Source organism: Pogoniulus pusillus, chromosome 7, assembly GCF_015220805.1.
Source record: "Pogoniulus pusillus isolate bPogPus1 chromosome 7, bPogPus1.pri, whole genome shotgun sequence".
Classification (NCBI taxonomy): Eukaryota; Metazoa; Chordata; class Aves; order Piciformes; family Lybiidae; genus Pogoniulus; species Pogoniulus pusillus.
The window spans coordinates 17,281,232-17,425,410 of record NC_087270.1 but is presented as its reverse complement, the minus strand read 5'-3'; the positions used below and the strand labels follow the sequence as shown (position 1 = coordinate 17,425,410).

Sequence of the window (144,179 nt, the reverse complement as noted above, 5' to 3'; positions counted from 1 at the left end):
AGCCAGCAACAACCTTTGCAACAGGTACCTCATCACACCAGCCAGGCATCTACAACCAGGTGGTTCTGCAGGGCTCTCTTGGTGTCCTTTTCTCCCTGTTACTGACGGGAGGGAAGGGAAAAACAACAAAACTCCATTGAGTGAGGTGTTTCTTCCAGGGACATGTTAGCATGACCTGAGGTAGATTCTGTTGAGTGCTGAGCCTGAAAACCAGATCAAAGTGAAAGTGCTGGGAAATACAAATGTACAAATGTTTTTTGACAACTTCACACCACACCAGCCAGCAGCCCTCTGATAGCTGACTCTATCAACATGGAGCTGGAGACGCACCCCACACACACCAGCAGGGTCGGAAATAGCAACCTGTTATTGTGAATGAGTTTTAATTGGAGGGGAAAATTCAAGTAGCAAGTTGTTGAGGGATTTCAAGGGATCACAGTTAGCTTTCCAGAAGCAACATTTAACTTTCAGCTCTTTTTTCTTTTTCTTTTTTTTACATAGTGTTTTCTCACTGGCTAATTATGATCTTTCCAAATGGGTGAAAAGGGGGCCCTGTAGTATGCTTGGTCTGAAAGGTTCAAATTAGGAATTATCAAGAATCTCCCTGTAGCCAACCAGCTAATGTCAGTGGCAGAACAAGAACGCTTCTGTTAGCATGCTTTGCTGAATCCCTGCTGCTCTTTCCATGGCAGGTGTGGGCCCAATACCTGTTTATCAAGAGTCTTACTTATATAAAAGTAAAAACTTCAGGAAACTAAAAAAATCTGAGTCACTGTCTGCTACACTCCCAAATAAAATAGTTTTATTTTCCAACCAACCCAGTTTTCCTTATTTAAGCCCAAGGAAAAGAAAGAAAGGAAAAAAAATCTTGCTGTGAACCTTGACCTTTGGAGGTGTATTCCCCCCTGAGTGATTCATCTGTTTACCTTAGAACAATTAAATGAGTCAGATTAAATAAACTCTAAAACCAAAGGAAAAATATGCTAAAAACAGACCTGACCCCACCCCTTCTTCTACTAGACACTGACAAGTATGAAAAAATGCAACATGGATCACATTTTCAGGAAACTATTAAGGAATATGGAGCAAGTCATGGCAGCTTCTATCCCTGACAGGAGCTGGAAGGTGGAGTTGCTGCAGGATGAACCATGGAAAGGCTGTCCCCATGCTGCCACTACCAGCAACTGGCCACCACTAATAAGCTACTACAGGAGCCATCAGTCATTAACCCCAATGCAATATAGTTAAATGGTTCACCTTTAGACCGCCAGAGGCTTCAAGGAATTTTGGTTCAGTAATGTCCTGACAGCTTGAAATATTTGGCACTGATAGCAGCACTACTAGCTGGAGAAACAGAGCAAGCACCCAGAGGTTTGCAGCAGATAAAAATGGAGATAAAAATCACCAGAGAATTATTAAGTGAGGCTGATAGGGAAGAACATGAACAAGCGCCCCTTAAATAAAGCAGTGTTAAATGCTAAATGTCAGAGTTTATGCCTTCAAGAAATGTGGCAGCTGCAGGGTGTAGCTCTTAAGAGACCATTAATGGAAAGAATCAAAACTGCTCTCAAATGCTTCAAGCAGGGCTGCCAATGCCATTATGAGGCAGGTTTAGCTCTGAGACTGCCCTACGAGGTGGGATTAAACAAAAATAACCCTATATTTGGGGTAGTTTTTTACTGACTTTTGGGTTCTGAGTTGTTAAAGTATCTTCAAATCACAACAAGACCACATTAAAATAGGGAGTGCAAGCAAAAGCAGCAAGACTCTGGAGGACCTCATCCTATAGATCTTGAACGAAACAAACTACTCTCTGAAATCCCTAGGGATATTCATGACATTTGTGAGTACATTGCTGAAAAGAAACGTGGCCTTCTCTCAACACAAACGGGCAAAGGCTTGAGCAATTCCGTGCTGCTGCTCTGAGTGAGAGCATCCTTCAGTGCCTCTGCACCAAGAGAGGCATGTTGCTTTTCCTCTCCAAGGCATCCAGAGGTGGCAGCGGGGAGAGGTGCCCTACAGAGTATGCAGCCAAGAAAGAGATCCAGAGAGTGTTCTTACCTTGGTCAAAATACTCATTTTGTTTTGGTTTGGTTTTGTTGTGGAAAGAGAACAAAGTGTTTTCTGCCAGGAGAATTTACAGCAACGAAAGGAGGTTTTCCCATATTGTTGTCTAAGTGGTCTGTAAGCAGTTTGTTCTAGGGATTATATCTGGTGGATGGTTCAGTCCTGACTTTTCTTCTGGCATCATGAGGAGTGTTGTGTTTTCCATTGACCTTGAGGCATGCAGAGCTCTGGATGTATCTAGCAGAAGTTGTTATCAGAAACTGTGGCATGTGCGTGAAGAAGAGAAATTATGAGGACCCACCAGCACTGGCCAAGGCTCTTCCAAAATGCTTATTCCACACTTCCCCACCACCACTTCGTGCTAGTGAGGAGCTGTGGGAAAGTAAAAGGAGCAGGATGTACTGGTAAAGAAATTACATGAAAAACAGGGATGGTTCCTCTTTTTATAGGCAAAGACATGACTGTCAGTGTCTGTCGCTGCTCCTTCCCCTGCCTGGGTGTGAGCAGCCATTCGCCATCTGTTTTGGCATCTGTGTACAAAATGCACAACAGTAGTCAACACATACAAATTGGCACCCAACATTAGGGTCTTTGTCTGCCGCTTCAAGGGTGTCATTTCAAGGAAGGCAACCAGCCATAGCTCTCAGAGAACAGGTATGCTTCCAGGGACCTGGGATCAAGGAAGTTCTGAGAACACAGATTTCACAGGGAGGAGGCTGTGCAATGGCAAGTCTTGCTCCTAGCCAAGGCAGTGTAGATCTGGCTGTGTGACTGAGACTCTGTGAGTGCCCACACTCAGCACAAATCAGCCAGGCTGTATTCTGAGCCTTTCCTGGGAACTGCTGTTGATGTCTTCTTAAGCAGGGAAGAGTGTGCCACAAAACAAAAGCCACGGGACCTTGAAAGATAGAAATACAGCCTTCCTGTGTGGTTCTTCACACAGAATAATTTTGGGGTTATAGAGAAGGCCGGGCTGTCTCATGAGCAGTTCAAATGAATTTGCCATTAAAATATAACTGCCCACTTGCTGTTGAACAGAAAAATCTTTTTTGGACAGAGTCGCCAATGCAAAAGGCTTGTGTGTCACTCCACTGAGCATCCAGAGCCCTGGCAGGGGATTTGGCTGTCTGCTTTGGGGCACGTTTGCAGGCAGCTGTGCTAGCAGGTCCAAAACTAAATGCTCTGTCAAAATGTTGTATCCAAAAAAATGTTCAGTGAACAAAGGCTCTGTCATCGCTACACACAGAAATGCATGGCAGCCTAAATGGCAGGGAAGGGGAAGTCCTTCATTATTTAATTCCCTCTAAGAACAGGGAGCAAAATCATGGGCATATAAATTACTGCTCACCAGCTACAAATGAACCAACTGCAGCCTGCACAGAGTTTGGGAGGCACACCTGGTTTTTTTGTGTTTGTTTGTTTGTTTGGGTTTGTTGTTGTGGGGTTTTTTTTTTCTCTTTGCTGACTTACGTAGACAAGCAGGACCCTGATCTGTGGCTCGGGTTGGCAAATGTCCCAACAAGCCAACACACGAAGGCTGCAGAGATATCTTCCAATGGCAGTCTGGTGGTGTGTGCAGAAAGGAGTAAGTTTGCCAATAGAAGCCTGATGCTCTCTTGCAGAGATCTGGCCACACTAACGCACTTTGTTCAGGCTCAGGAGTGGGTGTAAGTACACTATAACGTTTATGCTCCCGCCCTCTGATCCCGGAATACGAAGATGTGGGTTGCGATGGCATTTGGCGTGTCCCAGTCACAATAACCTCATTGACTCCGGAGGGGAAGGTGTTGGTACTTGTCAGCAGATGGCACTATTTCTATTGCCTGTCAGGGACTGCGGGCGCCGTGCTTTTGTAGCGCTCTCGGCAAGGCTCCGCACGAAGGGACAGCCTTTGGAGGACCTGCGGCCAGGGCTGCTTGAGTCAGCCAGGTAGAGGAGCCAAGTGCAGAAGGAAGCCTCCCTTCCAGGGGAGCAGCGCGCTCCTTCTGTCGCACTCCTGTAGCCTGTGGGCTGCGTGGATGAAGCGCCTCTTTTGGGAAAGCACCCATACGCTTGGGCTCTGCCCTCCTCTCCTCCTGGAGCGTGTTCTTGCCCGCAGTGCTGTCAAAGGAGTGTTCACTTTCCATGTGGAGCAAAGCAGGACCTTGGGATCTTAAGCTGAGTAACGAAGGCTCCTTGCAGGCAAGCAGAAGGAGCCAACCCCGCTCTGCGGCCAGGCTGTGCTAGGCTCCTATGATCATAAAGAAAAGACTAGTAGATATCACAAAGTTTCATGGTCCCTAAGAGGGCTTCTGCTCAGCATCTGCCTGTGGTAGGATCCCCTTGCGCCTGTGCTTTGGACTCCCTCCTCAACTTGCTGGCCTGAGGATAGGAACCGAGCTAGGCACATGGGCCCATGCACACTCATTCTGCAGATGATCTCACCAGGCTTATGTTTGGATAATGTTGAAGTGCCAGGTGTCATCAATCAGCCTGTCAAAGATACTTTGTCTGCCTCTCAAATGGCCTCAAATTTATCCCTCAGCATTTTCTCCACTGATCTTCTTTATGCTGTTCTAAAACGATATAATTTGCTGTCAGCAGCATCTCAATTTGTTTAGGCTTCACACCAGCATTATGCTGGAAAATTATTTCAGGCTATTTGGTCATCATCACTGATACAACGTGGATCCTAGCTCCTCACCTACAAGACTTTACCCAGGCTGTACAGCTTGCTGCTTCTGAGCACACAGCCCAGTCTGTGCAGAGGTAGGAGGCGAGTGTGCGCAAGTGGATAAAATAGAGCCCTGCGTTCCTGGATCCCTTCCATGCCCTGTGGATTGACTATGCACGCCTAAGCAGAGTGACTCCCAGATGGGTATGTGGACTGCATTGTAACATGTTCCCTTAGCATTCAGTGTTACTGCTCCACATTAAAATAGTCAGCTTCTTAATTAGAGATAGCATCCTGGGATTAAAGCCCAAAACAATTACCAGACTGTTATAAAGCTCCTTTAAATAGTCCTTCCCAGACATTTCTTCATTAGGTAATGACTAGCTAGAATGTTCCTGACTTCATTTTCAAACCTCATTGTTACAAACAGGTGAGACTGCACCTTTGTGAGATACAGGAGTTTTAATGTAATCGCTTTGCACTCAGTAGCCATTAGGTCAGCCAGAGCTTTACTAACACACTGTGTGTTTGCACAGCTTCCAACAGTTCAAAAAGCCAAAGGAGGATCACAAGTCTATCTTCAAGCCAAAGGGGAAAAGATTGACACAGGGCTGTAATCATCAGTGTCTGAAAAAAGCCTTCTCATCTGTTTTTAAGCATGTTCAAACAAGACTTGACTCTTTGTACAACAGGGGTGCAGGGAAGGTGGACAAATGCCATTCTTGTGGTTTAATTAAGGACCTCAATGAGGATCTAACAAATGCAGTGCGAGTTGTGCCTAGTGGGTCTTACATGTGTGTCAAGGGAAAGGGGGGGAGGGAAGGAAGGGGGGGGATACTAGGGAGAGTGGAAAGGGTGTGGGATGTTAAGGACGGTGTGTGGCAGCTGTTCACAGCAAATACTATTCTAGCTCATGGCTATGTGTTCCAGCCCTGTTGGAAAATTACATCTAAATAACAGATCGCAAAAGAGCAACCCTGACGAGGCCTGTAATTTAGTCCCAAGAGGAAATTCTTCATTCATCAACTGTACAAGAGACTAAATTAGTTCCCTGCTGGACAAAGCTTTGCTGGCAGTTTACTCCACTATTTGGCCCTACCTTCAGAGCAGGTCCCACTTGGGGAGCCACTCCTGCCAGGAACAAACTCACTCCCATCCCAGAGGGATGCCACTCTCCAAATCCAGGGCCAGGACTTCATTCTCACATGTTTTAGGGGATGTCAGGAGCAACTGTATCACAGTATCATCAGGGTTGGAAGAGACCTCACAGATCATCAAGTCCAACCCTTTACCACAGAGCTCAAGGCTAGACCATGGCACCAAGTGCCACGTCCAATCTTGCCTTGAACAGCCCCAGGGATGGTGACTCCACCACCTCCCTGGGCAGCCCATTCCAGTGTCCAATGACTCTCAGTGAAGAACTTTCTCCTCACCTCGAGCCTAAATTTCCCCTGGCGTAGCTTGAGGCTGTGTCCTCTCGTTCTGGCGCTGGCCACCTGAGAGAAGAGAGCAACCTCCTCCTGGCCACAACCACCCCTCAGGTAGTTGTAGACAGCAATAAGGTCCCCCCTGAGCCTCCTCTTCTCCAGGCTAAACAATCCCAGCTCCCTCAGCCTCTCCTCGTAGGGCTTGTACTGGTACTGTTGGAGATGGTTGGACAAAAGGGTCGCTGTGAATATGACAGCATTTTGCCCCAAAGTGCAGCATCACCTGAAAGCAACTTGCCCATGCCATTGCAACTCCTCTGTTTCTTGGTTTAGAAGGAAAAGGATGTTCTCTTGATATAGCAGATCTGTCACTGGAAAGCTCTTACACAGTGTCAAGGGTTGGGGCTCTAGGACACAGCAGTACTGGTGTCAAGGTGTCTCTGCTTTCTCATGCTGTCTGGACTGGGCAATGGCATTTCCTGTCTGGAAGAACTGGTGTGATGCGGACCTCTGCAATCTGCAGGGCTCCACTGTTACATGTATGGATGCACACATAGATATGGTGTGTCTCTTTTTATCTTTGCAACGACAAGTTTTATGAAATGTTGACTCAGTAGATTCCCTGTTCACACAGAAGCAATTTGTTTAGCTTCTTCCTTTACAGTATTTGCCATTTTTCAGGTGCAGTTAGCTATTCTTCTGTTTCCAGAGGCCTGGTGTGTGTGGGTGTGGGAGAATAAATACAAAGCATCCAGATCTGTAAGAGGTGTGCTGGGCAGTTAAAAGTACATCGAGTGTTCTTTTTCTTCTCTTTGTGCTTTGAATCTGGTTTTGCCACTTTCACTCATACTAGGAAATATCATTCCCAAAAAGACATCATATTTGTATTGAGAACTCCCAAAACTACTATGGAAAATTAGGAAGTCTTCAGGAGCAGTCCCAAATTGTAATGGTATTACAAACGGACAGTATGCAAGGACTAGCCGTGCCTGCTCAGATACCTCTGAAATGGTATCCCTATACCTTGTATTCTCTGTACTTAGAGATATTCTGCTGTTTTAATGCATGTGAATTTCCGTGTCAAAAAGTCTGTTCTTGATAGTACTTTCTTCACCATCATTTTTGAAGTGCAGTACTTTCATCCAGTATCATCTCTAGCCTATTCATCTGTTAAAGGGGTTTTCACAATAGTATGGAAAAAACCCTTATCATAGGATATTAGGAGTTGGAAGGGACCCAAGGAGATCATTGAGTCCAATCCTCCTGCCAGAGCAGGACAATACTATCTAACACAGATCATGGAGGAACACATCCAGACAGGCCTTGAAAGTCTCCAGAGAAGGAGTGTCCACAAACTCTGGGGAGCCTGTTCCAGTGCTCTGTGACCCTGACAGTAAAGAAGTTCCCTCTTGTGTTGAGGTGGAACCTCTTTTTCTGCAACTTAAACCCATTGCTCCTTGTCCTATCACAGGGAGCAAGTGAGAAGAGCCTGTTCCTCCCATGCTGGCCAGCCCTCAGATATTTATAAACATTTATCAAATCCACTCTAAGTCTTCTTTTCTCCAGACTAAAAAGCCCCAGGTCCCTCAGCCTCTCCTCATAAGACATGCTCTCCAGTCCCCCAATCATTAATTGTTTCTTCTAGCCTGTCTTTCATCTGGAAACGTAGGGACTACTATCTGCTTAGAGACAAGCTGGTCATCTGCATGTCCTTTTTTGTACAGCTATTGAATCCTGGTTTGATGGTCTCCTGAAATGTGGTCACAGTGATTCTCTGTAGCAACACTGATTTAGTTGGGGCAATTAATGAGGCAGGAATTATGAAATACGTAGTTATTTTTATTTCCATGAAGCCCTGCCCACACCTATGTACAAATGAGTTAAATTTGGGTTCTAATTCGTTCTGGAATATCTTCACAAGGATGCTTATGGGCAATTCATCCATTTAAGAGAATCAGAAAATTGGAAAAGTTTAGCCACAAAATGGCTTTGCCCCACTTACAAATTGGCAGCCTGCAGCCCTGGGGAAAGTCTGTGCTACTCACTGCGGTGAAGCAGAAATTTTGAGATAGTCCCTGGCTCTTCTGCAGCAATGTTGGAACTGCTCAGCTCTTAAGAGCCTTCCAGATCTTCCCAGACTCTAGCAGGGTGCTGGGAAAGAGGTAGACAATCTCTGACCTGATCTTGGTTCCTTTTGGCATGGAGGTGTGAAGAAGTGCAGACAGGATCTCTTGCAGATGTGCAGAGAGCACAATGTTGGTGGCACTTCTTGCCACGTTGTGAGGCACTTAATGCCTTCTCCTGGCATTAAGGAGGGGTTTGAATCTGAGTTAGAAGTGAATTGTAATGAGGCTGATATAAAAAATATTAAATAATGTATTAAATATAAAAAGAAAATTTCCTCAAACTTATTTACAATTAGCGCAGAGATACCAGATTATGCAACTGGTAAAACTAATTTTGCAGAATGTAGCTATACAGTCAGATGAAATTGAAATGACTTAGGAAAGGCTTCTAGAAAATATTTATATATTATATTTATTTATTTGAGCCAGCAGTGTGCCCAGGTGGCCAAGAGAGCCAATGGCATCCTGGCCTGCATCAGGAATGGTGTGGTCAGCAGGAGCAGGGAGGTCATTCTGCCCCTGTACTCTGCACTGGTTAGACCACACCTTGAGTACTGCGTTCAGTTCTGGGCCCCCCAGTTTAGGAGGGACACTGAGATGCTTGAGCGTGTCCAGAGAAGGGCGACGAGGCTGGTGAGAGGCCTCGAGCACAAGCCCTATGAGGAGAGGCTGAGGGAGCTGGGATTGTTTAGCCTGGAGAAGAGGAGGCTCAGGGGGGACCTTATTGCTGTCTACAACTACCTGAGGGGTGGTTGTGGCCAGGAGGAGGTTGCTCTCTTCTCTCAGGTGGCCAGCGCCAGAACAAGAGGACACAGCCTCAGGCTACGCCAGGGGAAATTTAGGCTCGAGGTGAGGAGAAAGTTCTTCACTGAGAGAGTCATTGGACACTGGAATGGGCTGCCCAGGGAGGTGGTGGAGTCACCATCCCTGGGGCTGTTCAAGGCAAGATTGGACGTGGCACTTGGTGCCATGGTCTAGCCTTGAGCTCTGTGGTAAAGGGTTGGACTTGATGATCTGTGAGGTCTCTTCCAACCCTGATGATACTGTGATACTGTGATACTGTGATAACTGGAGAGTCTTGCAGCACAAGCTGCTGCTTAAAGGTTAAACATAACCTTTCACAAGCTTCAGAAAAGAGAGTTACTCACTGGTTAGAGTCTCAATATTTGCAATCCAAAAGCATAAACAGGCAAAAATATAGTCCCAGCCAGGTGGTGGCCTTCCACATGGTGATGGTGCGGTGGGACTTTGCTGCTTGTTTAGTTCAACCGTTGTCAGAGGGAATCCATGGACATGAAACAAGTCCTCCGTGGCTCTCAGGAAGTCACTGGAGTGGTCGCCACCTGGGCAAAGCGGGATGCAGGTTTGTGGGCTGGAGCAGTCTGGTTGGGTGTTGTGTATAGCAAGGAGCCGGCCCTCGGGTTGGAGCAGTGGGCTAGAGCAGCAGGCCAGCAGCTCCCAGAGTCACAACTCTTTGCTAGGCTGTTGCTATGTCGTTGCCTAGAATCAGCCAGAGTCAAACAGACTCAGGTTCGACTGAGCTCAGGCGGGCAGCTGTATCCCCATGTGGGGCAAGCCATTTCAGTCCCTCAGCTCAGGGCAGGAGGCAGGCAGGGTCAGGGCTGACGGTTGTAGGGGAAGCAAGTCCCCAGCTACATGTGATGCAAAGTGTTGTGGCACAAAAAGTCACATAAGGCAAACGAGCAGCAAACAAAACAAAAGCAGCAGCAGCAAACAAACAAGTTTGTCAGGTTTTAAGCATTTTGACGAGTGTCTTTGACCAATAGTAACAGATAAAAGCACCCCTAGAACCAATCCTGAGTTATTTCTCCCAAAAAGGGAGATGCATATGCCTAGCAGCTGTGACTTGTGTTTACCAAAACCAAAGCAGGCTGAAAAACAAGGCCAGATATGATGTCGGTGATAGACTGAGAGGGGCCAAGGCTTTTGACAACTCTCCAGTGCTTCTTCCACCCAGGAAGAAGGGGGCGGGGGGAGGTGCCAAAGTGAGTATTCAGGTAAGCGTTTAGGACATGTCATGGATATGTATTCTAGGTATAATTTGGATCTTCCACCACACCTGGGAAACTTGAGGCACTTAAGTTTCCAGGTAGTTAAAGTGCAAACCATTAGGGCTAAGCTGGTCTGAAGCGTAAGGCAGAGCAGAACACGTTGTCCAAGAGCAGTGAGGCAAAGCAGAACAGAACATAGAGAAGAGCAGCACACACTGAGGCAGAGCAGTGAGGCAGAGGCAGCTAGGCAGAAGCAGCACTGTGAAGTGTGCTAGTTTGAGGCTAGCTGGAATATTTTAGTGAGAGAAATTAGATTATGGGCTATGAAAAGAAAAAAATGGTGATGTCTGCTTCACTCACAGACTTGCTGAGATGAATAAAAACAAGAACACAGAACATAGATAACACAGTGGGTTTCTGTCACAGGTGGTGGCCACACTTTTCTCCCTGGTCTGCTTTCTGTGTAACTAATCCTTCTGCTTTCTAACTCCCCTGGCCAATCCTGCAAACTCACCTTGCACATAAGGCAAACTCTGGGATAAGGTAAAGGGGTGGAAAGGAGGTGGAAGGGTGGTTGGGAGCCCCTCCTGGGGACTCTGTTTTCTGAGAGGGATATTGTGTTACTGTATTAATTTTTAATTTATATATTTCTGCATATAGCTGTAAATATTGTAAATATCTGCTTGTGTATTGTGCCAAGCTGTAACTATGAAGCTTCATTCCTTAATTTCCAGATGACTGAGTCTAGTCTGGGTGATTTCATAAGAGTTGGGGGGGCAGGTAACTCTCAAACCATCACAGGCAGAGGTAGCAAAACTGCTTGCTACTTAGCTCAATTTATATTACTTACCCAAGTGTAATGGCTCCTTTGGCCACAGACATTCACCAACCAGAATGGCATGTGCAAACCTGACCATATCAGGTGAAAGCAGGGCTTGCTCACCCTTATATGGGCAAGACACTCACAAGTACCTAGACACCTGTGGGTACCTGTTTATCACTTTGGAAGGGGACATAATGGTCCAAGCCTTTGTTTTCCTCCCACCCTTGCTTCCCTTATAAGCAGAAGGGTGGGGCAAGCCAGAACATATTTTAGGCCTATTAGCCTTCCACAACAAACATGTTTCCCAAGTTAGTTATATATGAAAGTGTTGCCTTTGGTTTTCTCTCTCTTTCTTTCTTTCTTTCCTTCTTTCTTTCTTTCTTTCTTTCTTTCTTTCTTTCTTTCTTTCTTTCTTTCTTTCTTTCTTTCTTTCTTTCTTTCTTTCTTTCTTTCTTTCTTTCTTTCTTTCTTTCTTTCTTTCTTTCTTTCTCTCTCTCTTTCTCTCTTTCTCTCTTTCTCTCTTTCTCTCTTTCTCTCTTTCTCTCTCTCTTTCTCTCTTTCTCTCTTTCTTTCTCTTTCTCTCTTTCTCTCTTTCTTTCTCTCTCTTCCTCTCTTTCTCTCTCTTTCTTTCTTTCTTTCTTTCTTTCTTTCTTTCTTTCTTTCTTTCTTTCTTTCTTTCTTTCTTTCTTTCTTTCTTTCTTTCTTTCTTTCTTTCTTTCCCTTCCTTCCTTCCTTCCTTCCTTCCTTCCTTCCTTCCTTCCTTCCTTCCTTCCTTCCTTCCTTCCTTCCTTCCTTCCTTCCTTCCTTCCTTCCTTCCTTCCCTGTACTTACTCATGAAACACCCCTGCACTTTTCAGACTCTCTACAGAAACTTCACCTCTGCTTGTCATTTCATTTCTCCTTTCCGATCCACACACCCTCTTCTAAATCCATTTCTTCTTGTTCTTCAGAGATAAGGGTATGTTAGCAAATACAGCAAACAGTATCCCCTTTGGTCTGAGAGGTAAATCAATATTTAAGGCCCTGTAGGACTATTTCTTCTGGGAGGAGGCATGAATAGCAGAAGCCAGGTATGCTCCCTGACACAACCTGTTTATTTGCAAAGAGTGCTCCTGACAGCCTGATCCCCAAAACCAACAGGAGCAAACAGTCCTGATGCTCTCAACGTTTAAGTCCATTCTGCCAATTATCTCTGAGCCACAGGGAGTTCTGCTGCCCTCTCCTAGATCTTGCCAAGCAGTGCTCACACCCATTTAGTAGCAGTTAGGGTAACCACCACTGTCCAGAGATTTGTCTCCAGATCAGACCTTGTCAGGGACAGTAGCTCCTATTGTTTCCAGCTACCTCCTTACATAAATGACTTTCTCCTTTGACACACACACACACAAAGAGACATCTGAAACCCTCTGGCTTTGTGCAAAGCTGTTACTTGCTATAGATCAATGACCCAGTCGAAGACAGCCATTGAGTCCTTTCACATTAAAGAAACCCTGTTAGTAGAATATGTACAGTCTGGATTTCTGTCACATCTTCCTAAATCTCGGTACTTTATTTACTTAATTGGCTTACTCTACCAGGTATGGAGATTCTTCTTTCAGCTTCTTTCAGGGAGCTTAGTTCTCCCTGGCTACAGGCAGTGACAGGTGATGTGGACACCAAATGTGAGTATGCATAATTTTCTGTTGTACTTTGTAATAGGCATTACGTACATTTGTCATCAGTGAATCTTGTCTTCCCATTCATCTACTTGTCTCAAGCTGTTCTGGATTTCCCTGTAGCCTTCACTGATGATACTAAATCACTGGTTCCCAGCAGTGTATTTTGCTATGTCAGTGCTGACCCATATTCTGGAGAGGGTATGTCTGTGTCAAAACACAAGAGCTTTGCCTGGAAGTCCATTTCTGGGGAAAAGTAATTTATAGAGCTGTTCTCTCTGGGGTTGAGGCACTTCTGATGTCTAATAAGCTGTGTAATACAACCTTTTGTCTGCTATTTTATTAGTGTAGTCCAAGGGAACAGAAGTGAGGCCTCAGGAGGCAGAAGGTTTCCAGATCAACTCTTCAGCCCAGTCACTGCATGACTTTGCAAATCCCTGCCAGTCTCTCATCCCGTTCCCACTTCTCCCCTGTCTCCTGTCATTATCCTGAGGGTTAACCATCAGAGACACATCATCTCTTTTGTACTAAAAGAAAGACTCTTCATTATGGCTACATGAAAGAGTCTTACAAGTAATAAAAGTGACCTATATGGAACTGTATGGTAGCATTACAGCACCAAGGATAAGTTGAAGGTCTGCTTAATGCTGGAGAGATAAAATGCTTACAGAGTGCAATGCATTAGCACTGCTACCAATGAAGATGGCAACAAACTCTTCTCCATCCTCAGAAGTTAGGTCACTTTTGTGTTGTCTCATAACTGGCCAATCTAACTGTGATACCTTATCTTGCTTTCTTTTTTTCCTGAAAGTATTGGTTGGACTCTGAAAAATGCAGTGGTTTCAGCTAAAGATCAGGGAGCTCACAGAGCACTAAAAGAGTGCTTCTCAAATTCAGTTCTTCACCACGTTCATTGCACTGAACTCACTTCTGCATTGGCTAGTCAGGAAATTAATATTCTGTTTCATAAAAGCAGCAATCCAGATCACAATTTTCACCTCCCTCTTGGAGTTACTTGATAAGAGTAATAAGGTGCAATGGCATATTCATGGGGTATTAAAGTAAAATTGGAAAGATATGCTTTATTTTTTAATCAAGAGTGAGGAACTGAGTTCTGGGATGCCCAGATTCATGTTGATGTTCACATACCTTCTTGTCATGGGGCTGAGACCTGATCTCCTAAGTACTGACCTCTGCTCTTATAGTAAGAGCACTCTTCCTTTCAAGACGGGAGCTGGTGAAAGCTGATCTCACACATCCAGATGGAACTGCTACCTAGCAGCTCCTTGGAAATATGAGTTATTCTTTTTACTGGGAACAACTGAGGGCAAGACCTGGTTTTCATGCTGCTCTTTTGATATTAAAGAAAAAAAAAAGGAAAAAAACAACAACAAACAAACAAACAAAAAAAACCCACCAAACCCTGGGAAACTGTTTAAGCTACTGACTCATGACCATACCCATTATATGGGTAGCAGCTTTCATTTCAAATTGCTTTACAGTGAGGACCAGAGGTTGTCCTCAAACTGAAGCCTGAAAAATAAGCACCACTTGCTAACAGGTAGAGCAACCCCAGTAACACCAGCAACCCCAGCAGTTTCAGAGTGTGTCTCATCAATGTGCTCATTGCCAGTGGCTGTAAGAACAGCAGCCAGGCATCTGCCATCCAAAAACAGGAGCTCTGCAGGGTTGCCTCAGTGACTATCTCTGTGCTGGAACATTATTTTGTGATATGGCTTCATCTCAGGATTTCCTCATTTGTGCAAAGAGTGACAGCCTCCTGGAGTGTAATTTACTTTATAAAGGCTGAAAAGTGCCCAGCTGGTGTCAGCTCTGGGCCCTGGCCAAGAGAGAGTTCATGAACCAGTGAGCTTGTAACTGGCCCCAAAGCCCATAAAAATGCTATACAAAACACAGTCCTTGAGCTCCTTCCTAACAGTGCAACCACATTTCACCATGAGGCATCTAAAATTTCTTTTCCCTTCTTCCTCTTGTTTTCATCCCAGGACACTGCTATGCTTTAATTAGTTGCTTTAAAAGGTGGCAGGGCAAATCCCTGAGGTGACATTTCTGGTTCCAAGCTGGGAGGCCATCTTCTGGGATATCTGCACAACATTTCAGGGACTACAGTAGATCTCTTTGTAATTGGTTATTGGTGTCTGGAGGACTAGACTGTCTTATAAGGAGTTGTCTGAAGTGATGATCTTGAGAACCTTGTAGTCTGTGCACACCAAGCGGACCGCAGCACAATTCAGGCTACTTAAAATATGGTGAGATAGGCAACATTGAATGTCTGTGACAGTGAGAACCTCGAGAATGAATTTCTGTCCTTGCATTTGATTATGTGACCACAGCCTTTTCTTCCAAAATCTCCACATATATAATATTTGCAAAGCATAAAAGGGTGTCTGTTGCCTTCCAGGTTCAACTGAATGATTCCCTAGGCAGCACTGACAGTATCTAAATCTGCAAGAGTTAACTTCAGCTCCTAAACAGTAAAACAGCATATACATTATTTCCTGAAAGGGATCTGAATGGCTTATGGGACTAGAGGAACTCCAATGTTTTGCCCAGTTGGAATTCCCGTGCTCTTCTCTCTCCCCCTTTTGCAACACCACTGCAAATGTATGTGGCAAAAATAACAGTGATGTCCAAGGTCATGTCTATAGCAGAAACACCGTACAACATGTGCTGGAATGGTAAAACAGTCCCTGCCTGAACGCAGCTAGACAATGAAAGCTGGGCTGTGCAGCTGTGTGCAGCAAAATTGCCCTGCCACCCATCCTCAAAGCTCAACGAGCTGTAGAGCAGCTGATGTACCACAGCCACAGGGTCATCTGGTGGGGGATGGGGCAGTGAATTCAGCAGGACTCGGGAGTACAGCTGTGCTAGAGACAGCCAAGCCAGGTTGCTCACGTTCTGATAAACTGAATGATCACTGTGGCAAACAAATCCCATGAGCAGCTTGAGAAGTATCTCAAGTAACTCAGTCATTTTATTCTAGAGTTGCTGTGACACAAATGCCACCTTTAACTGTTGGGAATAGAAGAGGTGACTGTATCTGCTTGTATGTGAAAGACATAGACATTACGGACTTAGAATTGCATGCACTCATGTTTAGCATCATTATCTTCTTTCATTTTATCTTTCTGTCCATGAGAGCTTGTCTCACATAGCCTGGCCACTGCCAAATCCATAACATTTGTGTTAGAGTACTTTAACAAGACACAAGTATGTGCCAGTATCTGCAGTCTGGTTTGTAGTGACAGCTCTGGAGGAATTGTGCTCTCCTATCTCCTTTGGTGATCCCCTAAGGAATATACAGATTATGTGTATAATGCAGGGCATGAATCATCTGTGGCTTCTGCTCGGCCTCTCAGCCAAGTCTTCCTTTCCTTCAGACCAGAGGACTTGGATGAGGGTCTTTGTCTCCGCAGTGGCTCAGTGTCACAGAACATCCTGTGATGTTTAAGCACCCACCCCATTTTGATTTCAGGGAAGGAGGATCCTCATTGTTTTGAAGGGACTTATGCAATGCTTCTCTTGTAACCAGGCTTCTAAAATGTTTATGTTTCACGTGAGCATGTGGAGAAGCTGATACTTGTTGGAATCCAGAGATAAGTCAGTTTTATTGCTATTATCTCAGATTCACTTTTTAGAGTATGGATTATACCCAGAAAATAGGGCAATATTACTGCTGGTTGTTGAAAGAAGGGAGAGGAGAGGACTGTTGCTCTTTTGGGAAGCAAGGCAAGTTTCCTCTAAGGATGACAATAGTTCAAGCAGTCTATGCACACCTGTATAAATTTCCATGACCATAAAGCAAAAAACCCTTTTGCATAGAAAGAGGCACAGCACAGGGCAAGGTAGAAGTTGTTCCAGCCATCATTATTCACTCACTCTGCTAGATAAGCATGTAATAAACATTCCTGTGTTTACATATGTGAATGCATGTATGCACAATTCATATATTGATTCCCAGGAGCTTTGCCATAACATTGAAGATTTACCACCAGATCACTTGCTTTTGAAAGAATGAACAGGTGTCCAAACTGGAATATGCTCTCCAGAACAAAAGCATCACTAGTGTAAATGGTTAAGAGGATAAGAAGATATGGTGCTTGGATATCAGTCTCAAGTGGCCTCATAGTTTTGGAATCAGTAAAGCCACCAGATTCAACTTTTCTTCCTAATCAGGCTAAAAATCAGTGCTGAGATAACAGGAATTTCCAGTGTCTGGCTCATAAGGAGCCTCTAATAGAAAACAAATTCTGTTCCTGTATCTGTCCTTGTAACCTGTTACTCTAGCAGGGTAAATGAGATGAATTTGAGAACAAAATCTGGTCTCACTTCAAAGGAGATACCTGCCTTAGATGTAAAGCCCATGACAATAAAGGTGAATATTTAAGTATTTTTCAGATTTGGGTAGTTTTAATTATTATTCTTCATTATCATTAATGACCTTGCTAGTGCAAGGTGGGTGAGGAAACCAACTGTAGGCTTTGAGATCACATTCACTTCTTTGCCATGCCTACAGAGAATTGGGTTGTGCAGCTCAGCTGGGGATGAGGTTGACCAGCAGATGCCCTAGCAGCAGCCAGGAGAAACCATTTTGGAGGATAAAAGTGTGCAACAGGCACATAAAATATGTATTTTATACCTTGAAGATTCAAGGGGTTTATGCATTCAGAAGCTTTTGTTTGAGTACCATTTGTAGCTATTATGCTTTTATAGTATTACTTTTTGTATTTATTGTGTTTATTCTTTCCCTGTAGTTAGACTTTCTTTATTTTTAATTTTCACTGCATTCATGATAGCAATGTAATCTGGTGGTGAAGAGTTTTATTTTATGACCCTATATTATCTCTTCTTGTTCATATTCTTAATTCACTCTTCTCTGCCCAGGAAGTTACAGGTATTTGACACTGCCAGGATATGAAAAACTACTCAGTCTCTTAAAGAAGATGCAGGATGCCTCCCAGAATCTCTTTATTCCGTCATCTGGAGTAGAGTATGCCAATATAAAGCAATTAAATATTTGTAGGAGTTCAGCTTTAAAGTGTGAATGAGTTTTAAGATAAATGATACCAAATCTGTTTAGGTTTTTTCGATGTTTACTTCATTAGCTTTAGAGTTACAAAAACTCCTTTCAATTAACAAAAGAAGTATCTATTTCTCCTACCAAAACCATAGGAAAATGCTATCCTTTAGGCTGCAGAAGAGAGATATACTTGAATCTCAGACCAAGCTTGTGAAAACATAGAAGATATAAATGGAGTTAATTTTAGGGTTGAGGATCTCATTATTTTTAGTAAAGCTTGTGATTGCTCTTGGGCTTACAGGTAGTGAGTGCTTCATTAGTTTTAACTGCAATAATAAGCAACATATGTACAAGCATGCGTGAGCATGGGTTACTCATATACACGTGCCTCAAGAGCCTGCCTAGTTTTGTAAGTTCTTAAAAGGCTTTGATTTTAAATACTTCACCTACAGAGAAGACAGCAGAGTAAATCTTAAAGACACATGATATGTGCTATCACCAGCGAACATGCTTCTTCATGAGCTCTGCAGTGTCCACAGCTTAGAGAAGCTACTAATGAACCTTATCTTTGCATGAGATAATGGTTAGGACCAAACAGGGGAGGTGGAAGGGAATTTGACCACCCACAGAACAAATACCATTATCAAAGTGTAACTTATGCCCCAAAGCAAACTTACTTGCTGGAGTGACATTTCTTCTTGGCATTTCATCTGCTTTGCTAGGTGAGGATCAGCAAGGAGGAGGGGAAAGAGAGAGGGAGGGGGAGAAAAATAGCCCAGCTGACGTTTCAGGCAAGTAAATAACCTCTGTGGGGAGCCAGCTTGTGTGGTGCTTCCACTCATAACATGTAATTCACATATTGCTGAAGGCAGATCGAACAGAGTGGAGTGTGGAGGAAAGCAAGAAGGACACAGTCCCCAGGGTGGGCTGTGGAGACTGTTGTCAGAGACGGAAGTCGAGGCTCAGCCTTGTCAGGTTGTATCTCATCAATAGTGAACAACTGCAAGAATAAGGCTTTCATTCCCACTGAAGATGCCATTGGGTCCTATGCCACTCAGAACATGGAATCAGCTCAATTGAGTGAAAAAACCAACAAGTCCTTGTGCTGCAAAAGGCCATAACTCAGTCACCCATGACTGCTATTTGCATTACCAGAGAAGTCAGCGTTGAGAAGTGCTAACTGCTTCAGGGAGAAGGGGGAAGGGGAGTATGAGCACTTGAGTCTCTCTTGGAGGTCCTGTAGGATTATGAGAGCATTTGGTCTCCCTGTGCACATTCAGATGGAACGTCTGCTTGTTTGTACCAGCCTAGGAATCTGCTTCTATCTGACAGTATCTCCTGAAAGAGATACCAGAGCAAAGTATTTCAGTCGTGATCAGTCACATTTAGCTGTGCAAATGATATAGTGTAGTTCCTCAAGGCACTGAACAGAGCACCTCACTTCTGTCTCAGAAATGGATCATAGCACTGTCATCTCCACAAGACCCAGTCAGTTCTCAGATCCATCAGGCTTGTTTTTTTTCTTGATGGAGCTGCAAAAAAAACAGAATAGCAGATGTTAAGTCAGCAGAAAACACAGTATCCTTTTTTCTGTGCTAATAGATAAGAAAAAAATTAGGCTTAAGCTCTCAAAACACCATCCAAAAAAGTGAAATTAGGGTTATGCACAAGATCACTTGAGGATACATTTTGTCTTACGCATATGAAAGGAAAACAAGAATATATTGGTCTGAAAAAGACCAGAAGTAGTCATTTTATGCTCCTGACCACACCTAGCTTCTGTCTCTGGTTCCTCTGTGCTGCTTGTGGATGCACAGGTGTTTGCCTACTCCCTTGTTACAGATTTTAATAACATGTGAATATAAAATCAAACTGAAATTTCTAGTGCATCTCATTGCCTTTGGACTGCAAAGTCCTGCCATCATTTAGCTTCTTATAGTGATATGCTAATGCTGAGATTCTGTGCAATTACCTTCATGAGTTTATCTGGACCACAGTGATTGCCACCACAGCAGCCATATCATTACTATTACCTCAAAACAAAATGTAGTCCATATCCTGGAGGTCTTCAACTGTGCCATGCCTTGCCCAGTGCTCTGTGAAGTGCCGTGACACAGAACATAGTGTAGCAGGAAGTCACTCAGCAGTGGAGTTTACTGAAGTACTCATGCAGCTTACTTGCAAACCAAGTCCCCTTCCTGGGTTCATCCAGTCGTTGTGAATCACTCTTTACTTGAGTAAGTGTTCGTGATATTCAAAGGTCAGGAATTATCTGCTCAATCTTGTTTAAAGTCCTGTTCTGTGACAGTGTTAGAAGTGCTGAAAACAACCTTTAATGGAAAATAGTTATGAAACTGGTGGCTTTCAAGGTTTGCTTTCCTTTCTGTGGAGCAAAAATGTGCTTGTTAAATACTCCTGAGCTTTGCTGATCGTTCTCATACATTTTCAGTTGTTTTCTTTTTGTTTTTTTTTTCCACAAGTTATGTTTGATGTCCATAGTAATGGTCAAATTGCTTTCCACTGTGAATATATTGATCCACACAACTTAGGGAAAACTAAAGGAAATTACTCGCCATCTCAGCACAAAAAGATCTTGCTTTAACTGAATAAAAGAACAAACACTATTAGCATTTTGCCATAGCTATGAGTCAGAAATATCCAGTATGTGAGCATAACAATTAATATATAAAATGTTCTTGATGATGAAATAAGAATAATCATCATGGAATTTGCTAGAGTAGGTAGTACCAATGAAGACTGTATCCTGTTGCTAAATTCTTGAGACAATTATTGAATAACTTCCCAGTCAGTAGAAATAAACTTCATTTGTTACATCTGTTAGATATATTACAGCCTTCACTATCCCAGTAGCTGCAAGTATGTTATAGGTTAAGAAAACAAATGACCAAACAAACAAACTTTTGCTGGACATCTTTCAAATTAATCTTGTCTACAAGGAAATTGAGCTTGTTGCGTTTCTTCAACTCTGCACCCTTGGAAGGTAGCAATGAGAATATAATGAAAGTCTTTTCATCTGCCTAATTAAACATCTTGTGACCAAACGACAGAGGGGCAGGAGTGGAAATACCCAACTCAGGTAATTGCTGATAATCACAAAGGTGCTCTCGGTGCCTGAAAAACGGCAGGCTGAGGGCTTAATACCTGCACAGCTGCCTGGGGCTGCCCAGGACCAGTTATCTCATCCGCATTCTGCAGCCTTGCACGAGGGTGAAGGGGAACCACCACCCTGCATGCAGAAACATGGCCCTGCAGGGAGATAATGAGGCATCCTCCAGGCGAAAAAAAAAGGCTTTGTACAAGACCTGTGGGAGTGCAGAAAGGCTGGGACATGCTTGTGTTGCCCACTCTGTCGTTGACCACCCATGGGGCTGCCGAGGGCCTATGAGGGCTGCACAGCATGTTACAGACAGTAAGCTCAGCTCTATCAGTCTCTGCATTTTAGGTACAAAGGTATGTTTCACAGATGGTCTGAACAGTCTCTGACACACTGTAGTAATTTCCCAAGAGGGGTGAATGTGTTTGAGTCTGTGTTTGCAGCCTGTGATGTCGCAATGTGTTACCTGGCTCTTCAGAACAGCAGGACAGCATAGAGGGTTCATTCCTTGCAGCCAGCAGTGCTGCTGTGCCAGGTATCAGATAAAGAGTATAACAGTAGTGTCCACAATTAATCATTAGAACAAAGAAGCAACTAAATAGGACTATCTTAAGGAACTCTCTAGGAGAGTGCCTTACTGAGGAAATGACTGAGGGCATCAATAACATCAATAACAGTATGCTCACCTATGGTGAGAGTAACTCAGTAAGAGTTATTTACAGACATTTTGTAAATAAACTCAGAAAATTGCTCTAGACTTATATCTTCCTTCTCATAAGCATCTTTCCATTTTCCATGACACTGTTGCTGTCACGTTAGGAGGAAACTTGGCTGTCCAGGATAGTTCTGCAGTGCCTCTAAACATCTTTGTCAATCCTGATGCAGAGCTGCTGAACTACGCTGAGCTGAATGCCAAAACATATTCTGGTTTGCATATTTAATTAAGAAACTAGGTGATTATGCCACCAGTGGGTCCTTCAGGCCCTGCTGATGCTGTTCCCTGCATGGGAGTGGCACAGATGCCCAGATGCTGCTGTTTTCACCAGTCATTTGACCTGAGAGAGACAGATATGATCACTCTGGGGAACCGTTCTCTGTAGGGACTTTTTCCCCAGCAGTCTTGTTCAGTCATCACAGGGCAGACATCTACACTTCCCCTTTATTTTCCTTCATCCTTCTCATTCTCATGCAGACCATAGGCAGGTTTGTCACTTGTCACCTGAGTTATTTGAGGTGGGAAAGTGAATCTTGAGAAAGGCAGCAATAACCTCTTCACCGAAACTTCAGACCACTTCTGACTGAATGAAAACCCACTGATCCTAGTGAGGGAAGGAAAAACATTGTTCTCTCTGGAGTGGTATTGTAGCAGTGATAGGGAGGCAGGTCTAATCTTCTGTATAAGTCATTGTGGTGGTAAAGTAGATCACCCTACCTATGTTAGTCTGTTAAATGTCTATTAGTCAAGCACAGAAACAATAGTATAGGCTTTTAGAAAAGTAGTACTTTCAGGAAGTAATGTAAGAGAGTTTTCTGTTTTCTGGTGTCAATCGTTTTCATCACACACTTGGCACTGAAGATTCTGTACAGCTCAGAGACATTTCATTGACTCCTTTAACTGCAAAATTCCTTTAAAGTTTAACAATGCAGAACTAATTTTGATGAGTCAGTAGCATGAAAATTGCTATTTTAAGTGCCAAAAAGGTATTTTCCCTCTGGATTTTCTAGCACTGAGGCAACATTTTGGATGTTTTGACTCCTACTTTGTCTGACAATGTAAACAGACAGGAATAATTCGCTGATTAACTCATTATCTTTGATGCATGCCTTGATGTCTCATCTTGTTATTAACAGTTTGCCCATGTTTTGAAATATACATAAGAACTAATTTTGCTCTGGAATGCTCTTTAACACCATTCCACAACTTTTTCCACCCACCAGCTGAGCTTGGTCAGTGAAGACTCTATTAACATCCCAGCAACTTGCTCTGGCGCTTTCAGATGTATGAAATTAAACCCACTAATAAGAAACTGCTCATCAAAGAACTTGAATATGTGCCTAAGTCCATCCTTCTTCCACCTACTATTTAAGCATGTGCTTAACTTTAGGATGCACTTGTAAATTTTGCTTAAAGCACCCAAACTATTATTTTGGTCTGGCCTTAGAAACGCTTCCTGGCACCATATCCTGTTTCTTTCATCTTCAATAATTACCTGTCTATCATTGTTACTTCCACACACATTCCTCCTCAAAAAGCATTTGCAGAAGTCTGCAGCCTGATATAAGATCTTGGAAAAAACACTTTTGTCTTTGAGCATGGGTGCCTTCTTGTACAAACTGGAATGCTAAAAAATATCAGAAAGCTTTTGCTACCAAAAAGATTTTTTGCTGCATTTTCACCCAAACGTTCAATATTTACTGTTGTTATTGTTATGATGATGATGTACTGGTTGTTGGGTTTTTTTTTTCACATGACATTAATGAGATGATGTGTGTGTTTCCTGACAAGCACTAAGCCTATTTGAATTAATTCATCACATTAGCATCCAAACAGCAAACTGGATGGGCAGTATTAACAGAGCCTACACTGTGAGTGACCCCACAGGTCAGGAAAATCCTGAGAATCTCTTTTGTCGATCTTTGGTAACCAAACATGTTTATAATGCATCCTCTGAATTAATGCACAGGAAAAGAACTGGTATGTGAAAAATGGAATCTGACATTAAAACAGGCTGTAAAATAATAGGCAAAGCCCTAACATAAGTCTCCATTTCCAGCAGATGGAGGCATTAGCAATTGCTCCGTGTGCTGCGTTATCCTCCTCTGGCACAGGATTGCCCTGGTCCTGACATCAGCTCTCCCATTTTATGTGAATTCAAACTGGTGAAACAAATAATAGTAACACAGTTATTAGCAGTAATAACTAAGAAAAAAAAATCTTCCCCTAACGGTTCCATTCTACAGCAAACAACTTCACAACTGTAGCAGTAATTCAGGCAAGTGAAACGGAAAAGAAATCACCCAGCCTTGTTTAACTCCTGTCTGGCAACTGTCAGCCAAAGGCCAAAAGTAGAATTAGAAAGTTTGAAAGACAAATAGCACTGAATAGTTGAGAACATGCAGTGTCTGCTTTCCAAATATGTTGTGATCTCAGTATCAGTTGTCAAAGCAGTGCTTTCGTTTATTTTGTGTTATGTCAGCTATGTCCTTTTCTTCTGCTATTAGGATTCCCCCTTTAGGTTGAATTCCTAATAACTCAGGTTGATAAAAATGTGTCTTTTGTGCATCTGCTCAATACTTTGACAGAGAAGACAGGATGTTGTAGTTCCTTCCCATGTGCAGACAGCAGCACTGCACCTGAGGGATGGGATGTGGGTTTGACAGAGGGAAACCAGTCTGCCAAGGGAGGATACAGAATTCATTAGTTTTATTTTCCCTTGTCTGAATTACAGAAAACTACACCATCAGTGTAGGCACTTTGCTGTGGCAGATACCAACATCTGTCCTAGAAACATGGAATCACTAGCGTTAGCTTGATTTAAGGTGAAATATGAAGTCTCAGCTACCTTTTGACAAGAAGCCCTCAGAGACCTAGTATCTTTTAAAAGACTTTAAAGGCACTTCATCTTGGTGGGAACTTTAAAGCACTCCAACCTGTGCAGGAACTGAGGAAAAACATGTATCTGCATCTTCAAACCATGTATCTGCATCTTCAAACCATGTATCTGCCTCTTCTGCAGACATGCGCTCTCTTCTCCATCATCAGGCTTGCACCCACCAATATGCACAGTATCTCTGATGGCTCTCCTTGTCATTCCTCCCTGGCTTAAAAGTCCCCTCTCTGCTTGGGAGAGGGAGTTGGGGTAGCCAAAGCCTTTTTCTAGGTCCAGAGATCTGGGCAGAGGGGCAGAGGAGCAGAGACATTAGTGTGACCTAGGGCCAGATTAACTCTGACTGAACTGCTCCTCTCTTCACAGGTGAGAAGACTGTGTGTGACAGACAAAGCCTGGTGAAAATGCATCTGGGGTAGCTGAGTGTTTGTACTGCATTAGCTTCTGGTGCAGCCTCCACCGTATTTATTCTTCCACCCACTTACCTTGCACAGAATAGGGATGTATGCAGTCACCGATCTTATCACCACCACACTTTGATCCAGCTGGGATGTTAGGCCCTTTGGGAATTCCCCATGTTTGATAATTCCTGATAGTTACTTTTAAGAAAATACTAGCTGAAGGATGGGGAGAGATTCTTCAAATTCCAGAAACTGAATGAATGGTGGAATTTATCAGGCATCTGAGCCAGATTTCCTTGGAAAGAATATATTTATTTTGAAATGTCACATTTTCATTGTATTCAGCAAGCAATACCATTTAACACCAAAGAAACTCAGTCAAACAGGACATTGCTGGCATTTTTAATAAGGACAGGAGCTGGTCCTGATAAAAACATTGTCAGGCATATCTAAACTATGAACAGCTAAGGACCTGGTTTATCCCAAGCAGTAATTCATTACCTTTTTATGTTTAACTTTTGAAATACCACCTCAAAAGAAACTTGACCCCAAGGAAATCTGTTTCAGGAATGTGTGTGGCCCCCATCCCCACAGACTGTGACTGTCTTACCCCCTTTATTGTATTTCTCTCACAGCTTCCCTACGAGGCAGGGCTCAGCCATCATCCGCGCTTCACAAAGAGCAAACTGGAAACCATTCATGTGTCTTACTCCCATTACTATCTAAACTGTGGTGGTAAAGTGGCTTCCCCAAGGCTGAGGAGGAAGTCTGTGGGAGAGCAGCTCATGAGACCAGGTACCCAGGGTACTCCATGCCTGCCTAAACTGCAGCGTAGTTTTCTACTTACAGAGTGCATCTTCCTACCCCTAGTAGTAGCCACGTTACAGAGCTGTCAGGTGTGTGTGCTTGTTTGATTTTCCATGGGGAGCATCAGGAGAAAATATCCATCCTTTCCTGATACCAGAGGCATTCCTCAGTGGAAGTGTTTTGTCTGACTCTTTTGGGGAGAATGAAAAAAAGTTGTCTCTATGGCTGCTTGTAGCTGCTCTGTTGATTTTGTTGGACGGACACCTAAGCCTCAGATGAACTAATTCACAAGGTTTAAGATCTGATAGAGTCATTAAATTGTTCTTGCCTCCCAAGAAACACAGAGCTCTTCACCCTGCAAATTCTGGGCGAAATCTCTTGTGACAGGGGAGGCTTTAGCTTTGTGTCCCTCTGCCTCTGCTCATGCTCCTGGCTGCTTTGTGGACTTTCCTATATCCTGGAATGTGGGAACTGGGCATGAGGATAGGAAAACTTGATTTGCTCTGATAAAGGAAATGTGCTCTGGGGAAATAAGATAATTGGAAAAGCTGATTAAATACCACACAGATGAAACAACAACAACAAAAACCCAAAAATACTGTGCATTTTGAAGAACTCTTTCCCATGTCTTTCTTATCTCTGTTACTATAGGGCAACATGTTCAAGTGGGCTTCCCTGGGATTTAGTGCTTTCTTTGGAGAGAACTACATTAGAGCAATTGAAAGCATTTATCCCTTCATACATGGCAAACAGAATAGGGGTTAGACACCCACCAGAAGGAAAGAGGAGCAAGTGATGGTAAAGCAGGATGAAAGGATAGGTTTGCATAAGTCATTTGGTGGTCAAAGCCACACCAAATAGCAATCACTGGAATATTTGCCTTTGGTACTTTGCTAATATTCATCATCAGCTCCTGCCTCACCTAGGAAATATGTTTGAGAAACCTCTTCCCACCAGCAAGCAAACACCCATAGTCCTGGTCATTAGTGAAAACAGAACTGCTTCATTTTCTGTAGATATATTCCCACGCAATTTAAGCATTACCTGTTTTTAATTGCTTGAGAAATGTTTTACAAGCATCTGCATCAGGTGGAAATATCTTTATTGTGGGAGACTTTTGTGAGGAGACTTCATATACTGCTGATCACAGGCCCTGCTTTAAAGCCCACTGTTGTCCATGGGAGAGATGTGTCTTTCCCATGACTCCTGAGTCTTTTGATCATGGCCACTACATGAAAATGTTGTACAATATGCTGACATCTGCTCCTTTGAGGTGTGTTTTCTGTGTATGCTGGGCCAGACACTCCCAGGCCCCATCATGTGTGGTGAGTGCTCTGTGAGACACCCAAAAGCAACCACATACATTGAGCAATAGGTGAGGTGGGTACAAGAAGTTCAACCTACATAGTCTACAAATGCTGCGGTCATGAAATAGCCCCTTCCAAGTATGTGAAAGTCCTGAAGTTCTTCAGATGGGCCACAAGATGTGGAGCATGTTGAATTTGTACCTCTAGGGTTGCAGTGGTGCTGTGGGTGTGTTGCCTCCTCTCCCCTTCTCCTTGGAGACACTGTCTGAAGCAGGATAGCCCAGGAGCACACCATCCCATAGAGGTGTGGGCAAGTTGGCAGTATCACCTGCTCTGTCAGGAGCTGGTGGCTCAGGTGACAGAGTTTTCTGGGCTTTGCATCCTTGCCCAAGCTTCTTGCTTGCCTCCAACCACTGACTGATACCAGATTAGTCTCTGGTATAGAAGGCAGGGGATTTTTTCATGGCATATTTCACTGTGGAGCCTGGGTCTTACTGCAGATGGGATCAAGGAGTAGCTCATATCCAGGATTACAGCCTGGGTGCAGGAGTGTGCATGAGCCATTGCATAATTTTCCATGTTCTTGGAGATACACGATGCCTTGAGGATACTCCCTAAAAAGCCAGGGCACAGCCCAAAGCTGGAGTGCTGCTCAACTGGTGCAAATCCCTGATGTTGAGCTGGTAAGGACAGAATCCACACCAAACACACTAGCATTCCTCCTGCAAACACCAAAAAACTCCTTTCCCCAACTGGAATTACTCATGCTCAGAAAATGTGTGATGTTCGAAGGACTGACTAATTTGGCATCCAGAGCTTCTAGCCCAATATCTCTCCTGCCAGGACTTTTATATTATCAGTTCCATTCATTCCTACCGAAGGCTGATGGGGTGCGATAAAGCAGATGGCCAAAGTCCCAGACAAAGACCAGGCAGAACAATTAATGACAAGCTGACAGCCCCACAAAGGCAATGGGCCCAGGGTAAAGCTGGCTCTGGAGGGCTGCTGACAATAACATAAAGCCACTGCCCTCACAATGGGGAGATAAGATACAGCACTGTAATAGGAAAGCAATCATCGCAAAATGCCATCAATTATATAAAAGCTGCAGCCACAGGGGACTGATTAGTTATGGCTCTGCTGATGCCTCAGCATACCTTGGCTGTGCTTTTTGCATGGCTTCTCATGACAGGTCTGGTTGGGCACTGGGGCAATTGAGGCTCCCTTCCCTCTGTTCTTTCAACAGTTTTTGGCTCATGAAATTACACCGAATAATATGCTTATTCAGGTTTTTATATCTGTGCACCTATTTTATTACCTTTTACAATGCATACAGGGTCAGATCAGCTTGCAGCAGAACAAAGCTAATTACACCTTTCATTACCTAAATATAGCATAATGACAGAGTGTCATTCAAGTGTGGCATTGAGCTGAAAAACCTCATGGCAGGCCAAGACAATGACAAAGGTTATTCACCTCAACCTGAATTGCTGCTGATGCAGTGAGAGTGGGGCAGGGTTAATAGACAGGTCACTACATAAATTACAGTATCAAATTGAAATGGTGAACTGCTAACACTGCTCTCATCAGCTACTGTATCTTCCAGAGTCAGTAGCCTGCAGAGCCAGCATTAACCTCTTGCTTTCCTCTTGTTATGTATATGTGTGTGTATACCCTCAGTGTGTGCTGGAAATGGTAATACATGAGTACAAACTGACCTGTTGGTGTGATCAGTAAGAAGTGCAGCAGTGCTGTGTTGCACAGAAAACCACTCACATTTTGGAAGGAATATGATCATCATGTCTTGTTGGTGAGGCAAAATGATGGGTGGGCATGTGAAGCATCAGGTCCCAGTCTATGATGGTATTCTTGAAAGTTGATTAAAGGTTCATACTGTTGGGTTCTACTGTTGCAGGAAATTCTCAGTCATGAGCTAGTTAGTGAACAAAGGTTCAAGGACTCAAGCACACGAGTGAAAGCAGTGGTGTGGTCCTCATGCCCAGACAGGGTTCCGTACTCCCAACAACCATCTAGCAGCCACTGCCTCTGCAATGGGACTCCAGATCAGCTGCTGCTGAAATCTCTGCTGCCAGTTGAAGTTCACCCCCTGTGACATGGCAGTCTTTGTCTGACTTCAGTTGGAAGCCACCCTCTTGACATCTACACTATCCCTTAACTTCTCATGTAAACAGAGAAGGTGATTTGCTTTTAGCTTATTTCCTTACACGTTTTTTAATAAGCGGCTTCTCGCATTTTTAATAAAGTGATGGTGAGCACAAGACTGGTAAAAACAATGTTCATTAAAGCTATTATCAGAAACTATTCCATTTCTGCCAAAGCAAGCAAATCACTGAAAGTTTCTGCTTCCCTTGGAGTGTTTCTGGTTTTCATCAAAACCTGGAAATGAGACATTTTCATTTTCAGATTTGCTTAGGAGTTGAAGAAGATTCATTCCAGTTTTCATAGGTTCTTGCTGAGTACTTGTGCAGTGGTTAATATTTTTTTATTCCTTATCTTTTTGGCTGAAGAAAAAATATTTCTATCACAAGTCATCCTACCCCTCCCCAGCTTCTCCCTGACAGGTGAAAGGCACTGCCGGGCTGTGATTCCACTGCAGCAGTACTGCCTATGTGAAAAATTCATTAGGGCCACAAACCTACAACAGGAGACAAATGAATTTCTAGCTACCATTAAGAGAGACATGATCTTCAGGACTTTGAGAGCTCAGACTGATACCAGTCTCATTTTTGAGCATAGCAAAAATGTACTACATCCTCTTTTGACAGCCTGGTAGTTTTTTGATGCATTCATATTCTTTAGTTTCCTTTACACTGGTTGTAGTGTTAGTGTTGAAGTCATCACTTCCCTGTTCCTGTATTTCTAGTGTACTAACACTTCAATTAACTAGGACTTCTACAGTGTGGGGGATACCTGAGTCAAAGGAGAGTTTGACATGCTGAAATAGGCACACTTCTTTTGCAAAGATTAAACTCTTCTGCAGTGTCATAATTCCTTTGGGGCTCACAGCTCCAGAATTTTCTTCAGAAAGGTGGGAGATTTAAGTTTGCAGTTGCCACAGGGCTAAGCAATCTGTGACAAGTATTAATGTTGATATTATGCCCACCTTTAGTGTCCATTGGACTACTTCTATGACCACTGCTTACACTGAGATTTTGCTTTTATTTGAAGCTGCATGTTCTTAGTTCTCCTTGACAATTATTTGTCTTGATTCCTCCGTGCTTGTCAGGTGGTCCCTTTGCTTAGAGCTGGACATAAAGCTGTGCTGAAGCTAGTCCAGAGATTTTTGACTCTGTAATGGCAGCCCCAGGATCATAGATGAAAGTAAATGAAATATATTTTGCAAGACTCCAAGGTTCAGAAGAGCTGAGTGCTTTGAGCAAGGTGGCAGGGAAAGTGTCTGAGGGGATAAAACCTGAACTCAGTTTTCCAGAGCTGTGGATTAACACTCCGGCAGCTGCTCACATCTGCAAGAATGCCAGGGCTGTATCTTTGACCTGATCCAGCTCGAAGTGTTTCACAAATTTGTTTGCTGCCAGCAAAGTCTGCATCTGGATACAGCTCCTCCCTGTTCATAGCACTGCGGACTCCACCCTCCTTGACTTGTTTGTTAAGCCCTGGGGAGGATCTGGCTTTAGAAATGTAGGGTTTTATCTCCTTTGTCAACTGCTCTATAAAAAGCAGTGTTGCTTCTCATTCATTCAGCTCTCTGCTTCCTGAGTGCAGCAAAGAAAAGCTCTATACACATACTTCCATGTGAACTTTGAAGCAGCTTCAGAGACATACTTGAATTATTAATTAGCAGGCTAAGCACTTCATAGAATCATGACAAGTTTTGCGTTGGCAGGGACCTCTAAACGCTCCTGGGCATTTTTTTCTGGTATAACAAATCAAGAGGATCCTGTTCCACTGCTGCGCATCTGTGAAGCTCAGTGGGGTCAAGTCCCTCCTTCCTATGAGCAGAGGTCTCTGGGCTGGGATGCTGCTCTATTTGGCTCCCCTCCAGTGCCCAGCAAAGGCAGTGCAGGGAATCCCACTGGCTTTTGGCTTTGCGTACTCCAGGGACCATTTATTTGCCCACCTCTCTTTCAAACCATGACCAGCTTTGCAATTGGTCTTGCGAAAGCCTGGCTGGATCAGAGGACACTGGTGGGTTTGGCAGGGTTTCACACTCACTCTCTCTGCTTTAATTTAGCAAGGGAAATCCCAGTGGTTCTGAAAACACTAATGCATTATTTTTTTTTTCCCTTTACTTTCCTCTTTTTTTCTTTCCTCTGTCTGTTAAAGCTTCCTTTTTTTCATTTCCCCTTCTGCTTTTGCCTTTATCTCTCCTCACTGTTGTAGTTACATCCTCTGATGATAGCGGGAATGACCCCATGTGGTGACCCTTGAAGATTATTACATTAGCTGTAAATTTTGAACCTGGGCCAGATGATACAGTAGGGATTGCAACTCTCATCCTTTAAGTGCAGGAAGATTAATGCTCCAGAATATAAGTATGTTAAACCACTCTACAGACAACAGTGACCATTCCTTTCTCTGCATATCTTTGTATTCCTGCCTTTAAGGCCAATTGGGGAATAGGGCTTTGCTATTTCTGTTGAGGTGGTGAAGGGGGAAGAAAAAGACAGCATTCATGACAGTCAGGGCAGAACTGCATTAAATAAAGTCTCCATCTTTCATTCTTAAGCTCAGCTCCAGGTCCTTGATGAAGACAGATTTTTCAATTAGACAGGCAATGTTTGTTCTAATATTTTATGTATGAACCGCTCAGCTGACATCTCACCCAGATTTATGAAGGAAATCAAATACAAATGGGAGCTTTAATATAAATTTATTATTCAAATTTATCACATATTTCTGCAAATAAAAGTTACAGTTGCCTCAAAGAACACATTAAAAAGAAAAAAAAAAAAAAGAAGAAGAAGAAGAAAGAAAAAAGAAAGAAAAGAAAAAAAGAAGCTGATAAAGTTTCTTTCCACTTGGTGAATAACAATATTGTATGTTAAGAAAGATCTGTCATAATATAAATTATAACACACATGGAATACATTTCCCATTGAAGACAATATTTCTTTCTTATACAAATGTTGCACTCCCTCACTGAACTGAAAGGAAGTTCAGGAAGGTTGGCAAAACAAAGTAGCCCATTTTTAACACTATACAGAACAAAGTGTATTCTGCTGCCAATTACCCTTAACTGAAAATGACTGCAGCTTCTGGGAGACACAGCCAAGGGTCATGGGCGCTGCAACTGCTCCCCAAAGGAAAAGAAACATCAGGTGACATTCACACTTCAGCTATTTGAGGAAAAGGATGAAGAGAATTTAAGGGAATGAAAGGCCCTGCAACACTCATTTTTAGCCATGGGGAAATCGCTGTGATTACTGCTAAGCCATTTATAGCACATGTTTCCAGACCTTTGCAGATGGCATACCTAATCTAGGAAGAGATTGATACTGTGGGAGTTTTCATCTCTAGTCAGGCTGACAGAGCCTATAGGAAAATACTCATTTTCTATAACAAAATTAAATGTTAAAATACATACACACACACACATATATATATATATATAGGTTTCTATACTCTAAAACATTAGAGCTGTGGCATTGCCATAGTTTAGCTATGTTTCCACCCTCCCATATTTCATTTAGGATTTTCCAGTTTTCCAGCTCTTTTCAAATGGAAAACAGTAGAGTATGTGAAAAGTAATCAAAATATGTGAAAATGCTTCCAATATCCCTGCATTTTCCAGTGAGGAAAAAAGAGGTGGGAAAAATAAGGGGGGGAGAAGGGATATGAAAGGTCCTAGTAATAAAGTCAAAACATTAATGTTCAGTGTTTTAAAAACTGAAAGTAAAAACAAGTTCTCCAGTAGTGTTTTTTGGCAGTTTACATGTTTCACTGGATTTCTATTTTTGTACTGAATTCTATTCTAATACACACACACACACTGAGGTGTATTTGCAGGTCATTGCACCTGATGTACAGGTATTCCCCAGAGAAGTTTTAGCCATCTCTTCTCATACTGTGATGTGATTTGGTGCCCCAATAAACCCAAAACAAAGCAGACACGTGCAAAGACAAAAAGTCATCTATTAATGGGTGTTACTTGTGTAAAAATCAATGGTAGAGACTGGTGGCCTAACCAAAGTGTCAGGCTGGCTGACCCTGCCCCTGCAGAGGCCAATTCTCTAAGCCACATGAGAAGTAGTCACCCTGGTGCTCCTGCTTACTAGAAATGGGCGTCAGTTCAGCTCACTCTAAAAACTGGTCAAATGATTCAGCCCCCAAAAAGCCTTCTTTTGTTTTCTATGAAGGCAGGTTGGAAGGTGAACCCAGGTGCAGAGGTCTGCATTGGTTGAGGTGCTCCCACCTGATATTCCTGTCTTTAATCACCTCTATCCTTGGACACTTAAATGAATTAACAGGCTCAAAGTTACTTGCCCAGAAAGTACAGGTTTTAGGTTAAGCTGAGGTTTACTCTGCTCTTTTAAGCATGCTCTTGCAGTACTACGGGGGGGAGGAGGGGGGATGTTAGCAGGATATGATGCTCCTAAGGCAGTTATTTGGATATTCCCTACCTTTGACTATTAGGGTACTAACTCCTGCCGAGAGCAAAGAAAGCATTGGTTGAGAAGCATTTTAAAACTATATTTATCTTCAATTTAAAATTGTATTTGGTCAAACAACCTTAAAAACACCACTCGAAGATCCGGGCAGCACAGCGCTGAGCTGCACTTAAATACCTGTAAACCCTGGAGCATCTGGTTAACGTAGAAGTGCAAGATTCCAGATGGGGTTTAGTGGCTTTAAATTAATTTTTACTGGCTATGCTACATTTTATCACAGATTTTTTTCATATGGGAACCACTTCTAACATCAATTGACACCCGGAAATCAGAGTAGGCTCTTGCTAAATCAAGGCACTGAGGTGTGACATGTGATGTGCGGCTGCAAAGCCAGACCTCCTGCCCTGAGATAACAAGGTAGGAACAGTAGCAAGAGGATTAGAGGTCTCTGAGCTGTTTGCTTTCACTCTGAGACATGCTGTAAGGCAAAACAAGGAAACTGGAAAAGAAAAGCAATGCAAGACAGCTGATAAATACATTGCAGAAACTTTTAGATGAGTCTTTTACATATCCAGTTGTTTCTGCTTGTGCCAGATGTGGATGGTTAAAGGCCTGGCTGAGAAAGGCCTAGCTGAGAAAGCTGAGGTCCTCTGCTCAGCTCAGATGTGGGATTCAGAGACCTCCTTATGAACCAAGGAGGAGAATAGCTTGGGAAAGAGAAGGGGAAGGAGAAGCAGGAATTTCTTTCTCCTCTTGCACCCTCTGCTCCCCTGACAGAGACAGAGCAGCAATGTATCATTGAGCACAGCTTCATGATGCCAAGGGATGAAGGAAAAGGGGTTTGTGATGCAGCACTCAGGGCTTCTCAGTCCAGCTCCAAATATTATTATGTTTTGTTTTACCCCAAGACTGTTTATTGTAAAATGTATAAACAGACCTAAAAGAGCTCCACACACAGAGCTGGGAGCTCTGACCACAGGACAGTTGTGCAAAAGGCAGGGTATTCCCACCCACGTCTGTCTGCACTTGAGAAAAAAGCAAGGCATAAACACTAACCCTCCTGAGAGGGCTGTGAGTCTGGAGTGGATGGAGACTCCTCCCTGGCTGTTCTGACTCAGGCACCCTCAGCACAGCAGTGGGATGGCAGTTCACACACATCTCGATGCTCAGCACTTTCTGTTGACCAGTGCCACAAACTTGCCAAGGCTGTAAGGGTCTCTGGAGATCATCATATTTACACTGCTGCTCTGAGCAGGGACAGTGACAGCCATTTTCCCAGAGTCATGTCCAGCTGGGATTTGAATAACTGCAAGGATGGAGACTGCTCAGCCTCCTTGGGCAACCTGCTCCAGTGTCCAGTCATCTCCTGTATTCCTCCCAGGTCAACTCTCCCATTTCACATCTCTTACACACCTTTTTATGTCTCAGTTTTGTCAGGAACTTTGTGTTCATTCATGAAGACTCCTGCTGCTTTTGCTTGCTTTTCTGATTATTGGGATGGACTACTCTTGAGTTTGGAGAAAGCTGTCCCTGGAAATCAAACAGCTTTCCTGGACCTCTTTTTCTTCAGGGGACAGATTTGCTGTCCTGCTCCTCCCACTGCCCAACAGCAGCCTCTTGTATACCATGCAGCAGCAGATTTTGCCTTCAGGGCTTACTTTACCTCCAAGGCTTACCACGGAACTGTCAACATTGAAACAAGAAAGCAGTTACCTTTTTTGGCTAACTTCAATCCCCCATAAAACAGGCTTATTTATAATCTTATGAAGGCTCTAAGGTACTCCTGAAATATGTGAAAATTAGGAACCCATCTGTCTTTGAGTCAAGCAGCCTTGTTTGCTTCACTGGGCTGATACTTTTGCACTTCAGTGTCAAGTATTTGTCATCTAAACAAACAATGTTTTCATGTCTTACATTTGTCAGGCAAGACAAGTGCCTGAGGTTGGGCTGCAGGAGCTTCCCCAAACTTCATTTCACTGCAGGGCAGGAATTGTTTACTGTGTTGTTTTGACTGCCAGCAAAGCCTCAGCTCTCAGAGAGCTATATTTTACAAGTCCTGGATAAGTGGTCTTCAAAGTTACATGACATTATGTGTTTTGCCAGGCTGCTCATCTGCATGATTCCATCAATGCCCATAAAATTCATTATCATTTTAGCTCTGGTTGATTAGCCCATAAATATTCCAGTATAGTCAGTAAATTACCTAGGCCTTAAAGGGCTTATCTGGTTGGTGTAATAAGTAGGTTTATACACTTGATTTTCCTATTATAATAGTCAGAATATTATTTATATGATTGGGACTGAACTATGCCTGAACTATGAGAGAAGCATCACACTTTAAATAAACAGCATTTTACTGTCCAAAGACTTTTAACTTAGTTCAGAGCATGCCAGTATCTGCATTAACCATCTCATTTTAGCTTACTCTCTGCTGCAAACAAAAAGAGGGTGGACAGACAAAGTCTATCCAGAAATATTCATGTACAGTGATCTACTCTAAAGATAGGCCAGCCCAAGAGGATCTGAGAATATTTTATACTTTGACAGGTCAGTGGGTGGAAGATAGCCTGTCACAAGATTTCTGGAGCTAAGTTAGAGCTATAACATCTATGTTTTAACAGACAAAGTTTTCCATGTCATCTGCATTGATCTGTAACTAATTTGGGAAGAGAGTAAGTTTTGTTTCTAAAAATATCAAGGAAAAAAAATCAATTTTTTTTTACAGTAGATTGTTTTGAATTGACAGTTGTAAAGTAGTTAGAATATGAACTCTGGTCAAATACAGCACACAATTTAAAAAGAAGCACTTCTAGCTGATTCTATTATTGTAATATTCCAGTACTTTAACAGGGGGTGGCTTTAAAAGGTATTCATTTTATTTGTGTGGAAATGGTGATTCAAAGGGTTTCTCTGAGGCATCCAAGGAGCGCTCCAAAGCTCAAATCAATCCTTGCCTAGGGGAGCACATGGTGAGGGTGGCAGGTCTGTCATGGTGCTCTAGCTCACTTGCTGCTCTCTTAGAAACATCTGCATTTCACAATGCAAAAAGCCACTCATGCACCCACTCACGCCCCACAGGGGCAGAACACATCTCCACACTAAACAGTGCTTAAAGGAAAGCCATGACAACCAGAAGAAATCATAGAGTCAACCAGGTTGGAAGAGAGCTCCAAGATCATCCAGTCCAACCTAGCACCCAGCCCTATCCAGTCAACTAGACCATGGCACTAAGTGCCTCATCCAGGCTTTTCCTGAACACCTCCAGGGACAGTGCCTCCACCACCTCCCTGGGCAGCTCATTCCAATGGCAAATTACTCTCACTGGCAAGAACTTCTTCCTAACACCCAGCCTATACTTCCCCCAGCACAACTTGAGACTGTGTCCCCTTGTTCTGTTGCTGGTTGCCTGGGAGAAGAGACCAACCCCTACCTGGCTACAGCCTCCCTTCAGGTAGTTGTAGACAGTGATAAGATCACCCCTGAGCCTCCTCTTCTCCAGGCTAAACACCCCCAGCTCCCTCAGCCTCTCCTCGTAGGGTTTCTGTTCCAGGCCCCTCACCAGCTTTGTTGCCCTTCTCTGGACACGTTCCAGCACCTCAACATCTCTCCTGAATTGAGGGGCCCAGTCTGGGGTTTTCCCCAGCAGCAGAAATGCAGCTAACTGGGTGTTTTGGTGCTTCTCCAGCAGGTGATTTCGGAGCAGCTGAGAAGCAATCAGCCCTGGGCTCCTGCAGTGGCACAGCTGCAGTCTATTGCTCTGTGCCCAGGGGGATGCTGGGAGCTTGTGCACAGTGCTGAGATCACCTGCAGCAGTAGACACTTCCAGAAGTTTCTCCAAGTGGATTGCAGACCTGTCCTGCTACCAAAACCAAGGTATGGACGAAACACTGACTTCTAAGGTATTGTGCTGCAGTGGGGATACCAGAAGCTCTTGTGAGAGGTAAAATATTGGTGTTCTTTTTAAGGGTTAATGGAGAATCAAGTGGAGGAAATGAGGCTTTGGCCTATACAGTCTTGCAGTATCTCTACTGCATGTAGTACTTTGCTGACAAATTAATCGTGTGAAAGACTTTTGTCTGCTTGTGTTGATGTCTTCCCCGAGAGCTTGAGCTCTGCAGGTGCGATGAGTACAAGGCAGGTCTAGTCTGTGTGGAGCCTGCACTGGGGCACAGCCGAGGGTGACTGATTGCAGCCATTTAAGCAGTGTTGTGTAGGTCTCCTGTAGGAGCAGTGTTCCTCGTAGTGTTCCTAGGGCGTAACAGAATTGCATACTACAGGTGTATTAAAATACATGGCTAATCTCTGCTTTAAATATAGCAGTTCTGACCTGTGCTGCCTATCTGAGGACTGCACTCCACTGGGCATGCACAAATCATGCAGAGAGGAGGATTGTAAGGACACAGGTCTGAGCTCCTATTTCCCTATGCAGCAAAAGCTTGTCTTCTGGAGCAAAGATAGTGTAATGAGATTTAGTAGGGCTGGAGTTTGCTCTGTTCTCACCAGCAGCTCCTTCTTTGACCTCGAACAAGTTGTTCTCTGCTCTCTTATTTCTCCACTGATAAGATGGCAACAGTGATGTTTCCTTCCCTGCTTGTCTGCTTTAGGTGGTGAGGTCTTAAAGTTATTTGTTACTTCGTGTTTGCTCTGCAGCATCATGCTGAGCGCTCGGTCGCTCAGACAAGGCTGGGGGATTTAGTGTCTGTATGCTAGACACAAATAACAGCAGGTCTACTTGCTACCTGCTGGGAATTACTGCTGTCCTTTTAACGTGCTTTTTAAAGGTTATAAAACAGTGATTTGTAGGAATATTCATGGAGGTAGAGTTTGGTTTGCTCTTAAAAAGAAATTTAGTTTTTAAAACAGCTCATCTGTTTCTCAAATGTTTTCTTGTTTTCTCTCCCTGTCTTCCCTCCTTGACAAATTCACCTCAGGCTAAATGAAAATAGAAAATCTAAGACAGAAGTAGACTATTTTTCACAAGTGAAAAGCAGCCCTACTGTGGAAATCATGGGCTTTAAACTGGGACTGCAAACGGTATATTTTGCTGGTGTGTGCATTTGTTGCTCTGTAGCTGTACACATGGTCTGTGCCCCCAAGATGACTGGCAGCAGCACAGAGCTTGTGCCATGATATGCCAGGGGAAGCTGCATTTCCTGTGCTGTTACCACTGAATGATTTTATCCTTGCTTTAGGACAGTGTTGGTGCATGTAGTTTTGAGACTGCTTTCGGGTATTTCTGGGGAGGTGGTGGTGGTTGTTTTGATGCAAGAAGCTAAGGAAAAAGATCAATCAAAGCGGATTTCTACTTGCACAGCACTGAGAAGAATTCACTTCTGGCTAGCTTAGACTGGGGCAAAGGAAAGTTTTCCTGGGTCTGAGTGTTAAGGTGTTACCAATACAATCCAATTTTAGGGTAAAATTATTTTAGCACACTGGAATGTATTTTCTGGTCATATATATTAGCATTCCAGCATCTCCTGCCTTGCAAGATGAACTCCAATTCTGCATGTTCTTGCCTGTGTTTGTTGGGCCGCAGCGATTATGTTTTAAGCTGGTCTTAGGAGATGCTGATTGTAAACACACAGAACATTTTTGACTACAAGCCTCAACACTACAAAAGTGGTAAGGTTTGGAGAAAATCATTTAAGCTATGTAAATGTACCAAGGCAGATTGTACAGGTGGGGCTCTTAATTATTTGTAAACAAAACCAGGCAGTCTCTGCTCAAGTATGCATCAAGTAGCAAAGACTCATCTGTGGTTGTACAGTTACTGATATTTGAACAGATAATGATTTTTGGTAACTAGAAAGAATTTATTTTTCCGAGGCAAACAAATTCTGGATTCCCCAGTGAGAGACCAGCTCATGGCTCATTGCAGTTTTTCCATTGTCTTGTCTCAGAAGCTGATAGGTGTTAATTTATAGTATTTAGGAATGAGGAAGTCTTACCAGGGTTATGTTTCATATTTTCCACTCCTGTGATGTGAACAATGAGATTTATGGTTTGCAATTTAGATGGTGGATTATGTATGTTCTCTGGCAATACTGTTCATGTTCGAGCTGCATTAGTTGTTAACCTTTTCACTTCAAATACTCCAACGTCCTAATAACAGAAGTATTTATTCTGTACATGACATGATCAGCTTCTAAACTGGCTTGGCTGTGAGAAAATTACAGTTTACAAACCTTAGAGAAAATACACTCTGGTTTTAGTTTTCTCCTGCATCTTGTAAATGCAAACAAGCTCTTGTGTATTTTCCATCTGTTCTGCTCTCCTGTAGAGCCGTTAACTGAACAATCCCTACCTAAAACTAGTCCTGAGTAGATGCTTCCCAGCATGTCCTCAGCAGGGAATATGGTATGACTTATAAAGTCATACTTTGTAGAAAGTATTTTAGTTTTAAATCCATGAAAAACAATACATTAAAATTAAATGCCCTGGTTGCTGAACCAAAATCATTCTAATTCACTTCAGCAGGAGACAGAGCCCATGGTTTTTGTCATAGGATTATGAACTTACTTTAGCACTTTCCCAGTATTTGAAGTCATGCGAAGACAGTGTAATGGGATTGTTCTGTAACATTGTGGATAGATTAATTACCTTGGCTTCATTTCCTTTTGTTATTCTCTTCAATATCTCTTTGTTCTGAGCATTTTCTTCCTATCTATTCTTCTCAGATGCCATTGTGTTGTCAAATGGGGCTTTTCATAGGACAAGTCACCAAGCCTTTGCAGTGATCAAGTATTTTTGTTCTCAAAAGCCTTCAGCAATGTCTCTCCAACCCCCCACCACGCAGAGTAATCCAGTTCTTAATAAGATGGAAGTTGCTCTAAGTTATCAGATTTCTCCTTTCACTCTGTTTCGGGTGATGTGTTTACAGAGAGTCCTCCAGCCTGCTAACCTCCCCTGGGTTTACCGTGCTGTTTCTAGCTTGCCAGACAATGTATCACTTCTCTGGAGGGATGGCTAATCTCTGACCAAGTGGCTTCAAACAGACCTGGGAGGCTGGAACGGGGTCTAGTACTGGATTGCTGCCCTGACATCTGAAAATGTAATGGATGAAATCCCAAACCTACTTAAAGTCAGTGGGAGTTTTGCCACCAACTTGAGCAGAGATGGATTTTCACTCACTGTGTTACGTAGCCTCCTGCCACCCAGGTACATAAGGTCAAACCTGGACCATAGTCATACCACGCTGCAGCCTGGGAGCCATTTACTGAATCTAGTGGAGTCGCAACACGTCGTCAGTAATGAAGTTCAGCAGGAAACCTTGCCTGGGTTTTCATGGGTTGGAAGTAGCTCTTGGCTAATCAGCACAGACTGATTTGTAGGCCATGGGGGTCTTTACTTGCAGAACACACCCTACTGGGAATTCCATGGGAGTCTTATTTCTAACAACTTCTTTTGGAGCTTGCTTGGTGCAGAGAGTAAGAATTTGGTCCTTATGTTAAACTTTACCTCTTGCAGGGTGTATGCATGTGTTATTGACCTTTTCTGCTCCCCTTCTCCTTCTCCCTATAGATAGGCTTCATCCAAAAATTGGAGTCTGGCATTTGGATGCAGCTGTAAGTAAAGGCTCTAGTTTGTAGAGGGCGTTGATCCTGCCTGCTCAGTGAACAGCCATTAGCTGACTGTGATCTTTTCCTTGCCTCTTGAAGGTGTTGGAAATGGCCCATTTGGAGGGTCATTATCTGGGTCTTCCTGTTGATTTCTTTCATAATATTGCAAATTCAGTTTTAAAAACTGTTACTTTGCCTAAGAAACTAGAATTAAACTCAACCAACTAAAACAGAAGAGTTCACTCTGAATTTCTGGGATGACAGCCAGTTCTTAGCCACATGTTGTAACTGTATTATTTATGCTCTTATTTATTGACTACATTGGCACCTAGAGTTCCCCATCTCTGCCTGAGGCCCTGTTGCAGTACATGTGAGGAGCATAAGAAGCATGAGTTCTTTGCTGTGAAGACCATGCAAGACACAACAAACACACTAAAAAATTACACTCCATGGCTGACTACAGAGTGGGAGCTGAAGCTCCCCTTTTGCAAGGTTCCACATGGAGTTGAGAGAGCAGAGGAAACCCAGAGTGTCCTTCTGCATCCCAGGTAGGGTCTTTAAGGACAGTTACAGCTGCAATAATATTCTCCATTCTCTCTTCATGAGCAAATCTCTTTTCATTATTTTTCCCCTGTATCCTGCTCTCCATTGTCAGAATCTGTGCCACCTCTGGCACCGTGACTGAGAGGAGGATGAAGAGAAGGACAACGTCCCATTCAGCATTTCCCTTGCTTCAGTGGTTGAGGGAAAATGTTAGTATTATATAAAAATAGCTTCTGGAGTTGAAGCTAATTTGTTTCAGTCACACTTCAAATAGGTTGGGGGGGGGGGAGGAAAGAAAGAAAAATGATAGACACCAGCTATTGTAGAATGCAGTTTGGGATCATATTTCCTATCACTCCAGTTCCTGTCATTTCTTTTCCCCTTTGAGGCTTTCAGCCTCTTTCAGCTCAAATTAGTAAGGTATAAACTTGGGTTTCCCCTAATAGTGAAACACAATACAAAATTGGGAAGCTTCTTGAAAGGCTTGTAAGGGAAGTGCACAAACATCTGGTTGACATTTAATCTAGAAATGTCAGGCCTTGGCGTTTCCAGTCCAGGCTGACAGCTCCTTGGGTTGAACACCAAAACATACTTTTTGAGAAAATATAGGGAAGAGGTAGATCAGAGACAAAATATTAAATTGGAAAAAAGGTCTTTTTAAGAAAGTCTATTCTTTATCTGTGCATTATTGTTTGTAATCAGGATACTGTTAAAGGAAGGCAGTTTGCTGTGAAGAAAGCTGGGCTTAGGCTTTTTGCTAAGGTGAGGATGACCTCCCGTAATCCTTTTATCTTTTGAATAAGTCAAACCTTTCACCATCTGGCCAAACCAGACCTTAGGGCTGAGCAGATGGCAGAAGACCCCCACATCCTATCACAGTTAGACTCTAGATGTCATGGCATGCTCCCGTCCCATGGGGTACCACATTTGTGCCCTGGAGTACACTTGAGTTTTCAGTTTAGCAAAAGCTCTGCTGAGAGATGTAGAGCCTGCATTCCACTGCTTCCCAGGATTGACTAAACCCAGCCTGACAATACTTTTCATCTTGCCAAATCCCAGGACCTAGTGCCTCTTATCAGCTTCCCATGCGCTTTCTGAGGCATGTGGCCAACACAGGATGCTTTGCTCAGTGCTTTTGGTGGAATTGAAAAGTTTCACTTGCCCAGTTCCTGGAAAACCCCAATCTTAAATGCACATTTAAATCCTAGTTAAATTGATGAACGTTAAATACGTGCCTAGAAAATGCACTGCTTTCCTTTGAGATCTAGCAGGTTTCAGGTCAGATTGAAAAGTTGAGTAAGAATCAGTCTTAAAAATGGACAAAAGTAAAATAAAGTAAGCAGCAACCCTTTTGTAGGGAAATAGTGGTGATAGCAAAAGTGTTTTGTTGAGGCTTGGGTTTTTTGGTTGGGTTGACTGGTTGGTTTGTTGTTTTTTTCCAAAGGATGATCTGTTTACATTATCTGCTCTTTTGAGTGCATGCTTCTAGTTTTCATTTGCTTTATACTGCTCAGTGTCTTTCATTCCTTTCAATCTGCTTCAGGGAAAAAATGAGCAGATGTTCACGTGTTATTCCAGATGAGGTTCCTCCATCTGCCTGTGACATAACTAGAGTTGTATTACTTTACTATCCAACCTTACATTCTCTTCTCACTCCTGCTGCCCCAGACCAGAAATGCTTCTTGCCCCAAGTGCAAAGATGCCTCAGTCCATGTCCTGTTCTGATTCTTCACTACATAAGTCAGGTCAGTTCCCCTGATATGCTGTATCTAGCAAAAGTGACAGTCATCAACAGATCATCTCTTCTGCTACCTATTCTTCTACCTTTAGAAAACCTACTTGCTGGTGTTTCCTGGTCCTGAGTGAACTAAATTATTTGCATGTGTTATTTTCTTCTGCCCATATGGTGCATGTTTCAAACAACATCCCAGGACATAATGTTATGCTACTTACAGCCAGCAATGGTAAAAAAAGAAAACAGAGAGACTGAGTTGGGAAAGTAGAGATTTTTTTTTTTTTTTTAATTTGAATTGGTGACTGAGTTCCCAGTCCTACAAATATGACTTGCAGCATTTTATTTGCACCAGTGAATGAATGGGGTTAAAACAAAGGTCATTAGAAAATGTACCCAAGAGGCCAAGACCTGTTTAAATACACATTAAGGGATGTAATGTTTGAAGGAAGTGTAGTTAAACTGAGCAAATCTGATAGGAGGCTGAATCACCACAACTTTTAAAGGATGCTTCAGACTTTCTAAGCCTTTGTTTATTGTTGGCTGAAGAGTAAGTGGGTGTTTTGTCTTTCTTTTTTTTTTTCTCTGTAGCAGAAATTGTGGGGTGGAGAGAGAGATGGGAGGGAATAGAAATGGTTCATCTCAGGAAGCAGTTTCCTGTAAGCTCAGCTTGTAAGAATCACAAATTGGAAAGTTCACATGGATGGAAGGCAAAATCTTCTGGCTACATGCCAACTAGGGAAATACACAGTGTTTGCTGGAGGAGCTTAACCCCATTTGGGAATGGGAGGAGTGGCTGTTGGGGAGATAAGCATGTGCTCCATGCACCTTTCTGAGCATGTTTCTACCTTTCTGAACCCATGCTGCTGCCCCTTGTCCTTGCAAGGAAGCTGGATCTGTTAATAATGATACCAAAGGGTACTGTTTTCACTGTTACTTGCAGCCATGTAGAGACTCCTTGTAGAAAGGGTAGTTTGACTGCAAACCGTTGGCATCTTGTTTAGTTGCTTGTATGAGACCCTTTTCAGGCAGTAGAGAAAACCATGGGCTGTGCAGTGCTGGGAGCTGTGGGTTGAGCCCCACTGTCAGATGGAGTCATCATGGCTCCTAAAGAGCTCCTACATGCCTGAACCAGAGTTGAGCAAGGCATCAGGGCAATGCGTCAAGATCTACACAAAGATGGAACGTTCCTTCATCGCAGTCATACCCTGATGCTTGAGGCATCCTATTCTTTCTCCAGTGAGAAGAAAAGGTGGGAATGGATGGAGAACAGAGAAGCTGTTCCTCTCCTTGTCCCCTGGAGGGTGTATTATTTAATTAGATACAAAGGGTGTTAAAATCAAAAGATTAAGCTGGAAAGCCACTTGATGTATAATGACCTCCAGCAAAAGAGGAAAAGACATTTGAAAGAAAGTTCAATTTTATTTCATATCTTTCAGTCTCAGTCAGACTGGAAAGAAAATGGAATTATCTATTCGTGTAAGACAGAGTTTATGTTTAGAATTTTCACTCTTGGGTTGCATTTGTTAAACTCCTAAATTATTTGGTTTAGTCAAACCTCCAAAATTAAAAGTATTTAGAAGCAGATTACAGAACACAGAGGAAAATGGCTTCTTGGTCTTGTTTGTTTGTTTTAATTTGTATAGTCATTAGCTCGTTAAAAAAATCTCCAAAACCAAAGATTTAAATTTTGTTACATATATAAAAACAGAGATAAACCTAATTCCTTTTAACTTACAAAAGAGTTGTAATTTTCCAATGACTGGAAGCATTTCTTGCCTTCCCTCCCCACCCCGAATTCCAAGTATATGTTAATATAGGATTCCATCACATAGACCCAGATTTAAGTTTGTTTTCTGAATTTGGATGCATTTTAATGAGGAGCTGTGTTGAGCCCCAGCTCTGTGCAGTATTTATCATATGGAAGTACATGCAGGTGTGTGTTCAGGAACATAGGACCAAATCAAGGAGTACTAATGCTTGCTGAGTGCATTTGGTTTGTTCAGGATACCTATTTCCTCTGCCAAACAAGTTGATGCACACAAGTCGATGGGGTCAGACGAAATCCACCCAAGGGAGCTGGCAGGGGTGATCTCCATGCCCTTTTCCATTGTCTATCAGCAGTCTCAGCTGAGTGGGGAAGTTCTGCATGACTTGAGGTTGGAGAATGTGATGTCTATTCATAAGAAAGGCTGTAGAGAGGGTTTGAGAAACTACATACCTGTCAATCTGACCTCAGTGCCAGGGTGGGTCATGGAGCAGATCATCTTAAGGACCATCGCATGGTACAGCCAGGACAAGGAGGAGATGAGGTTCAGCTAGTATGGCTTTATGAAAGACAGATCTTGCTTGACAGACCTGATCCTGTTCTGTGACAAGGTGGCATGTATGGTGGATGATGGAAAGGCTGTGGATGTCATGCACCTGGACTTTAGTAAGGCCTTTCACATGATTCCCCACAGCCAGGACAAACTGGCTGCCCATGGTCTAGGCAAGCTTGCTCTTTGCTGGATGAAAAATTGTCTGGATGTCTGGACCCAAAGAGTGGCAGTGAACGGAGTTAAATCCAGCTGGTGGCCAGTCACAAGGGGTGTTCCCCAGGCCTTGCTATTGGGGCCAAATCTAACATCTTCATTGGTGACCTTGATAAGGGAAAGAAGTCAGTTTGCAGATGATGCCAAGCTGGACAGAACTGTTGATCTGCTGAATGCAAGGGAGTACTTGCAAAGGTATCTGGATAGGCTGCATTAAATGGGCTGAAATCAAGTGTATGGTATTCAACAAGAGTCCTGCACTTTGGTCACAAAAAAACTTGTCTGGGCTTGGGAAGGAGTGGGTAGAAAGAAGCTTGACAGAGAGGGATCTGGAGATGCTAGTTGACAGCTGGCTGAACATGAGCCAGCAATGTGTTCACATGGGCAAGAAGGCCAACAGCATCCTGGTCTGTATCACAAATAGTGCGGCCAGCAGGAGTAGGGAAGTGATTGTGCCCCTGTCTTGGCACTGATGAGGCTGCACATCAAATACTGTGTTCAGTTTTTGAGCCACTCACTACAAGAAGCAGATTGAGGTGCTGGAGGGTGTCCTGAGAAGGGCAACAAGGCTGGTGAGAGGTCTTGAACACAAGTCTTATGAGGAGTAGCTGAGGGAAATGGGGCAGGGGTGCTGAGGGGAGACCTCATTGCTCTCTACAACTACCTGAAAGGAGGTTGTAATGAGGTGGAGGCCAGCCTCCTATCCCAGATAAGTGACAGAATGAGATTAAATGGCCTCAAGTTACACCAGGGGAGGTTTATATATTGGATATTAGGAAACATTTCCTCACTAAAAGGGTCACTGGGCATTGGAACAGGCTGTATAGAGAAGTGGAATCACCATCCATGAAGGTGTTTAAAAGACAGTTGGATGATGTGCTTAGGAACACAGTCTAAGAGTTGTGTACTGACAGATATTAAATTGTGGCTGAACTCAATCTAAGGTCTTTTCCAACCTGGCAATTCTGTGATGAAAAGGATGCATAATTTGGCACCCAGCTCTGATGGAAAGTCATGGAGAACTGCTTTTTCTACCTGCCCTCTGTGACACTGCAAATATCTTTCTGAATGACTGAATTCAATCACTGAATGTCTGGCATATGGGAGTTTTTCAGTCTTGGCCTATATCACTAGTATAAAGAAAACAAAGGCTGGGTGTCCTGGTTCAGTGCCAAAAAGCTGGACAAGAAAATGGCAAGATGTTGCAAGAAGTTAGTGTGTCTGCACTTGATATAGCCACAGCAGACTGAGCCTCTTGACATGGGCTTGTCCTATGCAAACCTTCTCCTCTCATCCTTTGAGTCTCCATGTGCTGCCAGTTATCACTGAAAAACAGAAATACGACTTCTTTAAAACCAGGAAACCACAATCTTGCACTCCTGAGAATGCCCATTTTTGTCACGTGCTGGGTCTAACACATTGCCAGGTACTTTGTTTTCACACTGTATACTGATGATGTGCAGGAACATTCAGAAAAACATGCTTTTAGGTGGGGGTTGGTAAGGGGTTCCTTCACTTAGGCATCCTTTGAGATGCACCAACTAGGAGTAGAAAAGCTTTTGGAGGTACTACATGCCTGTATTGCTAGATAAATCTAGATAGACTGCTTTCTCAGCCCCTTTGTGTACTCTGTAGCTGCAGTTTGTGAATATGCACCTTGACTAAAAAGCTGCTGCAGCAGAGTAATATCTTATGGTGGGGCATGAGGAAGACATTCTTCAGGACTTAACCTTCTAGAGCATACAGCGCTCATAAAGCTGTTTGCTCAAATGTGTTTAGTGACATGAAGTGAATACTATTAATGCTACTGCAAGGATGTGGGCAAGGTTTTTCAGAGGAGGCTCAGGGGTGACCACACTGCTCTCTACAACTACCTGAGGGGAGGTTGTAGCCAGGTGGGGGTCGTCTCTTCTCCCGGGCAACCAGCAATAAAACAAGGGGACACAGTCTCCAGTTGAGCCGGGGGATGTATAGGCTGGATGTTAGGAGGGAGCTCTTCACAGAGAGAGTGATTTCCCATTGGAATGGGCTGCCCAGGGAGGTGTTCCTGGAGGTGTTCAAGAAAAGCCTGGATGAGGCACTTAGTGCCATGGTCTAGTTAATTGGATAGGGCTGGGTGATAGGTTGGACTGGATGATCTTGGAGGTCTCTTCCAACCTGGTTGATTCTATGATCTGTGTGGAGGTGGAGAAGCACTGCTATTTACATCATGCTTGCTTGTGGCTTTAGTAATCTGAGGTGGTTTGCAGTAGAGTTAGCAAAAAGGTAGAAGAATGACAATTTAGAGCTATATGAGCAAGGCTAGGACTTGATAGGGCACTGAATTCCATTGCTTTAAATGCACAGCTAGCATTACTCTGTGGAAGAGACCCCACATGTTTTCACACTTTCATGTAAAATTTCCACCCCTTTTGCAGCAATTAGGCTCATGCTGTTTGACAAGATGCACGCACGAAAAATCACCATGTACTGTGCAAAACCAATCAGGGGACACTGTTTGTGTCTGGTGGAACGTGTTTAATCATTATCCCAGAGATACCCCCTGATATGAATGGTAACAGGATGTTTATAACAGAGATAAGGCTGGGATGAAATCCTATCCCTCTCTGGGAGCTAATAAAAGCAGAGATTTGGAATCGAGTATCACTTTCTCTGAGCTGCACACGAATGAGGAAATGGGGTCAGAAGGGCAAGCTGCAACATTGTAGGCACTTTATCTTAAACATAAACATTACTAGAGTGCATTCTGACCAAATTAACTCTCTCAGATCTGCAATGTTAGCATTCCTGTAGTACTTAAGCCTGCCAGCTTTACTGCTCTTCTGACTGAGGGTTGAACTGCAAGTTGAGGTTGACACTTGCAAACAGGGCTCTGAGTGAGGAGGGTCTCTTAAACCTTTCTGCAGTAACTTATCTTCCAAAGAAATGCTAATAGCATTGAAAACAAAATTAAAGGGAAAATAGGGAGAGGGTGGGTGGACTCAGAAATATGATTCACTCTGCTCAATGCACAACCCTCTGAAAAGCAGAGTTTTCTTTGCATAAGCAATAAAAACAGGAGTATTTGCATTGCTGCTGCTCACTGCAAAATATTTCAATCAAGGGGGCTGGGCTTGAAATTCTAGCCTTCCTTCAAACCCAAAGTCAGCCTTCTGATGCCAGGATTGGTGGCTTAGACCTGAGAGATGGCAAAAGCTTCCCAAAATCAGGATGTAACTTTGGGCTGTCTATAGGTCTGTTTGACCAATTCAGAAGTAACAGCAAAACTCCTTTTATGCCAGGCAACATCCAACAGTGTCATCACAAAACAAAAAGGAGAGAAAGCATGTGCTATCTCTGTATGTGCCACGAGGCATCTGTGCAGCTGATGCCATCTCCACCATGAAAATAGAGGAGCAAAGGCCAGGAAAGGAGAGAAATGTAGTATGAAAATTAGCACCTCCCAAGGATCAGACAAGTGCTTGAAAGCTAAATTGCTTTATCTCTGTAGGAAATGAGCAGGAGAGAGTAGAATGTGCTCTGTGCCTTTCACTGGAGCAGATGGCTCCCTACAATAGTCATAGAGCTGCTTCCAGACCTGGTTTCAGCAAGTTGAGTTTGCAAGTCTGTTCTTTTTTTTCTTTTTTTTTTTTTTTTCCCCCCAATATGTACTGAATAAGAAATTTTCTGCACCTTTTACAAAAATTAAACCATGCTAACTCTTTGGAGTGAAAGGGCTCCTTAGCTCAGTGAATAGATTCTCAAGCTGTCCTACACACCTCTGTGATAATGACCACTTGCTACCTTCACTTTGCAAGACTAAAAGGCTGTCCCAGATTTCAGGTGTTCCTGGTATCTGTGGGAGTTTTACAGCCAGAAGGTTGATAGGACTGAAATTGCCTCCTTCAGGACAGCTTGTGTGTGGTCAAGATGCCCTGGAGATGCGAGAGTAAGGAAACCTGGTGTCCCAAAAAAACATGGCAATATTCCTCAGTTCAGCACAGTGGTCTGCAATGGCTTTCCCCAGAGCCTGTCCTGGTTATCAGAAGGATATCAGTTTGAAAATCTGCCTGTGAAGTGTCCTTGTTTCCACAGAATGAGGTTTTGCAGTAGGTATTTCTTATGTTGCTATTCTAGTAACTTCCAAACACCTCTGTTTTCTTGCAGAAGTGAGAGCTGCAATCATCCAGGGTTATGGGAGTTGCCCAGAATCCCATAAGATTCATATTAGTCCCTCTTTTTAAGACACCAAAACTTTTCCCCAGCTCCTTCCTGAGAAATCTCTTGAGTTTGTAAACCACCTGGTTGGGTTTGTTTTTAACACAGTTACTTGAGTGCTTATCATAATTCCTTATCTATGGCAAAAAACAGTGTAAATACCTAGAGTAAAATCTCAGTTCTTCCGGGAACAGTTAGTCCTTTTTAGTACTGGTAGTGGTTTATGTTGTAGGTAGCACAGCTATCTGGTGAGTCTTTACACAGCTATGGGTCAAAACAAGCCATCTTATTGTCAGCTGAGCTTCAACAAAGTCCTCTGGAGGACTTGGCTACTGGAGCATCCTCTGGTAGGGCACTGATATGCCATTGCAAGGTGCATTGGCATGAACCAGGACAGTGATCACCTTGAAATCTGTACTTCGTAGCGCTGTGAATTAGAGGGGAGCATTGTCTTCAGGGTGAGCTGCCAAGGGATTGTTCTGACAGCTTACTACTTTTCTCATTTTGTTTCCTGGTGGACCAGCTTCCAGTTGGATTCCAGCCCTTCAGAAAGGGGAGAAGAGCAAAGGCTGTGATTTGCTAGAAGTTGTAAATATGTGGGGTAAAATGGGAGTAGGATGAAGAATGGGAAGAAGTTCCTTGAGCAGCATAAAGCCATATTGCTGCCTGGAGATGGTACGTAGCACCCTGCAGGGTAGGAACAACATAAAACTATCTATTTCCTTGTGGTTTTCCCTCTGGACTAGCATCAGGCACTCTGAAGCCAAGTCAGATAGGTCGTTTCACACTGGCCTTTTATCAAGAGCATAAGGAGTTTTAATGTTTAAAATCATGCAGTGAAACTACAAAGCTTCTCGGGCTTGTCATGAGCCACGCAACAAAGCTGTTAGTATTCAGCAGGAATCACAAACAGTGTGTTAATCCCCAGCACTTGCAGGGATCTTGCCAGGTGGGATGTGCTCCTCTTCCAACACGTTCCTTTCAGTTTTCTTTTCAAGCCACAATCTAAACTCTCCTGTATTTTGTTTGAGCTTTAAAACGGCCAGTGGTTCATTGATTTCACATAAAGGGCTTCTGTGCCGCAGATTGTACTTCCACAGAACTACTTAGGGCTGGTTGCCCCTTCCTGACCCAAAGCCCCTGGGAAGAAGCTATGGGTTTCCACTCCAGTCATTCTACAAGGGGAGTGAAGCAGTGCTGGTGCTCCCAATCACCAGGGTTTTTGGATCTCAATGGGTAACTGAGCAAGGCTACTCAAATAGGAAAAGCCAGATAGACTGGAGTAGAAACATCCATCTATCTATCTATCTATCTATCTATCTATCTATCTATCTATCCCGTTAGCCTTATGGGGTAGAGCAGAGACATGGACTGCCAGCCACACGCTTGTGAAAGTGGCCACTTCCTACCAGGGATTCCTCAGGCCATGACATGTCTGTGATCTGAATATCTGATGTTCAGAGTAAACCTTGGGAACACAGTCTTGGGTTGCATCAGTCTTCTTTGTTAAAGTATTGAGGGTGAATTAAAGCAGTCTAGTATAACTTCCTACCTTTCCTGGAAGCTGCATACAGGGGAAGACCCCCGTGCCCTTGTCTCTTTTCTCCCTTTCTTCACTCTCCCCTGGGTTGCTCATTTTCCCATTTGGATCCACGAGGCTTTGAAGTAGTATAGCATAGTCCTGCTGGGCTGGGGTCAGAAACACCTTCCTCTCTCCATACTTCAGAGGAGCTGTCAGTTGTTTTGGAGCTTGGCAGTGCTTTGGGTAGGAAGCCAAGCTCCATGTCTGAAATAATCGGTACAGCATCCTGATAACCAGTTCTGTCTGGTGCTTCTATATTTAGGTTTCTGTTCCTCATGGTTGCACAGAAAGGGTTTTTTTTAATCTACTTGCTATAGAGCCCAACAAAACATAAATCTGTCTCACTTTAAAATTGCAACTAGTAAGCCAATCTCAATTCTAAGAAGTTCTTCATGGAAAGAAGCAGCATGGAATGGGCTGCCCAGGGAGTTGTTTGAGCCACCATCCCTGGAGGTGTTTAAGAGGAGGCTGGGTAAGGCACTTAGTGCCATGGTTTAGTTAATTAGAAGGCTTAGGTGATAGGTTGGACCCGATGAGGTCTTTTCCAACCTGGTTAATTCTGTGATTCAGTGGCCAAGTAAGGATTTTTTGAATGCTTCCTTCTGGCAAGAATTAATACCTTTTTTTAGCTTAAGAAGTTAAGTTTACACCAGCTTACCCCAAGTGACTGAGATACCACAGGTCTGAAAAACTGCTTTGATGTAAAAAATAATTAGGTAATTGTTAAAAAATGCTGTGTGATAACTGTAGCTTTATTTAAATGGGCTTTTTGCATAACAGGTTTTCTACCCCAGCTACCTTTTTGCAGCAGAGTATTTCAGTTTGAGTATGATTTGGAGGTATTTTTCTCTCCTCTTGAATCAAATCAATGAAAAAGTTGCTTTATCTGGGTGGAAACTGGCCCTAAGGTCACATTCTACCAAAAGAATTAAAGGCTTGAGTAGAAGGATTATGAAATAAAGGTAACCAGGGTTAATGGTAACTGCAATCCACTTTGTTGTCACTTCAACAAGTAGTGCCAAGTAACACATGCTGAGTGTAGTTGTACTTGACCTAGAGTCTGTTCTGTTACAATGCCTTTCAGACATTTCCTCTGCAATAATTAACTGTGTCCTCATTAAGCAAGAAAATTAGGTTTGGCTACGTGCTAATTTCTGCACAGCACGTTAGTCAAACAACTCTCTCCTTAACCCATAGTATTGTACTGCTACTTGACAATACTTGACTACCAGCAGCAGCAAGGGTGTCCACCCAGCAGTCAGATGACTTTCACCCATATTTGTTTAGCTCTGAAGAGCCTCAGTGCTTGTGGAAAACCCTCAGGGTGTTTCCTGCTTTTGGTGATTTGGGCTGAAGATGGGACTGAATTGCAAATGTGACCATGTGCTTGCTGGAGATTGTGGTGCTATTTTAATATGTTCAGCACCATGTATATTCTCCTTCTTTGGAAGCCATGTGGTTGCTGGGGAGTGATGAGGAGTTCTGAGCTTAATTTCTACTTCTGCTGTTGGCTTCCAGTGCAATTTTCCCTAAATTTTCAGAGGTCACATTCCCTAGAAGAGTACAAGCACTGACACCCAAAATGTTCAGCCCTCCCCTGCTGGTGTCCCTGGCCTTTGATTCGTCCAGTGCAAGAGGGTATCACTCATCCGTAGCCTTTCAGCTGTATGTATAGGGCAGTGTTCGAGATCAGGACTCTCTAGTTTTCTGTTTTCATACAGCACTGGCACAGAACAGGTTTAGCTTTAGCAGAGAAAACTCTGTTCTGCTATTAACAGCAGCATTAATGATAACATGGGAACTGACACTTGCCTTCTCAGTGACAGGTTAGCACTCCCTTGAAGTTCTTTTTCTGAAGTATTTTCTATTATTTTGACGAGAGGAAAGTCATTAATGTATGCATATGATGTAAAGTTTTGTACCCATCCATTCTCTTTGCCTAAATACACATTTATTTGAAAGCTCAATAGGAGTACTTTGGAGCCAAAACCCTGATGTGTGTTCCTACCAAATGTACTATAAATGTTTCCCTTATACACTCCAAGGCACCTTTTCTACCTGGACTTCAAAGCAGGTAAACTTCCAAGAAAATATTGTAGTCCATGAGCTTTTACATCACAGGGTCCCTCTTGCTCTCCTTTCCTGTGCTCCTTTTTTCCCTTTTGAAGTGGAAACTGTATTCATTGTTAAAGGAGGTACGTGCAGTCAGGAATGATGAAAATGAAGGTAACTGTCAAAAATCCTGCCAGGAGGGATTTCTCCACTTTAATTTCTGCTTACATTATTAAAACAAGTAAATTGTCTTTTAATAGAATGTTTCCCTTTTTTCCTGGAAACACTACTGATAAATGATGTAATATTTGAGGCTCTTCTCCACAGCTGTTGGAAACCTAGAATTTCTATTCCCTATACCACGTGAGGTATAGACACCAAGTATCTCACAGTATCACCAAGGTTGGAAGAGATCTCATAGATCATCAAGTCCAACCCTTTACCACAGAGCTCAAGGCTAGACCATGGCACCAAGTGCCACGTCCAATCCTGCCTTGAACAGCCCCAGGGATGGCGACTCCACCACCTCCCCAGGCAGCCCATTCCAGTGTCCAATGACTCTCTCAGTGAAGAACTTTCTCCTCACCTCGAGCCTAAATTTCCCCTGGTGTAGCTTGAGGCTGTGTCCTCTCATTCTGGTGCTGGCCACCTGAGAGAAGAGAGCAACCTCCTCCTGGCCACAACCTCCCCTCAGGTAGTTGTAGACAGCAATAAGGTCTCCCCTGAGCCTCCTCTTCTCCAGGCTAAAAGGAAAACCTTAGCCTGACTTTAATGATTAAATGTGACAGTATCACAGAGAGAAATGAGGAATCTACAAATATTATTCTGAAAGTAATGGATTGATTTTCTTTCTTTTTTTTTTTTCCTCCTGGTTATTTTTAGGAGCCTGCCATTGTTGGTGCAGGGATTAGGATAAAAACAAGTGGAGATCTGATATAGTAGCTGAGAGGGGCTTTCTGTAGCTGTGACCCAAAATACTATTTTAAAACCATCTTGACAGGAACAAGCTATAGCTGCTGTATCAAAGCAGAAAGCTGCTATTTTTACCACTGAAACTTTAACCTGTCCTCAGGAAAGTGGTTGTTTTGGATTTTTCCCCATGCTGCTTTCGGTTGATCACTTCCAAGACATGGGGATTTTTTTTTTCCTAGTATAACTGAGGAAGATGGAATAGCCCAGGCAGAAAAATCTCATGGACTGAAGGATAATATACTGCCCTTTAGTGAAAATGGATTCCTTCTCTTCCTTTTTCTCCTCTCCCCTAAGCTGGGACTTGAATACTAGAGGCCACTGTTTCTCAGTATCTTAAATAATTTAGGTCGGTTGTTGACATTTTAGCACAAGTAGCTTATCTTAGGAGTAAGAGCTGTTTAACCCATTGTAAGGGGGAAATGAATACCTTTCACCCCACCCCAACATAAACAGTCCCTGGACTTTCCAAACAGTGTTTGGGAAGCTCTCTTGACATCTGACACTGTGCAATTTACTACTCTTGTCAGGTGAATAGGTTTGTCCCCAGTGACCAACACCAGTCCCTGTTGCACTGGTAATGAGTGTTTTATTGCCTCTAAACAGCATCTACTCCTCCTAGTCTCTGTGGACTGAAACAGAAACAGCCTTGGCTGTAGGAGAGTCATCTCTGCCCTGGTTAACACCATTGTCTTTATGCTTTAAAGATCAGGGGAAAAAAAAATATGCTATTTCATCATTGCAATTGTTTGGAACGTCCTTCTTTGTCTTTCTTGTACCTAGTTGAGAAACCTTGAAGAGGAAAGCTGATTTGTAAACTTGCAGCATTTTAAGCCTACAAGGCTATTGTGGCCACTGAGCAGTTAATATGTGGCCATGATGAGAGGGTCAGCCTGCCTCTGGCTGTTGTTTTTCCCATTGTAGACATGCAGCTGTGCTGGTTTGAGGCTAATTGGAATATTTTAATGAGAAAAAATAGATTATGGGCTCTGAAAACAACATTGATGTCTATTTCACTCATTGGCTTTCTGAGATGTATAAAAACAAGAACACAAACATAGATAAGACAGAATGTGTCTCTCTGTCAGAGCTGGTGTCTGTGCTTTTCTCCCTGGGCTGCTTCTATGTAACTAATTCTTCTGCTTTTAACCCTCCCATTCTGATCCCCCAAACTTGCCTTGCACATAAGGGATACTCTGGGATAAGGTGGAGAGGTGGAGAGAAGGTGGAAGGGTGGTTGGGAGCCTATCCTGGGGACTCTGGTTTCTGGGAGGAGTGTTGTGTTTCTGTATTACCTTTAACTTGTATATTTCTGTAAATATCTGCTTGTATATTGTGCTAGGCTGTAAATATAAAGCTTCATTCCTTGACTTCCAGACAGCTGAGTCTATTCTGGGAGACTTCATAAGAATGGGGGGGTGGGTAACTCTCAAATCATCACAGCCGACTTCAGCATCCCATCACTGGAACTCTGCCTGCTAAATATTAGCTGTGTGTTGTTGAAGGGGATCCGATGGGGCAGGGAATTTTAATCCAGGATTAAAGAGAATCAACATTGTATATTTCAGATGAGGATCCAAGTGACCCATACCTGATCACTGGTTAATCTCTACTGCTGCTCTTCAATTTATTCATCTGAGTAATGCTTGTTTTAAATGTGGACATTAAACTTGAGGTAGTTGCAAAACTATACAGAATGAATCACTGAATTTGGGGGTTTCAGAACTAGGTGAGTTTTCTCAGGTTAGCTGATAACTTACCCCAGTTAGGAAGAAAAATAAGTTTTATTGTTATCTCACAAGAGGCCTTCAGGTTACAAGCCAAATACACATATCAATGAGACACTTTCACTACACAAGTATTTTTAATTAATTTTTTTTAAATCTTCTTACATTTTGGGTTAATATTCACAATCTTCACCCCACTTTTGGCCAGATGTGTTTGCTAAATGCAAACAACGAAGACCACCTTGAAGCTGTTGCAAAAGGAAAAAGGAGTATCTGAGTTCAGACGATGACACCATTTGTTGTAGGCAGAAGAGTGTGTTTGAAAATTGGAGAGCTTTGCAAGGAATCATCCCTGGCATGTGAAAGGTGGACAGCTGCTCTGTCCCACTTGCTTTTTGGTGTTGTACCTGCAAGGAAAGGCAGTTAATTGGTCTATGTGCACGTATATAGTGCATAGCAAAGAGAAGGAGATGCGAAGGTGATTACCTTCTGAAGCTCCTACTAGAAGTGCTTTTCTAAACCACTACAGTGACACAGTACAATAGGTATACAGTGTGTGTGGGTTTCTCTCTGCAGGTTTGTATAAATGGCAGAGGAACTGCTCAGTTATTCAGAGCTTACTGAAGCATCTCCAAAGTGCTCATTTATCCAAGCCCTGGTTTTCTGTAAAAATACATCATTTGTGTTGGTACAAGGAGGAGGAGGGGGCAGGTTTTTGTTGTGATTTGCTTCTTTGAAAATATCCAAATTTCCCTCATAGTACTTAAAATTTCATTTAAAATAAATCTGCACGGGTTCAAAAGCCTGACTTCCTCTTCATTTCTATCCCCTGAAGGACCACCTTCTGACTAATAACCTTCAGATGTTGTGGCCTCCAAAATATATGGTCCTGTGTCAAGTGTGCTGAGGATGAATCAAATGCTAGCTTCCCAAAAGGCAAAGCAAGAGAAGCTAAACAGCTCTGATTTGTTGTGCTAAGGGAGCCCCATTTAAATTTGGGATTGGACATTGTGTGACAGTGCTCCCCAAGAAAATTGTCTGTGTTCTAGGTGGAGGTGCGGATTTCAGTGCACAAAGTCCAGCAGTGCCTAGCAACAGGCTTTGTTGCAAGCGAGTTCATTTTTTTTGGATCCTGAAGACATTACCTAACCATCTGCTTTCTAAATTCCCAGCTAAGGACTAATGGAGCCAACCAGACACATGCACACACCAAAAGAGAGTTTTGCTAAACACCTGGGGCCAACACCTCAGCTGTTGGAAATGGACAGCAATGACACTGGGCTAATTTATAGCAGCTGATGATTTGGCCCAGGAATGCTGCTATTTTTCTATTTAGAGAGGTGCTAGCAATTTGCAGGAGCTTGTTATTAGGAACAGGCCAAATGTTTCAGAGGAAATTATGGAGTAGTACCAACCACAGAACTTAAATCAGTTATTTTTTAAGAGCGTAAAATAATAGCATCTGACACCACTAACCACTATTCTTTTTTGCACTGCTTAAAACTTCAGATGTACTTCGCCAAACCAGTTGTTTCCAAATTCTGTCAAAAATATTGTCCTTGGGCAGAAAGCTTGGATGCTGAATTTCAAACCAGAATGGTTTTCATGGCTGGGTGACAGAAACCTTGAAAAAGGGATTTATAATGAATATAACCTTAACTACCGTGGCATGGACAGTGCTGTAATTCTCATTAGCTGCTCTTTCCTTTCTTTTTTTTTTTTTGTCAGAATTTCAGAGGGTGGAGCTGGTCATAGGAAGTAGTTGACTTGTGTGTATGCTTCTGTCATGGCAGGGAAGGAATGCAGCAGCTTCATTTCCCCTTTCATCTCTGGACATCTGTTTAGGTTCAAAGATTGTTGTGGATCTGAAGCAGTAGGGTTTCAGTATGGTTTTCTTGTCATGGCCATGAGCGTGGGCAGGCAGTGTGACTGGCATATGAGCCAAGAGGTTTCAGCACAAGGAGTCGATTCCTGTCCTCCTCTTTAATGAGGTTTATTCACTGAGGGATGGTGGAAAGGCTTTGAACCTGAAAACAAACCTTAGCAAATGAGGAGGCAGACAGACCAGCAAACAGGAGGATGTGCCAGGTTCATATCCTGCTCAGCTTTACTGCTAAACTCCAGATTTCAGGTTGTGGGAAAAGGAAAGAGTCTCCCTTTGTATATGTTAAACACCAGGTGTGCAAGCTTGGGAAGCAGGAGTGGTGAGCTGGCTAGAGAATTTTTGTTCTGTGTGTTTGGACTTGTGTTTCCCTCAAGCAGTGACTAAAGTCACTAAGCTCTTGCTTAGTGGTGTGGGTGCATCCTTCACTTTAAGGCATTTTCTCAGCATAGGAAAGAAAAAAAAAAGGGGGGGAGAGGGAAGGAAATGGAAAGTCTTTCTGGCTGAGCATAGCTCTAATACAGGACTGTGACCCTTCCTTGAAGTTCCAAGTGTAAACATCACCTTAAGTATCCAACTTAAAAGCTCTCAGGTTGGGACCGCAGCTGTGGTGGTGGAAATCACACAGAAATCAAAAGCCCTGAAATAAGAACTGGGTTATAGTCCAGTGGTCTCCCCTGTACTGTCTCCTGAAGATGGTACATGTAGCAAGTAACATAATCATCATCCCAGAGTAGAAGAGAAACCCAAGTAAAATGGTAAAATGTCATAGAAGTATTTAATCTTTTGCAAGCCACAAATGTTAAAATTTTCACATGGGTTCCTCAGATTGCTCTTGAAAGAACTTCCATCCTCAATGAGACAGTCAGAATGGGACTAACATTGTCCTGTTAATGGAAAAAAAACCATTAGTATTAACTCTGCTGGAAGCTATTGTCATGGTACCCTCTCTTGGTGCCTCTGGTAGGTAGGGTGAAGAACCTACAAGATCTGTCCTGTCTGACTTTAAAACCATTCACATCCATAGAAAATTAGGGTTCCCCTAAAAGATGTACCCCAGTTTGCAGTCTCACTGTGCATGAGCTTTGCAGCAGACCATTTGGAATGTTTTATCTGTCAGTTGTCACACTGCCTTTCAGGAATCATCTGTGTGTATCTGGTGATTAATTTAACAAAATAATATCTGAGGTTCTTAACTAGTTGTTGCCTAGATGGAGAGGAGGCAGCACTGTGTTTGAAGCAGAGTCTTAGAGTTGAGTACAGTGAGGTGTCACCACCTGCCTTTAATAATTAAATCCACTAGAAATAACCAGGTAACAAGAGGTGGTCTAGGACAGGCTTCAGCAGCCCACTGTATGTTGTGCATACTCTGCCATCTGGCTAGTGTTGAGCCCTCCCACCCTGGGTTTACAAGGAGGGTGCTTTCCCTGCCTCAGTTCTTTGAGTGGCTGGCATGCTGCTTCATACAAGCACTGCTTATATGCAGATGCCTGCAAATGTCACCTCTTTGCCACAGTGAAGGAACTCTCATAACCCAGTGCGATGCTGATGTATTAGTTCAGGAACAGGGATTTATTTTTATTAATTTACTTTTTTTTTGGGGGGGGGGTGGAAACAGCCATTTAAGGCACATGCACCCCTTAGTTTTCATCAACTTTGTCTTTGGGCCTGTCCTGCCATTTGGGAGTTTATCCATGTGATTCCTGCTTGATTATTCATAAAGGCAGCTTAAAAGGAAAAAAAAATCTACCAGTGTAAAGGTGTCAGGTACCTGTACTTTGTCTGTCCTCTTTTGGACCTGCTTTTCCATTGCCCTGTGTTTGTGCAATCCAAAGAAAAGGCTGCACCAAGCCAATGTAGGGCAAGGGGAAGAGCATAAACACAGTCATGTTTGTTTTCCATCCTCTTAATGTCAGATACAAAGAACAACTTCAAAGCAATACATAACTAAGTTAGGTGATACACCAACAATAATTAAAACGCCCCTGCAGGAATTCATGTCACTGAAAAAACAACTGCTTCAGAAAGCAAGAACATTTTTCTGCCAAAGGCATGTGAAACTACTGTATCTGGGCTGTGACTCAAAAAAAACCCAAACCAAAACAAACCCTGAAAAACCCAAACCAAAACAACAACAAAAATAGCCCCAACCATTTGATGCTTGCTTTAATCCATCCTTGTTCCATACGATTGAACTTAATTCTGGTTATGGTGGAGTAAATTTAAAGCACAGATCGACTATGACAGAGTGGCTTTGAGCCATCTCTGAGCAGGGAGGGGGTTATGCAAGGGAGAAGAAAAGGCTGTTGGAGGTGATCTCCACGGGAAATCTGTCTGGCTGTGGGCAGAGCAGTCTTGGCAAGTCTATCACACTATGGTTTCATCCAGCTCACCCCCTGCATACATGTTCTGCCCCACGCGAAGGAAGCTGAGATGCTGTGCTGCTGAAATGCAGGATCACGCTTCTGTTTCTTGTTGCTAGAAGAGATGATCCTGTTGTGACTATTGCAAGGTTTGTTACTATTGACAACGTCTGCACTGCCTGCTTTGTGGCCTGTAGAGCTTCTGTACTGGTCAGTGCTGTCCTCAGCACTTTCTTCTTTGCCTTTTTTATAGTCAGTATTGGAAAGGATTAGTGTTGCCAAATGTTTATTAAGCTGGCTTTTTGCAAGACTTGAATTTGAAGTCAAGTTGTGCTTGGAGAATACTAATGTTAAAGTGGAGGCAAATTATTAAAAGAATTCTACCTGTAGGAAAAAGAAAAAAACCAGGTTGTTTGGGGTTTATTTTTTTCTAACTTATAAAAGTAACTTAAAGCACAGATACTAAAAACCAAAATTAACCTCCCCCCAAAACCTCAGTGCAAGTTACTTTGAAGAGAGGAGTATTCAGAGCTTGAGCAGTCAGCCCCAACAATGAAGTTAAATTACAGGCAAACACCATGTTTTATCAATCAACTGGTACTTTAAAGTTTGACAGCTTTTGTAAGCAGGAAAATGTCAATTACAGAAGATATTTGAACCTGTGGAAATAGCCCGTGGAAACACAAAATGTCTGTTCACACATCAAAAATGATCCAGACTCGAATGAAGTTGAAAACCAGAATGCACTAAGGAATTATCTGATGGAAAAATGGAAACTTTGTTATGAATTTTCAAGAAATATTGGCTAATTAATTTCTTTGGTGAGTTTATAAGGTTATTTAGGATTGGAGAAAATGAGGTAACTTCCCTATTTTTCCTGATGTGTAACAGCTATGGAAATGCTTTGAAATGAGCATCTCGTCGTTATGAACTCATTTGGTTATCCTTTTAATAACAAGGATTTTACTTGGGCCTTTTATACGAGTGTTACATCCCTTCTCTTTCAGGTGCTGCCTGGTCACTTTGCTGAGCACTTGTCAGCTGGCTTTTATTAAATTCCCATTAAGAAAGGAAGAGCTGAATGCTCAGTAACAAAACTGAAGGGGGGAAGGGGAAGTATCTAAAAAACACATAGTCTTGGACCTGGAAAATTAATTCTTATGAAGTAAAAAATGCTCTATTTAAGAGGGAAAAAAAAATCCTGCTGCCATCCAATGCTACATGCAGAAAATAACACTTGGAGCTTGATTTTGCAAAACTCAGTCAAATCTGTTGCTTCTGTGCTTGTTTTCAGCACAGAATGTGCTGCCCAGGGAGGTGGTAGTCACCATCCCTGGAGGTGTTCAAGAGAAGACTGGGTGAGGCACTTAGTGCCATGGTCTAGTTGACTGGCTAGGGCTGGGGGATAGGTTGGACTGGATGAGCTTGGAGGTCTCTTCCGACCTGTTTGATTCTATGATTCTAAGATGTCATGTCTGGTAATGGATTTTCTTAGTTGCAACTTATGCAGCTGGAAAAACTAGACACAAACTTCCAGATTTAGGAGCTTTTCTTCACGACTTAAATGCGTGATCTAACATAATGAGTTTTAGAAGGTGTGTTTAAATCAAACTACTGACATTTCCTAGGGCCAGGTAAGAATGTCCACATGGAGATCAAATAACTAGTAGTGAGGTTGCTTGAATTGGACTTTGAATATCTCTTTTGTTGCCTTTAACTTATAACTTAATATTGTTGCTGTCTTACTGGTCTGATGTCAAGCAATCAGTAGGCATGCAAATGCTAAATTAGTGCCCAAAATTATACAGTCAAATGAGGACATTTCCAGCAGTAAGGAGTAGGGCTTGTTGCTTATTAATGTATCTGGGAAACTTGTCTTTTCTCCATGGAAAATTTAACATTATTGTTAATGACTAAACATTTTTAGCCTAACCTGGAGCATTAACGTTTTCAGTGCAGGGTTGAAACAGGGAAGTTTCCAGCCAAAATCTTTGTGTCACAGAAATAGATATATGTTTTTTTAGTATTTCGTGTAGCTAAACCAGACATCTTCTGTCTAAACCCAGGAATATTCAAAAGCTTACTTATGTTTATTTAATTTAGGAGAGTAATAAAATAGATGGGCTGAGACCTTCCCATTGCATGTGGGACAAGTGTCGGTGTTCTCCAGAAGCCTGCCTTGTTGGCCTCACGTTTCTCTCCTATCAAGGGAACAATATTATGTAACCAAAATCATTTGCAAACCTCCAGAAGCCAAATGCTGCATGAGTAACTGAACATAAAGCAATTAAAATACTACGTTCTTAACATCAACTATGATTTCTCAGTGCAGTTAAGACATTTCTGGAGTAAAACTCTAACTGCCCAAAACATTCATTCTTGCTGAGCTGGTTGTTGCTTGGGACATGTGCAGTGTCCCCTCCAGCAGCAGGAGTTGAGGGCCAGTGTGGTTTTGTGTGGGTACTAAAATTGGTGCAATTTAGAGAGCACAAGAACCATGCCCATCTATTTTATGGGCTGCTGGCCACGGTGAGATCCCAAAGCATATGTAAGAGCAGTTCTGTATCTAAGTACAGCAGGGTCTACCCAGAGGGGCTGTTGCAGCCCCCAGGGCTCAGGGGAGATCAGCAGCACCCCAGCCCTGCACTCTGCATCAGTATGTCCAGGAGCAGTGGTGATGAAGCCATGTTCAGCTTCCAAGTCCCTCAAGAAGAGACTCAGAAATTATCTAGGGAGCCTTGGGCTAGTTTATGCCACTGAAGCACCGTTGCAGCAGGAGCTCTTCAGTTATCTTTTAAAGTAAAATATCCCTTTGGGTTCTTTCCCTCTGTAACTGGGTTGAAGGAGATGTGCCCCTTTGCTCTGTGCAAATCGTGCAGCTCCACTACACCATCTCCTTCTGTGTACTCCCAGGTGCATTTCAGCAGGAAGGGAAGCAGCTGTGGCTACAGGCTTGTTGGGGTGCTCTCAGTCTTGGGAGCAAAAGGTCCTGCCATGGAGCAAACCCCAAGAACTCAGCAAATGAGCTGCATTTATAACACTTACAAAGTTAGCCCTGTCACATTATGAAATACCTCAGACTTGTTCACAGTTGCATTAAGCAGATTTTGGTATCGCAAATGCGCTATGAGGCTGTTGCTACCTAGGGATAAACTTTTTATGATCACAGAATCATCCCTTGGACAGTCCTCTTAAAGCAAGTTCCCATCGAGCAGCCTGACATAATTGGGTATGATTACTGGCACCTGTTTAGTAAATAATAAAATTACATCAGATCTTTTCAGCACCAGGCTGTTAAGAGAGCTTGAGTGCAGATATAACCTCCAGTATGAATAGGAGAATTCATTAGGCGTCAAGATCTTTAAACTCATCAGGCTTAAACAGCAATTTACCTCACACCAGAACTGTTAGCAAGTGATTTAGTGACAAGGGATTGACAAGGTACATTTCCCTGGAGGCCATAATAAATAATTTTCTTTTTTTCATCCCAAAGTGTTTTTGCTGAAATCCGTATGTCTTTGACTAATCAAAGTTCATTAATTTCCAGCAGTTTGACAGAGGCTTTTTTGGTTTTAATGACAGACAAAAATCTTGTGTGACTTCATCTCTTTTTACAGTATTATTTAGTAAACTTTTCCTTCATGATCTAATCTCGCAGTGGAAAACCAAATAAAACTTTATTGGTAAGCAGGAATGAGTTCACTATTCTGCTCAGCTGCCATTATAGCCGAAGACAATGTTTTGATGTTTCAGACATAATCCATTTCCCCAGTATTGGAAGCCAGGATGGACATAATGAGCAAATCACAAGCAGTGCTTTTCAAACTGTGCCGTACCTGCCCTTGGGTAGACCATCAGTATGATCCTAGCTTACTTTCAGACCCGCAGCTGCTGTCTTTCATGTGTTCAAGTTGTCAGACGTTATCTTTCCATTACTGTTCAAAGAGTTTTCTTTACAGGTTGTGTGTGTTTGAGGCTTTTGGTGGTTTTTTTTTTCTTCACTCCTGCTTGTTTCTGTAGGGCCTCGTTCAGGAATGGGTGACAACAAGAGGTCACCATGAGGCAAGGCACACATTCCTCCAGGCACCTTCCAAATAGCCTAAAGTAGGAAGATTTTGCTGCTGTCTCCTAGGTAGTCCAAGCAAAGAGCCCAGCTTGCCAAAAAAAGCTAAAGTTTTAATGATCAGAAAAATGTAGATTTACATCAGGCTGTATGTCATCATGAATGAACTTATCTATCTGGAGCTTTTTGCACTCATGCTGAGCTGATTCAAAGTCAGATATTTTGCCTTCAGGAGGTCTTTTTGTTGTTGTGGTGGTTTTTGTTGTTGTTGCTTTGGGGTTTTCTGGGTTGTTTGTTGTTCGTTTTATTGTTTTCCTGTGATTTTTAGAGCTACTACAATGACAGTCTCCGTGGTGAAATTCTTTCAGCTTTCCTTACTCTGAAAGTTCTCCCAGTGGAGCATTCCCAGCAAGCTCTAGCTATTAATACCTGTTAAAGCAAATGGCAGATTGAAGTGTGGTTTAGATCATTATGGTGACTTCTCAGTGCTTAATTAAACAGCACATTACTGTGTGCCCATTAAATTCAAACTATGCTACTCGAGGCATTGATCTAAGGCTTTTAAATGGCAAACTTTGGCCTGCAGCTTGATTTGTGGTTATTGGAGACCTCACTTGCCACTTTCAGAGCTGCTTTGGACTTCAGAATCCAAGGGTTTGCCATTGCAGTTTGCTTTTTTCTAACTACCCATTCTACAGACTAATATGCTAAGACCTCTACTGAAGAGGAAATTAATTTCTCCTGCACTTCTGTAACTTCTGCTGCGCTTTGGATTCATTGTAATTTCTACCAGGCTGTAAGCAATGCTGATTTCTTAGGATGTTGACAGAGCAGCTCTTCCCATTCACAGGAAAGGATTTCAGCAGGTAATTTCTCTGAATTATGATGCCAAGAACTGGAAGATTGTATGGACTCAGGAATGAGTCTTTTGCACACAACTGGGGTTTTAGTTGTGGTGATGACCATTCTGAAAATAGTTGTCTATAAAGAATTTGTGGATTACATCTTAGAGCAACAGACTCCCAGGGCAGGTCTAATGCAGTATATCCCTGCTGAATGGCTTGAACAAAAGGCAGAAAAATCTATTTAACAGGCATTGACTGAAGGCTCTTGTTCCAACTGGGACTGTTTGCTGAATTGAATCAATTTTTCTGTATTATGTGAATGTCTTATTGCCTCAGAGTTTTGTGTGCAGGCTCAGACTTAAGGCTGTTATCTTTTGTGGTTTCTTTATGGGCCAAGAAGATTGTGTGTTAATTGTTTAATACAGATGCTGTAAGTTACCTATGTCCTAAAGGTATAGCTCTGTCTCATTAGCACGGTCTCTGATGTTGCTGCCAGTTTGGGATCTCTGCATTTCTCGGCTTAGAAGTTGTTATCAGACTTAAGCTATCACTGTTTCACTTCACTTTGTCTGGGTGGCTTGAGTGGAGGTGTAGGGGTTATGCTGGAGGAAATGTATTTTGCAGGAGCTTTTAGTCTCCTGCAATAGCTGCTGTAGCAGGAATTTCCCACTTGGAAAATTATAATCAACAATTCACTTCCACTGAAAGTTGAACTTTCAATACCAGCACCTCAAATATTCTGAGATATCTAAATCACTCCATGATGACTAAGCCTTTTTGAAAACAGGGTTTAGGCTTGCAAGTGATTCTGCAAATCACATGTTGGCTTATGAAGTAATGGATGCTGATGCTTTCTTTGGCAGTCGTGCTGATGGTCACATTCAGAAAGCTTCAGCTGGTTGGGTTCCAATCCTCACTACTATTTCATGTCAACAGTCAGTCATGTCTGTCAAGCCTGTCCTATAGCACTTGCAAGCCTGAAATACTTTGTACAATGTTAATGAGGATGGGAGAGGACTTTTCCTGTCCTGGGAACAAACTTAGCATAACAGTGTTCTTGTGTCTGCGTAAGATCTGCTCTGCCGACAGGGTGGAAAGAAAAAGGCCTCTGCAGAAATAGTGGTTTGATTTTTCTGCTTTCTCTATACACATCCCAGTGGTAGATGACTTCTCTCCAAATGAAAGCTCACAGTGAAAGAGGAAAGCAAGAAGAGCACTAAAGTAATTTGGAGACTGTGAGGGAGGCACTCCTTCTGCAAGGCCTGTCTAAATCCCTGCTGAAATACGACATATCATGTTTTAATCCCCAAAGGTTTCCTGTGCTGGTATTTGTGTGAGCCATTCTTTTCCCACCCACAAGAAGGAGGAAAGAAAACACAAATCTCCCACTCTTACACAGTTTGACTTTTTTCATAAGAGTTGAGAGATCTTGACAAAATTCCTGCTCAGTTTACACCCCCTTGTTGGAAGGCCAAGCACCTGGGTGGAGGCAGAGGGTGCTGGCATGTGAATGCACAGCACTGCACTGCCCAGAAGGGTTGCCCATGCTCAGTGCTCTGCTCTGCATTATTTAAGGGCCTCTTTCCCAAGCGCATTAGGCTGAACATGATAAAGGTGCTGTCATTGTCTACCCATGCAGGTATTGATAAGCACCTGTTCTGTGATAAACACCTGTTCTGTGACAGTTGGCCTAATTTGTCTTCCAAGTTAGACAAGCCCTAAAGACTTTTGAAAGCTTCCAAGAGGTTTAGCAACATATAAGCTATTCGATTTTCAGCAGAACTCATAGTCTGCTACACAGCATCTCTAAAGATCACTCAAGATGACAAAGAGAGTGTTTGCAAATACTCATTCCAGTTCCAGACAGCTGTTCCAGTGAAGCATTTTGTGCCACGTTTCTTGCCCAGGAAGATGTTTCTGACTTATGAATGTCTGTGGAATTCATACCAAACCTCATGTCTGTGCTACAGCGCTCATGGTATTGTGAGACTGCCTCCTAGTGCTATGGTTGTTAGCCAGCAATCAGTAATTGATAATAAATAGCCAAAATGACCATTTCATTGACATACCACAAGGTGTAAAACATCAAATATCTGACAAACACTTATTCATAAAGTAGGGTTTATATAGGATTCATTTTCTAAGGCTGACTAAAAAAAAAAAAAAGGAACTGAAATTAAATGTCCTAAATTCTTATCTTTACTCCATTTCCACTTTTCTCAAATACTAAGAATGCATAGACACATTTCAGCTGGCATGTTGAAAACTAATTTTCTTAACTGAGATGGGAAAACAATGTCTCTCTAAAGCAAATAGTTTCCCTGTCTTTAATTGCTTGTTCTTTGAAAGTGCATTTCAGCAAATTCATATTTTGAGAAATAATTGAAAAAGTGCAGAGCTCAACTCTTTGTTTAAAAAAAAGCTCTGTAAAATATAGAATTTATATGATGTGCTTAAGTTTCCCTTGCACTAGAGGTATACCTTTTCATTATTACAAGCCCATTCATAATAATTTATTCTCAACATTTGCAATTTTGTAAAGTTGCCACCAGTCCATATAATTGAAAATTAAAATGCCATGACTGAATGACTTTAATATTTGCCCAACATAGGATTCAGTTTGGAAACGCAGGCAGGTTGTAAGTGCAGCGAAGCCAGGTTGTCATAGAATCATAGATTCAACCAGGTTGGAAGAGACCTCGAAGATCATTCAGGCCAACCTCGCACCCAGCTCTATCCAGTCAACTAGACCATGGCACCAAGTGCCTCATCCAGGCTTCTCCCGAACACCTCCAGGAACGGCAACTCCACCACCTCCCTGGGCAGCCCATTCCAATGCAAATCACTCTCTCTCTGGCAAGAACTTCCTCCTAACATCCAGCCCAGACCTCCCCCAGCACAACTTGAGACTCTGTCCCCTTGTTCTATTGCTGGTTGCCTGGGAGGAGACCAACCCCCACCAGTCCCACCACATCCTCAGTTCAGTCATGGGGCCATGGGCAGGAAAAAAAAGTGGGAAAAGTAAGTTCTGCTCTGACTTAGGTCATGTATGCTTTTTTTTTCCCATACAGCACCTGATGTATTGCAGCCACCTTCTGTGACTGCACCGCTCTGTGGTGCCTGTGGATGATCTTCATATAACTGGGGTTATTGTCTTGATAGTATTTAATGGTAGTTTTCACCTAGCATGTAATTTTCAGCTTAGCTGCAGGTGAACATAGCAGGACTGGACAAGAGTGAAATAGGATTGCAGGTCACACATGCCAATAACAACTGATCTTGAGATATGTGTGGTTATAAATGAGACAAGGAAAAAGTCTGTAAATAAGCATCAAGCACAGACTGACAGCTCTGGAGTAATATGGCAGTGTAACACCATAAATACCTGAAGTTGACCATATTGTCTTCATACTAGTAGGACTGGGCCTGTAGAAAGGCAGGGAATAGCTCTAAGCCTTGCTTCTGGGGCTGCCATTCTCCATCCTCAGTGGGCAGTGTGTGACAAAACCTGGTTTAATGTAAGGGGACTTGATTGTACTTGTTTTCATGAAGCAGAGATTCTGTCATTAACAGGTTTTGATGGTTGCTGGTTACAGCCAGTCAAGTGTTTGCTCAGCAGTTGGCTTTGCTGCCTCTTGACTCTTTCTATATAGTACTGCTGGGGTTCAGTGCTCATGCAGGTTACACCAGGCCAGCATTTAATTCCTTTCTTTCTCTCTCTCTCCTCCTCCCTCTCTCTCTCTCTTTTTTTCCCCTTTAATCAAAAAGATTTTTATTGGTGCTCTGGAAAAACCAACACAACACACTGCTGTGGTTTTGTAACTGAACCAATAAAAAATGAAATTCATGGATGGATTCTTTAGCAGCAGCAAGTGAGTCCAGTTTTTAAATGGCTTTTATATTGTGCCATCGTGTATAAACAACATGCAAAGTGATAGTCTTGTGCTGAGCAGGGCTGCACCAAGGGAATGCCTATTGTTCTGCACCAAGGGAATGCCTATTGCTCCTTGTCCCAGGGCATTCAGACGTGCTTCTTTTGGTTAAATGTAATGGGAAATGGCAGTTGTTAATCCCAGATGTTCTAAGTGTGCTTCAAAGTTTAATGTATGTAATCTGCCCCATTTGGTGTCACCTTTAGTGGCTGCTTCCAACGTGCCTTGCATCTGCTCAAGGTACTGCTCTCAGAGCCTCGGCAAGTTTTATAAAAGCCATTTTGAGCATTTCCACTTAATAAAACAGTCTCAGAGCAAACACTCAGAGCAAGTTTTTCAGTGCCATTCAGGAACATTTCTAGGCAGGTGCCAGCCTGGGCTCTTGAAAGCCTTGTAGCATTTTATATTCCCCATTGTTTCTTTGAGATCAGTCACAGAGCCTTGTGAGGATCAAGGATAGGCTCAGGCTGACTTTAGGGAGAGAATCTGTTGGGAGCAATATAGAGAGATACCATCACTTTGTACCAAGCCCTGTCCTTGGCCAGACAATGCCTGTGGGGAGCCAGTGTGCCAGAGCCTTCCTGCTTTCCCTGCAGCAGACAAAGCAGTTCACCTTTCTACCAGGCACCAGGACACAGAGTACAGCAGTAAGTTCCTGAACATGTGTTCTCTGGCCCCAAAACAGAGAGATTTTTGTAGCCTTTAAAAAGTAATGTAAGGTCTTGCTCCACAAAGTGCAGTGGCACTGGCTGGGTGCTGGCAAGGCTGGTTTATAGGAAAATAACCGAGGATAAAGGCAAATGTAAGTTCATCTGTCACTTCTGTGGTCCGAGGCTTGGCAGTGTTGCCTCAGAGCACAGCTTCAGTACTCGTCCGTTCCCTCTTCAGGTTGTTCACCCCAATGTGTTTGATGTTGAAAAATGCCAACAGAGAGATGGGGAAGGCCTGAAGCAGCACCATTTGTCCTTTTCAGCTTACCCAGAGTTCAGGTGTGGAGTTGTCAGGCAAGCTATGACACACTGAAAATGGCATCTTCCCCCAGACAAGAAGAGCTCCAAGAAGGGAGAGAAGCTCATCTCTCAGAAGCACACTGCCTGCCAGGACAGGGAGATGCTGGAACTATGCTGCTTGCTTGATTATGCAGCACTTATCTGCCCAGAGTTCAGGCTATTATCTGCACTGTGTTTTGCTCAGGCTTGGTCAAAAAAAAAAAAAAAAACCCAAACCAGCACCCAACTTAGAACAGCTGTGGGGCTGTGAAAATTATTTTCATCTGTTTGGCTTTTAAAAATGAATTTACATCAATCTTTCCATGGTTCCCACCCACACCCTCCCCTCTCGGCTATTCTTTCAGAGAGGCGAAGGAGGAGAGCTGGTCCAGGGGAACACCCCTATCCTGCTCTTTTTTGTGTCCAGTGTCACAGCCAGAAAATACTAAATGCTTTGCCACAGTTGCCAAGGTGGGAACTGTACACAGGCTCTCTGGAGGAATGTCATAGCAGTTTTTGGTCCTTTTTAGTTTCCCTCTTTGCAGAGAAGAAAGCAGTAAATACATTGAAGACCTCTCTTGCTGATGCTGCGGGCAAGAAGTGATCAGAGAAAGCAGTGATGTGGCTTCCAGTTCTGTCTCCCTCGTCAGCAAGGAGACCCAGAGTGTAAAGCCCAGGGCAGTTGCTGCAATTTCTCTAATTCCTTTGACCCCGTTGTTCATCAGATCTGCTCCTCCAGAGACTTTCTTCCAGGGCTCTGCTCTGTGCTGACCTGTGAGCTCTGTTGTGTGTTACTGTCTTTCCTCTGTGTCACCGTGCAGCAGCTGCTGCTCACGCTGGGACTGCCGACTCTCTTTTTAAAAGAAGTCCCTGTGGCTTTGGATTATTTCACAGTATTTATTTGTCCTTTTTTAGCAACATATTTTTCTTTATGCCCTCAAAGCAGTGAGAGAGCTCCTGTATCATTCAAAGGCAGCTCTGTGTGTATGTGTGTTTACACGTGTGTTGCACACAAATAATCACCCAAAGCTGGAGAAGCACTGCTTGCTTTGGGTGAAGCCACCTTTTTTTTACTCATGCCATTACTGAAATCCATCTCCTGTAGACTGTAATCCCTAGAATTCTAGGGAGGGAAGAGAAAAATAGCATCAGGTGTTTTGGGGTTTTTCTTTGGTGGTTGGTTTTTTTTCTTTTTCCCCTGTGAGAAGACTATTTAATCTTTCTTGTAGGGCAAGAAGGTGAAGCACCAGACCTCAAAGCAGGCTGCAATAGGATCCTGGCAGGCTTCCCACATTATAAACACTATCCATAGGCAACACTCGTTTTGTGCCAAGTTTGCTTAGCTAAAAATGACTGGGCCCAAGTTTCAAAAGTGGATATTTGGCAACAACTATCACTATATTATTTTTATCTTAGTGAAGGGGGGGAAAAATCGCATTGTGAGTGACAAAGTGTTGAGGTAAACTAATGTGACTTCATTTCTGTGATAGTGACCTCACCTGTAGAGTGGTGGGGGTTTTTTATTCCAAGATGAAACGTTTAAGATACCAGCCTGGTATTACTATCACAGGGCAGTAATACTAGCATGCTCATATTGCTTATTCTGTGTTTGCCAGCCTGCTCTCTAGGATCAGTTGAAGTCCATGGAGTTGTGCCAATTTTCCTTGGCTTATCTGTCTTCCTATCTTGTTTCTCAATTAGAGGAAGTAAATGATCCTTTTGTTTTTGTCTCCCCTTTCTTTGGGAAATGTTAAAGAAGGGTTCAAATTGCAGTGGAACTGCATCGCTGGAGAACCAGATGGCCAATGAGGGACCTGGAGATCATTCAGGGGTTTGGAGCCAACAACTGACTGGATGTGTGCCAGGGTTCCTGAGGGTTCAGAAAATCTGGAGGGTTTTTTTTTTTTGCCTGCCCACTTCACTGCAGGGCTTCAGCTTTGAAGGCTCGCTGTGAGTCAGAGCAATGGAAGTGAAGGAATCAGGTTTGTCTTCCTTGTTCTCCCCACAATAGCAAGCTCCAAGAATTGTATTCTAATAGTGTGTTATCTCTATCCTGCCTTCACAAGTATTTATTATTTATGAAAATAATAAATGGATGAGAAAAATGAGTAGGTGCTGGCCCTTACCACACATCACCCCTCAGGTTATGCCGTCTTCTAAAGCATTCAGTGTAAGCCACTGTCAGAGAACCTTTCAACAAACCTTCCTGTAGTGACAGCCGAGTTAGCCAAGGTAATTGAGAATCAAAATAAATTAGCTCCAAGCTTCCATGTCAAGATCTCTCTCGGTACCAGAACTAGGCTGTCTGAAAGGAACTGGTGTGCCCCGTCCCTGCGTACACTCACGTTGCTGAACAAGGCACTTGCAGTTGTGGTTTTGCTTTAGTCTCAATGATGAATGACATTCCCAGTATGCCAGTGTATTTTGGTAAATGCCAGGAGCTTTCCCACTGCTTTGAGTGAGAGTTTACTCTCAATATCCTGAAAAGGATATGAAGGCCAAGACTTCCCATGACTGAAGATGTGGTGTACTTTAGTTTTAAGGCACCAAAAATCCAGATCTTTAAAGGAGGCACGACCTAGGGGAGGGAAGGGAGTTCTTCAAGTCCTGTTAAAAACCTCATCCTACTGTAGGGTTTCAAGTCTGGCATTCAAAATCATTAGCACTCTTTAAATTTGGCCTAGAAATCCCTATGAAAAGTTACAGCACATGCTGAGTAACTACCTTTCACAATGTAATAACTTGGCCCTTTCAAAGAGTAGGTTTTAGAAGCACATATTACTGACTTAAGGCTTGCCAATTTTCTTTTTTCCCTTCCAACTTCCAAGTAATGATTCATGGAGGCTCGTCGATTTTTGTTTCTAATAAGGTGCTGTTCTCCTGCTCACAAAGCTAAGGGGAAACAGGGCAACATTTTGAAGAAATATGTTTTGCCTAGGAACTAAGGCATCCAAAGCAATACATACAAAGCATTTTGAGATTAAAAAGAAACTTACATGGTGTCATGTTAAAAATGGTTCTTAAACGGGATCCGAGCACTTACAGAAGTTGCAGGCAGATTGCACTGCAGTATAATGTGCTGCTTGCAAGTAACTCTACTTGCTGTTTGCTTACTGGCATGTGCTGCCTCTGCATGTGTATACAAGTGCACATCATGCTCATCTGAATGGTGTTAATGGTGGGCTGGGCCCACTGATGCAAGTCAAGCAGTGAGTTCCTCTTTACTGAGTTATTCGTTACTAAAATCACTGTGACATCTTACGTACCAAGGACATGCCCACCCTGAATGACAGCATTGGTCTTTGATGCCAGCTTCTAGCAGCACCCACCTTATGGGATGTTTCTTGGAGCAGCCAAGTTCTGGATCATTACATCCTTATGGGTCAGATCTACCTGTTCATCGAGGCAGGGTTTTGTCCTCAAAAACAAAGGAGTCCAAAAACATGAAAAGCCCCAAACCCAGAAAGACTAAATATAAAGAAGGTTGACCAATCCCTTTAGTTTGTATGTGAACCAGCCACGGCTGCTGCAAAGAGAGAGACACCTCTCTTCCAGTACCTTTTCTGACTGCTCTAAGAGTGATTACTTGGTATAAGAGTTCAGCTCATCATTTCCTCCTTATTCCTTTGAAGGTTCTGTTAATGAAACCTGACCCAGACCGGTGCAGCTTGCTCCTCCTCTCTGCAGTCTCTGCAGAAAAAGGCCAAGTATACCTCACTAGCAATCTTTTTCTTTTTTTTCTTTCTCTCTCTATGACCAGCCGGGCAATTTACTTCAGGGTATGATCAGATTCCAAGCCACAGTGTGAAAATGTCAAAGGTCCTTGGAAAATATGTAATTACATTTCAGATTTGGAGGAAACAATTAATGAAATGGAATTTCTTGGCCCTTTGCTCTGTTGGATGGTATGTAGTAGCTTGCCTGTGAGCCAGAGTCTGATTATACTTATGGCACAGAAGAGTTTTTATTGTTTTGAAACTTAATTACATAGTCTGTAATTAAGCTATATACAAAATGTCTGGTTCTTTGAAGTATATTAATTTTGGGGAAGTTCTCAAGCACCCAGTAGCTGTAGAACGATCATGAAAGAAGACAAGGCTTGAATAATGATGACAGTTGCAAGCCACAAATAATAGGAACAACCTTTCCAAAACAAAGGGCTTCACATTTTCCAAAAGTATAAGCATTATTATTTGTGTGTATTTGCAATTTGTACATGCCTCGGAGGGACCAACCTCAACTACAGTGCTAGAAATAACTGTGGGATGATATAAATGGACATTTTTCTATTGAGGCAATCACTTTTCTTGCAGCATGCCGGTTTTTGTTTATTACTCAGCAAACAAACAAAACAAATGAACAAAGGAAAAAGGCAAAACCTCTGTCTGTACCTAAAGGAACGACCAGGACAGGGTATACAGCATAAAATAATTTGGAGTTTGGATTTTTCTCCAAAAGAAAGGGGAAGCCTAAGTGAAGGTTCCATGCATGTGTTCCTATATTCCTTGCAGTGATTGGATGGCTCACAAGAGGGTCGGTCTGTTGCTGGTGCTGTGTACTGCACCTAGCAAACAATATTGCTGCAAGTGACAGAAATATTCTAATGATGTTAGCATTGAAAACAATGATAATGTCTCATTTGGCTTTTACTATGTGGTCTCTGTTTTAATAATCATTTCCCCTTAGGACACTTTTAGGCTGAGGTCTGTAGGCAGCTGGATATGAAGGAATTTATAAATATGGAGAGTTAGACTAGATGATCTTTTAAGGTTCTCTCCATCCCCTAACATTCTGTGATTCCTTCAAGAAAAGACTGGATGAGGCACTTAGTGCCATGGTCTAGTTGACTGGATAGGGCTGGGTGCTAGGTTGGACTGGATGATCTTGGAGGTCTCTTCCAACCTGGTTGATTCTACGATTTAAAGGACTGCCGTGAGATTCCGAATAAACATTTCCCTGGAAATGTTAACTGCTTCATGCTCTCTTGCCTTGTTGCTGTGGTGCAGCCATCATGCATGGCTCAGAGCCAGGATTATGGTATCTCCCCTTCTTGCTATCACTTGCTGCTCTCCGTTGCCAGGACCCACCAGAGCACCTCTTCCTTCTTCCAGACTGGTTGACAACAGTGACATTTAATCTCCTATCACTGAGTGGGGAGCAGAGAGGGAAGCTCTGCCTTTCTGCATAAGGGACTAGTGCTGCAGGCAGACATTGATTTTTCTGAATAGCTTTGTGGGTTGGTATGCAACTTCCCCACTCAGGCTTTCTTATCTCTGTTCACCAGTGGAAGCCTGCAATCTCATGGATCTGCTAGCAGAAGAAATGAGCTGTGTTTTTCCCATGCTGCTTCAGGCAAAATCATAGAATGTATTGGGTTGGAAGGCATCTTTAAAGCTCATCTAGTCCAATCCTCCTGGAGTAATCTGGGACATCTTCAACTAGGTAGAGTTGCTGAGAGGCCCATTCAACCTGACCTGGAGTGCCACCTGAACTTAAGAAAGACAGTTTGCGGGCTCTCAAATGCCTCACTCTGTGTGAAAAGGCTTCCCAAGCATTCCCAGGATCCTTTCAAGGATTCAATCTCCCTTCACCAATGCTCTTTTGTGAAGGCTTCTCTTTACCTACTTATCTCCAGAAAGATTGACTCAGAGTAGCTTGTTTTCATTTGACTCCCCTGGAAACTACTAGAAAAGTTTTGTTCAGCTGTGAGCCTTATAAATAGTTCCCAGTGTAAAATCAAAAGTGAGATTTTTAGTCAAATAGGAGTATCCTTCAAACTGAAACTAGGTATGAAGTGAGGAATCATTCCTCTTCCCTGCTGTTTGTGGGAACCACTGCTTTTCTGCTTGCTTAGAGCAACAGGGAAGTTAATGAACTGTTCCTGACTTTCTTAGCCACATTTCCTAAAGGCAAGTTACAACCTGGGAAATTGCTGTCAAGCCAATAAAATCATGTGGTTGCACTGCACCTTTTTGCATTTATACAGACTTAGAACCACAGATAAGCCTGAAGTGGAAAACTGTCTTTTAGAGAAACCCATTTATGTTTCTTTATTTTTCTTTCTTCCTTTTCTTTCTGAGGGAATTCTGGGGCCTGCCTTGATGCAGAAAAGGCAAAATATTACCCGAAACTTTGAGTACATTGAGTCACATCAGGGCAGCTGTCTGCATGTGATCCAAGTACAAATGCACCTTATGTTTCCAATTACAGACAATGAGCAATTAATAAGCAGAAATGGAATGAAAGGGAAAGACCATATTCAAAAACCCTGCTTCTTTTTCTCCCTATACCCCATAAACCAGTTTTAAAAATCAGAAACAATTCCAAACTTGCTCAGAAGCTGGAGTAAATTAATTAACAATGGCTGTGTATCCACTGCAACGAACCTCCCTCCTTCGTGGCAGTGGGCAGCAATTCTCAGACCTAAGTACTCCTCCACCAGTGGCCTCCTGCAGAGTTTCTCTTAGGCTGTAGAAAATATCTGCTCTTTTAGATGAGTATACAAAAATCTAAGCCTTTCCAGCTCCTCTCCTAATTGGATTTATGTCATTCTAGCTTCAGTGGGGGAGGTTTGAAAGGGACAAACAGAAGGCAAGTATCCTTCTTTCAAAGTTGTCTTCACTATGTTGTTGCTTCCAGAAGTAAAAACCAAGCTTAAAATCTTTCTGTGCCAAGAATGTCTAAGTGGTGCTGGGGTAGCCTGGGCTGTCTATGAGCATAAGGCAGGCAAGACTCACAGGCAGAGCTAATCTTGCTTGTTAGGTCAACTTGTACAACGGGAACAGCTCTGGGACACGCAGACCCACACAGAGAAAGGCTTGTGTGTCTGAAAATGTGATCCTTTTCTTTCCCAGCTATTCTAACTCATCAGATTTAATATGTGATGGTTTAGGTGTTCCCCACTCCCCCACACTTTAGAAATTACCCAGACTAGGCTCAGTCGGCTCTGGGAATATAAATGAAGCTATTTATTTACAGCAGCACAATATACAAGCAGCTATTTACAGTATATACAGTTATAGACAGAAATATACAAGGTAAAAGGTAATACAGAAACACAACTCCCCTCCCAGAAACCTGAGTCCCCAGGAGGGGCTCTCAACCACCCCTGCACCTTCCCCCTACCCCTCTCAACCTTACCCCAGTCCCAAGGAAGAATGGAGGTTCGGCCAGAGGTTAAGAAGCAAAAGTGAGTGGAGGGTGTGTTAGTGAGATGCAGCTCAGTCAGTAGCCCAGCCAGAGCGCCAGACAAAATGGCCAGAGTGTTATCTAATGTTTTCCTTTCTTCTTCAGCAAGACTCTGAGGGGAGTAGACATCACCATTGTTTTCCTTTCACAGCCTATGATAGAGTTCTTCTCACCACAACATTCTAGCTTGCTTCAAACTAGCACAGTGGGGGGAGTTAGCTTATTTCTCTGGCGAACAGAAAGCAGAAGTAAATAAGATCTTTTAAAACGTTAGGAAACATCTAGCTGGACAACCTGTACTTCTGGCCCACAGAATTCCACTAGATGTTGCAGCACAAGGCTTGTCATAGTGTGCTTGAGCACAGTGCGCTGTCCAGAAAACATCTCCTTGGCTTGTGTCAGTGTGTATCTGCTGGCCTGTGGCAATGAATCCTGGGTCACTGCCTTTCCTCATTGCTGAATACCCTTGTCTAATTGGGTATGGTCCCTCCTCCACTTACTGCCCCTCATTCATCCCACTGGCAAGGGTTAGTACAGTGATCACCTTGGGTTTTCATGGTCTTGGTTCCAATCGTGGAATGTGTGTTGCATTTTTGAGAAGGAAATAGGTGATGGCTCTTAACCTGCTGTCATAATTTCCTGTTGTGCTTCTCATTTTTGTTGAATGGTGTGAACCTAAGTCACTTGGTGAATACACAACTGAAATTACAGCTGATCATCATCAAAAAATTTATCACTGGTTTGGAAGAAGAAACACTTTCTAATGGCTTTGCAGCAGATTAAATCAGGGACTTCTGTAAAGCCTTGAATGACAGGACTATGTTGCTAACTCCAGTGAGTAGAAGGCTTAGAAATGGGTTTTCTGCAAGGTGGCAGCTTGTATGTGTGACAAAGAGATTCTTGGCCTGCAGAAACCTAGTATTGGATCCAGCCCTAGTGATTTCAGAGCTGGAAGGGAGCAAGCAGAGTGTAAGTTTGTAGTGGCTGTCCAAGTTGGTTGAGTTTTTTTCAAGGTAAATATGTTGTGGTTGGAAAATGCTGATGTGTCTAATCTGAAATACATTTTAAGAAAGGGTCACTTTCAGACAATTTTTCATGTGAGGAAAAAGCAAAGTAGCAAAGCTCCAAAATATCACACCAAATCCTTGTGTTATTTTAAATAAATGTTACAACCTTCCCATCTAAAGCCATATGCCATATAGAAACATCCTCACTGCAGTAAGCATTGGAAAATGATTATAGGTCCAAATCCTAATGAAACATTACAGAAATGAAGTATTTGTTATTCTAAATTGTATAGTGTGAAAGTTAATAAAATTGCCAAGGTTGTCATCAGAACTCACAATTGGTAATATTTTCAATGTCTCAAACATTTTATGGTTGGTGAAAACTGATTCACAGCATGTTCAAAGTTGTCTTGCAACATTACTTGTTTCAATCCAATTCAAAACAATACAACATAAGCTTGAGCTCAGCAACAGCTGAAGCTTCTGACTTTTGGACTTTCTGCTTTGAGCATGCTCTGGAAGCAGACAAAGTCTTTGTCTCATCCTGCTGGGATAGGGCTTCTCTGTCTTAAGTCTGCTGTCGTTGCAGGCACAGCACTTCAAGGACCTATTTTTGATGCAAGGTAAGGAGGAGGTGTAGATCACTTCTCTGAAATGAATTGCAGTTGCAAGTGGGAGATGCCAGGACAACCTGCTTTGCTCGTTGTTTCTTTCCTGCTCTGTAGACACTGAAGCTGTTGATTTACAGCCCATGGTTGTCATCCAAACTGCCAGTGAACATCCTCAGTGTCCTAACCCAGAAGCAGATTCTTTATCCCATGGCTAATGTCATTCATGCAAGGAAGAAACATTAGAGGAACACACAGGCTTGAAGCAGACTACTTGGCTGACAGCAGAGAGCTGAAGTCAGCCAGGGAAAGGAAGAGACACCAGATGTCTCAGGGATCACATCCCATTGCAGCATGGAGACGGGAGGAGTGGAGAACCACCCTGTCCAGTCATCAGGACGGGGAAAGACCTGTCATGGATAGCAGCAGTTGACAAGTGAGAGAGAACTGGGATATAGGCAGGTTCCTTTCTTGTACTAACTGTACCCAGCCAGGTGGCATAGGTGAACAACAACCATCTGCTCTTGGGCTGCTGAGCCAAGTTTTGATCTTGGGAATGCACACAAAACTCAGCACTGGGGATTCTTCGCTGCAATTTCTTTTTCTTCAAGTCTAGATTACCAGAAAAGGGATGTGTTTGTACCACAGATAAACCTGGTAAATCAAGAGCTCTTCAGTCTGAACTGAAAAAAGTAAGGGTTAAGCATAGGAGATGGAAGGGAGAGGAGCATGCTTGAGTTTTGTTTGCTTGCTTTTATAATGGCAACTTTAGCTAGGACAGACACTTACTGGTCTTTGTAAGAGAAAGCGGTCTGATAAAGTACCTCCCGAACACTGTTTCACTGTAATCAGTTACACAACTTTAAGACCTAGAAATGGTTTCAACATTGCAAATTTTTTTTCATTTATTTAAATAATAAAACCATATGTTAGTGGGATAGCATCATAAGGAGATAATTTGGTGCAGGGAACTGTTACTTTGTTTTGGAATTAGATTAAGTCATAAAAAAATACTACTTTGTCTTTAAGTTAGAAAATAATTCCCATCCAAACAGCCTCTTAAGACATTTTCCACCTGTTAAAGACGTGTAGTATTGGGAGTCTTTCATAACAGTGGAAACTGGCTGAAACTTTCAACGGGTTTGTGAAAAATAAACCAGCCTTGATTTATGAGTTGAACTATGACAGGGAACATGTAAGCAAATAAAAACAATGAACTGAAAAAAAAGCAAATATACTGTTGATTTGGCACCACATGAATCATACAGGCAAATCTGAGAGGAATAGGAGGAACAAGCTTTGGAGTGATGGATTGGGAAAGGGGATCTGATCCCTGAGTAATGAAATGTGAGGGGGTTTTGCCTTATGCTATTGACCTGGGGGTAGCCTGGAGGAAAGTGATTCCTTCTGACTATACAGTGTTAGTTAAAACAATCCCCTGGGCTCAAATATCACCTATTAAAATAAATTCAGGAGACAGAGGAAGCAATGTTTATAAGTTGGAAGTTTGAGCTGTTTTTTAAACAGTTGTGGAGCTACAGATTTTAAACTGGAAACGTGATACGGCGGGGAGAGGGCAAGAGGAAATGACAGGAGGGTAAACTAGGGGTGAGGTGGTCAAGAGCACGGAACTGTGAGGAAAAGCATCTTTTTGGAGGTGGAGGGAAGGGGCATTTTTGTGGAGCCAGTCAAAGACATTCCCTACTCCTATTCTTGCTTCACCTTCTCCACTGAAAGTGCCATGGCTGTATTTGAGGATACCACAAAAACTCAGTCATCCCAAAGATAACAAGGGCTTGTGGCACATCTGGGTGTGGGTTGGATTTTCAGCCATAATTATAGGAGTTGGTCATTATTTTCCAACAGAGCATTTTTCCTCTAGGAATGAATTTCATTGAAACCGAGGTCTTCCATGGAAAAATGGATGCAATGTAGTTGGGGCTGGGGCAGGGGGAGGAATTCAACTACTTATGTAATCAGCAATAAACCCAAGGATGTTAACATTATAATAGAAACCTCTACATTTAATTGCATCACCACTAAAGAAATCTTTAACAACAAAAGAAATCTTGTAGTTCACCATAGACCAATTTTGGGTTTGGAACAAGAGCATTTTTAATAATAGTGTCTTTTCCCTTAAGTGATTGCTTGAGTTTCTGCAACACTCCAAAGCATTTTTGGAAAACTGAAACTCTAATTTGGGTAGCAGCATGACCCAAGCACTATGGCGATGCACTCAAAATGGTTTTGCCTCTCCTCTCTGCCATTACCCCATGATGTGATATTCAAAGTGTACCTATTTCTACTGGACTTCAAGTTGATTAAAACAGAGAGATTCTCTTTTTCTGAGTGAATACTATTATGCAGTACTGATCATAGAATCAACCAGGTTGGAAGAGACCTCCAAGATCAGCCAGGCCAACCTAGCACCCAGCCCTGTCAACTAGACCATGGCACTAAGTGCCTCATCCAGGCTTTTCTTCAACTGGGACGGTGACTCCACCACCTCCCTGGGCAGCCCATTCCAATGCCAATCACTCTCTCTGTGAAGAACTTCCTCCTAACATCCAGCCTATACTTCCCCAGCACAACTTGAGACTGTGTCCCCTTGTTCTGTTGCTGGTTGCCTGGGAGAAGAGCCCAACCCCCACATGACTACAGCCTCCCTTCAGGTAGCTGTAGACAGCAATGAGGTCACCCCTGAGCCTCCTCTTCTCCAGGCTAAACAACCCCAGCTCCCTCAGCCTCTCCTCATAGGGTTTGTGTTCCAGGCCCCTCACCAGCTTTGTCACCCTTCTCTGGACACGTTCCAGCACCTCAACATCTCTCTTGAATTGAGGAGCCCAGAACTGGACACAGCACTCAAGGTGTGGCCTGACCAGTGCTGAGTGCAGGGGAAGAATAACCTCCCTTGTCCTACTGGCCACACTGTTTCTGATACCGGCCAGGATGCCATTGGCTCTCTTGGCCACCTGGGCACACTGCTGGCTCATGTTCAGCCTACTATCTATCAGTACCCCCAGGTCCTTTTCTTCCTGGCTGCTCTCCAGCCACTCAGTCCCCAGCCTGTAGCGCTGCTTGGGGTTGTTGTGGCCAAAGTGCAGAACTCTGCACTTGGCCTTGTTAAATCTCATCCCATTGGTCTCAGCCTGTCTAGGTCCCTCTGCAGGGCTCTCCTACCTTCCAGGAGATTGATACCTGCTCCTAGCTTGGTGTCATCTGCAAACTTACTGATGCTGGACTCAATCCCCTCATCCAGATCATCAATAAAGATGTTGAATAGGACTGGGCCCAGCACTGATCCTTGGGGAACACCATTAGTGACTGGCTGCCAACTGGATGTGGCACCATTCACCACCACTCTTGGTTGGGTTTCTGCCTACCTTGTCTATTTATGGGAGTGTGTTACATAAATTATAGAAAAATAAGTAAGAAATGTTGTTAATGCGTTTGGGCTGGGTGTGGTTATTGTCTTGCTTCTCTAGCAGGTGGATTTCTTACTCAAAAGAATGGAGTGAGCCTCAGTGCCAGCTTTTGTTTTTCTTCTCCTCTTGATGCTAGAGGTGTCCTGTGGCTTTTCCAAATGACCTTTCACCATATAAGATCATACTCGTGTCTGACAGTGACACACAAGTAAATCCCCATCTGTTCATGTGCACATCCCTGTTGTATCTTTTCTTGTCCTTTAGTATTTCCACACAGTCACTCCAGCAAGAGAGTCTCATACTGCAACTGGCCTCATCTATTTCTCAGCAATTTATGAGCAGGATTGGTGCCTGGAATCTCCCTAAGCACTGGGTGAAATACAGGCTCACAGACCCTTGTATACAGTTCTGGAAAAAATGTGAAAGGCAATGAAATCTGAGCTTGGGCTTTCAGAGACAACTTGACAAGTCAATTGCCCTGTAAGGAGTTGACAACAGTGACCCTGATAGCAGAAATTATCTGTTTCCTCTGGTTTAATTTATCACTGCAGGACTCTGAGTAGCTGCTCAGTAGCACAATCTTCAGATAATCGATATACTGCCAATCCCAAATGGGACGTTGTGAAGGGAAAGTTCACAGTCCTCAAAAAAAAAAAAAAAAAGGAAAAATGGGGAAAAAAAGCCCCAGAAATGCACAACTTGTTTAGAGCTGGACCTGGTACATGTGAAGCCTTGCATTTCACAATTCATGGTGCTTATCCCTCTTCTTGCTGTCTTGGGCATTTCACAGTCTTCTCAAACAATGTCTGTAGCAAAGAATATTCAAATCAAATAATTTGAATTGGCTTCAGTAGCATACACAGACTACATTGTTCATTTTATAAACACCAATGGGAAAGATGTTTTGTTTCGGGGGCTACTTCATGAGGCTCAGAAATTTTGTGACAGTATTTGGACAAATGTCAGCAGAACTACTTTTGCGGTGGCCCTGCAGTCTAAAGATTCCAGGCATAACTATCAGGAGAGAGGGGAAAAAAGGTGGAGGAAGTAAATTTATTAAAATATGTTTGGAACATGTTCTAATTTTTGCTGGTTTATTAGGGTTGGTTGGGTTTTGGTTCGTTGGTTAGAGGTTTTTTTAATCAGAAAGATGGAGCAGCAATGGCAAATTTTAAATCAGAAATATGGTCTTGCCTGATGCGTATCCTGCATCTCTCCTGATCCAGCGGACTGGTGCTCAAACTCAGCTTGGGTACCACTTTCTTCAGGTTGCTAATCTGGAACATATTTCATGGGTGAGAAACTGAGCCCTAAGGATGTCAGAAGGGCAGAGGTGATTTAGAAGTCTGCTGTGTGCTCTTAAATTAGGAGCCTGTGCTTCCTATATGGTCGATGAGTGCTCCACTTCTGGAAGTGCTCTGAATCACCCCAGCTTGCTTCACCGGCTGTAATGGAAGCCTGAGCTCTTATTGTAGGCACTGAAATTAGATGTTTTGAGTTAGATGGGTAAGTACCCCCCTAGTGTAGTGTGTCCAGATTTATACAGGAAGTCTGTGGCAGAGGCAAGAATTGAACCCAGCTTTCCTGTGACCATCTTTTTATTCCCAAGCCTCCAGTTAAACTGGAATCCATCTTGAACCACTTACTGGAAATAGACTTTTGATTTATTTGTAGGGAACTAAGTGAAGGGGAAGTTTACCTAGACTTCAGAGGCAGGTTAATACGAGAGTACTTTGTACTGACGCTGTAGACTGGCTTTTCTTGTGCAGTGCAGAACATTATGGATGCTCACTGCTCCACAGAATTACTTTCTTACTCTGTTCTTGGAGATGAGTTATTACTGCAAGATATCCTCCTTCACACTGATTTGCGTTTATATAAAGCTAAGATTGGGGAGAGTTGGAAAAATGGTTCAAAAGGAAAAAACAGAGGGTCTCTGGGGAGAGAGGGACACTTTGCATAAAGTACCACCATGCATCAGAAACATGTTGAAAAGTTAGATTTAGCTCTTCAGCAGCTGTATGAAGAGACATTCTCAGCTTGCATGTGGCAGATGTGAGAAGTCTCTCTATAAGCAGCAGCAGGTTGATGTTTCTCACCAAGCTGTCGTGACCAGAAGTGAGGTGTGCAACTTTTATTGGTGTTCCTGTTCTTGGTCAAAAGGTTGGACCAGGTGATCTTTCAAGTTGCCTTCCAACCTGGGTTATTCTGTGATTCCTCTGGCAGGGCTGGAGAGGGGGCAAATTTCCAAGGTACCTTTTTATGCCAGTATGTTACTTACGACTGGCTTCAGAGCAAGTTTGCTGAGAGAAGTTATCCCATATCAAAAGTCTAATAAATGTAAGAAGTAATTTGGTCTCTTATACTTGAGGTGTTTTACTCCTGAGCTCAATGTGTTCTATTACTCTCAGTGTAATAGAACACTCTCTCTCTGAGATGAGACTGCTAAACAAGGTAACAGGGCAGAAGTTAGCTGACATAATGAAGCTGATATAATTTTTACTTTTTTTTTTTTTTTAATTTAATAGACTCATTTTTTCACCCTAATGTATGTAAAATCTCTATGGGAACGTGTATGTGAGACAAGTGCCTGCCAACTTTATGAGCACAGTTTAATCCCTGTTGGGCACCTTGTATACCACTGAGCTTACAGAGTAGGATAAACTCCCATCAAAGCTTGATGCGGAGCCTGCTTCTTAGGCACAGGAAGCAAAGTGGCCTTGTTTTCAGAGATGGCATATACTGGCATCCATGGGAGATCTCAAAACTGGGGCATGAAAGTGGGGGGTTAGCAGCTTATTCAACACTGCACCATGAGTCCTATCCTGGCAAAATACAAGCCTCACTAAAGGCAGTGAGAAACCTATTTGAGGTGGAAATCTCTCTGTCAACAAATCTCTCTGGAACAGAAAGAAATATCATTCCTCATGTTTCCTTCATGAAGAGACTTCAGAGAGATTTTTATATCCAACACTCTTTCTCCAGAGAGTGTGTGGAGAGCTATGGCCAGGCTCCCCAATGACAGCTGCAGCTAGCACCCTCCTTCCCACAGCCTGTGCGAACAAGACTCTCAGATCAGCAGGATCTGGCTGTGTTTCCCTCTATAGCTTCCTTCTATAAAACAGGCATGTTAGTATTGCCCAGCATTTTGCTATCATGCTATTTTGGCCACACCTTCATGGTAGGACTGTAATGTGTAGCTGTCCAAAAGGCAATAAACACACTTTGTTGTCTCTGAGCCATATGCAGATAGGTGTGCATACAAAGGAGTATGCAGCATTGTGCTATGCTGCTTGCAGTGTGTCTGTGTTTCTAATCAAAGGCTTGTACGATACCATGATCTACCTGGCAAGCAATGGCATAGGTCAGGACTGCAGGAAAAGTCTGTGTGAGAGAGAAAAATCACAGAATCACAGAATCAACCAGGTTGGAAGAGACCTCCAAGATCATCCAGTCCAACCTAGCGCCCAGCCCTATCCAATCAACTAGACCATGGCACTAAGTGCCTCATCCAGTCTTCTCTTGAACACCTCCAGAGACGGTGACTCCACCACCTCTCTGGGCAGCCCATTCCAATGGCAAATACGGAGATGTGGGGTTAGTGGAAGAAGAAGACAAATGAAAAAGGAATGAGGACAGCAATGTTTAACTCAGGCTATAGGAGTAACTCTAGAGACAACATCCTTTTTCTAATCTTAGACTTCCTTGGGAGCTATGTAAGTTCATGTCTCTGTATGTATAGGTGTACATACAAAAGCACACTCCTGCAAAGAAAGAAAAAGCACCCACAGCACTTACTAAACTCCTACTGGGACATGCACACAGCTCTCTTCTAACGTATAAACCTGCTCGTGATAAATGTGCTGCTATTCTGGCTGCAGATTTTTATTCCTGGGGATATCAATTGAATTCTTATTACAAAAGCAGAAAATTGGAGTTACATCTGGTGACTGACGCATGTGACAGTATCACTGCAAGGAATTTCAGTTTCCTGAAGCTTTTCAATTAACTCAGTGCACTTTTCCTCAGGTGCTGTGCGCTCGGTTTTTCAGCAAGCGCCGGCTTCCAGGTTGTAAATCAGCGAGTAGGTTATTGTACTTTCATAGGAGCTCTTGTGCCAATAAAATGAAACAGCAAATAATAAACCCCAAGGAGATTTATACAGCCTGAGCTGATGAAACGATTACTTTCTCATTCCTAGGCTCACTCAGAAAGGCAGGTTAAAAATAACTGAAAATTTACAAGAGCCTAAAACTGAATCTGAAAATTACAACCTCAGCAACTTATTAGACTCAGCCTAGCAAGCACCAGATTTACTGTTTGCAATTTCTTCAACTTGTTCAGACTTTTTTTTTACTTTTTTCTTTTTTTTTTCCAATTTCCCCCTCCCCAAGCTGATGACAAGCCTTGGACAAAACATCTGTGCAAACAAAACATGAGGAGGCAAAAAGTGATGTAACCTGGCAAAGAGCCTCCTGTGTCTGCTATGACCAGAAGAAAAACTGGATAAAAGCATCCTTTGCCCAATGGCCTGAAGTCTCTGGGGATCACATATCACACAGCAGATGAAGAGCTTGCTTGGGTTGTGGAGGCTGAGGACCCTTTCTAGGCTCCTTGGTCTCCTCACCATGGGTAGTTTATGCAGGAGGCTGAGAAATGTCCATCATGCTTTCAGAGCTGAACAGCAAGCCCAAACCTAGGAAGAGTGATAATGTCTCCCCCAGGGCTCCAGTCCCTGCGCCCAGCACTGTTAATGGCTTCTGCGTGATGATTTTTATGCTAAATGCCTGTGTAGTGATGGGAGCAGAGAACTTTGCAGAGCTGCTGCTAACTGAGCCTGACCTGTGGAGCCCTATTATGGCAAGAACGTAGTGTGAAGCATCTTTTTAAGGCTTTACGTGGCAGGGGCCTGATGCTTTGACAACAGGAGTGTACAGCAGTGAGCCAAACAGATGCCAGGGCATCAGCAAAATGCTTGTGATCAGCGTGTCTAGGCCCAGGGCAGGGCAGAGAGAGATGAGCAGTGATGTGGGAGTGATGAGAGAACCAACTGTGTTGCTCCAAAGGACACATGTTGTTTATATCCCTACCTGATATAGTGGCTTGGTAAATGCTCTGCCGACAGCATCAGGATTAAGCTGACTGCATTTTCCATTCAGGACAAGTAGAGAGGTCCTATGGTCAGCTGGAACTGGAGCACTTGGGGTTAGAAAGCAACAGGTCAGTGTTGCTATATCCTTCTGTCCCCACTGATGACAGCAAATCCCTGCAATGCTGTATTGCCCCTATGTTTAGCTCTGTTGGTACTAGCGAGTAAATCCAGCAGCCTCTCCTCTTGCCCAACTAAGATTCTGTCATGTTCTGGTTGTCCTCTTCATCTTTTTGAGCTTCCTGAGTGCCTGAGAATGAGTCCATCCTCTTCCTAAGTCATTCCTGACTCACTGCCATGCTGTAGGCACGCTATGTTCCCGTGCACTCAGTGAGAAGCAAAGGTTAGTGTGACCCCCAGGCTTGACCACAGACCTATTGGAAGCCACTCTCTGCTTCCTATGGGACCTTCTGAGGAAATGGAATGTGCTCCAAAGCTCCCCTTCAGGGAACAGATTGGGGGTTTACAGTCTTTAAACAATGGTTTGTTCCTACTCTTCCTCTTTTTCTGGAACGTGGGCAGGTGAGTAACACATTCCAGACAGAGACAGTGAATCCTGTCCCTTTAGGTCTGGACCACACCATGTCCCCATCTTGTACCTCTGATACTAGCAGAACTGTGATGGCCAGCCAGGACATCGACAACTTGTTGTCAAAGGCTAACTTTAGCCCAAATTTTCCTGTACAGCTTTTGTGGAGTTCATTCCAAAGGCAAATGAAGAGACTTGTTTATTTCCTAGCCACAGATATTTTTGCCCAGGAAGAACAAAAGAACATAAGGGTGGGCTGTTAGATGGGGCTGGGAGACTTTAATCTTTCTAATAGAATGTTTTCTTTACCCTAAAAAGTCAATTCACTACAAATACATTTAGGTTTTGAAAAGATTTCAGATTTTTTAACTGAGAACAGTGTCAGAACATTGCTTTTAGCTGGTTCTGACTTACTCAGTGTCTCACTCAGCGTTCCCCAGCCATTGTCAGGCCATATCTAGCAGGGCCACAAATCTTCAAATTAAGAATGGTGGCTAAAACAAATAATGATATGTATTTTAATGGCCATGTTGCCCTCTGAAGGTTTGTATGTGATTCTTATTTTCTGCATTATATAAAAGCCAAGGGTAGGATTTTCAGAACCACTCCATGCTGGTCTAATTCTGCTCCCATTTAAGTCAATGGAGCTTTCTTACTCTTGACTGTAAAAGGAGAAGAGTTAAGCCAACACTGAGTGCTTATGAAAACCACATCCTAACTATGCTCCCAGACCTCACCCGTATTTCTTCTTTCATGGCATGAAATTTGTTTTCATCATATTACATGTGCTGGAATGCTGATGTCCAAAGGAAGCTACTAGGGATTGAGTTCAATATTAATTCTGACTGGGCTTGGCTTTGTGGGTTACAGCTAAAGAGTTCCTGTAAGAGTAGTGTAGAGGCTCATCACACAAATACCATCAGCGGTGTCAGGACAAGTCAGAGCTGGACTGGGCCTGGACTTGTCCCAGGTACTTAGGGTTTAGGGAAAGCATAGGAAGCACCTTGTACTCCAGGCAGGCACCTCCTGCCTATACCAGGCTCCTCCACCAGCTACCTGTGTCCTTGCTCCTGGAGGAGCCCAGTCTGCTGCAGGTGTTTTGGGGAGGACTATGCCTAAACCAGCACATGCTGCCATTCTCACTGAAGTCAGTGTACCAAATATGCTTTCTTCAGTCAAGCTCCTCAGTCATGGGTCTCTGGAGCTCTATCAGTTCAGGGCAGAGCTGACCTTCTGAGAAGAGTGCTGGGAAACAACTTGTGCAGAGTTTTTTCAGCTAATTGGACTCCCACACAATACCATTTGGATAAAAGGTAACTGCTGAACTCAGAAATGTCAGTTCTTCCTGGAGACATGCTAGACTGCTACTCTTCGTGAGCTTGGTCAATTTGTTTTCTTTTTGGTCCTTTTACTTTTTTTCCATTTTCTCTATTTTTTTTAATTTTTCTTTGATCTGTGTGAGAAGGTTGTTTGCAGTTGCTATAAAAGTTCTACATCAGTTCTCAGATTCTTCATAAAAAGTCCATTTCTATTCTTTAACAAAAATTTAAAACAAAACAAAATCCAAAGAGCAATACAGTTGGCTAATCTTAGCCTGCTTTTCAGATGTGCTGGCAAAATCCTGCATTTTCTGCTCGAGTTGATTTGGAAGAGACTGTGGAAGAGGAAGGTTGATGTGCCAGGTGGCTTGCCCACGCTCAGCAGCAGGTAGGATGGTGATGGATCCCATCCCAGTGAACTCCACCGTCTCAGCATTTTGTTTGGAACCTGGTGGAGTCTAAAATGACTCCACCAGTGAAAACTTGTCATGGGGAAGAGCTCTCACACCAGTTTCCATATCCTAAAGATGAAAACAATTGGAAAGAGCTACCATCTCTTTCCTTGTAACCAAAAGAGTAATTCTGCATTCCCTGCACAAGCTGGATTGAACTTAGCCCGCAGAGGATTGCTGCTGTCGATCCAAATCTCCCCAAAGGCTAGTGTTTTCTTGCTAATAAATGTCCCATGAATGTTTTGAATTTCTGCACTCATTAAGGCTTAGGGAGGCTGTTTGTCAGGACCAAAGACATCTTCTACAGCAAACCAGCAGCTGTCTGCAAAGGGTGAGGAGACATTTGTTGCTGTGAGCTGAGTCTGCTGTCAGCAACCAGGTCCCTCACCAGGCCTAGTAAATGTTTTATTGATTTAATATTAAATCAACTGCCTGGGCATAAGGAGTGCATTATTTTTAATGGCATTCTGATATTAGGGACTGCAGTTTTTAGAATGCACCTGTAAAATTAGTATCCCCTAGTATTGCGCAAGAGCCATAAAACGTAATGCTCTTTCTCTGCAGTGCTCCAAAACTCTGCACTGGTAAAGTTACACAGCTTTTTCTTGCAGCCCATCTGATGGCTGAACCAATTCCTGCTGTGAGAGCGGGAGGAATAAAGGAAGGCTTCCTTGGAAGGCTTAGTCCAAGTTCATCTCTCCTCTGCTCTGAAAAGGGATAAAGCCTGAGTCCTAATCCTGGAGTATCCTGTCTGACTGGGCACAGTAATTTGTAGAACCTTGCAGACAGGGCACATTCTGTAAGGGGTTAGATTATTTTATTATTTTCCTCTTTTTTTTTTCCCCCAGTAAATGAAAATAATTACAATCAAAAAGCATCACTTGTTCACCACCAAATGAGACACTTTGGCATTTGCCTCTTTTAGTGAAAAAAGAAAAAATAGAATTTGGAAGCAAACATAATTCAAAATGTAAACAAACACATTGCTTAGCATAAGAATGAAAATGTTTCATCATTGCAGAATTCTTTCTTTTTTATATCAACTATGACATTAACAAAGTTTCCCCTCAAAAAAAAACCCCAACATTTGTTTGAATTAGCATCACTTGTCTGTAGTTCTTATCATTCTTTACCTCTGGAAGCTGGGTCATAAAGGAAGCAAATACACTGCTAGGAGCACACTGCTCTCCCCCCTCTGGGTAGGGCACAGCAGCCACTACTGCCTCCCTCCAGCAGTGATGCTCAGGGTATCTGGGAAGCTGGTTAGCTTTAGGAAACTCACTATGGATGTGTTCATTCAGGTGCTTGAATGTGTCCAGAGAAAGGCAACAAGGCTGGTGAGGGGGCTGGAGCACAAACTCTGTGAGGAGCAGCTGAGGGAGCTGGGGTTGTTCAGCCTGGAGAAGTAGAGGCTCAGAGGAGACGTCATTGCTGTCTATGACTACCTGAAAGGAGGTTGTAGCCAGGCAAGGATTGGTCTCTTCTCCCAGGCACCCAGTGTGACAGAACAAGAGGACACAGTCTCAAACTGCGCCAGGGCAGGTTTAGGCTGGACATTAGGAAGAAATTCTTCACAGAAAGAGTGACTGCCCATTGGAATGGGCTGCCCAGGGAGATGGTGGAGTCACCATCCTTGGAGGTGTTTAAAAGGCGACTGGATGAGGCACTTGGTGCTGTGATTTAGTTAATTAGAAGTGTCAGCTGATAGGTTGGACTCGATGATCCTAGAGGTCTTTCCCAACCTGGTTGATTCTGTGATTCTGCTTTACCAAAGTCTACATGAGTTTGAGTAAAGTCAGTGGCATTCATGAGCACTCAAGCCATGGTCAATGGGGACACTTTTTGCACAGGCTTTGCAATGCTTCTTTTGGTTCTTGTTAAGCACTGCAACCCGTTGCAGATGCTGATGTCCCGTTTTTATTAAGTTGCCCTATTCAAGTGCAAAGGGAGTTTTCCATGTGCCAATAATACGTACCTTGCTGCTCTACAATTGCTGTTACCTTGCTTTAAATAGCTTAGTGATCGTTATTTTGCTGTAGCAGTTTTTTCATTAAACTTCATACCTGGTAAATGTTGCATTTGGGTGTATTAAGGTGGTGAAAATGTCAGGTCTGAGCTCGCTCAGAAATGGTTAAATTCAAAGTAAAACCTTCCTGAATGGCACTCAAATGGACATTCTGAGAAGTCTCAAAATTTCTGAGGTTTGTTTCGCACTGATTTCACAGTGATGAATCACAATGCTCAAACAATAATGGACCAAGGAGCACAAAACCATCATCTTAGTCCTTATAACTATTCAGCTATATAAGCAAAAAACATCCAGAGATGAACATGTTGTAAAGGGGTCAGATTTTGTACCTGGGTCAATTTGTACAGACTTCGAGAAGATATGGCAGCTTAGTACCATTTTAGGGAGCTCTTTTTGGGAGTGACCTGCCCATTTTATTCTGGTTCTTCTCAGCTGAGCATTGAGACTGAAAATTAGGAAATGATGCAAAAGATGGGTGACTGATATTCACTTTTAAGTTAACATATATTAATTCATTACCTGGTGATGTAGTTTGGGAACAATAGGGTTAAAAATAATCCTCTAGGGACGAGAGGAGTTGTGAAATTGTTATTCAATCCCATAACTCTGCTGTCTCTTTATAAGCTCATGGTGAAGCCACTCGCTCTCCTTTCCTCTCTTTCCAGCCTGCTGTGTTTGGCAGGAGCTAATTATTGGGATAAACATGTAAGGAGCAGGCCTGTTTTGAGGCCTTCAGAGGCCTTTGTTTGGCCCTACAGATGGTAGAGGTGTCGGGGGGGGGGGGGGGGGGGGGGGGGAAGGATTGGAGCACTGAGGAGTGTAGATTAGTTTTGGGTTGAGGGAAAACTCAAGGGGGTCGCTGTGGATTTTGTATCTGCTTTGTAATTTCTTTCTGTGTCTTTCCTTAGAAATACAATTCTGTGTTTCTCTCCAATGCATTTGAGAGAGTCTCATTCTGTTGTGTCTTTAAAAACCACAACAGAATAAGTGGTAGCAGAGGATGGTTTCGATCCATCGACCTGTGGGTTATAGGCCCGCTGCTATCTTCCCCCAAGACTAGATGCCATTTTTTTCCCTCATTTTAATTGGAGCAATGGAGCTCTTTTCCATTCAAGTCTTCCTGCTCACTGCCATCTGTCTGAACTTCTTTGCTTAAAGCAAGACATATCTTAATGCGGGAGGTGTCTTTCATAGGATCATCTAAACCTGCTTTCTCTTTCTGGCTCTGCTCCTTATGCGGTGGTGGAATGGGGACTGAAGCAGAGGGAACTTTTCCCACAGCAGCAGGGCTAAAGCAGGAGCAGTGGAACTAGCAGGCTCGGTGGCATTAGGGGGCTCGCCCTCCGAGGGTCCTGAGGCCTCCTCCAGTACTGCTTCTGGTCCCCTGGCTGCAGGCAGAAGCAGCTTTGCCTCGGCAGCCTCTTTAGTGGCAGACGCTCCTCTATCAGGTACTCTTCTGCTAATCAAAACATTGGAGCTGCATTTTTCGCAAGCAAGCTCTTCAAGTCTGTCCATCCAAGCAACTTTGCCTTAGCCTACACCGTTTGCAGCCAAATCCACTGCAGCTGGCATTGCTGCCACAGCTCTCTGTGACCGCACCTCTCCAGGGGTTCCACCGCTTCTGACCTTACTTTCCTCTGTTCTATTCAGTGCTAATGGGAGCCAGGTAATTCCCTGACTCCATGCTGCATGGTCAGTGGGGTACAGGGCATATCCAGCTACTTCACTTCTTCCTCTTTCAGAGGTTCCGAGGCAGGACGTGTTGCTGCTCTGTGAGCAGTCCCTCTGCCCGGTGCCGTGGCCTTCCCTCCCCGGTTTCAGGTGCAGGCTGTGCCTTTAACCCCCAACTCCCTGCTACTGCCTCCAGAGAGGGTGAAGACCTCACTCGTAGCCTGTTTATTCCTGCATTTCTCTCTCCTCCAAACTGCAATCAGACCTACAATAGCAGCCAGAAACATCAAATCCAAACATATTTGACAAGCCACTGGATAACTCATCTCTCCCGAATAACTCTTAGTCTCTAACAAATAGAACATACAGCATACCCTCAGCTACGTTCCTAAACCCTAAAGCATCCATAACACAATGTCCAACCTTTGTTAACACACATTTTACCCAGTTCCAAACCATCTCAGCAAAAGAGGAGCACACATGATGTTGCACCAAGGCAGTAAGGCACCACTGAACCAATAAGGTCAAAACCGAAGCAATAACGGGCCACAATATTCCAAACAATTTATTTTTTTCTCAACTTCCTTATCCTGGTTATCCATCAAAAAACCAAACCACAGTCGTGCCCCACATTGGGCACCAAAATTAATGTGCTGGGTTAGAATGGATCCTTCCTCCAGTAAATTCACTACAACTCAGAATTTTGGAAAGTTAGAGATAAAATGAAATAGTATTTTTCTACATATTAAACTAAATATAATAGTATAAGAAGGACAAACTACTACAGACATATAATAACCTTAAGGAAAATAGGGAAGGGGTCAAGCAGCAGCAAAGCAGCATAGCAGCAGCAGCCAAAACAGCAGTGGGGGAAGACAGCAGTGAGCGCAGCACAAGCAACCAGGAGAAGATACAAGTTGTGCTTCCAGATACAAGCTTTTGATGCTTCAATGAAATGATATTAACCTCCCATTGTTGCCATTTTATGGCCTATCCCTGGAAGGTTCATCTCTCCACTCAGAGACTCCAATACTCTTCCGCTTCTAAGTTTCTCTGTTCCAATGTTTTTTTATGTCTGAGCTAGAAATCTAGCTCAAACAGCCACACCCGGGCAACTAGAGATGACAAAGCCAAACCATACTTTTTTCAAAGGATGTGGTAGATTTACTTATTCCTGTTTCTGTGTTTGATTTACTACCACATGACTTCATTAAATGAGAACTTAACGTAAGGATTTGTGCCAAACAACTTTAGGCAAGGCCTATATTCCACAAATCCCTAAATTTCAGGATGGTGGGTGGGGGAATCATCATACTTTTTTAGCAGATGTCTGTTCTGCCTGAGGACTAGAGCTTGGGGTGGTTTATTACTGCTGTTCCTTTAAAACCCTTCTAAAATGATGTTTATTTTCCTATCATTAAATAATGAGCTTGAATTTTTGCATTCAATGAAGATTATGATAATTCTAATAACTGTTAATACTCTAATAACATCATTGAAGAGAATAAAGGCGAAACCCTCAGTGAGACAGTGTTTTGGCCTTGAACTGATTTCAAATTCAGACAGGGTGACTTGGAGCTCTCTCTTGCTCTCCTTCAATGTAAGGCCACATAGCTCATGTTTGATGGTGTTTTTAACTAGATAAAAATGTGTAAGAAGGTTCCTCCCTACAACTACTGGATAGCAAATCCATATTCTGGTAGCTCAACTGTCTAAGTCATGTTAAATTTTCTGTGGAAGAAAATGAGTAAATGCAAAGAAGAAAATGCCAAAGAAAATGCAATGAGGGAAGAGGGAAGAAAAAGTGATGTAAGTTGGCCAAGAAATAAGTTACACTTCTTGGCCAGGGCTCTGAAGTGGTATAAATCACTACCATACCACTCACTGTAGCTGTTCCACTTCACCAAAGCTTTCAGTGTGAGCTGTTGTCAGCTTTGAGCAAAGGTGGTAACAGTAAAAATTACACCAGGTCCAAAGCAATTTTGTCCACTTTTGTCTGCTGATCTTCACCCTCAAGTGCTGTGTTGGTCTCAGTCCTCAGCGGTAATGTGACTGTAATGCAAACTGAGATCACAGGAGCAATGCCACCACTGAAGATCTGACTGACACACACAGGACAGATCTTGGTCTTTTCTGAGCTAGATAACAATTTCTCTGCTCAAGAAAAAAAAATCTAGATGACACTTGGACAAGGAAAGATTGAGGTGTTTTAGTGATCCTTGTCCACTGTAACCACCCTTAGAAGGCTCTCCTTGTTCCTTTGAAATGCTCCAGATGAGCCTCTGGAGATGTTCTGGAGAGCCTCTCTTTGGAACCTGAGCTTACCTGAGCTCAGGGGCCAAGGCCAGCACACGCAGCCCCTGACTTGAGCAGGCTGGGAAGGCAATCAGCTAATAATTAGTCCCAACACTTCCTTTTTCTTCTTTATTCTGCTCCTCTTCTTGGCCATATCAAGTCTTGGCTTCAGATGACAAATCAACTATCTACCTTGAACTGCCACTGTCCTTTGAAACATCTTAGGTCTTCTGGTCATCACCCCAAGAAATTGTGCTTACATTGTCACTGAGATACATTCAAAGGTAAGAGGAAAAATGGCCACAAGAGCTCTGGGCTTATTGTTTGATATGTAAAGACATTGCATCTGGAAAGCATTCTATTAATTTGTGGCCACCACCAATATATCAAACCCATGAACTTCCAAGTAAACAGCTGCCACTGAAGCTGCCACAGAAGGAAATTGGCACTGCTAGGTTGTGGTAAGCAGAGAAGGAACACACTAGTACAGACTAATCCAAGGAGGAAACGTTAACCCAGGCATTTGGAAGACAATGAATTAATTGTCCCTCAACTTCTCAGCTGTATTAATATGAAACACAATTAAGGTCTCAGATGATTTTCTCACACACATACACAGCAGCATGCATATCATTGCAGCCACAACAACGAGGTTGCACACTGTAACTGGATACTATAAAGCAGCCTCCCAGTCATCCCAGTGCATGTGGGAAAGGGGACTCATGTTTGAGGGAGGGAGGAGAACATCCATGTTGGTAGTAATCAGGCTGGTTGGATCACGTGGCTTTCTTTTGACATTTTCACAGCTTGGAACATCAACGCTCACACCTTCCTCAGGAAGATGTGGGTAGAGCAAGGGCTCATCTGGGCATTGGTGTAGCAGAGGATGCATGAAGCGCTTGCTACTAAATGTGAGATACTTTGGGCCTGGAAGCAGCGCCAGGGGCATCAGATGGAGATGTGATTTCATGTACAAGCAGCTCAGAGGGGTGCAAGAAGTCCTACCTGAAGCCAGCTGAAGTGGTGAGGCGAGAACTGGGCTTCAGTTTTCAAATGCTGCCGTTACTGGCAGAGCCATTTGTTGTGCAGCCTAGGGCAGAAGGGTGGGGGGCCTGTTAGTTTCAATTACATGTGTGATCAGTCTGTTTTCCAAGCAGTGCTCAAGTAAATGAACCAGCTGTATACATGGAAGTGGGACAGAGATAATATTGTTAATCATGTTTTCTTGGGAGGAGTGTTACAGAAACATCAAAAAACCCCATGGCAAGAGCAGAGTCTCTGGTGGTAGGCGCTGTGGGGCATCTGGGAAGGTTCCAGCTGAAATGGAGGAAAGACAGCAAGAAGAAAGGTTTCCCATCCCCTTTGCAAAATAGAGGATCTGAAACTAAGGGAGATGAGGTTCAAGGCAAGATTGGACGTGGCACTTGGTGCCATGGTCTAGCCTTGAGCTCTGTGGTAAAGGGTTGGACTTGATGATCTGTGAGGTCTCTTCCAATCCTAATAATACTGTGATACTGTGAGGTGAGTTCCCAGAGGAGGCGACCACATCAGTCCCAGGGGAAGCGTGGATGACACCGGGTGGATGGGAAAACCCTTTCCTGCTTACGCTGCTCTGGCATCTAGTCTAGATACTCTGTAATTCCACTGGACTCAGGATTTACCTTCTGCTTACTAACCAAGCCAAAGTGAGTTTGAACTAGTGACCTAAAGGTGAAAGGCTCTGCATCTTATTAGAACGACTGTGAACTGCTGAATGAGTCCCCCACGGCAGTTAAGATTTGGTTATGGTTCTAGAAACTGTTCAGCTTTTACAATTAGTGTCAAAGCAGTGGTAAGCCCCTCTTTGATTCCTGGGTGTAGGCTAGTGCTTTTCTTAACCTCACACATACGCTGGCATTTTTACAGTGAGTGCTTAGGGGTTTGGGGCTTTTATTATTCTTTTTTAATTATTATGATTTTTTTTTAAAATTTTGAATTAAAAGTGAAAGTTCCTCAGGGAAATTATGCAATGGGAAATAGCCACTTCAATAAACTTGACTCACATATTTTATTGATTATGATAAATTTCATTATTCCATTTGAACCTTGCTTACACACACTAAAAAAAAAACTTATCCTTTTTGTCCTCTCTGAGTTTTTTCCTGGTTTTGTATCCCTTTCTAGAAACTAAAAGTGTATTCTATATTGTCTTCTTTTAATTTTAGAGGAGAAATACTCAAGGCTAAGCTTCTTCCCCATAATTATAAACTAAAAATTAGAAAACGTGCCATAAATCTTAGTCAAAACACCTTCAAATAAAACTGCTAATTGTTAAACAGCAGTAATTATGGCTTTTAATATAGCTTTTTTGCTTCTGCCATATATTACGTGCACTGTTTTTGCTATGGGAGACAACTATTCAAGTGCAAAAGATGTTTAAAAACTCCAACAAGAAATCGTAGAGCAAAACAGGTATTTCTGCTACTCAGTACTTTTTAAAGTGATGCCATTCATTCTCTTTATGCCCAGAAAATACCCAGAGGTCTCAGCCTTCTTTGAAGACCATTGCACTGAAGTCTTTAGAGGAAATGACCCAAAAGGCAGTCAAAGATCTTGCTGATCTTTGAGTCATTCCTGGACCTAACCTTGTTTCTCTACAAACCATTACTAGTGGCTGTTCTCCTTTCTCTTTCCATCAGCTGACTTAATGAATTATGTTCAATCCAGGTAATCATACTTTTTTCTCCTTGCATTGATGACTGTTCTCTCTCTTCCTGGGACAATGTATTTACTCACTACCTTACAACTTCTCCCATGTATGGGGAATATTGTCATGAATACAGGTCTGTGGGACTGAAAGTGAAGCAATTCGCTATGGCTAGAAATTACAATATGTGAAGAGGAATTGCCACAAAAGATGAGGAACCAAAATTAATTCACAAAATCTGTAATCCCTCTTGCATGAGGGTACTATTCTCCCATCCCAGCAGTAAGGCAAGTTATGATTGATCTTCCTCCTTAAAGCTGCAAAATTCAATCTGAGAGGAGCTATTTGGGGTTCTGGAAGATGAGGCTGTCCAGTTTTAAATGCCGAGAAAGGGCCTGGGGTTTGTTCAAGGCTTTTTTGTTTCTGGATACATCTTTGACTCAAGTTCTTTCTCAGGGCTCTCAGGCCTGGGTTTATCTGAATCCCACTGCCAAATCCTCATTTAGTATAATGTGGAAGGGCCCTGTTTATTTCAAGGCAGCAGCACCTCTATCAGCAGAGTGAGCCTGGGAGAAGCTGGTGAGACCTCAGTGATACTAACGGAGGACTGGAACGTGGAATGCTCTGCAGGAGAGCAATGCTCTCTGCACTCCCCACCAGTTTCTCTTCTGGTCTATTTGACTGCCAGTGTTAAGCACAGTGACCAGCCTAGCACCCTTCTGGATATCTCTTGGCAAAAGATGGGACTAGGGAGTGTATCTTGTAAACCTTACTGCAATTTGTATCTTTGGGTCTCCTGCACCACACTGTGATTCAACATCGCAGATTCAACATCCCGTGGCTTGGAAAATAAAAAAAATGAATGCTTTGTGTCCTGGTAGGTTTCAAATTTATTTGCTTTACCCAAAAAGCATAGCTGGAAATAAGTACTTATGTGTTTCTAAATTGCCTACACTTAAAAATAACCACAGGCTTATGTGAACTGGCAAGGCTCCCTTGAATTAGATGGGTTTGCTCCATCTTGCACCAGATGAGGATTAGGGACCAAGATTCACGCAAGCCAGTTGTAATGGCCTTGAAAAGAACTTAGATTAAAGATCAAGCCAAATCAGAAGCCTAGCTGATTTCATTCATTTTTCTGGCAAGTCCTAGTTTTTTGAGACTATAACCCTGTTGCAATATATATTACACCAAAGCCTTTACTTAATGAGCCCATTGCAACAAATGTCACTCTCTGTGCCATAACTCTCCAAAACAGTTCAATTTCCTTTCCCATATCTGTCACTATGCTTGCTCTGGGTGCTACAGGGAGGGAGCTTAGCCACGTAGCAAATCCCAGACTCAGCTTTTGGAGAAGAATTATTTTGCCAACCTAGGACACATGTTCCCACTGGAATCACTGCTCTAATCCCCTCTTGCTGCCTCCTTGAATGCAAGAGTTTGAACCAACAGCCAGCTTCTTGAATGGCAGCGACAAAAGACTCTTTGTCATTACACAGGCTGACTCAAAACAGAGTAAGAAAGATGTTTTTTTAACGGAGCTGCAGATCACAAACTCACAATGTATGACTCTACACCTAGTGCTGTCAATCATGCTTCCTGCTAAGTTATGAAAGTCGCCTACTTGCTCCTTGCTTCAGCCATGGTCTAGCCTTGAGCTCTGTGGTAAAGGATTGGACTTGATGATCTATGAGGTCTCTTCCAACCTTGGTGATACTGTGGTACTTTCTCCAACTGTGAGCCGTGGTCTCTTCAAGTATCAGTATACTAGGAGATGTGAAGTGTGGCTCCTACAGTGATGGTGGTAATGGAGACAGGCACATAAGCACTACTCCGTATGGAATGCCCTGAGAAGCAGGAATTCCAAAATTTGACTTAGACATTTAGGAATAAGTCCAGAAGAAAAAAATTCTCTTCCATCTTTTCTTCCAAAAAGTGAGCCCAAGTCTGCGGTTTCTGTTCCTCCTTTCCACAGTCTTACACAGAAGTCTACATGAAAACTTGAAGGTGAAAAAGGCCAAACACTTCACATTCTAAATTTTGAAATTGCAGTATTCTTAGCATTTCTCTTTTTCCTCTGGGTGTTTTCCTCTCAAAACAAAGTGCAGTCAGAAAGGAATCTGCTTTTAAGTGATTCAGCAGAACAGCATTAAAGAGACTTGTGTGTTTCTCATACTTAGCCTACATAACCACATACATAGATGTTTCTTCTGAATTTTTTCCAACTATTTCTATTTACCCACTGCTTCAGAGAAAGCAGAATCAAATGCCCTGTGGAATCCTTGCTCTCCAGACACAGAGACCTCAAGGGTGGAAGGAAGTTGCAGTATTAATTTTCCCCCTGCCCTTTTGTTTTTGTCGTTGCTATTTACTAGTGGCAGTAACATCTACTGATCCAGTGGGGTGCTGCATACTTTCAGGTCCCATGGGAAACCCTGACAAGAGCCAATGTTTCCATAAAGAGTATTTGCCTGTGATGTTACAGGAACTATGGTCAGTCCCAGCCACGTTCCAGCTCCTCTCCAAACACAGGAGCAGAAGGAAAGGAATTGCCAAAGAACACCTCTGAGTGTGGAAGGTGCTCCTCATGGCCAGGGGATCCCAGGCTCCTTTGGGAACAGGCTTAAAAACATTTTCTGCCATGCTTTAATGCTGGATAATGCTGGAGATGCATGGACATAGTATGCTGACAACTTACTTTGTTTCACAGTGGCACCACTGCGTTTCTCTGAGAATAATTATTTATTCTCCTTCTCTTTACAAGAATCTTATTATTTCACAAGGGTGAAAAAGTCTGCCCAGGGAAGTGGTGCAGTCACCATCCCTGGAGGTGTTCAAGAAAAGACTGGATGAGGCACTTAGTGCCATGGTCTAGTTGACTGGATAGGGCTGGGGGATAGGTTGGACTGGATGATCTTGGAGGTCTCTTCCAACCTGGTTGATTCTATGATTCTTGACTTCTTCCACACCTCTTCCTCTTTTTTCAAACCATTTGATTCACTGATACATTGTTTACACAGGAAGAAGCATTCAAATTTAACCTCCATTTGTTTCCCCTTTCTATTTTTGTTGTTAATAGTTAGTTCCTAAAGGAGCAGTCTGAATGCCTCCTCTGCCAGAAGGCATGTGCACATGGATTTCTTGCTGTCCCTCCACAAGATTTCATTACCTTTGCCTACAAGTCAGTCTGTAACATGCACCACCTAACTAATACCAAGTGGGAAAATGTCACGGCTCATCACACAGACATCCTTTCTCTTAAGGTCCTATTTTCTTCTGTGTAGCCACATCTTGTTGAGTTGGCAGGATGGGTTCCTCCACTGTTACGCACTGCTTTGACATAACTGCTGTAGTGCCGCTGAGGAATATGTGGCAGAGTTTTACCACTGAGGACAACCCAGAAAGGTGGGATGAGTGAGCAGCACCTTCTATGCTGGAATGCTCCTCCATATTTTTAGCTAGTCTTTCTTGAGGAGTTGGGAAAGAGGTGATAGAGGGATGTTTTTTTTACCCTCCATGCAATTCAGCGATGTTTGTAGTTGCTCAGAGGGACAGACATCTGATTTTTAAAGTGGTCCTCCTGGGATACTCTGATGATTTTTTGGTCATTGAAAAGTCCCAAGGAAGTTTCAAAGTCCAGCATCTCTCAACAGACAATCTGAAGCAAACCTGGAGAGGATATCTTTATATCCTCAGAGCTCTCATTCAGTCTCCCTGGCCACTGAGACATCACAGCTGATTTTTCAGTTGGCCTGAAGCCCTGTCTCTGCTGCTGCAGAGCTCAGGCATGCCTTGAAACAAGTAACTAGTCATGCCTCATCTATCTTGCATGCCCTTTTTTTTGAGCACCTCTACAACATTTATCCTCTTAGCACCTCTGTAATTATCTCACTTGTAACACGTGAGAAACAGAAGAACATGGAGGTTTTGCAACTTGAGCTGCGCCACGCAGAAGCTCTTTGGCAGAAGAGACAGCCTCCCCAGGGGTGAGTAATGTTCTTTTGGCAATACCATTAGACTTCTGTTTGTATCCTTACATACCTTGATATAAGCCCAAAGCATCTCGCACAGAGTGAAGTCACCCTTTGAACTTGACTCAGTTCTAAGATTAATGGCTGGGCTTTCAATGCTGTTCATTCCAATCCCCATCACAGTTCCCAGAGACAGATCTGCAAAGTGGTTCCACTCTGTTTCAGTTTGCAGAATCAAGTTTTATTTATGCAAGCAATGTAAACATCATTGTTTAGCTTGACAAATACACAGAAAATTCAGAACAGCTGCAAATGTGTGCAGTGTCCTGCAGAATAATGTTGTTCAAAAGACAGTCTACTCACAACTGTATTTTGGCCAGTGTGACTGGCAAAGTGAATCTGATGGCACTTGGCTTCAAACATATGCATATGGTCAGCCATATTCACCTCTTGAATCAGTGAGAATTTTGCCATTAATCTGAATATAGCCTTAAACTCTGAATCAGCAGCACTAGTACAGCGTAAGAGTGGCTGAGCAGAGGCAAACCAATGGGGCAATGTGCTTCAGGGTAGGCACATGCTTAGCTGAATAGAGGGCTTGGTGTAAAACCAAGTGGAGCAATGGAAATCGGATCAGCAAGATGATGGTTGATGAAAGCCCTTCCTGACATATGAGTCAGCAGCAGGGCAATTAGGCATAGGTAGGCAGGGAGCAGTGGTTATGCCAGAAGAGGCTTTAATTGATAGGATCATTTTCTGCACAATAATATTAATTAACAATTGCAATAGCAAACATGAAGGCAGGTGGAGCTTTCTGTCAGAGTATTTTTATAAGGAATTATCCTGTATAAACACCCATTGTAAATACATTGTCCTTGTCAGGTGTAATAACTGCCTTGGCACATGGCATCTCTGATCGCAATGGAAAGATAATTAAACATGCAGTTGCTCACTACAGTGTTTCTCCCAGATGCTAATTGTGTCACCAGAGAGATCTAAAAAGTTCTATTATGAAAACAAGGGCTACAATTAATAGCAAGTTCCAAAATGCAAACAATTAATAGACTGAGAAAGTGCTGCAAGCACTGAGCCAGCTTTGGAGCAAGCTAAAGGAAAAGCTGCATTGCTGAAGCAAGCATAGACACCTGCAATGGGAGTTAGGTGCCTAAACATCGCAGAGGAACTTAGATTCTGAGCTTACGAAAGCCAAATCTCACCTCAGCCTACAATTTCATAGTTCACAAGCTTCATATTTTCTTCCTATGTACATTGTCCCTAGAAATCGATGGAAGGCTGAGGCCTGAAGACATTACTTAAAGGAAATTTCTAGTCCTGTTGCTGAATACTTGCTCCTGATAATCCTAGTAATAACTCCCATGGAAAAACTGGGTTCTACTACATGTTGCATTTTAGTATGCGTAGCATATACAATATATTGTATAACTGTACTACAGGTCTGCATTACCTACCTGTTATGTTACATTCTGGTAATTAAACCAATTAATGTGCAGTTATGAGCTCATTAAACCCCAGAAATGTGAGATGTCAATCAGTTCAGGTTTTATTTAGATAAAATCTTATCAAAGCTAAGTGATTCAGTCCTTAAAACCAAGTGTGCTTATGTCTGTCTCTCCATTTATGACACATAGATAATGCCTGTGTAGACTTACGTGACCTACACGTACACTGTGGAGTGAACTGCTGCTGGGTATTTTTATCTCTTGAGTTTCTATATCCAAGTGAGATGTTCTGTAACAGTCATAGTGTTTTAAATATTTAGTAACAGATGATCTGGATGAGGGCATGGAGTCAGTCATCAGCAAGTTTGCAGATGACAGTAAGCTGGGGGCAGAAGGGCTCTGCAGCAGGACCTTGACCGCCTGGACAGATGGGCAGAGTCCAATGGGATGGTGTTCAATAGCTTCAAGTGCAGGGTGCTGCACTTTGGCCACAACAACCCCATGCAGAGATACAGGCTGGGGTCGGAGTGGCTGGAGAGCAGCCAGACAGAGAGGGATCTGGGGGTGCTGATTGATACCCGCCTGAACGTGAGCCAGCAGTGTGCCTGGGTGGCCAAGAGAGCCAGTGGCATCCTGGCCTGCATCAGGAATGGTGTGGTCAGCAGGAGCAGGGAGGTCATTCTGCCCCTGTACTCTGCACTGGTTAGACCACACCTCGAGTACTGTGTTCAGTTCTGGGCCCCCCAGTTTAGAAGGGACATTGAGATGCTTGAGCATGTCCAGAGAAGGGCGACGAGGCTGGGGAGAGGCCTTGAGCACAGCCCTACGAGGAGAGGCTGAGGGAGCTGGGATTGTTTAGCCTGGAGAAGAGGAGGCTCAGGGGTGACCTTATTGCTGTCTACAACTACCTGAGGGGTGGTTGTGGCCAGGAGGAGGTTGCTCTCTTCTCTCAAGTGGCCAGCACCAGAACAAGAGGACACAGCCTCAGGCTGTGCCAGGGGAAATTTAGGCTTGAGGTGAGGAGAAAGTTCTTCACTGAGAGAGTCATTGGACACTGGAATGGGCTGCCCAGGGAGGTGGTGGAGTCGCCGTCCCTGGAGCTGTTCAAGGCAAGATTGGACGTGGCACTTGGTGCCATGGTCTAGCCTTGAACTCTGTGGTAAAGGGTTGGACTTGATGATCTGTGAGGTCTCTTCCAACCCTTATGATACTGTGATACTGTGATATCTGATATGAACAATACAGATATGAAGATTTTGCAAGTTGTCCCTCAGAGGACACTAGGGTGGCTTAGATGTACCAGGTTATCCTGCTGTGGTTAGGTCCTTTTTCCGAGGTGCTGCAACACCTAAACTAGTCCTTGCAGAGTCAGCAGGTCCAGCTCTGCCCTTTGGCTCTCAAAGGCTGAGAGATGATCCTGAATGAGTTCTTTTGAAAGCACCCGGGACTGGAGGAGCCTGAAGCAGAACGTTATACTCAGAATAAATAGAGCAGAAGTCTTCATCCCACTCAAGTTCTCCCACGGCTTTTATGGTGGGGACAAGTTTTTGGACAAAACCTCGCTGCCATCCCAGGCAGTTGCTGGGAGCATGTTTCCTGAGGCTAAATGATGGCAGTTCTGGCTTTGTGTCTTGCATTAAGAAGAGTTGTTCGGTAGAGCCATGCTGATGATCAGCAGAGGCTGCAGAAGGAAGAATTCAAATTATTCAAAGGGGCAGTGGAGGAATGACAGTGGAGGAATGGCATCAACAGAAGATTAATTGAGCTGGGTTCTAGTTCTCACACTGACAAAAGTGTCTCACCCAATGTCCTGCACTCTGTTTTGTGTCAGCCTGTTGAAGGCAAAGACAGCCTTCACCCTACATCTGTACAGCATCAGACCAGACATAAAGCCTTGATCTTGGCTATTGTCTCTAAGGGGGTGGTCTTACATAAGCAATAGTAAAAATAATACTAATAATACTGATGATGATACCAATGAAAGATTGATGACAGTTACCTTTTGATACAGTCCAGGAAAGTCCCATGCTTCAGGTTCAGCTCACCAAGAACAGAGAAGCTGTTTACACTAATACTGTTGTGTTTTTTTTCTGGTGGGAAAAGAGTTTTCATGCCTGAAGTTGGAGAGCATGAGGAGAAAAAGAGAGTTATGAAATGATTTTTCTATTGTGCCTGACAAGATTATGATCAGACAAAGAAGAAAATGTGGATGCTGTTATTACTAGAATGAAAGAATTTGAATGTAATCATAGCAGTTAGAGAAATGTGTTTTTAAAGACTTTGGGAGAGGTCCTAATGAGGCTTTACTTTGCAGATCTAATTGTGATTTGCAAGACCATATGACAGTTCCCAGTGGTGTCCATAGGGAACAACAGGACACCAGTAATTTTACAGATGTGGCTTCCCCCATAGGAGAACAAAAACAGTGAGGAAAAACTGAAGTGACCCAGCACTTGGAGAGCCTCTGAACTCTATCTTTTGCCTGGGATGCCCTCATGAATTTATTGTTGCCTAGTAACATTGTCGTGAATTCTTCTATAGTGCAGCTGAGCTTGGAAGAGAGGAAAAACTCAGAGAGGTATCACAGGATCCAATTTTATGGAAATGTCTTCATAAAGCAGAGCTGAGGCATACCATGTACCATGTCATCTATCTCAGATCTCTGATTAGTACTTGGAGTGACATCGGTAGTTGGGGAGAGAAGAAGGCTATTGAGTGCCAACAGGACATTCCTACCTTGTCAAACACACCAGTGCAGATGTTATGGTCTCAACCTCTGCTCCGAGTTTTCTGTTAACTTCTGTGAACATCTGTTATATATTGGGCCTCCACCCTTTGCTCTTGGCATTGTCACAATGACACTGTCACAAGCACTTTCTTGGTCAGGGCATACCAGCAATGCTAGAGTTTGCAAGGGATTGTGTGGAATGATTGGATCTTCTCTTCTTTGTATTTAGATAGTCATGAATACAGACATCTTTATTTTGGAGGAGTGAAGAGGAAAAGATACTGTGATAAAGGCAAAAAAATGTTAAACAGGAAAGGAAGCCATGGAATAATATGTGATCTCCTCTGGAGGTTTTTCTTGCAACCTAATGAATGTTCTTGCTCCCTCTTACTCCTTACACCTGTCTTGTGTTCTTTGTCCCCTGCTTTGTAGTTGATAGTAGCTTGGGGGAAGGAATTGTCATGGTCTGTTGATGACACAATGAGTTTGTGTGTCACTTGTAACTGATTCATAGCTTACTTTGGAAGAGGGAACAGACTAAGGTCCACCAGAAGAAGCCACATGCCTGCACAGTAGCTTCAGCTATGTAAGCTCTAGCTGAGGTCTTAAGCATTGCTTGCACTTTTAGTCACAGTGATCATCTTGTTGTTTCCACAAAAAAAACACCCAAAAACACATAGATCATGATAGCCAAATCTTTATGTGGGAGGAAAAGGGACGTTTCATAAGAAGCTGGAGATGGAAGGAGGAAATTGCAGTCAGCGACATCAACTGTTCATCAGAGCAATGACACACCAGAAGACAGAGAGGCTTAGCCAAACAAGTGCTGCCTGTCTTCACTGCTGAGCGCAACAGGAGCTGCTGAGTCAAAGCAGAGAGCAACTCCGTCCAGGGCTGTGCTGAGGAGGACTATGCTGCAATATGTGTTACCAAGGATTTGTTAGGAGACTTGGAGAAGAAAAGGAAAAAGCCCTCATGGGAGATGGTCTACTTTTAATGAGCCCAAACCTCTTCCACAAATTAAGTGAAATATTTTAAAAGGAAACAATATTACTTTGGTTTTATTTGTTTCAGCTACTTAGTTACAGCTCCACGTGGACACAATTAATGGAGGAAATAGAGTATTTTATAAGCCCAGAACTCTGAGATAGAGATTTTGTGACCATGTGAAATTCTTTGCCCTAATCACCACACATTCCTTAGGAGAAGGTTGTGTATTGCTGAACATTATTAACTTTGATTCAAAAAATGTTCTGTCTAGTCATTGAATGGAAAAGGTCAAAAATTGCCATGGAATTACTGAGTGCTGAATTTTGCCCTCCAGTTTTCACTAAAGTCTCTGCTGTCCATCTCTGGCTCAGGTTTGTGCTAACTCTGTTCAAAGTATTCCCCAGCAAGAGAGAAGTGACCTTTCCACTGGAGCTGGTTTTACTTCCCACATCCCTTTCAGACTCCCCATGGGACCTCATGTAAATCACTTGGACATTCAGGACCCCATTTCTCCAATTTTTTAACTAGAATATTATTTCTCTTTTATTTGCCTTTATACATGATGAATCTGTCAGTACAATGAATCACGGGTTTTGAGTGGTGTCTAACACCAACCGTCTAATCCTTGCTGGCCAAGGAAGAAAAGGAGATTGAGGTAAAATCTAAGGATGGACTTTGTTTAGATGTAAAGTTTCATTTGTGCCTTGCCCTGCTTGCTGGATGAAAGGCGAACAACAAAGTCACCTTCAGGAAAAATATAATGGTTTCTCATTCTTCTGAGACTGCCTCAAATATCAGAGGCAGGATCCATAAAATATCAGATCTGGGCTTTCTGGCAGGAAGCAGGTGTGATTTCTGGGCTTCTGAATGGAGACAGTTGATCAGTTCCTCAGATGATACAGGCCCATTAATCAGCCATCTGCCTCTCAACAGGCCTGAAACATTCTCCTTTTTAGCTCTCAGACCAGCACTGCTGAGAAGATTTCATTGCAACAGGCTGTTAGATGGAGGTAAACAACATCTTGCTGATGCAGTGATCTGTGCAAATATTCTGACAGTGAAGCATAGCAGTGGAGTAAATAAACAACCCCAATGCCCCTTCCCCTCCCACAGGCCAATAAATACAGTTTACTGTACACATTGCTCTTCAGGGCCGTAGTGTGAATCCATTAGTAGGGCAAGGGTGAGTGACTTCTGACTTCAGTGACCCTTAAAGTTAATCCAGCATTGTAGGGGCAGAATTAAATGTGATGAGCTCAGAAACTGTGATAAAACTAGATTTAAGTGCACAGCTGGGTAGCAACCTATAAAGACAGAATTTAAAACCATAGTAAAAACTTTGTAATCTAATTATGACTGTGAAGTTAAAGGTGAGGTATTTGCAGCATGATTCACACGCACCACAGCTGACCTCTGACATCTTGAATATATTACATGGTTTCCTCACTACAGGAGTAATTTTGAGTTGCTCTCTCACACTACATGGTTCCGTACATTTTCTTCTGTGTACTGTCTTTGGAGGTGGTAGGATAAAACAGAACTGCTGATCAACACTTTGCTAAACATCTGCTTTCTGCAAAACATCTGCTTGCCTGAGGCTTCCCAGGATTGCTCCTTCCGTGCTCTGGGCACCCAGCAGCAAGGCATGGAGGCAGAGGTTGCAGCAGGTGTACAACACTTCTGAAAAATCAAAGCTCCTAAGAGTCCAAGAAGAAACCACAGCAAGAGCAAGCACATCTCAAACTGCTTTTAGCCTAGCTAGTCTTAATACTAGGAGGAGGGAGGATGCAAAGCACGTTACAGCTTGGATGTAGGATACAATCTCAGGCAACTGGGTCCAGCTGAAGCCCATGTCTTCATTGAAACTGGCACCTAATTGCCACTACCTCAGATAAGTAATTTCAGTGCTGGCTCATCCAAAATCCCAAAGAACCAAGCAGGGTTCATGGGAAAAACCAACCCCGTGAACCCTGCTTGGTTCTCCTTCACCACTGCCAGTGGACAGGGCTTCCTTTGCTGAGCCAGTGGGGTTCAGAGTGCTCTTGTGAGGATGGGCATTGTCAAGTCTGACAACCTTAAATCCAAGTCTAACACAGGTTAGCCCAGCATCCTAAGAGCACTACATGTATGGGGAGATGTAGAAGGAGGATTTAAACAGGTTTACACAGGCTGGGAACAGCTGGGAATTTGCTTTAGGAAAGACAGCTGAGGAGATCACTCTTTCTTCAGCCAGCCTATGTCAAGACACAAATTTCAAATTATTTAGAAATCTACCCCATGTGATAGTTCTGACTTTGTTTTCCTACATCCTAAAAAGCAGTTAAAAAATTGAGTAGAAATTTTAGAGGAAAATCCTTTTATATGAAGTCTGGAAAACTCTATATTGTTATTTTTTCTTTAACTATAAGAATTTGGTGACATTTCTGAAATCAAATCACATTTCTTTTCACTCTGTTTGAATTTGTCCCAAAAAGCTTCCTTTTAAGACTGATTAAAGCCAAGCTATATTCCTGTAGTGTAATGCTCACAGAAATGGTTGAGGACAATGTTGTTTGTAGAATCAGTATCCTAAAGTAAACTACATCCTCTCATAATGCAATGTGGACACAACTGATCAGTCTCCAGAAATATTATTATTAAACTGATTAAATATTTACCATGTTTGTGAAATCAAACTGAAACAAATCTGTTGCTTAGGCTTCCTCAATGGATAATCAAATAATACTTTTCCTCTAATAATTTTAAAGATACTATGTTTCAGAACCTGTCCCTCTCATTCTTCTGTTGTCAGACTTGGAGGGGAAGAGCAGAGCCACCAAGGAGACAATCTGTTTAGGGTTCAGAGTGATCTTCTCTCTTGTGGGAAGAGGAAGGTGTGAAAACCGTTGGCTAAAATAGATGATTGATCAGCAATGGGTGGGAAAGATATGTGCAGTGCTCCTAGAAAACAACTACTCAAAGTTTCCAAGGGCAGTTTGTGTTTGTAATCACAAGCCCATCTTAATACAGGTATTTAGAGTGCTGGATTTTGTTTGTGAGAAGAAAAGATGCTACATGGATATATTGAGGTGCCATATTCACTTCTGCCATCTCTAAGATAACTTCCTCCCAAACATCCTTCTTTTCATGCAGCTGTACAAGAGCTACACAGCAGACAACAGTTTCTAAAATGCAGTCAAGGACTACCAGAAAGCAACACAACAGACACCCCCAGAACACAGGAAGCAGCCTGCCAGCTGCAGAAAGCCAGCGTGAGGATCAAAAGAGCAACATCCCAGGTACAAACAGGGTGAGATACTATCAATCCCAGGCCAGCAACCACCCACTGCATGCTCCACTGGGGTTAGAAATCCCATTCTGTACAGCAGTTCTTACATGCTTGAGAGTAAGGGAGAATGTAACAGCCTCAGTCTACAAGGCACAGACAGGAGGTGGTAAACACCTTGATAAGGAAACTGGAGTGAAAATACCAGCTTTAGGCAATCTAGATTTTATCAGGGAAATATGCAGGGATGAGTAACTACCTGACATGCAGATGTGCCTACGAAGAGTGCCAGTAGCCTGCCAGTCCACACTGCTGGCCTCAGGCATCATGCCTGCATTTTCAAAACCATGTGATTTCAAGGTATGTCAAGGGGGTATTTTTGCATGAGATTCTTGGTTACACAGTGCCAGGGCCTAAAGTCAATCTACAGCTCTATGTCTGGGACAATCTATAGATTTAACACTGGAGGCTTGCTTTTCTGCTCTGAGCAGCCTCCTGGCATGTCAACAAAGGTTATTGCTCTGTTTAGCAATGACTTAAATTTCACAGCATGGGAATCTCTGTGTAACAGGTGAAAAAAAAGCCCCTAAAAGCTCAGCAAAATCATAAAGAAATTAATACTGTGTATTGCTCAGTAAGTGGGTGGTGTCTTGTAGACCATTGCTATTGCAGCCACTGTGGAACCTAAACATGACCTATGCCTGGTCCCATCAGAGTCTCTGCAATCTAAGTCATGAACCTGGTGAGAGCAGTTGGGAATTGGAGTGCTGGAAACTGGCACAAGGTATATATTCATATTTGAGATATGAGAATGGTGGGGTAAGAACCCCAGAGAAATGGTAATGGCACTAAGTCGGTGTTCAAGGAGCATCTGGATGATGCTCTTCATCATAAGGTTTAGTTTTAGATAGTTCCAAGAGGAACAAGGAGTTGGACTAAATGATCCTTGAGATATTCTGTGCTTTTATGACATTATACAGAAAGTTTGGAGAATTACCTCTGTGTCTCTTACTGGACCCCAATAGAAGACTGTGGAGCTGCTTGTTGGCTATTCTCCCTCATACTCCTGATTGCTAGGAAAGTCATTGCTTTGGTTGTCATCAACCAACACTCTTCAGGTGTCTTAAATGTTTTTACATAGATTTTTGACCAAGACTACAATATAAGAGAAAGTTCAAGCAGCTCAATTCCTGGTGTGGAAAGAGCAAGAAGAGCTTGGAAGCTTGAAGGAATGGCCTGGAAACCTGAACAAGGAGAAAGAAAAGAGTTGTTATATTGCAGAAACGATAAGGGGTTGGGGCAGCACTCACAGCTCTGCCATGATAGAGGATCAGATGCCAAAGGGGAGAAAATGGTCACTTTCTGAGGGTGATGCTTAGTGTGGCTAATGACAAACATTAGTAGAAAAAATATGGGCACTGTTGGAGAGAGAGGCCCAAGAATGGATAAAGAATAAATTTGCTCTGCTGTGTATAGAGAGACCAAACAGATGTTGGGCCAGATCCAGAGCCCACTGATTTAAGGAAAGGTTCCCTTTGGTTTCATCGTATGCTGTCTCAGACCCATTATAGTTTCAGAGGAAGCAGTGGAGACCATGAGTACTAACTTGTGGTGACTGGAGCAGTGTGTGTTGTATAGATGTGGGCTGTGACATTTTCATGAAGAAAACAGATGAGTCTTATAGATGTGTCCGTTTGGCCTGGGTGACCCTCCTGCCCCGCTTCCCCCACCTGATGGTAAGCAGTCTCACACAGTTTTGATCCTCTAGCCAACATTTTGTTATGACTCTCTGCAGAAGTGCCCCTCTCTGCCTTGTGTATTCCCCCTCCTATGCAATGAGATTCGGGTGTGATCTCGTGGTGGCCCAGGGTTTAGAAACCAGTGATTTGAGCCTTCCACAGGAAAGGAAGAAACAAGACTTGCTGACCAGGGAGGAATTTTGTTGTGGACCAGCAAAAAAAATAATGTAAAGCAGGTGTTTGTGCAATCGTGAGACATTTGTAAAACCAACGCTGTCCAAAAAAGTCTCCCACTCACATCCTCCTCCACATGACATGGCAAGGTCTAACGTGGAGGATCACAAATAGAAAACATCTCTCTACACTAGTTGGCACACGACCTGCACTGGGGCCTCACTCCCCTTCAGCTGTCTGTGTTTTTCTGTTTACTTAGGTGTGTGTCTTTGTTCCCATTTTTGCACTTAGCACAAGTAGAAAGGAAATGGGATTTCATACAGCTTAGGAGACCAGGACCTCACATGGGCCTTTATTCATCCTCACACCACAGAGGGCAGTGTGTGCAGGACAGACCTTCCAGCCTCCCCAGGACCTTCCTCCTTTTAGTTAGCCTGCTTGAAGGGTTTATGATATTCAGAGATACAGACATAGGCCATACTCAGGTTAAGCTGGGCTCCTGTTTTGGAGTGAGAACTTCAAGCTGAGCAGTAACCATTTTCTCCCGGTGATGGTATCAGGAGGAACAGATTGACCATTGCACACAAAGATGCACCAACAAACAGCAGATGCTGTTTCACTCAAGGTCGTGAATCTACTGGAATTGTAATTTGGGAAATAGTTGAATTTTGGCCAGCTTAAGGAGAGGCAAGGAAGGAAGTTATAAGGGTAATTTCAAGGCTCCTCTCAGGACCACCCTTACTCAAACATGGATAGCATTGTTCTCTGTCTCTGTTAATGAGGGAAATCCTCACAGTGTATTGGGATTGACTCTAGTATCATTGAAAGAAAGAAACCCTTTTCTCCTGTGAGAAAGCCTGCTGTGAAAGGGGCTAATACTTCACAAAGCTTGCAGGTTTTGCTCAGCACTAGGACCATTATACCAATTTATTTCAACTAAAGGCTTAACCTGGTTTCCCTTGACATCATACCAAGCTCCTCACAGTCTGCCTCTGGATTTTCAATCACACAGCAGCAAAGAACCCACTTCTCAATCTTTTGGAAAAAGCTATCAGTCTCATCCACCTCTAGCTATATTCACAGAATTATCAAATTGTTTTGGTTGGAAGAGACCTCTCAGATCATTGGCTCCAACTGTCAGCCTAGAACTACCCACCAAGTGACCATTAAACCATATCCCCCAGCACCACATCTACATGTCTTTCTAATCCTTCCAGAGATGGTGGCTCCACCACTTCCCTGGACAGCCTGTTTCAGTGCCTCATAGCCTTTTTGGTGAATCATTTTTACCTAATATACAGTTTAACCTCCCTTTGCAGCTATTCCATTGTCCAGGCTGGCAGTAGCATGTACACACTTACAGCAGCACTAGTCATGGATCAGGCTGAGCTGAATTTTAGGTACTTAACAGGTTTAAACTGTGACCCTACAACACCCAATCTCCAAAATAGAATCTCTCATTTTACTGACAATAATGCACTTCTAACCCTATTTGAAAAGAAGCTGCTATTGAAAGAAGCTGCTAAACTTTTTTGGCAAGTTAAGGGCCAGTTTGCATCTGGATAAATTGCTTAACAGGAAGGTTGTGTGGGAACTTGGCAATCGTGCCATCACACAGCTAAAGGAGAACACCTGAGCTCTGCCTTCTTGCCCAGTGTTTAACCATGCTGGCTTGTTTATATTTGGATGGTAGATGGGTGGAGCCATTCTTCCATCCACTTGGATGTCAACCTGAGCTGCTGCAATTATACCATAATTGTGTCCCACTATTGGACATAACTCGTCTGCTCATTTTCCATAAATACCAGCTGGATGGCTTCACCTGGCAGTGGCTGGGAATTGTCATGGCAGATATGGAAGCCCAGAAAACATGGGGAATCACAGCTCCATCTGAGTTATGGTGTTCTCCAGGTGGCAAAGTCTAACAGGACGGTGTGCTGTTTGATTTAGACATCTAATTGAGGATGTCCCTGCTTACTGCAGAGAGGGCTGACCAGATGACCTTTGGAAGTCCCTTCCAACCCAGACCATTCTATGATTCTATAATTTTATGATCAACAGAGTGCCAGAGAAGAACTGTCAGCTTTTAGACTGGGATTCAGGTAGCTGTAGAGAAAGCAAAGCAAGGGCAGTATTCCTGTGCTATTTCAGTCCAAAAGTTAATTTCTTATTAATATAAGATGCAAACTAATGGGGGAGCTTTCAAATTTCAGATGATTGTTCAAAATTACTCAAGCTTTATAATCAAATAGCACTTCCTATTCCTACCTATCCACCACAGTAGCCTTTGCACTTTGTGATGGTTTGGGTGTTCCTGGCCCCCCCCCCACTTTAGAAGTTACCCAGACTAGTCTCAGCCAGCTCTGGGAATATAAATGAAGCTATTTATTTACAGCTAGCACAATATACAAGCAGATATTTACAGTATATACAGTTATAGACAGAAATATACAAGGTAAAATGTGATACAGAAACACAACTCCCCTCCCAGAAACCTGAATTCCCAGGAGGGGCTCTCAACCACCCCTGCACCTTCCCCCTGCCCCTCTCAACCCTACCCCAGTCCTAAAGAAGAAGAGAGGTTCAGCCAAGAGGTTAAGAAGCAAAGGTGAGTGGAAGGTGAGGTTAGGGAGATGCAGCTCAGTCAGAAGCCCAAGGCAGAGTGACAAAATGGCGAGAGTGTTATCTAATGTTTTCCTTTCTTCTTCAGCAAGACTCTGAGGGGAGTAGACATCACCATTGTTTTCCTTTCACAGCCTATGGTCTAGTTCTTCTCACCGAAACAGTCTAGCTAGCTTCAAACTAGCACGCTCTTCCATACCAACCAGTTCCAGTGGATGGAACCCCATGCAGAATGTATGCAGCCATGTATTAACTTCAGGGCTATTTGTACCACAAGTGAGCTCTAATTCTAAATAACAATGATGCCAGCCTTTCTGGGTTTTTTTTCCCCAGGACTCAACACACTTTCCTCTATTGGAGCTCATCATTTCATAACTCCAGAAATTGCAATATAAACCTTGGCTACTATGCACACTTCAACTTGAAAACAGAGCAGGGATCTGGGATTTTAATTCAAGCAAATTTGACAGTGAATTAGAAACAGGATCCAGCTGCATCTCTTACAGTTAAAAGAAAAAATAGCAGAACATTGGAGCTGAAGTTAACTCTGTCTTTCTTTTAGCTTTTTTTCCTTCCTTTTGCTTTAGAAGAGGCCTGAAATACTATAATTAAATTGTCATTTGTTCCTTGCCTTGGTAGAAGTTCTGCCTAGCTGAACACATCTCAATTTCCATCCTAAGCATTTACCTACAGCACAGGGTCGGAGGAGGGGGGCAGTTTATTACTTGTTCTAAGAAATTAGAAATCAGAGGCACGCACAGTCTGCCTGTTATAGTCTTCAGCATGTGTGTTGCCAGGCTCTACAAGTTATACATCATTAGTGCAGAGAGTGTCCAGGAGAGCCCAAAGCTTGTGCAGGTGTGTTGGCAAAGCTCACACCACTTCCCTCCCTCCTCCCTCTCCACAGCACTTTCAGCAAGCCAATACTTGAAACTCGATGTGGCAAAATCAGGGAGAACTCTTCTAAGGTCTGTTAGCTCAAAGCTCACCCAGCAGACGTGACTGTGAGATGGGCGTGCAGCCTGCGCGGGTCTCGCTGGAAAAACCAAGCCACTGAGTGAAAAGCTGAGTGTGTTTTTCCAGGATTGTATGGGGGGTTCGGGGGGGAAAGTGAGCATGTGTTGTTTTAAGAACTTTCAGATATTAGAAGTTTAGTGAACAGAGACAGCTTTTTTTTTTCCTCCCCTTTTCCCCTGCCTTTGAACTTTCAGAATGACTACGGGGAATATATTCCAGACTGTTTTCAATGACCCGTTCATATGGTGGTTAGAAGGGAGTGAGATTCATTCAGTCTCTGCTCTTGGCATTTGCTGCCATTATTTATGCATTCCACTCAGATAATCAATAAAGTGGATAGTGCCTGAAGGTAAACAAACACACAGCTCTTTCCCAGCTTCCAGACAAGACAGAGAGAGAAGCTGGGAAAGGAGCCTTTGCATATTCAGCACTTGTTAAAGGAGCAAAATACAGTGCCATGTGTTACTGTCACATCTTGAATCTTGGGCATTCAACAGCAGTTCCTTTCAATGTTGTATAGCACCCTGGCCACACAGTACCTGATCACCTCACAAAGCTAATCATCTTCCCTGGCTTTGCTCAAGAAGTTGTCCTCTCTGCATATACAGCATGCCAAAGGGCAAGAACTGTCATATGGGTTGCAAACACAACAGCAGCAGCTGTGGTCTCCCTTAGGGAGGAAGAATCTCACTGAGTGTAGTTTCAGTTGTTTAGGGTACACCACCACAGTTGCATTTTTACAGTCAGATGTCCTGACCCCAGGCTAGTGTGCAGTGACAAGTGGGTGGCCTGTGCAGGGTGTGGTGTCTCTCCATAGCATGGGATGAGTTTTTCCAGCCAAAATCTTGTTTGAACCCCAAGCTAAAATGTTGAGGCTGTCTCTTTGTGCTGCTCATGGCAAAGTTACCTTTCCACAGTCCACAGGGCTGTCTCTGCCCACTGAAGAATGCAATTCAGATTCTCCATCCTCTGATGAGATACTACGAGCCAGGAAAGTATGTGAGTGATCATGTATTAGAAGATATTTAATGACTATTTTAGTAGGTTGGCAGCTTCAGCCTCCCTTCTTGCAAAGATTAAGATGAACCATTGGCACAAACCTGAGCATCTCCACTGCAGCCTACCTAAACAGAGCTACACCAGGTACCAGCACAGGGCCTCTGAATCAAGCAGGTTTTTTGAAAAAGGAGAGGCACGAATTTGTCCTTTTATTCCTGTAGTTCTGGAAAAACTTTTGTGCTCCAAGTTCCTCATGCTGTCACAGTGGGGACTAGGTTCTAGCTATGCACCTACGCAAGTTTTAATGGTCTTTCCTAAGAGCCTGTTCATGGCCTCCACTGAAGACAAGTAAACAGATGAGGTGAAGAAGTGATCTGACCCAGTGTAGCCATTCCCACATATTTCATTCATACCTTTCTCTTGTGAACTGCAAAGCCAGTAGGAATTCCATGGTGTACAACCAGAAAGAACCTCTGATGTCTGCAAGAGCTGGGGAGATCCAGAGTTTGGCAGCTGCCTTCTCAGAAATGAGAATATCAAGCAACTCACTGCTCCCACCTGTTGGGTGCCAGCAGGGCTATTTCACCTTATTGCTGTCTACAACTACCTGAGGGGTGGTTGTGGCCAGGAGGAGGTTGCTCTCTTCTCTCAGGTGGCCAGCGACAGAACGAGAGGACACAGCCTCAGGCTGCGCCAGGGGAGATTTAGGCTTGAGGTGAGGAGAAAGTTCTTCACTGAGAGAGTCATTGGACACTGGAATGGGCTGCCCGGGGAGGTGGTGGAGTCGCCATCCCTGGGGCACTTCAAGGCAAGGTTGGACGTGGCACTTGGTGCCATGGTCTAGCCTTGAGCTCTGTGGTAAAGGGTTGGACTTGATGATCTGTGAGGTCTCTTCCAACCCTGATGATACTGTGATACTGTGATACATATCTGGACAGCAATAATTACAGGAGAGCAGTCACTTGACCACTACTAGAAGGTCTCTGCTATCTCCTAATCCAGGCAGTAAGCAGAAGTGTTTGTTCATAGCCTACTCCATTGTCCATCTCCAGTTTTTCTCCATGGTGGTACATTGTTTGTGATGCTGTTTAAATCTTCCTACCCGCCCTAACAATGCCTCACGCAATCCCAGTGTGTCAGGAGCTTCCAGGCCACAGAAGAACTGATCCTGCTCAGCTCAGCTCTGTTTGTGGCAAAGTGTTTGCTTAGTGATTAACTCATGCATGGACATACACAGCCACAAATCTCTCGGTTGTCTCACAACCTTTTCATTCAATTAAGTCTGTTGACTTAGTCTCATTTTGAGCAGTAACTGGATTTAGATAAGGCAATGGAAACCAAAACATCAATTGTGTGATTTCTGACCTGGCCAGTATGTTGATCTGAGGGGAATGTTTGTGTGGGTGATAACCGAGGTAGTGCAGTGATTAGGACAAAGTCACTTGGTGCAAAGACTTCTCTAAAAACTCTGCACTAAGTACAAGCACTGTCCAGAGGAAGCAAGGGGACCTGTCTGCCTCCACAAATTCCGTATCCACCTTGCTTGATGTGCCATGCTATGAACAGCAGTCAGGGACGAAGGAGTCATGGTCGGTCTAAAGGAGCAGTCATGGTTGAGCTGGGGCTTGGAGCGCCTACTGTGTAAAAGCACTGTGCTGGAGCTCAGTTGATACAACTGTAACTGCCTCTCTGAAGCCAACAAAGCTCCCCAGGGATGTAATAATTTGAGATTTAGCCAGTTATTTTTTGTCAGCACCAGACCAAAGTTACTCTGGAATAATTTCTCCCTATGTGCTGGAGGGCATCAACTTACACTCAGTTCCTAGGGGCTTGATTTGCCCAGCATGAGCCAGCCCTCATCGCACACATCCCTGGCAAGCAGAGGTGCAGGCACTATGTCCTCAGCATTTCCATGATGTAGAACACAGGTGGCCCAGAAGGAAAAACCCTTTATACTACAACAGCTGATGTCACCCTGTACAAACAAGATAAAAGGAAGCTTTCTGTCTACAAGCATGTTTTTTGGGATGCACTCTTGTGTCTAATCACATACACAGTATGGTCAGAAATACTGATAACCATTTACTGTTATATATCTGTCAAAAGCACATTTCAGTGCAAGACTATAGTGTTCATGTTCCTTTCCAGATTACTGTTAAACTAACAGAGAGCATTCCTGACATACTGCATATTTTGAGCAAGAAACATGAAAAAATACAGAAGGATAAGCAGAAAAAGATAGCAAGAAGACATTACTACCTACGTACATGAGATAAGATACGCTACAGGAAAACAGAAAATGTATTACTGACTTTCTCTTTCATAGAATCATAGAATCAGCCAGGTTGGAAGAGACCTCCAAGATCATCCAGTCCAACCTAGCACCCAGCCCTGTGCAATCAACTAGACCATGGCACTAAGTGCCTCATCCAGTCTTTTCTTGAACACCTCTAGATACAGTGACTCCACCTCCCTGGGCAGCCCATTCCAATGGCAAATCACTCTCTCTGGCAAGAACTGCCTCCTAATATCAAGCCTATACCTCCCCTGGCACAACTTGAGACTGTGTCCCCTCATTCTGTCACCCTCACAGGGAAAAAATTCTTCTTCAGGTTCACATGGAACTTCCTATGCCTCAACTTCCACTCATTGCCCCTTGTCCTGTAACTGGGCATCCTTTCCTGCTGCCTGCAAGAATGGCCATTCTGATGTATTGTGAGGGTGGTTAGACACTGGCACAGGTTGCCCAGGAAGGTTGTGGCTGCTCCCTCCCTGGAGGTGTTCAAGGCCAGGCTAGATGAGGCCTTGAGCAACCTGTTCTAGTCAGAGGTGTCCCTGCCTATGGCAGAGGGTTGGAACTGGACAATCTTTGAGGTCACTTATAACCTAAACCATTCTATTGTTCTACAATTCTATTCTATGATTCTATGGTGAGTCTTAAATCCAAGAGACAAGTCAATCATGAAAGCAGGATGCATTTTGGGAATGACTTCTGGCAGGTGCTACAGGCAAAACTGAGATGCTTTTCCTTTGGAGTTTCTCCAAAGATTATTAATGTTTTTTAATAGATATCTCACTACGACTGTGCATTTCTTGGTTTTGTTTGACTGATTTTAATTGAACAACTTAACATTAAAAACACAAGCCTGTCTGCAGTATCTTCTGCAAGTTATTAGCCTACACTCAGAGATCCCATGCAGGCTTTGTCATAGAGACCAGTCATAGTTACTGAGAGAAAATCCTTGCTCTTCTTTATGCTTGAAATCATAGAATCAACCAGATTGGAAGAGACCTCCAAGATCAGTCTAACCTAGCACCCAGCCCTAGCCAGTCAACTAGACCATGGCACTAAGTGCCTCATCCAGTCTTTTCCTGAACACCTCCAGGGACGGTGCCTCCACCACCTCTCTGGGCAGCCCATTCCAATGCCAATCACTCTCTCTGCCAACAACTTCCTCCTAACATCCAGTCTATACCTGCCCTGGCACAACTTGAGACTGTGTCCCCTTGTTCTGTTGCTGGTTGCCTGGGAGAAGAGACCAACCCCCACTTGGCTACAACTTCCCTTCAGGTAGTTGTAGACAGCAATGAGCTCACCCCTGAGCCTCCTCTTCTCCAGGCTAAACAACCCCAGCTCCCTCAGCCTCTCCTCATAGGGTTTGTGTTCTAGGCCTCAACATCTCTCTTGAATTTCTCATACCACTGAGGGTTTCTTCCTCAAATAATCCTCTTTCCTTCTGACATGAATCTCTAACAACAGGAGATCAGACTAGTGTGTTGCCCTTTGAGAACTGCTGATGGACATTGAAAGGGGACAGATACGTTGTTGTGTGTTCACAAACCACGTGCAGCCTTAGCACATGTATTCCTCTGCAAGGCACAGCTTCACTACCAGAGGAAGAGAGAAACATGTCCCTTCAAATGACTTTTCTTTCCAGTCCCTCCCACCTGCTTGTTTTCCTTTCGGGCCACGCAGCACTTTTCCTAGAAGGGACATTGCAGCCACCGTGAGGCCAACATCTACTGAGGGAAGTGCTGTTCCCACGTGCATCTCGTGGGGTAGTGATGGGAAGAAGTGCTAAGCACCTCCGAAGACTGAGCCAGTACTTCACATCATCACTCCTGGTTCTGGAACTGGAATCACACCAATCAGCCTAAGCAGTAAGCGGCTGCTATGAGCACTCACAGATCTGCTCCTTGTTTGACCTTCGTATATGCTGCACATTTGGCACGTGGGAAGAGCACGTTTGGGGCACTCAGGCAGTCGGACTCAGCATTCACAGCAGCGACAGGGCTGGTGGAGTGCGTTAGGCTTTGTCTTTCTTGCACCAGGACATTGCGAGAGCGGTGGAAGTACACCATTCGCTGTGGGCTCGTCCCCTCGCTCTCCGTGCAGGCATCCGTGACTGTCTGTCACAGCTGCTGCCGCTGGAATCAGGAGGAGCACGTTAAAATCTGCTGCGTTTGGCCTGCGCGGGCGGTAAGCGCTGTACTGCTGTCAGCCGGCAGGGCAGGGCCGCGCAGCAGCTCCGCACACGCCGCGGGGCCGCGGCCGCGCAGGGCTCTGCCCTGGCAGGGCGGATTAGCGCAGCGCAGGGCGGATCAGCGCAGCGCAGCGCAGCGCAGCGCAGCGCAGCGTGCAGCTCCCGCCAGCCGAGCAAGTGGCTGCGCCTGCGTACACACACACACACACTCAGTCGCTGGCAACGGAACGTATATTAAACATCTTCTGGTAGCGATGAAAGATGGCATCCTCCCAGAGTTTTGCATACTTGTGGGCTAATCAGCCCTTTGTGTGAAAGCGTAGGTGGGGACTCTTAACAATATAAAGTTGATTAGCTCATCATCTTGGCTGTAGGGTCATACTGGTGTGCCCAGCCTGCTTTCAGAGCTATGAATAATCCAGCTTCACTACTGCCCTCTTAAAAAAAAAAGAGTGTAGTTTCAGGGCTTGGTACTCAAGCCTGTTTCTCAGTACAGGTGATGAGTAGGTATTCTCTTTTTATTCACTGGTATCACTCTTGGCTTCAGGTCTCCTTTGGACAGCTGTCAGTATCAAAAATTATACTTAGCTGACTTGCTATTTTCAGCCACTGATTGGAATAACATCCCTGAAGATTAGGCATGTGCGATTCACTGTCAGAGTGAGAGGACCACAGAAGACTGTGTTGATTTGGGCTCATTTAAATCTCTGTTAACAGTTTGGATGGTAGAGCAGACAAGGCTCTCACAGTAGCCTGAACCAACAAAACAATCTGGGAGCCCCTCGGTTCTAGAGGGGAAGAGGATTTCTTTATAAACTTCAGAAATAATCTTACATGGAAAAGAAAGTGCATAACTGAAATATATATAAGGAACCAAGACATGGCACTGGCAGTGCGGTAGCACATCTGGGAGAGAAGCAGCTCAAATCCAAGTCTACCCTGTGATGCTGCGACCAGAAAGATACTTGCTGGTGGAAGAGGCATTAAGAACACACTTTTATGTGGAGGCCATTCTGGTGCTAGAGAAGCCCAGGCTACATATCTCCTCTCTGTATTGCAAGACTGTAAAGACAGGAGGAGGCCTGCGGGAGAGCAACAGGACTGATAAAAAGTTTCAGAAAATGGATTTGTTTATTCTAGAAATGATTGAGGACAGCTATGAGAGACTTCACATGTGACTACAGTACCTGAAAGGGTTATGGCAAAAGGGTATGGTGATCATTTGGTCTATTTGCGCAGGGAAGGAAAAGGTTGGGGTTTTTTGATGTTTGGTTTGTTGTTTTTTTTTCAGTGAAACAGAGGAGGTAAAAGTAGTAAACCTCTGACCTTAAAACTGGTGGCAAAGAGAGGCTTTGAGATCCTCATCTCTGGGAGTTTCCAAGAGGTTAAACTAATGTACAACAGTAGTGATGTAGACTCAGGTACAGATTCAGGAGGGTCTCTTCATATATACACATCTTTGCTTAAACCCATTCTTCAGTGGTTCTTGCTTTAGAGGCAGTAGCAGAAGGCATGTTGGAATCAAGTTTGGTTGCTGAAATGGAAACCATGCTGATAGGTGGGTATGTTTGCAAGGAAAATGTCGATAACACAGGAAAAAGCTATATGTGTCAGAACTGACAGCCAACGGTTTTAGATGTTCTACTCCAAAAGAAGGTATATTTAAGGAAAATGGGTACTCTAGCAAAACAGCCTTCCATTAAATGAAAGATTTAGAGGGAAAAAAACATGATGAGCTCTGTAGATCAGCAGCCCAGCAAAATCCCAGGACATCTGAAGTGTAGTTACTGATCCCAGAAACAGTTGCTCTTCGCTGTTTGGAATTAAGCAGAGATAACACAATGCCTCTGTAAGCAATGGAAAGATGGGTAAAGAGCCTGCCAGGGGAGCCTGACAGCAGATTCACCTAGGGAGAAAAAAAAAAAAGGAAAGGAAAAAAAAAAGGCAGTACAAGAGTAATTATCCAGAAAGACCCTGTGCAATGACTTTCCAAATTGAGAGGGAAATAGTATCTCTCACAAAGTCAAGGAAGGACTGCGGTTAAGAGATTAGAGTCAGAAACCCAGCATTCAAAAACTGTTAATTCTCACAAAGCCTACACTTACATATATTCAATCCAGGAAACTGGTTAGTGGGATGTTGAAACTACCATATGTTTTTGCAGATGCTCCAAGTGTGTGTGCTCTCCTTATGTATATATGCTTTATACCTACTTTTGAAACCGGGTCAAAACCTTCCAGTGCTCCAGGAGGCAAACCCTTGAGAATTTACACATCTGAGATGCTGTGATTAATGTTTCTGGACAGCATTTCACTTTTGCCTGTTAAGGCTCGGAAAAACAGGAGAGTGCAACAGGAGATCCACACCAAAGATCAAGGCAGACACATCTGCCTGCCTGCCAGATTTCATGCCAACAAATTAGAAGAAAATTAAAAACCCCAGGCCAGATTCAGATTTGGTCCTTGCTCTGGGAGTGCGAAGAGGTCTGAAAGGCTCCTACAGAGACATTTATGCCTGGCATAAATACACCATGGGAGCTTCAGTGCTTCTCCCTCTGATTTTGCCATCCCTTTAGCAGAAATATATCAAGTAATATGAAGGAATGAGATCATCTTGTTAAAACAGTCTTGAGTTTGTGTCACTTCAGTCAAGAGGCTGCAATGTCTACCTCTGCCCACCACAGCTCAATATCTGCTCTTCTAAACACTTCAAGTTCCAGGCTTACATCTTAAATCAACAATTCTGCAAGTGTAGGAGACAGAGGTCCATAAATGATCAAAAGTAGTTTTTTTCTCTAAAGCTTCAGGAAGACTTTCATCCTGAGACACCATTCTTCTGTCAGGCATGGAGGATGAGGTGCCTCATCATAGAATCATAGAATCAACCAGGTTGGAAGAGACCTCCAAGATCAGTCCAACCTATCCCCCAGCCCTATCCAGTTAACTAGACCATGGCACTAAGTGCCTCATCCAGTCTCTTCTTGAAGACCTCCAGGGACAGTGCCTCCACCACCTCCCTGGGCAGCCCATTCCAATGCCAATCACTCTCTCTGGCAAGAACTTCCTCCTAACATCCAGCCTATACTTTCCCCAGCACAACTTGAGGCTGTGTCCCCTTGTTCTATTGCTGGTTGCCTGGGAGAAGAGGCCAACCCCCACCTGGCTACAACCTCCCTTCAGGTAGTTGTAGACAGCAGTGAGGTCACCCCTGAGCCTCCTCTTCTCCAGGCTAAACAACCCCAGCTCCCTCAGTCTCTCCTCATAGGGTTTATGCTCCAGGCCTTTCACCAGCTTTGTCGCCCTTCTCTGGACACGTTCCAGCACCTTAACATCTCTCTTGAATTGAGGAGCCCAGAACTGGACACAGCACTCAAGGTGTGGTCTGACCAGTGCTGAGTACAGGGGCAGAATAACCTCCCTTGTCCTACTGGCCACACTGTTCCTGATGCAGGCCAGGATGCCATTGGCTCTCTTGGCCACCTGGGCACACTGCTGGCTCATCTTCAGCCTACTATCTACCAGTACCCCCAGGTCCCTTTCCTCCTGGCTGCTTTCCAGCCACTCAGTCCCCAGCCTTTTAACCTTAATTTCAGCACAAGTAGCCCCGAACTGCTCTGGAGTGGGGGCAATTCAATACAGCCTGATGATTACACATTGCCTCTTAATATAAAAGCCAATTATGTTTCTATTACCTTACACAGTTCCAAATTGCAAGGCTTATCTCACTGGAAGCTTGGGATGGCTCTAGAGTTTTCAGAAACCTAATGGTTAAAGGGTCACTTTTTAAATACAATGTTTTCCAGAAAGACTATCTTAAATATATAGTCCTATTCAAATCCTCTGCTTCCTTTAATGCTATTTTCAGGGTTTGTTGTTTGGGGTTTTTTTTCCAAATTAAACATTAGCCTTAGCAACATGCAGAAGATGTTAGATTAAAGGGACAAGGCTTGGGTTTTCCGTGTCTGTCCAGAAATAGCTGTTCCCTGGGTGGGCCAGGTGAACTCGAGCAACATTATTGTCCCATATGACTCTCCCCAGCTTTCTGGGTGGAGGAGAGAGGGATTTGACTAGTTGCTTGCAGAGAAATCTGGCCAAAAGCATTGGGCCACATCCTTTGTGGAGGTAAATCAGCATTGTCTCAGTGGCATTTCTGGAACCCTGACTATTTTCATCAGGATCAGGCCTTTTACATATGGTGAGGAAGTGGTAAAGATCACAAGGGGAGGGAACGATGCACATGCGTGGCAGTAATTGCAAAAAGCCATGGGGTTTTCCTATGTAGGTGGTGTCATTTTCTCCAAAGAATTAAAGTGTGGCTTTCCCCTCACTCCTTCCCTTTAAGAAGCCATGCTGAGCAGCACATCCCAATAAGACAACAAGCCTAGATGCCCAGAGGAAGAACAGTGTTGCTGTGAAGACACAGCCCCCAAAGCAAAATGTCTGGATTTTATTTGCAGCTCTGCCACAGACTTCCTGGATGATCATAGCCAAGTTAACCAGGTCCTTTTTTTTCCAAGCAGTGCCTGTGTCCTTCCTGCGTAAGCTTGCAGCTTGCGCTCAATGGTCAGGGCTTTGCCAGAAGGCCAGGAAGCACAAAGCTGCAGAGAAACGCTGCTGCCTGTGCACTGCCCTATTTTCCCCAGGCAAAGGGCAATGATGTGGTGAAGCTGCTGGATCTCTGACAGTAAGGATTGGAATCCAGAAACAAGCAAGAGCATCAGAGCAGATGGATCGGTGCTGCTCTGGATCAAAGCCCACCTTGCCCAATGGCCCACTGCTGTCACACAGTGGGAGTAGGCACCTGGAGAGGAAAGCAGTGTGAGTAGAGCTGGACACAACCACATTGTACTTTCCCAGCCTTTAACTATTCAAGGCATGGGGACTTCCAGAGCTAGGAGTGGTTCATATGAACTTAGAAACCCTCAAAGGATTTCTAAACCTGAGAGTGTGAGTAGTCCAGGACAAGCTCTGAAGGCATCTATTGATTTCTAGCTTCCCTGGAGCAGGACTCATTTCTTCACCTCTGTGTCAGACTTACTGGGTCACACAGGGCTTTTGTAGCTGCTACAAAGGACAGCCTTCCCATCACCATGTCAGCTCCCTGCCTCTCATGAGGAAGTGATGCTGCCTGCCAAGGAGTTTCCTCATCCTTTGGAAGGGAAATCTGGAGCGAACTATTATTGCTTTGCCAGTACAATGCCCTGTAATAACAGCTGCTCTTCTTTCAGGTCATTAAGTTACCAATGACAAATAGATCTTGAGTTGAAAGAGATGCCTTCCTTCTCTTTCCTTTTCCCTGACTTATGAAATGTATTTTGGAGATCTTCTTTCTTTATGACCAGGTATTCAAATATCCCTATTCAAATTGTCATCTTCCAGATCTTTCCTCAAAGGAGCCATGAGGCTGTACCCAGAAAACCAACATGTTTGTGCCCTGTCTCTGTGGCTCAGTAAGAACTGAAGCATGAGGAAATATTCTGAGGGGCACTAAAGATAGCGAAACTGGTTTTAGAATAAAGAAAGGTTTATTTGCTCTCAGAGACAGTCTTGCACCCTCTTTCTTCATGCCCCATCAGCAAAGTACACCCAGGAAGCCACAGAGCTGAGATAGAGTGGTGATGGGTTGAGCTTTCACCTCGACTTGTGGTGAGGTTCATAACACGGCTACTCAGCTTCCACCTGGAGATGGCTTTTGTCCAGTTGGCTGAGATGAGGACTGGATTGACAGAAAGCTGTTTGTATCCACCAGTGTAGACATGCCTAAATTCTCCTCGTGTACTACTGAAGGGTACTCAGATATTACAGTGATATGGGCAATCTGAGAACCTGTTTAGACCAGAATATGGGTTTCGGTGGCAGTCTTCTGGCTTATTAATTGGGTGACTTTGGCAAGTCTCAACTTGCTGTTGCCCCATCCAATAAATGGGTAGCAGCATATGCTTCCCTTTGTAAAACACTCTGAGGTCTATGGATAATCCTCCTTCCTTTTTCCCACCCATGATGATGGGACCAAGTGGAGTCTTACGACATGTTGAGTTTCTGTGGTCTAGCATTTGCCCAGCATTTAAAAATGACTCTTCAGCTGGAGTATACAATGTCTGTGACTGCCACCTGATTTTCATGGAAGCTCCTTGTTGAAATCAGGTCACTATAAGACTGAAAATGCACTAGGAGAGAAACTGAAATAGTCATCAGCTGTGTACTGATCCATGATGAGGCAGTGTCCTGCTTGGGGCAGCCTAAAAGCAGTAACCACACACATCAATAAGCTTGTCAATAACCGACAACATTTTGTGGCTCAAAGGTCTGCAAATATTTAAGAACATAAAAGTCTAAACAAGAGAAGACTCCTCTTGACCACTGCATGGCTGTCTCCATTATCCAATAAGCTGTGCAAGCAGTAGACAGACCTAAAGAAATACATCACTGTTGGGCATTCAGAGATGTTTTCACAAGATAGCGTTCGCCATTTTTTAATTCAAGGATCTTATGCTGCTAGATCTCAACCCGAGCAGTTACCAAAGGTATGTGCCAGTAAAGTTATGTTATTTTTCACAGTGACCAGAAAGAAAACCTAAATCATTGCAAGTAAACCTAACAAGTGACCTGGGAGCTGAAGAAGAGGGTGAGTATCTAAGAAAACAGGTCAACTCTGTACAGAGATCCTCCCAAGGAACATTGCAAAGCTGTGGGAGCCTTGAAGAGCCAGGAAACCAGCAGAGATTTGTATCAGTCAGCATGATCTAATAAGCTTAGAGAAAAGAAGTTTGATCACAATCTGTAAGAGAAAGAGAAATGTGGAACCGAGTAAGACATAACACAGAAATCTTATGGCTGAAAATTAAATCTGAATACTTTGGGCTTTTTATGGGGAGGAGAAGCAGGAGCCATAGCCAACTTCAGAATCATACTCTTCAGGGCTTTTCTAATAGCTCTTGTGGCCCCTTAGGAACTGGCAGCAGGTGTTTAAAAAACTCAGCTGTACTTGTAAGAGGGGGGAACTGGAAGGCGTCCAATGGCCTTTGCCATGTGAGGTAACTGATTATGTGGCCTTCCTGAATCCTATAGTTTGTGAATCAGTGTTTTGGATTTCCTCAGACACAGCAACATCAATGACAACTCCGTCTCCACATCCTACCAAGCACTGAGCAGAATTAGTGAGGGTAAAAGCATTTGAAATGGAATAATGTTTTAAGACTCTCTCAACCCCAAATAGCATGAGCTATTTTGGCTAGCTTGAGCTACTTCTTTTGTTGTCCTTTGCCTCTACTCTATCATTAGAGAATGACAACAGTAGAATTACCTGCCAGATAATTTAAAGGGAGGATTTCTCCCTTTAAACCAGAAAAAAAAAAAGTAACATAAAAAGAGCTTCAGTGCAGTGCAAATAAAAGGCTGCTCTATATGCTGCTGCAATTTCCTGGAGCAGCACTCAGGATCTCCTTGGATCATGGGTGTGAGGGTCCCAGCACCTGGCTGGGCTGGACCCAGTGGCTGTATATTTCATGAGTCTCAGCAGATATGATCTGTCCATACACAAGCCATGTTTTACTTACAGAGTAAATTGCATTACATGGGCTACAATATACATTCTCAAAGGGGACGCACCTTGAAAACATTTTGTTTAATGAAATAACTTAATTAGAAGAGACCTTCTGGCTGATGTGGTTGAGGCTGTGATAATTTTTCCTTCTCAAATCATTTTCTCTGTTTATTACACTTAATTATAGTGTAATTATGCATCCATCCTCTAGGCAAATTATACAATCAGAAAATGTGAGTGGTTCGTTTGCCACTGCCGTTGGGACCAGTGTTTACATCCCTATAGTATAAAATATGAGCATCATTCCTATTATTTATAGCATATACATGTATATAAAAGATGGTTCACACAGAATTAACAATCTGTGTAAATGTTTTATTGGCAGTCATTTTTGCATCATCCACTGAATTAACTTGCAGTCTGCTAATAATGAAACCATCCAACGCTTAGATAGGCAAAATCTTTACACCCTGCCATGAGTTTAGTCAAACACAAAATGCACAGAGCTGGCAGCTGGATGTGGAAGTTCCACAGTGAAGTTTAATTATGGCAGGGAGATTATTATTACTTGTAAGAGCTTTTTGCCTTTTTTTTTTTTTGCTTGTTAGGTTGGTTTTGGGGGGTTGTTTGGTTGGTTGGGTTTTTTTGAGGGGGGGGGAGGGGTGTCATTTTTTGCTTTGTTGGGGGTTTTCTGTCATTTCATTTTCTAATAATCTGGCCAGAATTTCTATGTACAACAAGAGGGAAAGGAGCCCCACAGCATTTGGTTACAAGGTGTAGATTTGTATTCAAGCCATGGGTTCAGACCAAACTTTTTTTACCCATGTTCTTCATGAACTTCCTAGTCATGGCAGCACTGAGTTTTAAAGGCTAGGCTATACTCCCTCTTGTTTTTATTGATGGGACTTGACAGATTGCATTTGAACATAGTCAGAAATGAATCAAAATGTCCAAATCTAAAAACCCATTTTGACATTCTCTCCTTGGCCAGCTCTCAGCATGAATACAAACCAGATTCCCAGCTGGCAGCTTCAGCTTCCCTTCATGTGCTTATTTTGCAGAGATGAGGCCTCTCACACCAACGGATCAGGCAAGGAAGAGAATATATCTGTTCTGGCACTGTGGGCACCAAGCATCAGTGTTGATTACAGATGGCAAGCAGGTGAGCAATCCATGCAAAATGGCAGCCCTACCTAGCTGGCACCTGGCCAGCCCCACAGCTGATGGAAATCTGGGTAACTGCTTGATCTATCTCATTTTCCTCATGCTGGGGAGCCAGTCCTGTCTTTCACAGTGTCACTCACCTGTATAGGACTCTCCACAAGTACCTTGCAGGAAAGAAAAGGCCTCAGTGTGGTCTGGCTTCTCTTTGTTCCCTGCTATTTTTATGAAAGCCAGTGTTTCACAGCCAGGTAAGCAAAACTGAGTTTTGCCACACCGCAGCTAAAGGGCCAAGACTTGTCTGGGGAGTGGTGGGGAGGTTGGGGTACAGCTGAGAGGCACAGCTGGGTGGGGAGAACCAGGAATGTGAGATTTGTGGAGGAGAGCAAGGGAAGAGCCAAGAGTGGTGGTCCCCCCAGATACAGTTAGCAATCTAGGGAAGGAGAAATAAGATGATTCCTGATCATCTTCACCAGCCTAATAGGACCCTGGTGCAGACAGTGGCCTCCAAGAGCTTTTTCCTCTTCTCACCATCAAAACACAACCATTGCCCCATTTCTCTGTCTCCCTGAGAGCTGTTGGTTGTGGTCTCTGAGGGAACAGCGCTACCCTAGCCAGCCTGGGATAAAACTGTGGAGCAGAGAATCAAAGCCCAGATCCCAGCATATACTTTGTGGTAACCTAAGATCCAATAAAAATACAGGGAGATTTTGCAAAGGAGCTAGCAAGTATTCCCCAGCAGGTGCTGTGGCTCCATCCTGACCTGCTGACACCCAGGGGAGGCTGCATATTTGTTCACATGGGTGGAAATAGCAATGCTGTTGGCTTGCAGCATTGGCTGTAAAGACCTAGCATGCAGAAGACAGGACAAGATGTGCCAACAGCCCCAAGTCTGCAAACATGCAGTAGCTCTAGAGTGCCCAAGGACCACAGTACCAGGCAGTGACTCAGTTCATGCAAGTGTGCATCGCCTCAGAGTGAGATGAGATGGGAGTAGTAGGTATGTAAGATGGTTTTGTTTTTTTCCTGATGTTATTCCCATTTTCCCAGGTCTCAGCTCCAGACAATCATCTCTGTCCGCTTTGGCCAGACAACAAGACACTGGCGATTGGCTGGCATTTCTGTCATGAGCAAAGGTACAGTGCAAGGAACTGTCTGATCCTCCTCAGCCTTTGGCCACAGTGATTCTGCATGGTGTGAAGCAGGCTGGGATGCAGTAAATGGTGCCCTAGCTAATCGGCCTGCAGCCAGAGCAGGATTTGTCCATTACAGTCTCACTTGCTTTCTGGGTGCAGCCTGAATGAGAAGGTTTGAGCCAGTATTTGCTGGGGTTTTCCCATGCTTTCTTTTGAAGCTCTTGGTTTTTCCATGCCTTGAATTTTGGAGTGTGCCTTGAGAAGTGTCATGGGTTGATTTCAAATGTTCAGTAACCTGTTACAAGAAGCAATATTGCCTAGCTCCATTTTCTACCTCTTGATTTGTAAATGCTATAGAATGAATGCTGTATTTACCTGTATTTGAGTGATGAGGAAACTATGACACAATTGCATCAGGCAGTAGACTGAAGGAAAGGCTTGGAGCAGGAGTCAGACTGCTAAGTCTCCGAGCAGAGTTCCAGGTGCAAGCAGGGCTCCTCCATCCCTTCTGTCCTTTCCTTGTTTTGTGTCTCCTTGTATTCCTAGGGAAATGAAATGTGAATTCTAAGCTTCAGCATCTGTGCTAGGAGAATATGCAGCCAAGTGAAAGGTGGCTGAATTTGGCCCAGTATTGGCCACTGATTCTTAAAGACCTTCTTATCACAGAGTGAACTGCTTCAGAAACCAGCTCGAGAGCTGACAGCCCACAGTGCTGAGTGACAAGTTAAATTTCAGTTATAAAAAAGCCATAAAGGAAGTCTGACATATTTTTATCTCCTCCACTACTCCAGTGGAAGCTGCAACCTTGATATTTCTGACAGAAATTACCTGGGGGTCTGAGATGCGTTCTACAGTCTGCAGATGATCGCATAGTGCACAAACCAAAGCCATGAGCGACCTGGTTATTTTAGGTATGGATCAATGCCATTGTCAGTGGAATTAAGGCACCCCAGCTGCCAGTGGGTTTGTACAATGGCCATGAAGGGGTTCACTGTAGCAAGGTTTATAGGACAAATTTTCATTCCTGTACATAACCTTAACCTCCTGTGCTGAGGAGCTCTGCTCGTGGACCAGGACTATCGTGAAAAATTGCTGTACATTCACAAAGTGGAAAAAATAGTCCCATTCACACCCTCAGGATGGGTAATCTGAGCTGCAAGAAGACTCAAGATTCAGAGGACTTCCAGCCAGCCAGCACTGGAGGCCTTGTGGAAGCCTCAGTCCCAGCAATCTGGCCCAGCATTGCTTCGGCACACACTGAGCTCCACATCACGAGGGAGCAGTGCGCCAATATCTGAACTGTTGTAAATTAAAGCCAGCAGAAGTAGCTTTCCATTCACACTTTCAGTTTTCGTATCAACATGCCATAATGACATGAGGCAGCAGTTGGATGTAGAATGGTAAGAATATTTGGGCATTTTAAGCAACGAGGATAAGTTTGTTTAGCTCACACATCCCTCCCTTGCTCCAGCTGAGAGATCACAAGTCACTGTCCACAGCTACAAAGGGCCAGACTGAAAGCTCCTCTTAGGTGAGAAGCAGAAGGGGTTTAAACCACCACATCTTGTCTGTTTGTAAATGCTAAGCCCTGCTGTTATAAATTACTGCTCCGCTTCTAGATTGGTTCACAGTCTTTTTGCTCCCTTATAGAGGCAGGGGTGACACCTCTCACCTCTGGTGAAGGGTTGAACTACAGGCATTCAGCTAAATCCCATGTTACCAGCTAGAAAGTAAAACATGCTTTTCAGTCAGCTATGGGATGTGTTTCCCAAATGCTCTGGTATCTCCAGTCTCTCCTACTTTCTTTGTGAAACTGTTACTTTGCATAATAGAGGGGAGAGACGCTGCTCCAAACATCTGGTAGGCAACACCATGTATAATTTAGGTTGCATCACTCACTCTCCCATCAACAACAGGAACACAGCTTCCCTCTTTTTTTCTCTTGATCTCTTATCCCTTTGCTAGAAATGCAAGGTCAAAAGTAGCTGTGGGGCAATAAACTGTATCCAATAAACCACAGAGTTTTGAGGGACTCACTGCTTGTGAGTGAGACTTCACAACCAGGTCATTTCCCAGCTCTACATGTGCAAAGGGATAAAGAACTCAGTAAATCCTGGTCAGGACAGGGCATGTTTTCAAATGCTCTTTCTTCTCCCAGAGGCATCTGGTTACCCTTCAGCAAAGCCTAGAGACTCAGATCACGTCATCATCTGAGCACAGTGCTCTGGCAATCACCATCAAGGTCAACATCACTGCAGTTAGCTATGGAGTCCCCCACGTGCATCAACAGACTGATTGTGAGGGAGGTCACCAAGTCCACTCATGTCTAGCAGAAGGCTTCTTGGGCTGGGAATGGGAGTTTCATCATCTCCAAAGGACTCTTCATTTTGAGGACCAAGCCACCTTTTTCTTCTGCATTGGTGGTTCTCTCAGACAGAAAGCTGCAGCAGGAAAACTACAATTTGCTGCTATTCCTCTGTTAAGAGGAATATTTGGGGCCTATCCAGACCTGCACTCCTGTTGATCTGCTCTTGATGAGCACAGTCAAGTGGTTAAGGCCCTGATGCTGGAGTTTATGGCTTGAATCAATGGGATTATTCATAAGTTCAGAGATAACCACGTGCTTTTATATGTGGCTGGAGTGGCGTCTAAAGCTGACAGCTGGGAGTCAAAAGCTCTGAGTCACCAGGTCCCTCCTCGCCTTCCTGTGTGACCAGTCTACCTGTGTCTGCTTCCTTGCCTGCCGTATAAGGAGGATGACAATTGCTTTTATCTGATGGTTACTTTCAAATGGCCCTAAAGGCCTTTTTTGGTCTGATGAAAATTCAGTAGAAGCTGGACTAGCATGGAAAAGACAGGAGGACATTTAACTAATGAGAGCACCGAAGCTCAGGAAGGCAATTACATCCTTTTTTTCCTCCCCATGTTCCCACACAGATTGCTGCAAAATCTTCTATATGCAGAATGGAGTGGGAGACCACAAAAAGGCCCTTTGAGCCAGTGGAAGGCTCAGGTGGAGCAGTTGTTTGGGTGTCCAGCACAGCAGGTAATGTTAACATGCTCCCAGCAGGTACAGCTTAAAGAGGTCCCATTCAGTTAAAAAACAGGACCCTGCTTCTGCAAACCTCTTCTTTACACATATGTGCTTGATAAAATAAAATCATGCAGAAAAAAAGAGAGAGAGAGAAGAGAGAGAGGGAGAAACATAGGCCACTGGCTTCTATTTTGTACTCCAATAGAGAGTAAGTTCCCAAGGAAGTGACAGAGAGGGCTTTCCACCTTTGGCATGTACACCTCTGAATAACAGATGATTTTAAACATAGACTCCATTGATTCTTCTGCTGTTCCTATCCAATGTCAGTACTGCTGTGGAGCTCTTCTCTCTGTGGACCTGGGCAAAGCGGGCAGGGCAACAATAGCTCATGATACAAAGCTGGTGCTGAGTTTTAAGAGAGAAAATCAGCACAAGCTGCCTAAGATGCAAAGAGCTGAATGGATCAATGGCTGATGACTTTGGTCGTATCATCCCTTCAACTCTATTCCCAGGAGAAGCTGCTCTCGTAACTCTGTTTCATTATACCCACATTTTGGAGGGGCGAAGCTGGCTTTGGCATGCCCTTAAGATGGGCCAGTCTATTCCTCCTTGATGGTTAACAAGTCAAATAGGATCATCTGTTTGGCTAGTGTGAGAAACCCTGTGTGGTGCAGTGTACAGCTGCTGTATCTGTGTGAATATGCAGGCTGAAACCCTGCAGAGGAGGTGTGGGTGTCCTCCCAGCTGCCCCACGCTTTTGCAGGAGTCTGTAAATACAGTTGTTCTCACTTTCCTTTGACAGAAATGAAAAACCAATTATGAATCAAGCTTTTCAAATTGATAGGTCTCCTGAATCTGAAGCATTTTTCATTCTTTGGCTGGTATCACTGCCTAGATTAGATCAGGTTTTTTTATCAGGATGGTTAAAATAAACAGTATTTATGGTTTAATTATCTGAATGACTAAGAAGCTCAGATTTATTTTAACTTCACAGAGGACCAGAAGATGTTTGTAATGATATGTTTTACTCACACAGCACCTTTCATCCAAGGATCTCAAACTGCTTTTCAAATAATTTGTCTCTCCATGAGACAGTTATTATCTCTGATATTACTGATGGGTAAATAAAGGCACAAAGACGTCAAGGCAGAAAGTTTTCCAAATATTAATTAACTAATTCTCACACCACTCCATGAGACTGTTACTATCTCTGCTGTTACCACTGGGTAAACTAAGGCTGAAATATGCAAGCAGCTTGCCCAAGGCCATGCAGGTGAGTCAGTAGCAGAGCTGAGAATAGCATATGACCGGTCTGAGTCTTGCTAATTGCTTCTAGCAAATATTACACCATGTTGCTGGCAATGAGCAATGCAAACCCCAAAGCTGAAACCAGATTTTTTTTTTCCAAGATACTCTGACAATAGTGGCTGTCCAGCAGCACACCATTTTTCTAGAGTTTATTATCCCTGCAGCTATCCTGTGTGACAGTCTCAGGCCAGGAGAGCTCAGACTCAACCAAGCACAGAGTTCCATATGGACAGCATGATGCCATGGCTCCTCTCTCTTCTCTCCAAGCCTGCAGCCATGGAGCAAGCATGTACCCCAGGGCAGCAGTGTGAGAGCAGGGCTGGCTTCAAGCATACCAACATGTGCTGCTGTAAGTGTGCATGTACTCTCCTCATTTATCTATCCTCCTCATTTGAGATGTGACAGAGTGTTATTTTTAAGAGTCCATTCAAGAGGTGTCTAGAGGAAGGTGGAGACCCTGCAGGCCAGGGCTCCTCACCAGCCAAAACCACCTTGCCACCTTGCACAGTCCATCAGCTCAGACTTCAGCATGCATTTATCCTGCAGAGCAAGGGCTTTCTGTCCTTCTCATGAGGAAGGGTAAAAGTGAGGAAGCTGAAGTCTCTTTGTGCCCCCAGGAAAGGTCGCTCGTTTTCCATCCAGCTGTAGTAATTCTCTGTGCAGGCACCTGAACCCTGACCACATGCACATCCCAGCTGAGCTATTTCAAACGTGGGCTTGGCTTCATCAAATGCAGTCTCATTTCCACATGAAAGGGCTGGAGGAATATGAAGCCAGCTCATCTGTATTGATAAGAATTTGGCATTACTTTCCCTCAGTTATCTAAGCTTTCTCGCACACATTAATCACAATGCAAAAAACCAGGAGAGGGGGATGCATCCTCTCAGCTGCCTTCCCTGAGCTCAGGCAATAATCTGGTAGTGGGGTTTTCAGTTTGGCTGTTTGGTTTCGTGGGGTTATTTTTTTGAGGGGGGAAAGAGTTGTGGGGTTTTTTTTAGGAAGTTGTTTTATTTTTCCCTAAATTTTCTTTTTCCAGTTCCATTCTGCTGAAGTTTGATTGTTCCCTCCCCTCTGCAATTTGGATGCTTCCTCTCCTTGCTACAGCTCTGATGCAAGTGCTGCACTGCCGTGTTTACCAAACCTGGCATGAGTACCCACTGCTAGTCTAGACACCAGTCTAACTGTAGCGCTAATGCTAGGGTTTAACAGACTGATCTCGGCATTTGTCATAGCTCTGCCCACGGTCATCACTTTGATCTTTATCCTTGAAAACCACAGTCATTGACGAAGGTAAAATGAATTTCTGTCTTTTAAGACTTTGATGGCATTCCCTTGTTTTGTTCTGTGTTGGGATTTTTTTTTTTCCTCCTCTCCTTTGCTCTTCCAGCTGAACTTCATCATAAAGCTTCTGATTACAGCTGCAGCTCCAGGACCAGATAGAGTTCATACTTTCTTCCTTTCTGCCATATGGCCATTTAAAAACTTAAAGGGGAAATCCTGGGACACTTCTGAGACAAACTGCCAGTGAGTGTAATGTAAACTGTAATGGGAATTGGAGATAGAGGGCCCTCAGGATTTGATCTTGTATCTTCTTAAAAACCAAACCAAAACAAACCAAATTCATCTTAAATAGGGTTAAGTGCCAAAAGCAAGAGAGAATGAGAACTATTTGATACCAGATTCCTCGTTTGAAATCTGCACTCTGCCAAGCACTACTATTTGCCTTTATGTAGCACCTAGAGGTACAGCTGAGATACAAGGGCCTTCTATTAGACATTGTATAGGCATGCTGTAAGAGATTGCCTCTGCCTGGAGGTGTTCATAATTTAAATAAGCACGATGAGCAAGCTGAGTGTTACTAGCTTCATCCTCTAGATGTGGAAGTTAAGGAAAAGAATGTATGCATCTTGCCCAAAGTCACACAGGGCACCCAAATTCATTGTAGGGCTCCAGGTTGCCTTCATAGTGGTGATAATGTCACCTTTGCTGGTGATCTGCTGGCTCCACAGGTGATGGCTGGGCCATCAGCACACAGCTAGATAGCAGTGTCTCTTGCTTGCAGTGATTTATGACACTTTTCCCTGCCTTGAGTTACAGGATTCGGCTCTCAGGGGCAGGAGTGCTACAGATCTCTTAGCAACTCAGCCTCCACTAAAAAAAAAAAAAAAGTCAGCAGCTTTTCAGGCAGACTTTCAGTTTTTTCCATAAGGTTATGAAAAACAATTGTCAGATGTCTTATCTCTTTTGGTTACTGTAGGAAAAAAAAATCTACATGAGAAACTTTCAGGAAGGTACTCCCACCAACCTTGATGAATTTCAATGAAAACAGAAGAATGGAGATCTTTACACTAGGTACATAAGAGAAGCAGGAATATAAGAAGTTTGAGTTTTAATATCATGCACCATTTAAAAGTAAATAAACTCAGTAGGGGAGGTTTTGATTACAGGATATACACAGTGTTTTATTTGCACACCTTTAAAAAGCTTCCAAGGACTGGGGGTGAAATCCAGGTTCATTGAAGTCCATGGGAATTTACCATGGATGGCCATGGTGCCAAGCTCTATCCCTAAATACCTGCATGGGACTCAGCTTAATTGGAGAGTAGCACACCAGTGAATTACAATAGCTGAGGGAGAAGTCATCCAGGGGACTTTAATATGAAAGAACCAACAGTGATGTCCCATCCCATAGCCCATCCAGGACAGCTTTTGATGTATCCAGCTTCTAGCTATGTGATTTTTCCAAATTAGTCTTATTGAACAAATAAAGAAATCTGCCTCCAAAGTCACTGGTCCAAAATTGGAGCTGGCTGAAATCTTTCCTACTGGCATATAGAAATACTGCATAAACACATATACACATCACAGGTAGCTGGAAAACTTTGTATGTAGGTAGCACTTATATTTTAGACAGCAAGGTGTGCATAGCCACATAGATCTATCTTCCTAACATCCACCAAAAAATAATGTTGTGTTTCCTGTGTTCTCCAAACACTTCACCATTTGATTCCCAGATGCCAAATGTTGGCACAGTATGTTAAACAGGAATGTTGGCAGTTTCTTGTGGAGATTTTTCTGCAGTCTCTACTCAACATTTCTTTTGAGATTCAAAGGAATTTGATTAACGTTTTGCTGTTGCCCATTCCTGACTGCTCTGAGTTGAGTCAGGACTGGAGAAGCACTTGATGAGCAAGGCCCTTTGGTTATTTACAGCCTTGTCCAAATGACAGAAGTAGCAGGAATCTCCTTGGAGAGCAATGTATCACAGAACTTGTCAAAATTATTTCAAAATCAAAGATGACTTCCAAGGAGCAGCAAGGGTGTAATCTTGGCACCAGTCAAGCCAATGGCAAAAATCCCAGTTTATGCACACTATTCTTAACAGAGCCTCTGAAATTTTGGAGCTTCATATATTATGGCTAAAATGTCCTGTCCAGATTCAGAATCTGTGTGCCTTAGAGAGGCAGGAGCCTAAAAAGAAGTGATGATAAATTCCCATTTTAAAAAGCAAATATCCCTGTTTAGAATAAGACCAGGGGAAAACTGAAGAATTTGGTGCTTAATACTGACATCTGCCATTTCCAAAATCTCTCCACCACTAGAAACAAATAGCTATGAGAGTTTGAAAAATTTTGGTCACTCATTTTTAGCTCTTCTGCTTCCGCTCCACCCACTGATACATCTGACCCATTATACCACTAACATTCTAAATGGCATGAAGGAAAGTTGATGGAGTTTCTTCATGTACTAGTTCCAGGTGAGCTGGCCATAGGAACAGCTATTATTCTCACCAAAACAAAAACAAAAGTATTTGTCAATATTTTTGGATGTAGGTGTTAGGTCCCAGGCACAAAGTAGCCATATTACCTGTAAATATCATAGAATGAATTCATAGAATGGTTTGGGTTGAAAGGGACCTTAAAGATCATCCAGTTCCAACACTATCATTGAACTCTGATTTCCAGGTTCTTTGTTCCAAATGCCAACCAACTGTGAAAATCCAGATGCGTTCTGGCATAATGACCAGAGGTCCCCAGCAGTACAATTAGATGATCATTTCAGGAGTGGAAGCAAGAGGTGCATCCCATATGGTGGGTCATGCAGTAGGAAAATGCCCCCATTGTAAATTATACAGTGCAAGTGATCTTTTTGATCTTCCATGCCATTGTCACAGCCTCCAGTCACATCAGCAGGAAGGGTTTAGTCCCCAGTGTGACAGTGCAAATGTGGAGGCTGCCAAACTATCCAGGGCAAGTTAACACCTGAGTTGGTGTCTGCTCTTCTCTGCATGCCTCTGTTGGAAAACAAACTAATAAAGAGTCTTGGTCCCAATGAAGATGACAGTTCTGACACATGTAAGAAAGTCCAGTTTCCCAGAGGAAAGCTCAGACAAAATATCTGACCTGAAATATTTATCACTTTACACTATGTTAATGCAAACAAAAACAAAGGATGCTATTACAAATCCATTGCTGAGCCCTACTAGAACAAACTAAGACCAGTAATTCAGTTATTGCCAGAGAGATTTGTTCAGTATTCCTCCTCTCCTCATCACCTCAGCAATCCACAAATGTCAAATATTAACTGCAAGAACAAAAGTCACCACCAGTTTTAACGGTGCCTCTACTGCTGGCAACTTGAGTCATTTATCTTTTTGTGCTTAGACACGATTTTGATTCATCTTTGACTGCCATTGGCGGCACCTCTGCCCAGGACAGCAGCATCCTAAAGCCAGGCAGGGCTGGACTTGCTGGGTTGAGCTCAGACTCCAAGTAGACCATTGCAGCTCAGTGCTGTGTATTAATCACAATAATAGCAATAGGGTTAGAGCCTGTTAGAACCTGTTTAACCCCAAAATCAGCTCAGCTGAGCTGGAAATGCCAACGACTATTCTCTTAGACATTTATATGAACTTGTGGAGTAGAACTTGGTGCAGACACAAAGCGGGCCAGCACAGAAGAAAGTCTCTTGGATTTGCAAAATAGACCAGAGCTGAGCATAGTGGAACAGAGAGAAAGCACGCCTGAATGGCACCATTTTAAGCCTCAAAGGAGAGTCCAAGTGCCAGCCAGCACAAGGAGATAAGGAGCACCCCTGGAGAAGGGTACAAAGGTAGCAGTGATGAGCAGTGCTTGGCTTTGCTCCCACAGAGGTCACAGCTGGGTCCTCTATTAACTTTTTCTCAACACAGCATTATTGAGCATTGTACCAAGCTACTCGATAGTAATGCCTCCCTCCCACAGACCTTTCACAAGAAAATAGAAGTATTTGACATTGCTGGCGTAAGCAAAGACAGTCAAAGGCTCTGTTATCTTCTTTTATAAGCTGGAGAATTTGGCTAGGAGTAGAAAAAGTCCCAGCAAAGCATATGGGGAGTATCACTCGCGTGAGCAAACTAATGCATGAGCCTACAAGATTTGCCTAAGCAGATGCCTGACGGCTCGTCCTGGGCTTAGCTGCAAGAGCCTCCATCTGGAAATACAAGTATCAGTGAAAATGTGTCTACTCTGAACTTAGAAAAAAATCTTACCTATATTGCTACAAGGGGAAATTCTTCTTAATTACTCTTTCATTACCTGAATCCTTTTGGAGCTGAAGTTTCTGCACACGTGCGGTAGCCAGATTCGTTTGACCACCAAATCTAGAGTACGGTGAGTTTGTTCCCACTCATTTCTCTGTTTGTTTCCAATTTCCCATACTATCAGCTCAAATCAATCAAGGTGGGAGGAGGTAAAGCAACCAGAACAGGCAGTTTTTAAGGGTGCACTTAGTAGAGTGGAAGGTAAGAAAATATCATAAATTTTATTTCATGCCTTCTTGCCAATTGTTAGAAATGTGCAGTCCATATGAATTCATATAACAAGGAGGGAATGTTGGGAAAACCAATAAAGGCGTTGTGGTCTTAACTATAATGAATGTAGTTTGATATAGAGTCTGTTTTTCACTGCATGGCAAAATGAATCATAAAATACTGGACCTTGAAACTCCTGCATTTTTTAACAGTAGCCTGGGGACAGTTTACAGCCTAATGAATTAACCCACCTTCAAAACCTTTTATGAGTATTTTGCCAATTAGCTTTGCATGCTTGCTAATGACTCATGGCCAGCGCATGTCTTTACAGAGCAGGCTTTTACAGCACATGCTAGCCTGTTAACTCAGCAGAAGTATGCAGGATGGTGAGGCAGACGCAGGTAAGACTCAGACGGTCCTACCAACCTACATATTTCAACATTCAAAGAGCCCTTGCTGTTCTCTCAGGCCCAAAATAACTGTGATAATGTATAGTGATGTCAAAAGGCTTATGGTTTCCAAAGGATTGTGAGGAATGCAAAGGGCTCGAGTCCTGACATCTGTTGTTACTTAGAACTAACATATATAATGCTGCTAATTGCTGAGCCATCTTTGTTTTCCTGACTTAGCACCAGGGTTAGAATTATTTTATTTTTGTGGTTCATGGCTTCCTGCCACTTGCAACACAAGGTCCTCTCTAAATAAAGTAAAACAACTACCAGGATTCCTACTAACAGTGTGTGGAGGGCTGGGGTTCCTTCTTCCCACTCTTCTGTTTTAGGTTGTATTTTGTTGCTGCTTTTCTCTTCCATTAAAGAGGAATAATAAGAGACATACCCCAAACAGACCCAGCAGAGCGAGGACCTGACCAGTGTCGCACCAAAAGGCCATAGAGGCCAATATCTCATCTCCCAGCACAGGCAGGAGGAGATGCAGGTGGAAGAAACTCAAAGAGGAGGTTCAGCATGATCTCTCTCCTGATGTACCCTCCTTGCTCCAGGCAATCTGTGGTTTATGGACTTCCCAAAGCAGACTGCCTCCAGATCAGTGTGTTTTAACAGCCACCCATGGATCTGTTCCCCTCAAATGTTTTTGATCCCTTTCTCAGGCCATTTATAACTTCTGGCCTTCACAACATCCTGTTCCACAAATTAATTATGCTTTGTATGAAAAAAGTACTTTCTTGTGCTGCTTTAAACCTTCTTTGTGACAGAGTCATTGTGTGCCTTCCAATTCTTGCAAGTAGTAGTAAATGACCACTTTCTATTTGTGTTCTTCTACATCAACCACAATCTGATAGACCTTTGCTGTACCTCCTGCTGCTGTTATGCCTTTCCATTCTGAAAACTCCCCATCTGCTCATTTCCCCACTTCTATGGATGCTGTTGCCCACCTCTCCTCATCTTAAATGTGCTTTCTAGTTCAGCTCAACCCTTCTGGAATTAGATGACCAGAAAACATATTACCATGGAGTTGTAGCTTCATTGAAGAGCACTGTAGATTTTCTCCTGCCACTTTGCCGAGTTAACCTGAGAGCTGCCTCTTCTGATGGACTTCCAATGAAATTTGCAGAGGGCTCTGAGCTGTTGCATTTAGGCCTCATCTATGCTAGGGCAAGGTTTCTGCATGTGCTCTGCTTTTGTTGATGCTGCACTACATCAGTCATGTTACGGCCCAGGCACTCAGGATCATGAACTCTTTTGACAAAGCTTTGTGGCCAGATTTAGTTTTATAGCACTGAATAATTCACGTCATCTGCCAAACTTCTCATCTCACTATTCATCCTTTTGATCAGACTA

General features: G+C 43.4%; 2 long non-coding RNA genes across 4 annotated transcripts; both read left to right on the top strand.

Annotated features, from left to right (window-relative positions):
* The first annotated feature begins 37,428 nt into the window (after nt 1-37,428).
* LOC135176771 (uncharacterized) lies at nt 37,429-131,104 on the top strand. The gene is made up of 3 exons (XR_010302818.1): nt 37,429-37,505; nt 111,241-111,386; nt 131,012-131,104. It is a non-coding gene; the product is annotated as an uncharacterized LOC135176771 (long non-coding RNA).
* Nucleotides 131,105-132,163: 1,059 nt separating this feature from the next.
* On the top strand, nt 132,164-141,015 carry LOC135176770 (uncharacterized). 3 transcript variants are annotated; one of them, XR_010302817.1, is made up of 4 exons: nt 132,164-132,247; nt 135,185-135,293; nt 136,857-136,938; nt 137,626-137,909. It is a non-coding gene; the product is annotated as an uncharacterized LOC135176770 (long non-coding RNA). The 3 variants fall into 3 exon arrangements; XR_010302816.1 differs by lacking the exon at nt 132,164-132,247 and adding an exon at nt 140,555-141,015 and having other exon boundaries at nt 132,296-135,293; nt 137,626-137,879; XR_010302815.1 differs by lacking the exon at nt 132,164-132,247 and having other exon boundaries at nt 132,296-135,293.
* The last annotated feature ends 3,164 nt before the right edge of the window (nt 141,016-144,179 follow it).